The 107,678-nt window shown below is 46.4% G+C and overlaps 2 protein-coding genes across 2 annotated transcripts; one reads left to right on the top strand and one right to left on the bottom strand.

Annotated features, from left to right (window-relative positions):
- Positions 1–509: 509 nt before the first annotated feature.
- On the top strand, positions 510–22,729 carry LOC311244215 (uncharacterized protein; the record flags this gene model as incomplete). The annotated part of the gene is given in 13 exon segments (XM_084333621.1): positions 510–540; positions 543–566; positions 569–607; positions 610–766; positions 768–802; positions 805–933; positions 936–1,078; positions 1,080–1,533; positions 1,536–1,673; positions 1,676–1,698; positions 1,701–2,177; positions 20,776–21,266; positions 22,663–22,729. Coding segments are annotated over 13 exon segments (2,208 nt in total).
- A 297-nt stretch (positions 22,730–23,026) lies between these two features.
- Positions 23,027–75,290, bottom strand: irf10 (interferon regulatory factor 10; the record flags this gene model as incomplete). The annotated part of the gene is made up of 9 exons (XM_084333620.1): positions 74,882–75,290; positions 63,294–63,495; positions 60,849–60,913; positions 52,686–52,737; positions 51,371–51,451; positions 45,050–45,439; positions 37,513–37,631; positions 26,162–26,328; positions 23,027–23,192 (listed from the first exon to the last, which is right to left on the bottom strand). Exons 1-9 carry the CDS (start codon positions 75,038–75,040, stop codon positions 23,027–23,029), a joined length of 1,401 nt encoding a protein of 466 aa, XP_084189746.1. The 5' UTR covers positions 75,041–75,290.
- Between the last annotated feature and the right edge of the window lie 32,388 nt (positions 75,291–107,678).

Genomic DNA, 107,678 nt, shown 5'->3' with positions numbered 1-107,678 from the left:
TCTCTCTCTCTCCCTCTCTTCTCTCTCTCTCTCCTCCCTCCCTCCTCTCTCTCTCTCTCTCTCTCTCTCTCTCTCTCTCTCTCTCTCTCTCTCTCCCTCTCCTCTCTCTCTCTCTCTCTCCCTCTCTCTCTCTCTCTCTCTCTCCCTCTCTCTCTCTCTCTCTCTCTCTCTCCCTCCTCCCTCTCTCTCTCTCCCTCTCTCTCTCCCTCTCTCTCTTCTCTCTCCTCTCTCTCTCTCTCTCTCTCTCTCTCCCTCTCTCTCTCTCTCTCTCTCTCCCTCCTCCCTCTCTCTCTCTCTCTCTCTCTCTCTCTCACTCTCTCTCCAGGTGAGCGGTGGGCCAGTGCTAGAGAGAGGGTCCGCAGCAGCGACCTGACAGTGATGCCGTGTGGAGGTCCTCCTCCCCTCTCTCCGCCGCGCCCCTCGTTCTCCCGCGCGGCCCATGTGACCTAGGGCCCGCCGCCCGCACACCGGGGCCCCCCCCCCTCCACCGCCGCAGGAGCCACCCACCCATGAATCCCAGCCCCGACCGCGGCAAAGAGTGCCTCCGCCCAAGAAGAGGGAGCCCCGGCAGGCCCGGCGGAGCAGCACGTCCCCCTGGACCAGTTCAAGCCCCGACGCCCGTACGGAGCCGGGCCGGCGCAGCGGGGGGGCGAGGAGGGGAGGGGGGCAGGGGGGCGGGAGGCAGGGGGGCGGGCCACGGCGACAGGGCTCTGACCAACCCCAACCCCCATCTCCTCCCTCCCCTCCCACGCTGCCCACGCCCAGCGTCCCCTGACTCTGCCATGGCACCTGGCCTACTCCCCCCCGTCCCCCTCCCGCTGTTCCCGGGCCAGGTGGGGGAGAGGCGGGGCTCGGGGTCCCCGTCCTGGAGGGAGGACCCCCTCTCCTCCTCCGCCCTGCCGCACCACTCCCGGTGGCTCCGGGGGGACGGCCCCTCGCCCTGCCGCCCCCCTCCGCCTCCTCCTCGTCCTCCTTTAAGACCCCCTTCCCCGCCGACTCCCGAGAGATGTGGTACTTCAACACCGGCCGCCGGGACTATGGCTCCTCCCCTCTTCTCCCCCCGCCTCCCCTCTTCAGCCAACCCCCCTCTACCCCCCGCCTCTCCCCTGGCCGAGGTGCGACACCACCGGTACCTGGGGAAGAGGCCCAATGGCCTGGACGGCCCCAGCAGCAGGACTGCCTCCGCCTCCAGGCCGCCCCCCTCAGGAGACTACGGGGGCGACGGCAGGGGGGCCCGGCTGGACTTCGGGCCTCACGGCTCGCACACCAACGGGGGCCGGAGGCAGCAGGAGGACCTGGCGGCTCGCCTCCACTCAGGGCCCGTGTTCTTCCCAGACTCCCAGACTCAGGAGGGCCCCGAGACACATTCCTCTCTGCAGGACAGGGACCCCCGCGGTGGGACGGCCAAGACCGGCGCCGGCCTCCTCCCCACCAGCCCCCAGCGCCTCGGCCCGGACCCCCGGGCGGGGAGAGGGGGTGGGTTGTTGGACCCGGCCGAAGCCCAGATCTACTACTCCCTGGGGTCGGTGTACCCCCACCACGGCCCCCCCCGGCGCAGCAGGCCTACCCGCCCCCCCTCTACAGCCCCTCAGGAAGCCCTCTGTACGGCCTGCAGCGGGAGCCCCGGGAGCCCCGGGCACACGGGGGGCCGAGGAGCTCCCCGCCCCCCCGGGGCCTCCCAACAGCCACGACAGGACCCCCCGCGAGACCGGGAGAGAGACAAGGACCGAGAGCGAGAGCGAGAGCGAGAGAGAGAACAGGAAAGAGACAGAGAGAGAAACAACAAAGATGGCGACCAGGACCGAGAGCGCTACAGAGAGCGCGAGAGAGACGGCGAGCGGGAGAGACGGCGGGACGACCGGGGGGAGAGAGAGCGAGAGGAGTCGCCGTCCCCCGGACAGTGTTCCCGCCTCGCTCACGCCTCGCCGCCCCCCGCCGCCGGCGGCGCGCACCCGCCCCCCCCGACGCTCCTACCTCACTTTGCCAAGGGCTCCCTGATCGAGCTGGCCAGCGGGCGGCTGAAGCGCGTGGAGGAGCTGCGGACGGAGGACTTCCTGCGGAGCGCCGACACCTCCCCGGAGTTCCACCTGGGCACCTGCACGGTGCTGCTCATCGCCCCCGGCAACGCGCCAGGGTTCAACCACCTGCAGGTTCTCCTCACCGACCGCAACACTCAGGTCAGCCGCGCTGCGACTCATCCGCTCACTTTTTTACTGTCTCACTGCACGTTAACCCCTTTCACTGCGACAATACACAGGAGGTTAACCCTTTCACTGCCACACAACAGCCGGTTAACCCTTTCACTAACCGTCGTCGGTAGTGTGCTAGTAAAGGGTTAACCTTCTGTAGGGTGGCAGTGAAAGGGTTAATACATGTATGATCTTAATTGGTAAGATGTGATTATTACCAATAACCCCTCTGCTGGGTTCAGTAACGCAAAGTGATGAACGTACTCAGCCCCTCTCCCCTACGACTCAACTGTAGTTCTTTGGAGAGCAGGAGAAATTATACAGCCGGACAAGTTAACAATAATTAACCCATTTACAAGTCGTATTACATTTGAGCAAATAAGGAAACAGAGAACATTTCAAAGCACTGGAAATTGTGAATATCTCATTGTTTTACCTACTTCTGAATCGCGCGACATTTTCAGGCATTTATGAAAAATCCTCTCCGCCGAGATGAGGCCGTTTTTCACACCTTTTCGAGCCTTTTGTTGTCCGGCTCACGGGAGCTCCGGCCTCAGAGGTTAACCTGGTGTTGCTCTACAGGACTCGAGCCTTTTGTTGTCCCGGCTCACGGGAGCTCCGGCCTCAGAGGTGAACCTGGTGTTGCTCTACAGGACTCGAGCCTTTTGTTGTCCGGCTCACGGGAGCTCCGGCCTCAGAGGTGAACCTGGTGTTGCTCTACAGGACTCGAGCCTTTTGTTGTCCGGCTCACGGGAGCTCCGACCTCAGAGGTTGACCTGGTGTTGCTCTACAGGACTCGAGCCTTTTGTTGTCCTGCTCACGGGAGCTCCGACCTCAGAGGTTAACCTGGTGTTGCTCTACAGGACTCGAGCCTTTTGTTGTCCGGCTCACGGGAGCTCCGACCTCAGAGGTTAACCTGGTGTTGCTCTACGGTACTCGAGCCTTGTGTTGTCCGGCTCACGGGAGCTCCGACCTCAGAGGTTAACCTGGTGTTGCTCTGCAGGACTCGAGCCTTGTGTTGTCCGGCTCACGGGAGCTCCGACCTCAGAGGTTGACCTGGTGTTGCTCTACAGAACTCGTTAAACTAGAATAATGCACACATCGCCCCACTTTGCTGTTACTGCCACACACAGAGATTTCCGACCGTTCTCATTCCTGTATCCTTTTTTCTTTGCTGCTCAGGATTTGAGCATGCGGCATGGTGCACACATGTTATCCTCTTTTGAAAAATGTATGGGTTAAAAGGCCTGAATATACTTCCCGTGTCCGCAGATGCGCGTTTGTACGTGTGAGGTAAATTGCGTAATTTTTTGTCAAGGCTCTTGTCCGCACCCTATACACGACGTGCCTGTTAGACACTGTGGCCTTGCGCCGACTTCTCGACGAGTATATTCGGGGCTTCCAGGTGTGGATTATGGTCTTGGCACTAAACGAGTTGATAAAAGACATACACACATACAGTGGTGGCTGGTGGAAATGATTCTAGGTGGGGCGGGGTGCCATATTCAATCAGTTTCAGTAACTACAGTATATAACCAGACCTGGTGCCATATTCAATCAGTTTCAGTAACTACAGTATATAACCAGACCTGGTGCCATATTCAATCAGTTTCAGTAACTACAGTATATAACCAGACCTGGTGCCATATTCAATCAGATTCAGTAACTACAGAACAGTATTGAGGCTGAGACTCACTTTTTTTGCTGACTGTGTAGAACATCACGTACGAATTGGAAGAGCCGTTGCGTGTCGCGCTTAACCCTTCGAGAAGCTTTGTGGTCCCGGGCGTGAACTTTCCATAAATGTGTCCATATAAATCCGTTTTGTTAGATCCAACACTGTCTGAATGTATCTTGTGATTATTATCGATTTCCGACAACGACAACAACTATTAGCGTTTGTTATTTCCTGGGGGCAGCTGCTATAATCCTGTCCCGTCTTGAGTCCCTGCATCCATCATCCTCATCAGCCTGCGCACCCCCCAACACACCAACGACTCTGCTTGGGGAGCTAAATAAATCGCTCCTTAGGCCTCATATTTGAAGACGGTGATTGGCTAAATTTAGTTGCTATGTGCATTTATGTCACCCTGTGCATTTTTCAATTAGCTGCGTTGCGCACTGGCGCCCAGTCCATAGCGCCCTCTATGGACCAGCCGCCACTGTACACATATCATTATGAGAAAGTCTTGTTACTTTGATTTATGTGCGGAGGCTTCGCATTTGAAGTCATAATGAATTTGTGATCAAAAGAAAATGTAATAACAACATGAAAAAAAAGTGGGCCTGGTACCAGCTTGCTCTGTTTAGAATAACTTATGATTCCATTGGAACAGAGTGCAAAATAACACTTCAGATAACATACAGGGAAGATGAATATATCAGTTACACATTTAAAGAGGAATTCCACCTCTCTGGAGAAACGTGATTTGAACAGGCATCTATTTCTATATGAAGCCATTGTTGGAGGTATTCTGCCTAATATCACTTCCTCATTAGACTGGACCTCTGGACCTTATCACCTCAACCCCAAGAGTTTACACTGAACTTGGGAAATCTGCATTTAGCTTCTGTCATGTGGAACGTCTTTCAATGTACTTTAAAACTCAATACTTTATCATCCTTTGGACAGTTTAAAACTCAATACTTTATCATCATTTGGACAGTTTAAAACTCAATACTTTATCATCCTTTGGACAGTTTAAAACTCAATACTTTATCATCCTTTGGACAGTTTAAAACTCAATACTTTATCATCCTTTGGACAGTTTAAAACTCAATACTTTAGCATCATTTGGACAGTTTAAAACTCAATACTTTAGCATCATTTGGAAAGTTTAAAACTCAATACTTTATCATCCTTTGGACAGTTTAAAACTCAATACTTTATCATCCTTTGGACAGTTTAAAACTCAATACTTTAGCATCATTTGGACCATTTAAAACTCAATACTTTAGTATCATGTGGACAGTTTAAAACTCATACTTTAGCATCATTTGGACAGTTTAAAACTCAATACTTTAGTATCATGTGGACAGTTTAAAACTCATACTTTAGCATCATTTGGACAGTTTAAAACTCATACTTTAGCATCCTTTGGACAGTTTAAAATTCAATACTTTAGTATCATGTGGACAGTTTAAAACTCATACTTTAGCATCATTTGGGCCATTTAAAACTCAATACTTTATCATCCTTTGGACAGTTTAAAACTCAATACGTTAGCATCCTTTGGACAGTTTAAAACTCAATACTTCAGCATCATTTAGACAGGTTCAATCTTTAATGCATTTCACCCAAGTCTGTAGTTGTTTCTAATTGTTTTATTGATTGACTTTCTTGTGTTTTGGGGGTATTTATTGCGTGCTGTATTTCACTACATCGCTTGTAATGCGAGTAGAACTCAATTAGCCTCCTTAGCCTCCCTCTCACTGCAAGACGACGTCCATGTAGGAGTTTATCATCCAGATCTGCATGATTTGAGGGCAAACCGGGAGCTGATTTCCAACTGAAGGAGCCACAGAAATCCTAAGTGTCATTTGTTTTGCAAAACAAAATAGAGTCATGTCTGACGAAGATATGTATTGTCTGTCTTTTAAATCATTTTATTGCCACAACAAGATTGGGACTGACGTGTGTTCAGTGATGAGAGGGAATCCAACATGACATGTGTTCCGTGATAAAGAGGGAATCCAACCTGAGGCGTGTTCAGTGATAAGAGGGAATCCAACATGACATGTGTTCCGTGATAAAGAGGGAATCCAACCTGAGGCGTGTTCAGTGGTAAAGAGGGAATCCAACCTGAGTCGTGTTCAGTGATAAGAGGGAATCCAACATGAGGCGTGTTCAGTGGTAAAGAGGGAATCCAACATGAGGCGTGTTCAGTGATAAGAGGGAATCCAACATGAGGCGTGTTCAGTGATAAAGAGGGAATCCAACCTGAGGCGTGTTCAGTGATAAAGAAGGAATCCAACCTGAGGCGTGTTCAGTGATAAAGAGGGAATCCAACATGACATGTGTTCCGTGATAAAGAGGGAATCCAACCTGAGGCGTGTTCAGTGGTAAAGAGGGAATCCAACCTGAGTCGTGTTCAGTGATAAAGAGGGAATCCAACATGAGTCGTGTTCAGTGATAAGAGGGAATCCAACATGAGGCGTGTTCAGTGGTAAAGAGGGAATCCAACCTGAGGCGTGTTCAGTGATAAAGAGGGAATCCAACATGTAGTGAAAGGGTTAACCTTCTGTAGTGTGGTAGTGAAAGGGTTAACCTTCTGTAGTGTGGTAGTGAAAGGGTTAACCATCTGTAGTGTGGTAGTGAAAGGGTTAACCTTCTGTAATGTGGTAGTGAAATGGTTAACCGTCTGTAGTGTGGTAGTGAAAGGGTTAACCATTTGTCGTGTGGCAGTGAAAGGGTTAACCATTTGGTGTGTGTGGCAGTGAAAGGGTTAACCGTATGTAGTGTGGCAGTGAAAGGGTTGACCTTCTGTAGTGTGGTAGTGAAAGGGTTGACCTTCTGTAGTTGGTAGTGAAAGGGTTGAAGTCACTCATTAGCTTTGAGTTTGCCCTCAAATAGCGCAGCTCAGGTCTGGATGCTAAATGTTGACTGGACATCGCTGTGAGAAGGGAGGTGTGCCAAAAATAGTATCCCAGGTACATAAGCAGCTGATGCGACCCAGCGGGCCTATGGATCTCGGTTCTGGAACCGAGCCCGACTATCTGTTTATCATCATCATAGTACTTCCCAAGGGTAAGTAACAGACGTGTTTCAGTGGTGGCAGCATGTCCCTTTAAACTCGTAATCCCTCATCTCATTAGGGAACAATATCATCCCGTATAATTGATTAAAGCCACTTAAAAATGATCTCTTTGATCTATGCACACATTATATATTTTAATGTACTTAAAACATTGCAAGCACCAGTAATGTCAGGGTTAGGGAGTTTAATTAAAATGAAGGGGTTGTAATTGTTTTTTAAGGGTAAAGTTCAGGGTTGTCACCTCTTAAAACCCTCTTAATCTTACTTAGTCAATGCACAATTCTACTTAATTTCAATTTATTTCTTTATTTACCTTAATTCTTAATTCATTAAGATGTAAAATTAAGGCATTATTATACATTTCTAAAATGTTGGCCAAATTAAGGCAATAGTTAATTGCATGCATTATTCACACACACACACACGAACACACACACACACACACACACACACACACACACACACACACACACACACACACACACACACACACACACACACACACACACACACACAGGAAGAGTGAAAACTGGTCACTAATGGGGGGGGGGACACATCTGTGGATCGACCGACCAACTTGAGTAAAGTACTTGAGTAATTGTACTTTGTTACAATAATTAAGTACTGTTTTGGGGGATTTGTACTTTTCCTCAATTACATTTCAGAGGAAAAAAACATACTTTTTACTCCTTACTTTTAAAATGCAGACCTTCAAAGTACAAATCTTGCAGGTCCAACAATTAGTATATTTGTTTCTCTGGCCGAACTAACGTTAACGTTATTAATCCTGCGGCCACGCTTTATTTAAAAACAGCCAATCAAATCCCCATCAATGGGAAATTAACCCGCCCATACCCATGCTGATTGGTCCTTGTGCAAGACTAGAAAGTGGGGATCTTTGATTAAAAACCTGAAGATGGCCACAAACTATATAGTACGAGTGATGAGGAGGACGAAACGGAACATTGCATTGCCCCGGAATAAAAAAAGTTTTTACTTTAACTTTTTAGTACATTTAAAAGTAGAAACTTTTTTACTTTTACTCACGTGTGTTTTTAGCCAGATACTCGAACTTTTACTTGAGTAAGATTTTGAGACGGTACCCATACTTTCACTTAAGTATCATTTCTGGGTACTTTTTACCAGTGCTGCGTTATTGAAATCATCTGGGGTTGCACGCACCTAATGGCGCCACGTGCACGCGCGCTCCCGCGAATGCGCATTTAATGTCCCCTCGCTTGAGCACAGACTAAAGACAGTGCCTAATTGCCTCTACGAATGGAATGTAACACATGTTGTAACTGAGGGGTACAATTCCCTGACTGTATTACTAGATATGATACTTACTACCACTACCTTTGTACTTAATATTCGGCCACCCAGTACACGGCATAAATATATTATCATGAACACTCTCACGTAGATGAAACGGATCCAACACAAATGTACGAATTAGAAACAGGTCTTTATTTCCTACACATCGATGGTGTGTAGAATAAGCACTTAATCACTTAATTACATTTATGAATTGAAATAGTATGCACTTTTATGGCAAGGAGTATTCGTCGGTATATCAATAGATAATGTCCAATCTCTGAAGGCGCAGGTGGTAAATATACGACCTGGAATAGTTAAGGAATAACAGCAATGTTACTTTAATGATTATAGGCTGGATACACTAGAGGGGTTTAATCCGGTCGCTTGTAAGCCGACAGGAGTAGGAGGGGGGGAGGGTAGAATCCAGCTGCCTCGTCCGGCCAAGGGTATCCCAGGTGAACCCACTGTAGTGCCGTTCAATGCGCCGGCGATCCTTGGACCACAGATGAAAGCAGGTGGACTCTTTGTGGGCCGGCTCTCTCCGGTCCACGGGGGAGAGATGTGGAGAGACCTCGTCTTGCAGAGCGTCTCCTCACCTTGCGTCCTCTCCAGGGGGGGGGGTTCCAACACACGGTAGGGTCGGGGGTCTTTATCCATAGAATAATCAAAGTATCCAAAGCATAATCCGTGCCTGGGAAGGCGGGCTGTCGTCGGTAGAATAATCCGGTATACAGGTCCACTCGCTCGTCGGCTCTGGGGCTCCTCGGGTGCAGCTTCACATAGGGTCAACCACCCTGGGTAAGCAGCCAGTTCTCTGCCCGAAACGATGGGGTACTGACTACGGTAGTATTCTCACCGCACGAAGCACTATATATTAACAGACTATTATTAGCTTAATAGACTACGTCCAACTCGACGATATAGTGCCAAATATGACTATTCAAATATTAATATACACGATGTCTCAATACCGATGGTAGGCCGAACTTGGCCTTACTCCCACACGTGGCATCGCGGGGAGGCTTTACGTCTGTGACTCTATTGGAGGGTAAGAAACTGGACTGAAAAGGAAGTCCTACTTTAGTAGCGCAGTATATATACGCACTATGAACAAATAGTCCCATTAGTGGTGCGGTAGCCAAATTCCTACGCGGAACTAGGACTTGTTCGTACATGTCGAGCGGTACGTTTGAACTGGGTCTGAGGGGTATGGCAGCCCGGCACCAAGGTCTCGACCAATAGTAGAATGGAGACTAATATGGGATGTTCAGTAGGCTAGAATGGATATTCAATGCATATTGTACAAGGAATATACAAGGGATATCAGGGAATATTAGAGAATATACAAATACAATTAAATATATATATATAAATAAATATATATATTCGGTTTAATCTGGCCCTTCACAACAGCCACCCCCTGAATAGGTCCCAGACCTAATCAGTTAAACGGAGACAGATTAATCGCGTTGTCTATTTACACATAAGGGTTTGCTGTAGGGGTCAGTCAACTTCACAAAGTCATAGGGTTGTAGGGTCATGGTCATCATCGATTGTGTCTGGGAGTCGAGGCAGTTCTATGAGCCTTGCCACGGGACGGGTGTAAGTGCGACCCTGGACGAGCACTTCAGCTGCTCGGACCTTGCCGTCGGCACCGGTGATCACTTTGCTTACGCGGCCGGCCGGCCACATAGCTCTGGGCAGTGATTGATCAATAATCATGACGACTGTTCCTTCTGTCAAATTGTCTCTCTCCTTTACCCACTTCTGGCGGGTCTGTAGAGACGGTAGGTAGTGCAGTAGGAAACTGTTCCAAAACTTGTCGGCTAATACTTGGCTGTACCTCCACATTCGTCGGCCGTTCGCTTCTTCAGGCCGGTACATTGTCTGGGGTAATGTGGGATCTAGCCGCCCCATCAGGAGTGTGTTGGGGGTAACTGGGTCGATATCCGCCACATCACTGGAGACATATCCGAGGGGCTTCGAGTTAAGTACTCCCTCAATCTCCATGAGGACTGTCATTAGGACTTCTTCCGCCACAGTCTGGGCCCCAAGTACTGCGTACAGGGCTGTCTTTATGGAGCGCACTTCTCGTTCCCAAGTGCCACCGAAGTGGGGTGCGTTTGGGGGGTTGAATTGGAAATCAACCTGTGCTGGAGCGAGGTGGGTCTTAAGTTCTGGGCCCATAGCTTGGAAGCTCTCTCTCAGCTCTCTTTCGCCGCCTTTAAAGTTTGTCCCATGATCGGACAATAGGGTAGACGGTCTTCCTTTCCGTGATATGAATCTACGGAAGGCCATAAGGAATGAGTCTGTGCTCATGGTCGGGAGAAGCTCGATGTGTATCGCTCTGGTGGTCATGCATTTGAATACAATACCCCACCGCTTCTCGGTTCCTCTTCCTTTCTTTATGTGCAGCGGGCCAAAGCAGTCCATACCCGTTGAGTGGAATGGCTTGTCACCGATTCGGAGGCGACATGGAGGAAGGTCAGCCATCCTTGGTATGCTGGGCTGCGCGCGCCACTTGCGGCAGTCTAGACATGTTCGTTGGAAGCGTCGTACCGCCTCTCTTCCTTGTAGGATCCAGTAACGACGTCTGATTTCCGCGAAGACTCTTTCTGCTCCTGCGTGATGTACATCCTCATCGTATTTCTTTATAATCAGCTCTGTGACCTTGTGTCGGCTGTTCAATACGATCGGGTATTTAATGTCATCCGGTAGATTGGGGGCTCTGCGTAGGCGACCACCCACTCTGATGAGGGTGTGAGCGTCGCTCTCGGGGGCCAGGTGAATTAATCTGCTGTCGGATGGGACGGGCTTTCCTCCCTGTAGACAGGCCAATTCATCGGGGAACGAGTCTCTCTGGGCTCGCTGCAGTAGAAGCAATTCTGCTTCCTCGTAGTTAGCTGCTGACATATCAGCGGGGGACTTGCACTCCGGGTGGTACCGCAGGAATGTTCTTTGTTGTGCACTTTCTATGGACGTGCAGTCGTTTATGTTAGGGTCGGTGGAGGCTACGGTGCTCAATCCACAGAACACAGACTTCTTAATTTCCACCTCCTCTGGACTTGCTTCCCTCGGGATAGGCATGGGCCACTGTCCTTCCGGGAGTCTTAGGATTGCGGGGCCGTCACTGTAGACATTGCGACGGGTGAGGTCATCCAGGGGCATCCCCCGGGTGATGACGTCAGCTGGGTTCTGTTTTGTATCAACGTAGCGCCACTCTGTTTCTCCGGTTAACTCTTCGGTTAAGTCTTGAATCTCGGTGACTCTGACTCCCACGAAGACTTTGTACTTGCATGAGTCCGATTTGATCCAGGCGAGTACCGTCGTGGAATCTGACCACAGGATTGTTCTAGACACCGGTATGGTGAGCTCACGTTGGATGAGCGTGGCTAGGTGCGCTCCGGCTAGGGCTGCGCAGAGCTCTAGACGTGGGATAGATTGTTGCTTGCGTGGGGCTATTCTCGAGCGGGCGAGGACAAATGCTGTGTAGATCTCTCCCCCCTGGTCTTGGGCCCGCAAGTAGGCTACTGATCCGTATGCGACCTCTGAGGCGTCACTGAAGACGTGTAAGTCCATTTTACATGTCTCTGGCCTCACCGTGGGTGGGAAGTAGCTTCGGCGCATATTAACGCCTGGGAGTGAGTGGAGCTCCATCTCCCACTCTCTCCAGGTGGATGCAAGGTGTGCGGGAATGGGGTCGTCCCAGCCCTGGTCCTTGTCCCACAATGCTCGTACAATCATTTTTGCCCTGGTGGTGTACGGTAGAATACATCCTAGCGGGTCATATTGTCGGGCGAGTGTTGTGTACACACTCCGTCTGGTGGTCGGCGCCGCCGCCGGCCTTCCCTGCTCCGTAGTCAGGGGCTTGTGTCTGTAGTGAAGCGAATCTGTTTTGAATCGCCACACCAATCCCAGGGTCATCTCCTGGGCTTCTCCCGGGATTGTAGCCATCCAGGTCTCGCTGCTGGCTGCCTTGTCCTCGGAGGAGAGGCTGCGCAGTACTTGCGGATCGCTGCTGGCCCACTGCCTGAGATCAAAGCCGCCTTTGATCAATGAGGCGCGGAGTTTAATCAGGAGAGCCTCGGCTTCTTCCTGGGTTGAAAGGCTTTGTAGACAGTTGTCTACGTAGAAGCTGTTCTTTACGCTGTGTCGGACCTCTTCGTCCGCTGCTGGGTCCTCTGCTACATGTTTCTGTAGTGCAAATGTCGCACAGCAGGGGCTGCACGTCGTTCCGAAGGGGAGGACTTCCCATTGGTAGATGGCTGGGTGCTCATCTCCTGGCTTCTCTCTCCATAGGAACCGTAACAGGGGCTTGTCCGCCTCTACTAATCTCACCTGCAGGAACATTCCTTTAATGTCCCCGCTGATGGCCACCTTTTCCTGGCGGAAGCGGAGTAGAACGCCGAGTAGGGAGGGGCCGAGTGTGGGACCGGGCAGTAACTCTTTATTCAGATTTTGGGATCCGATCTGGTAGCTGCAGTTAAATACTATGCGGTCTTTACCGTTGTGATGGACCTTGTGGTGGGGCACGTACCACGATTCAGTGGTCTGGTCAGCCTCTTTAATGTCCATCTTTGTGACGTGTCCCGCTGTGATGAGCTTCTCAATCTCAGTGCGGTATACACTCTCTTGGGCGGGGTTCTTGGCTAAGCGCCGCTCCGTGTTCAGCAGGTACCGTTCTGTGGCGTCTGTCTTGGCGTGGAAAGTAGGCATTCCTTCTCGCCGCAGGAGTGGCGTGGCGTATCTCAACACGCCGTTGACCGGGACTCTCTTGGTCCCTGTCTCGAGGAGGTGAATGGCGTAAATGTCATCTTTAGAGCGAATGTCTTTCTTTCCATTCTTAAAGGGCATTTGTTCCAAGCTCCATAGCCGCTCTACGTGTTGCAGGAGTGCGGTTTCTCCCTCTGTGACTCGGGAGTGGAGACATCTAGTGGCTGTACTTCGGTTGAGAGATTTGGCGAGCGGGCCTTGGAGAGTCCATCCCAAACGGGTCTCGACTGCTGCAGGGCAGCCTCGGGGTCCGGTATGAACCCGGTCTATCGGGACAATGAGGTCTGCATGGTCGGAGCCTATCAACAGGGTCGGCATAGCATTGTCTATGAGCGGGATCGGTAACTTGCGCAGATGTGCATATTTCTCCATCAGCTTGGCGACGGGGTATGTGTACCGCGACAGTCCTATTTCTTGGCTGGTGAAAGCGTCTGCAATCTGGTACCGTCGCTCAGGCTGGCCGCTTGCTGCGATAGAGAATGAGACATTCTCGCCCTTTATCGTCTTCAAATCTCGTCTTATTGTCCGAATTGTCATTTGGGTTTCGCTTCCCCGCAGCCCTAGTTGGGCCGCAGCGGAGGCGAGCAGCAGGGTCTTCTCTGACCCGTCATCGAGGACGGCGTAAGTGTCCAGGACTTTATTCTGGTAGCTTAGTGTCACACGCACTACTTTTAGGAGTACTCGGGCTCCACTGCTGCTGGCGGGATCGATGTACATGATGCTCGCTTTGCGGCTGGATGGTGCAGGTGAAGGGCGCCGTCTGTTACTGTCGTGAAGTATGTCCAGATGGGCTCCATCGCACTTGGTGCACCGTTTCTTTAAGCGGCATTCGGCTGCCATGTGTGAGCGCGCACAGCAAAAACAGCGCTTGTTGGACTTTATCCATTGACCTGCTTCCTCCGCGTTCAGCTTGGGGAAGGAGTCACATTGCGCTAGCCAGTGTTCTTTCTCACAGTAGGGGCACACTATCTTCCACTTCTCCGTTCTGGAGGGGGTACTGTGGCTCCTGCTGCTCGGTACTGACTCCGATTGGTGCATCACAGTCACCGATCTTCTTCCATCATTTAGTCGTCTGGTTCCTTCTCTGGAGCCAGGGGTGCTCCGTCCGAATGTATCTAGCCGTAGGCTGCTGACTTCTCTCGCCAGGAAGTCTGCTAGATCGAGGAGGTTCGGTTCGGGGCCATTCGGGTCTCTGTGGTCCCTCTGCCGCCTAAAGCGCTCCTGACGAGCGGGCGGCAGCTTCTCCAGAATCCTTTCCACATTTGAGTTGGCGTAAAGTTCATACTTCCCCTTCTCTCTTTGCGCTCCCAACATCCCTACCAGGGACTGCACTCTGATGGACAGGTCGTCCAGTGCTCGATTGTCTATTGCTGGGGGTAAGCGGTCGATGTGTCGGATCTCCTGGATCACGTAATCCCATATGCGCCCATACCTCTGGTCCAATGCTACCAGCGCTGCTGTGTATGGGGTGGTGGAAGTCGCGTAGGCGAGCACTATATTATGTGCGCGGGGCACCTTTAAGTGCTGCAGTAGGATGGCGTATTTGTGGCGTTCATCCAATACATCCACCAACATGGTCTCCAGACACATGCGGAGTTCTGTATACTGGGCCCGGTTCTCTTGGGTGAAGTCGGGTACCATAGGCGTGCCAATGTATGACGCTGACTGTGGATACATCGGCGAGCGTTGGGGGAGAGGCCTCCTAGGCGAGTCTCCTCCCGCTCCTTGGTATGGGCTGGTACCGGCAGTGTACCATGGCCCGCTTGTCCAGGTGCTGTTCCTCGGTGCGGGTCGTGCGTCGTGCTCACCCGTGTATAGAGTCGGGGGTCTGTAGCGCAGCTCCGCGGGAGTATAGCCTGGGCTGTACCGGACCTCCTGGTCCGGTAGAGTACTGTGCTGTCTTCGGGCGTGGTTCTCCTCCTCTTCCTCGTCGTCTTCAGTTAGGTCATCCAGTGCTTGTAGTCTCTGGTTTAGCCTCTCCACAGGATATGCTGCTCCTTCCCGGTTGCTAGGTCTCGCTTGGACCGGTGGGGGGAGGTGGTCTGTGGGGGGTATAGACCTCGTCTGTTGGTCAAGTTCAGGGTTGTTTACTCGGCTAGGGGATGCCGCCCTGGAGGTGTGTCTAGACGAGTTCCTGGAGCCTCTGGCGGAGGGAGAGGGTGTTGTCCGTCTGATCAGCTGTTCTATTAGTTGCGCTTGCTGTCTGTCGCGCTCTGCGTCCCGTAGAGCACCAGCAGCTGCTCGCTGGCTGTCTGCTCAGTCTCGGGCCACATTCTCTTCCATCTGAATGCGTCTTATTTCCAGGCGTATGTGCTCTTCTTCGCTCCGTTGCTGTAGCTGCAATCGATCGCGTTCACCCTGGAGTCTATCGCGTTCAGTAGAGGCTTTCAGGCTGACGAGGAATGCCTGCTGTAGGGTCCTCTCTGCCTCGCTGGGAGAAGGCGGTTGTATAGGGGAGCCTTCCCTCGGGGTACTCCTTGCGGAGCCTTGGAGCTCTATCTCCACGGTGCTCTCCCCGTCTTCTTCCGTGCCGAGTTCTCTCTCGGTAGCGTTGTATTCCTCCCGGGACTCATCGGGGACTACTTCTTCAGTACTGGCGGGGTGTGAAGTCATGTCTGGTTCCCACTGGTCCCCACCGTGAACTTGGTCAGTTACATTAGAGCCCGTAGGGGCCTCTATGGTCGGGGTAGTCTGGGCGTTGGGGTTAGACATACTTTTACTTTCTAGTTTTACCGCGTTTACTGTTAGTAGAAGACTAGGTTGTTGACTGACAGCGTAAGCCTCTAAGTACTGAGGGAGCCGTCGTTCGCGCTGCGGGCGTTGGTTAGGAGGATCGTTTCGTGGAGTGTTCATCATAGGCCATTTCAATATTAATAACACTATATTAATATTACACTAATTACCATCCGGCTCGAAGGACCAATTGTAACTGAGGGGTACAATTCCCTGACTGTATTACTAGATATGATACTTACTACCACTACCTTTGTACTTAATATTCGGCCACCCAGTACACGGCATAAATATATTATCATGAACACTCTCACGTAGATGAAACGGATCCAACACAAATGTACGAATTAGAAACAGGTCTTTATTTCCTACACATCGATGGTGTGTAGAATAAGCACTTAATCACTTAATTACATTTATGAATTGAAATAGTATGCACTTTTATGGCAAGGAGTATTCGTCGGTATATCAATAGATAATGTCCAATCTCTGAAGGCGCAGGTGGTAAATATACGACCTGGAATAGTTAAGGAATAACAGCAATGATACTTTAATGATTATAGGCTGGATACACTAGAGGGGTTTAATCCGGTCGCTTGTAAGCCGACAGGAGTAGGAGGGGGGGAGGGTAGAATCCAGCTGCCTCGTCCGGCCAAGGGTATCCCAGGTGAACCCACTGTAGTGCCGTTCAATGCGCCGGCGATCCTTGGACCACAGATGAAAGCAGGTGGACTCTTTGTGGGCCGGCTCTCTCCGGTCCACGGGGGAGAGATGTGGAGAGACCTCGTCTTGCAGAGCGTCTCCTCACCTTGCGTCCTCTCCAGGGGGGGGGGTTCCAACACACGGTAGGGTCGGGGGTCTTTATCCATAGAATAATCAAAGTATCCAAAGCATAATCCGTGCCTGGGAAGGCGGGCTGTCGTCGGTAGAATAATCCGGTATACAGGTCCACTCGCTCGTCGGCTCTGGGGCTCCTCGGGTGCAGCTTCACATAGGGTCAACCACCCTGGGTAAGCAGCCAGTTCTCTGCCCGAAACGATGGGGTACTGACTACGGTAGTATTCTCACCGCACGAAGCACTATATATTAACAGACTATTATTAGCTTAATAGACTACGTCCAACTCGACGATATAGTGCCAAATATGACCATTCAAATATTAATATACACGATGTCTCAATACCGATGGTAGGCCGAACTTGGCCTTACTCCCACACGTGGCATCGCGGGGAGGCTTTACGTCTGTGACTCTATTGGAGGGTAAGAAACTGGACTGAAAAGGAAGTCCTACTTTAGTAGCGCAGTATATATACGCACTATGAACAAATAGTCCAATTAGTGGTGCGGTAGCCAAATTCCTACGCGGAACTAGGACTTGTTCGTACATGTCGAGCGGTACGTTTGAACTGGGTCTGAGGGGTATGGCAGCCCGGCACCAAGGTCTCGACCAATAGTAGAATGGAGACTATTATGGGATGTTCAGTAGGCTAGAATGGATATTCAATGCATATTGTACAAGGAATATACAAGGGATATCAGGGAATATTAGAGAATATACAAATACAATTAAATATATATATATAAATAAATATATATATTCGGTTTAATCTGGCCCTTCACAACACATGTCATTCACAACAAGTTAGGTGTGAATGTATCTGAGAACGTATTTAACACACCTGACGACCGGTGCTATTGATATGCAAATAGCGAGTACTTATCTGGGGTTGCACAGTGCAACCCCGTCTCATGAAGAACGCATGCCTGCTTTTTACACCCCTGCCGACCAATCAACCAACAGAGCCAGCTATAGAGCTATATGAAAAACTGCCACTGATCTCGTTCAGCACCTTCTTGAGATCACGTGTACAAACAAAATCTAAGGAAATTAATAAAGGGAAGATGATTAAACAGAAGGTTTTGTAGATACAGTACTGAATTCTCCCATCCGGACAAATGCAATTTTAAATATTATTATAGAATATAGAATAGCAGGCTTATAAATTACCTTATTATAGCCAATTCGCACATTTATGGATTGTGCCAAATCTTATCTTTCAAATGCCTGAGTTCAATTTGGATTTAGTATCACCAGGCGTGCATAAGAACAGATAATGAAATCTACTGTATGTAGCCTACAGTAGGTTTATTATTCTGGCCAGAGTGCCGCCATTTTGAAACTAATTTCAAATCTGATTGTTGCCACATGCTAAAAATAGGGGAGACAAACTAACTGCGCTCCAATATATGCCAATAACATTACGTTTTGTGGTTTATTGTCAGGATGGAGGTAGGTGAGTTCCAATTGTTGTAGGCAATCACAGAGACGGAGAAGGTATACTCTTGAACAGGTTCGACTTTAATAGTAAAGAACACAAAGAGTAATACTAGGATACTATGCCAAAGGCAAAGGAACGAGAGAATAGATAATGGAGCTTAGTGGTGGTCCAGAACTGGAACTGGCCGCGTTATCTCCGAACGCCTATAGTGAAAACCTGACGAATGACAAGCAGAGGAAAGGAATGTTAAATAGCCACCAAATACAAACATTCCACACACACCCCAGTGACAGCCAATCAGAAGCCAACCCCTAAGTGACAGTATTGTCACAAGGAAAGAAGATATTACCTACCTGGGTTCCATCCTAGAGGCAAATCTTTCCTGTGACAAAATGGCATCCAATGTAATAAAAAAAGTCAACCAACGAACTCGATTCTTGTACCGGATCTCCTCACTGGTAAACAAGAATACCCTGAAGACTCTGGCAGGAGCACTCATTCAAGGGTACTACGACTATGCTTGCACCTCATGGTACCAAAGCACCTCAAAGGCGCTAAAAACAAAATTACAAACATCTCAAAACAAACTGGTCAGACTACTGCTTGACCTTACTCCTAGAACCCACCTCACCCCTGCCCACTTTGACAACCTAGGATGGCTTAGAGTAGACGACAGAGTACAGCAACTTGCAATGGGCCTGGTCTACAAGATACATTACACGACCAAGGTACCCATGTACATGTCAAAATACTTCCCAAAGGTCAGTGAATACCACGATCACAACACCAGAGGGAGCTCCACAAATCATGTTAAACCCAGATTCGGCTCAAACAAGGGACTAAACACGTTTCGCAATTATGCCACATCAATGTGGAACGCCCTACCCAAAGCTGTAAAGGAATGTGAATCACTACCCACTTTCAAAAACACTCTAAAAAAAATTCAATTAAAAAACTTTTATTAAATAACAATGAAAGATATTGGCAACACGACTCAGGGCTCATCCGACTAGAGCATAGACGTAAAAGTGCTACTGATGGCTTCCACTCAGGAGTGTGACCCATAAAAAGTTGAGAGTGAACGAGTATTCTGAGGCGCTTCAGTGTGCCTAGGTTAACCTATAATTCAGTGGACATAAGCAAAGCCCGCTTCCAACCTATAACAGCTCGAAGAGAACGTCTTTAGCCCCTGCTATCATGCTGACTAGGGACATAAAAATTGCGAAACCTTGATAAAGTTGAAAAAGAGGCGCAACTTTCTTTTTTTTGTCTGTTTTGAACGTTGCTAGACTATGCCTCCCACTGGTCGGTTGTAGTGAGGACAGAAGCCTTGCATCACGTGTCCCCTCCGGTACACGAGGAGGCAGCCTGTCGCATCTTTTCACCATCGAGCTCTCAGTGGCGAGGAGTAACGCGTGGGAGGCTCACGCTGCCCCCGCTACTTCCTGCTTCCGTCGCACCGGCGTCACCAAACCGACCTGTAGGAGTCGCTGTCCACAACGTCCAATCCCCACCCACCGGCTTTCCCACCCTCTAACACTGCCAATGTGTGTTAGTATGAATGACCGGCCAGCCGGTAGCAACGCCGAGAGCTGGGCTCGAACCCAGTGTCTCCTGCGTTAGTGGCGAGCGCCTTGCCCACTGCGCCAATCAGCCGCCCCTTGACACTGGTATTTTACATAATTTTGCATGCTGTATTACATTTTGAACCCAAAATGAGCAGTATAGCATTCTGTGTTACTGTAATAGCTGATAACGGAGTCTTCGAAAATATCAGTCAATCAGCCTCACGACTATTGAGTGAACATTGAAAAAGCATCAAGTAACCCTTTTTTACTGTACAATACAGAGCATTACTGTATGTATTTTTCTTTACTGTAATGATTCAACGTCAACTACTGTAATCATATTTGTTTGTCTTTCATAAAGACACAAGCACTATACTGCAGTCTATCACAGGGGTTATGAGGAAATGACCATTGCATAGTCTATTTTGGTAACAAATATATTGTGTTGACCGCATTATATGATAATGACCGTTGTATTTGAAAAGTGCACCAATAATTTTACTTCAACGGTGAACATATCCACTGTTCAGACACTATGATACACTTTTGCAGGACATATAATCTAATTAGGTTCAGTTGTTCACTTCTATTTGTTTGAAATATATGTTTTGGTGCTGTTATAAGCTTTTGCATATAGGCCTACTATTCTCTGATTTGACACTGGTATTTTAATTTTGTATGCTATATTTCATTCTGAACCAAAAATGTGCAGTATAGCATTCTGTGTTAAGAGTTTTGCACATTGAAACTCTGATGTGCAAAATGCATCAAAGCAGTCGTAAAAAACTGTAATGCAGTATAAACACAGTGGGGGGGGGGGGGGGGGGGGGCTGTGGCTCAGGAGGTAGAGCAGTCGTCTGGTAATCCGGAGGTTCCAGGTTTCGATTCCCGCCCCTCCCGGGCAGCGTGTCGATGTGTCCTTGAGCAAAACACTTAACCCCCTAACTGCTCCCGATGAGCAGGTTGGCACCTTGCATGGTCTCCTCCGCCATCGGTGTGTGAATGTGTGAGTGAACGGGTAGAATGTGAGGAATGAATTGTAAAGCGCTTTGGATAAAAGCTGCTATATAAATGCACCATTCACAGCGATTACAGTATTATGATGAACTTATTCCCATATGTTGTTGTTGTTGTTGTTGTTGTTGTTGTTTTGGTGTAGGAGTTACTGACGGTCTTGGTGGAGTATCCGTTCTTTGTGAGGGACCGAGGCTGGTCTTCCTGCAGTCCCCAGAGAACCACGCAGCTCTACGGCCTGCCCTGCCGCCAGCTGGCCGAGGGCGACGTCTGCCTGGCTCTGACCCCCACGCACACGCCCCCCCCCGCCCACCGGACACACCCGCGCGCCAGGGCCCACCGCACCCACCTCCCTGCCAGGGCCGGAGGAGGAGAGGCCAGCAGCTCCCACCGGGAGGAGATGCCACCTCCGCCCCCGCCTCCTCCTCTTCCTCATCACCCCCCACCACCTCCCCCCGTCCTGGCCCCTCCCCCGGCTGCAGCAGACCCGCCCCCCGCTCCGGAGGGACCGCGTCCGCGCAAGAGGCGTTGGTCTGCCCCCGACACCCTCCCCCCGACACACCCCCCCGGACACACCCCCCCCCCCCGGCCAGAACTGACGACACTCCCCCGGATTTACCTCATGGCTCCAAGCAAGTGAAGTGGCAGTAGAGACAAACACACACACACACACACACATTCATTCTGTACACACACACACACACACACACACACACACACATTCATTATGTACACACACACACACACACGCATTCATTCTGTACACACACACATTCATTCTGTACACACACACACACGCATTCATTCTGTACACACACACACATTCATTATGTACACACACACACACACACATTCATTCTGTACACACACACACACACATTCATTCTGTACACACACACACACACACACATTCATTCTGTACACACACACACACACATTCATTCTGTACACACACACACACACACACATTCATTCTGTACACACACACATTCATTCTGTACACACACACACACGCATTCATTCTGTACACAACACACACACACACCTTCATTCTGTACACACACACACATTCATTATGTACACACACACACACATGCATTCATTCTGTACACACACACATTCATTCTGTACACACACACACATGCATTCATTCTGTACACACACACACACACACACACATGCATTCATTCTGTACACACACACATTCTGTACACATACACACACACACATTCATTCTGTACACACACACATTCTGTACACAACACACACACACACATTCATTCTGTACACACACACACACACACACACATTCTGTACACACACACACCCACATTCATTCTGTACACACACGCACACACATTCTGTACACACACACACACACGCGCGCATACGTACGAACACACACACACGCATTCATTCTGTACACACACACACACATTCATTCTGTACACACACACACACATTCATTCTGTACACACACACACACATTCATTCTGTACACACACATTCATTCTGTACACACACACACACATTCTGTACACACACACACACACACACACACACACACGCGCATACGTACGAACACACACACACACGCGCATACGTACGAACACACAAGCACAAACACACCCTCCTCGTCTCTGTTCGCAGCACCAAGACATAATGGAGACCTCAAGGCTGGGTTGCAGGGATGGAAGAAAAACAAAAAGAACACGCAATTTACGGGTGTCCACACTGCTGCCTGTAGCAAGGTCCCAGTCTCTCCCTCCCTATCCTCTTCTTTTTTTCCCTCCTTTCTTTTCTATCTTTTCCCATTATTTCTTCTTCTCCTCTCTTCTTCTCCTCTACTCTCTTCTCATTTCCTCTCTTCTTCTCTAATTTCCTCTCCTCTCTTCTACTCTACTCTTTTCCTCTTTTCATCTCCTCTCATTTCCTCTCTTCTTCTTCTCCTCCTCATTTCCTCTCCTCTTCTCCTCCTCCTCTCCTCTCTTCTCATTTCCTCTCCTCTCCTTTCACTTCCCTCTCCACTCAGCACAACCCCGGAAACGAGGCAGCAGTTCCAGGACCGACCTCCAGAGGGCTCCATAGAGCCACACTGAGACAATCAAGCACTTGTCTGTGTTCACTGTTTTTGTAATGATTGTCCCACAAAAGCTACTTACTGACAGTGTTTCTGCAGGGTATCGAAATCAGTGTTATGAAAGTAATCTCTATTGAAGAAGTGCAGATATATATATATATATATATATGAATAAATATATTGACTATATATATATTACATTACAGATGTTATATACAGTAAATATGCTAAACAGATTAAAATGCAAACTGTCACTTTTCGCAACGCGTTTTCAGTTTAAAATTCTTTAGCTTCTGAGCCAATGGCCAGGTGTGGGTCAGGGGCGGGACCAGTGTGGGTCGGGGGCGGGGCCAGGTGTGGTTCGGGGGCGTGGCCATGTGTGGTTCGGGGGTGGGGCCAGGTGTGGGGCGGGGGCGTGGCCAGGTGTGGGGCGGGGCGAGGTGAATGTATCAGCGACTCTTCGCCCTTTTCCATTCTCATCACTGGGGGTCATGTGGGGGTCATCTGGGGGTCATGTAAAACAACAACAACATTTGTTCGTCAACCCTCCGATATGTTCTTAACATGATCTCTGAAAAAGGGAACACTAATGAACAAAGAAATTGCGTAACAATTGACAATCCCGTGCCCAGACCCGGCTGTGCACCGCGCCTCGACAGTGTTGCTCCATTACAGGAGAAAAAACACAATTAACCGACAGAAAGAGAGAGAAAACGAAAGGATGGCTGGAGTGTGATGGTGCTACTAACAGGTTGGAATATGACGCTTTGTGAATACACTCGACCCCTGTGTACCGTGCGCGTCTGTCTGTTCCCCCTTTCTCCTTTTTTATGTACTGTATATGTTTGAAAAGCAGGGACAATGATGAAAGTATTTTAAACTCATACGGGTATCTCTTCTGATTCAGCACACTCTCTCACTTTAGGTTTTTTTTTTCGATTGTTTTTTGAATTTTCAAAAACAAAACCTTACCTGTTCTTTTTTTTTTCTTTGTAAATGTTATAGCTATAAAAATGTATATTTTTAAAAATTGTGAATCTGTTATATGATGTTCGCTAGAAATAAAGAAAAAAAGCTTTATAGATTTAACTGGAGGAGTGATTTTCTAGCAATATATGTACATAATAATATTCTGGATATTCGTGTGAATATATAACACATTCAAATGACAGCCCATTCAGTATCCATGCACCAAGACTGTGGGACAAAAGAATCTCCGTTTTTATTATGCTAATAATATTTATTTATTTTCACGTTTTGCATAATACATAATGATATTCAGTTCAACATCAGCTGATAATACTACAGGATACATTGTTAGTCTAGTTGCATGATACTACATGAAAACTAGGGATGTTCGATATTGGCTTTTTTACCGATATCCGATATACCGATATTGTCCAACTTTTAATTTCCGATACCGAAACTGAATAATTTCAGGTAATTAACATTACATATCTCTTGTCGTGGAATTAACACAACATTATGCATACTTTTGACAATAAATAAAATAAGAATTTGTTCTTACTTGCTTGCCTGGGTAAATAAAGGTTAAATAAATGTAAAAAAAATAATAAAAAAAAATAATATTTTTTGTTTTGTAAACCGATACCGATAATTTTCGATATTACATTTTAATGCCAATATTGGCCGATAATATCGGTAGGCCGATAATATCGGACATCCCTAATGAAAACGTTTTGATTGTGACGGAAATGGAGAAGGAATTTCACATGTAGTTTTCCCATCCTATATTGGAATTAGCTACACAATATCTACAATACTGCAATAGCAATTGCAACGTGCCTTTATCAAATATACATCTTCACAAGAGACACTGGGGGTCCTGTTAGTTCAGTATAGGCTCTTGGCGTGCGATGATGAGGGCAGGCGAGGTCAAGGAGGAACTACATACACTGTTCCTTCCTGCCCCTGGTGCTGGACTGGTGGCTGGAGGCGTGAGTGGCTCCTCCTCTCCTCTCCTCTCTCTGGGTGTCTCCTCTCCTCTCCTCTCCTCTCCTCTCCTCGCCTCTTCTCTTCTCTCCTCCTCTCCTCTCTCAGGGTGTCTCCTCTCCTCTTCTCATCCTCTGTTACAATTGGGGTAGTGAGGGAAGGCGAGGAGAGCTCAGTTGTGGACAGGAATGGAGGAGGCAGAGACGGCAGGATAACGTGTGTATACATATAGACTTCACTGGAAGACGACACGTTACAAAACGGAACAAATGGCACAGCCGAGCTGGCGCTAATACACGACGAACTGAGGCACGAGAACGAAAAACGGAATACTCAAACTACTTACAACACTTAGTACAAACACAGCAAGGCACGGGAGAGATGACCGGAGGCACGATGGCAAGGGAACACAGTGGTCACTGGGGGTAACATGGAGGGATGACGCCACAACCAGAAGAGAGGAAGACACACACTTAAATACCAAGACTAACGATGATTGACAACAGCTGGCCAGGCCAGTCCAAAACAAACATTTAACCACTAGACAATAAGCAATTATACCAAAACACTAACCAGGGAAACCAATTCACACCAGGGTGGGGAAGTTCAACAACAACACACACACAGTGACATCCCACTAATCATCCCATTAATCAAAGTAAGCATGTGAGTTAACAATGTAATCAATGTCTGCACCAACTGCTGGTGACCACTAGAGGGTGGTATGAGACTGGAGGAAGGTAGGCCTCCAATGTTCCTTCTCCCCCCACAGCCCAAACGAGGGCTGAGTATGGGATCTACAATCCTCCTCCTCTCTCAGGGTGTCTCCTCTCCTCTCCTCTCCTCTCCTCTCTCAGGGTGTCTCCTCTCCTCTCCTCTCCTCTCTCAGGGTGTCTTCTCGTCCTCCTCCTCCCCCTATCCTCTCTCTGGGTGTCTCCTCCTCCTCTCCTCCTCCTCTCTCTGGGTGTCTTCTCGTCCTCCTCCTCCCCCTATCCTCTCTCTGGGTGTCTTCTCCTCCTCTCCTCCTCCTCTCCTCTCCTCCTCTCCTCTCCTCTCTCAGGGTGTCTCCTCCTCTCCTCTCTCTGGGTGTCTCCTCCTCCTCTCCTCCTCCCCCTCTCCTCTCTCTGGGTGTCTTCTCGTCCTCCTCCTCCCTCTCCTCTCTCTGGGTCTCTCCTCCTCCGCCTATCTTCTCCTCCTCCTCTCCTCTCTCTGGGTGTCTCCTCCTCCTCCCCTCCTCCCCCTCTCCTCCTCCTCTCCTCTCTCTGGGTGTCTCCTCCTCCTCTCCTCCTCCCCCTCTCCTCCTCCTCTCCTCTCTCTGGGTGTCTTCTCGTCCTCCTCCTCCCTCTCCTCTCTCTGGGTCTCTCCTCCTCCGCCTATCTTCTCCTCCTCCTCCTCCTCTCCTCTCTCTGGGTGTCTTCTCGTCCTCCTCCTCCCTCTCCTCTCTCTGGGTCTCTCCTCCTCCTCCTCCTCTCCTCTCTCTGGGTCTCTCCTCCTCCGCCTATCTTCTCCTCCTCCTCCTCTCCTCTCTCTGGGTGTCTCCTCCTCCTCTCCTTCTCCCCCTCTCCTCTCTCTGGGTGTCTTCTCCTCCTCCTCCTCCTCTCCTCTCTCTGGGTGTCTCCTCCTCCTCTCATCCTGCAGCAGCTTGACAGCGAACAAGGGCACCACCTGCCCACCAGGACACAAGGGAGGAAGGAGAGAATCAGTAGCCGTGCTTAGGCCTCCCTCTGCTGGTTGAATGATATACCTACACACTAAACAATACTGGCTCAACGTTCATACTGTAGTGTACACAGTCTGGGAAGTAACTCATTAGCAATTACATTTACTCTCTTTAGTGAAATTGAGTAGTTTTTTTTTGTAGTTTTGTGTGTATAGGGCAGAAGGGGGGCTTAAGCCCTCGCCCCTTTGACCCAAGTGCAATGTATTTTTAAAATGTTGTCAAATATGAATATAACATAGTTACAGATTCAAGCATTCTGCGCTCTCCATGGTATTTACATTTACATTTAGTCATTTAGCTGAACTTTCTTATCCAAAGTGACTTACATGTTCTGTGCAACAAATCAGCAGGAAGCGTACAACTCTGGCAGCTAAGGGTAAGTAAGATTGTTCATTCAGAATGACCTCCTAGACCCTAATCAGTCAGGCTTCAGGACTGGTCACTCCACAGAGACAGCCCTCATTGCGGTCACAGAGGCACTTCACTTAGCAAAAGCGAAAGGCCTCTCCTCTGTCCTGATTCTCCTAGATCTATCTGCAGCCTTCGACACAGTCAACCACCAGATCCTCCTTGCGGCCCTCGCAGGAATGGGAGTGGCTGGCTCTGCGCTGACATGGCTGTCATCATACCTCAATGACCGCTCCTACCAAGTGTCATGGAGAGGGACCCTGTCGGCCACCCGCCCCCTGCGGACGGGTGTCCCCCAGGGCTCGGTTTTAGGACCCCTTCTCTTCTCCCTCTACACTAAATCACTGGGTAACATTATCACGTCTCATGGCTTCTCCTACCATTGTTATGCCGACGATACTCAACTCTTCCTCTCCTTCCCTCCCTCAGATATCCACGTCTCTGAGCGGATCTCGGCCTGTCTGTCCGACATCTCAGCCTGGATGACGTCCAACCACCTCAAACTGAACCTAAGCAAAACAGAATTGCTCCACCTGCCGGCCAAATCCTCCCCCCTAACCGACCTTTCAATCACAGTCGAGAATACAGCTGTGACTGCGTCCCCGACCGCCAAGAACCTTGGTGTTGTCCTCGACGACCAGTTGAACTTCTCTGCTCACATCGCAGCGACGACCAGAACCTGCCGATTCCTCCTGAGCAACGTCAGAAGGATACGCCCCTTCCTGACAAAAGAAGCCACCCAACTCCTCGTCCAATCAACAGTCATCTCCCGCCTCGACTACTGCAATGCACTGCTCGCTGGCCTCCCGGCCACTGCCACTAAGCCTCTTCAACTCATTCAGAACGCAGCGGCCCGCCTGATCTCAAACCTACCGAAGTCGGCCCATGTCACCCCACTTCTTAGGGACCTGCACTGGCTCCCCATTGCTGCACGAATCCGCTTCAAGGCCCTCGACCTAGCATACCGTGTGGCAAAGGGAACCGCTCCCGCCTACCTCCGGTCAATGGTCTCTAACTACACACCCTCAAGACCCCTACGCTCTGCATCTTCTGGCCGCCTCAGACCTACTCCTATCCAAGCTCCGGGAGGGTCATCAAAGAGAAGTCGCCTATTCTCAGTCCTTGCCCCACAATGGTGGAATGAACTACCCACCCCAGTTAGGACAGCCGAATCACGTCCAATCTTTCGCCGTCGACTAAAGACGCACTTCTTCAACCATTATCTGAATTAAAAAAAAAAAAAAAAAAACAATAAAAAAATCTAACCCTAACTAACCGTACTGTCATGCACTTGTCCTAATAAACTAACCTACACTGTAGCACTCAACACTTTGATGAACATTGTTGCTCAGCTGATAGAGTTGTGCCCTTCCTGATGGCTTGTCGTACAGAACTTGTAAGTCGCTTTGGATAAAAGCGTCAGCTAAATGACTAAATGTAAATGTAAATGATGATTGATTTGATTGATTTGAAAGGGACAGATACAAATACATAGATAATGCCTGTATCGTAGTGTTTGTAGCCAAAGCTCATTTTAAACACCCGTTCATCAAACAGTGTCGAACTTGAGTGCTACAGTCTTGAGTGCATAGTAGTAAAGACAGATTAGCATAGTAGTTAGTAATATAGACAAGGAAGATGACTTAGTAGCTAAGTGCTACTAAGTAACAAAGTAGTAAAGTGCATAATAGTAAAAGTAAAGTAGTAAAAGGGGGTGACAGTGGCTCAGGAGGTAGAGCAGCCGTCTGGTACCCAGTTCAATTCCCGCTCTGTTATGGTTTGTAACCGACCCCAATCGCACAACACAAGACAGGTATGATGGTTTGCCAAGAAACAGATATTTATTTAGAACAGGGAAAAAGGGCACTGTCCCTTTAAGGGAGAAAACACAAAACACTGGAATAACACAAGAGGGGAAGGTAAAGTGCCTATAAGAGGCGGGCAGGAAAAGGGAACACTATGGGAAGGTAAAGGGAACGCCTAAGGGAAGGTTAAGGGAAAGCCTTGGGAAGGTTAAGGGAACGCCTTGGGAAGGTTAAGGGAACGCCTTGGGAAGGTTAAGGGAACGCCTTGGGACAGAGGACTAGGGACTAGGAGAGCTAGGGATAGAGGACTAGGGACTAGGAGAACAAGGGATAGAGGGACAGGTACTGGGGAACATAGGGAACAGGTTCTGGGGAACAGAGGGCCAGGTTCTGGAGACAGAGGGAACAGAGGCCCGCGGAGGCGGGCTGGGGAAAGGGAGGAACTGGGGACAGAGGACCGCGGAGGCGGGCTGGGGACAAGGAGGAACTGGGGACTGGTGGGAAAAACATCTGGGCCGCTCTGCAGAACAGAGGAGAGGGTTAATATTCAAAGGGAAAAAACAGAGCAGATGCAGAACAGTCCAAATAACAAAGTAACAAAGTAAATACTATCTTCGTGTGAACAAACACACAGTGGGAGATGGAATGTCCAAAATAATATCCACGAGAGAACAAAACAGAGTGGGAGATGAAATGTCCAACTAATAACTAAGTGAGAACTAAAGGAGGCGATACGCTGGGGAACAGCAGCGGGACGAGGGCAAGGGGCATTACGCTGAGTGAGTGACATCACAATCAAAACTCACCCAGGCGTATGCGTAAAGGTACAGGGACAGCAGCGGGAACGGGGGCAAGGGCACTACGCTGAGTGAGTGACATCACAATCAAAACTCACCCAGGCGTATGCGTAAAGGTACAGGGACAGCAGCGGGAACGGGGGCAAGGGCACTACGCTGAGTGAGTGACATCACAATCAAAACTCACCCAGGCGTATGCGTAAAGGTACAGGGACAGCAACGGGAACGGGGGCAAGGGCACTACGCTGAGTGAGTGACATCACAATCAAAACTCACCCAGGCGTATGCGTAAAGGTACAGGGACAGCAACGGGGCGAGGGCATCGCCACCGGGTGGCTGGCTGTCCGAGCCGAGGGACAGAGTGCTGGAACAGTGGCGGGCGGCGAGGGTGTCGTCCACCGGGTAGCCGCTGTCGGAGCCGAGGAACAGAGTGCGCGCCACACCTTGGTGTGCGCGTCGGAACAGAGAGCTGGAACAGTGGCGGGGGCGAGGGTGTCGTCCACCGGGTAGCCGCTGTCGGAGCCGAGGAACAGAGTGCGCGCCACACCTTGGTGTGCGCGTCGGAACAGTGGCGGTGGCGAGGGCGTCGTCCACCGGGTAGCCGCTGTCGGAGCCGAGGAACAGAGTGCGCGCCACACCTTGGTGTGCGCGTCGGAACAGTGGCGGTGGCGAGGGCGTCGTCCACCGGGTAGCCGCTGTCGGAGCCGAGGAACAGAGTGCGCGCCACACCTTGGTGTGCGCGTCGGAACAGTGGCGGTGGCGAGGGCGTCGTCCACCGGGTAGCCGCTGTCGGAGCCGAGGAACAGAGTGCGCGCCACACCTTGGTGTGCGCGTCGGAACAGAGAGACGCCTCGGGGTGCGTCTGCGAGGAGGAGTGTGCCAAGCACGAAGGTCTGGAAGATGCGCGTCGGCGCACTGAGGTCTGGAGAGCGTGCCAAGCTCGAAGGTCTGGAAGATGCGCGTCTGTGCGCTGGTACGGAGGAACGTGCCAAGCTCGAAGGTCTGGAAGATGCGCGTCAGTGCGCTGGTACGGAGGAGCGTGCCAAGCTCGAAGGTCTGGAAGATGCGCGTCAGTGCGCTGGTACGGAGGAGCGTGCCAAGCTCGAAGGTCTGGAAGATGCGCGTCTGTGCGCTGGTACGGAGGAGCGTGCCAAGCTCGAAGGTCTGAAGTGGAACACTGGAATACCTCCCGTAGAGGATTAGAGAGCGCAGTACAGTGTCTCCCTCCAGGCAAACGGCGACAGGTGGCCAAGGCCCTTGAAGATGCGCGTTGCGCGCTGGTGACTGGAGAGCGTGCCAAGCTCGAGGGTCCGGGAGATGCGCGTTGGTCTAGATGTGCGTCAGGACGAACAGCTGCGCTGGGGTCTGCAGTGGAGCGCTGGGGTGCCTCCCGTGGAAGTTACAGGGAGCGCAGAACAGTCTCCTCCACAGGCTACGGCGACAGCAGACGAAGGCTGGAGCAAACATCTCAAGGCTGGAGAGATCCATCTTACAGCATTGGTAGACCAGAGGATCTCCCGAAAGAGTCTAGATGTTAGAGAATATGACTCAGCATGAATACAACACGACCCCACGCCAAAACGAGGGGAAGCGCCCTGGTATTTAAAGCCCACAGGGGGACTAATTAGCCTGCCACCACAGGTGCGAGAGATAATAGAATATCAAACAGGTGTGGCCACTAAGGGTAAGGAACGAGAGGGTGGGGGCTAGAGAGAGTGAGTAGGGAATTCCTAACAGTAGGCTTAAAGAAGACAGAGAATAGGGAATTCCTAACAGTAGGCTTAAAGAAGACAGAGAAAAGGTAGTGAGCAGCGGGCAAAACCTCACACGCTCCTCCCAGGCAGCGTGTAAAAGTGTCCTTGAGCAAGACCCTTAACCCCTAAGTGCTCCCGATAAGCAGGTTGGCACCTTGCATGGTCTCCGCCGTCGGTGAACCGGTAAAATGTGAGGACCAGAATTGTAAAGCGCTTTGAATAAATGCACCATTTACCATTTAAAAGTCGAAGGTTAGTAGTTTTTGTTTTTGTTTTTAAAGGGGCTATGTATTGCTATTCCTAGCACTATTTGGGCAACTTTACACAATTCCTGTTGGTCTATTGAAGACATTTGTAAGGTTTTTTTCAAAAAAAATGCATTGTTTTATATTTCTAATCAAGTACTCAAAACCATCATTTTTCAGCCTCAAGAAATCAGGCTGTTATGGCCTGGCTCCGCCCATAAGCACTTTGAGTGACAGTGCCACACAGTCTGCACTGGTAGAGGGAGGGAGGGAGGGGGGGAAGAGAGAGAGAGAGAGAGAGAGAGAGAGAGAGAGAGAGAGAGAGAGAGAGGGAGGGGGTGGGAGAGAGAGAGAGAGAGAGAGAAAAAAAAGACAGTCCGCCGGCAGCTTGTGGTTTTTTTTTTCTTTCTTTCAATCTCCCGTTTGCGTGTGTGGCGCGCTGCAGGTCCCCCCCCCCCCCCCCCCAAGTGCTCTCTATCTCTCTCCCTCTCTCTTCCTTTCTCTCCCTCTCGAGTATGAGGAAATGGTTTTTTTTTCTTTCAATCTCCCGTTTGCGTGTGTGGCGCGCTGCAGGTCCCCCCCCCCCCCCCCCCCAAGTGCTCTCTATCTCTCTCCCTCTCTCTTCCTTTCTCTCCCTCTCAAGTATGAGGAAATGGTTTTTTTTTTTTTTTTTTTATCTCCCGTTTGCGTGTGTGGCGCGCTGCAGGTCCCCCCCCCAAGTGCTCTCTATCTCTCTCCCTCTCTCTTCCTTTCTCTCCCTCTCGAGTATGAGGAAATGGTTTCGCTGTGTACAGCCAGTCTAGGTAGAATGGGGGCGGGCATTAGCTCCAACCACAGAGCCAATCGCATCACTGTGCGCTACCCAGCGGCCATATGACGCGTATTCTCCACTTGCACAACCTGAAAGTAGGCACTTCCGGCTGACTTCCGGTTGCCAATGGTACTTCCTGTCCCATCCAAATACATTGGTTTTAGCTACTTTTCTCCCCTTATTTAAACAACTTTGTCGTCACAGAGAGGCAATGAAACGTTTGTATTATTATAGTATAGAATGTATTTAATAAGCAAACGTTTGTCAGCAGGGTTTTTGGGCTGTATTTCATGTAAAAACGTTCACTGTTAGTTTACTTGCTCACGCTAATTAAGGCTATTGCTGGCTAACAGAAGCTAGCGCAAGAAACGACGCCGCAAAGTATTGTTTATAGTGCATTTCTTGCCACCTTATAGCATTTGTACATTTGTATGACAGTCTATAATGCTCCCGTGAGGTTTTTCCGGACGTTTTGGTAATGATTTTCACTATAAAATAATATTTCTAAATGACAGGAAGTTGATGAAAACTGTCCGGAATAGCTTTGAGCTAACTATCTTTGCCGATCAGTGAAGAGCGCTATATAAATCCAAGTCATTATTATTATTATTATTATCTACTAAATCCTAATGAAACAAGTCACTGACCCAGAGCGCTTCACAGAGTACATTATTCGTTCATACACAGTCATACCGGTGGTGGTAAGCTACAATTGCAGCCAGAGCTGCCCTGAGGCAGACTCACGGAAGCGTGGCGAATAATCATTGCCTACGGCCCCTACGGCCACCACCAACATTCATTCACATGCATACGAGGCAAGTAGGTTAAGTGTCTTGCCCAAGGACACAACAGCAGTGGGATGGACATGGGCTTGAGCGGGATTCGAACCACCAACCCTTTGATCATTGGACGACCCGCTCTACCCGTGAGCCACGCCGCCCCACAAGACTGTACTTATACTGTACGTAGGGCAGAGCATATATATAGTATCTACTAAATCCTAATGAAACAAGTAATTAGAATAATATAAGCCTATACTGTTAATTCATTAGACATGTAGGCTATACTGGCGCACACAAGACTTATGGAATATTAATGCAGTCTATTTCCACACGATTAGCTTTAGTTCTTATTTATTTATTTATCCACTGTCATTTCAGTGTTGGTGTATAGGCTATAGTGTATTTCAATATAAGTTTAATTGATTAATGATATATTTGAAGGAATGCAGGTTTATAGCTATATCAAACAAAGGTCTGTCCCATTGTATACCAATCAATGGGATATATTGCATGCTGACCTGCATTCTTTCAAATGTATAATTAATCATTAAAACAGATATGTAACAAATAAGAAATACAAATTCCACAGAAGGCATTAAATAATTATTATTTTCAATGATTTCACAATAATTGCATAATGTGTTTGAATATCTGAGTAATTAAAGTAATTATACATTTGTCCAAAATAGCTGGTTCAGATATGGTTAATCCAGCTGCCCTGTGATCAGATGAATCCATATTATTTATTATTCCGACATCAAATGCATAATTTCTTATCGTACAAATATTGTCATATTTATTTTAATTATGAGTAATTAATTCCAAGGAGGCCTGTAGCGTTGACATGAAGGAATCACTATGAGAACACAGTCTGTCAAGTTAATACAATTTTCAATTAGTCTATCAATCATAAGTGTACTCTTCAGCACTCTTAAATCTGCTCTCAGCCACGCTCAAATCTGATCTCAGGAAAATTTGGGGAATCGCGCTACTAGCGCTAATATGTCTTAAATGGGCAGAAATCTGCCTAAGAGGAAATTTTTTGTCGTAAATCTGTTCAGGAATGAGACCCACTGGTATCGAATCCGGCTGTCAGCAGTCCCTCCGGCTTGGGCGGTCGTCATACTGACACAATTGGCAGTGTTAGCGGGTGGGAAGCCGGTGGGTGGTATTCTGGTTGTTGTAAACAGCGACTCCTACAGGTCGGTCAGGGCGCCTGGCACAGCGAGGGAAGGAACTGGGTAAAGTAGTGTGATCCTCCCATGCGTTACACTTCCCCAGTAAGAGTCCTCGCTGTCAGGTGAAAAGAGGCTGCTGGCTGTCTCCTATGTTCCTCCTCCTCGGAAGCATCTGATAGACTTCAGGACTCCCTAGACCGACCAGTGGGGGGCACATGCGCGCAATGACCAGGAAGGGGAGGGGGGAATTGGCATAACGACTAAATTGGGATGGGAGAAAAATACAGAAAAATAGGAGGAGAAAAAGTGGATACAAAAAGAAAGTGTGGTGGGAAGTTCCTTCCACCATTGTGGAGCGATGACCGAGAATAGGGCAGCGGTGGCCTGAAGGTTAGAGAAGCGGGTTTGTGACCGGAAGGTCGCCGGTTAAATCCCCGGACCGGCAGGAAAGATCTGGGCTGGGGAAGTGAATTAATAACTCTCTCCCATACCAGGGGCGAAAATATGATATCAACTTTGGGGGGGACAATTACATTACATTTTCTCAAGAGCAATTCCTGGGGGGGACACCAAAAGTAGTGCTGTAACACATAGCCTACGTTGTAATATGTTAAATGTATATTGAGGAACAGAGTTATTTTGTATGTTAGAAGAGCCTTTTAAGTTTAAGTGAAGCACTTTGATATATGTTATGTTTAAGTCAAGCACTTTGATATGTTATGTTGACTGTTTAAACAAATCGTGGTTCAGTCACCAGTTTAAGTTTGAGAGTGGCAACAATCCATGGCATTGTCCAATTATGTTAAAATAAATGTTAAGAATGTATTCTTAACACTTTAATCGCCGAAAACGCTGGAACTCGTCTTTCCCCGCCATGCTCATTCTGCCGAAGACGCCGTACTCGCGATCGTTAGCCGGACTCCATCTCGACACACTGGATAATCAATCGCTCGCCCTAACTCAATAAACAACGTTATTTGGACGTATATAGTATTATACAACCTGGAAATGGTTCATCTAGATCAACATCCCATAATCGAAAACTGTCTACTCCAAGCTGATCGTCCAACGGCGCGAGGAAGATACGGTAAGATCCAGCGTTATTTTCCAACGTGTTCTTTACTAACTGCTCTGATGACCATATGACCCACACTAGATGAATGATATAACGTTGCCCACGGAATTATAAACGACCCCCCGCCCATCCGGTCAACATCAGATGATACGTAGTAACTTCTAGAAGTACCTCCAGTTGAAATTTTTTATCTGGCACCGATCGCTACCAAACTGTATTTGATCATCAATATAATGCATTTGGGGCTATAAATCAAGTTCTGGAGAAAGCTGCAGAAAACGATAAAAACATACTTATACTTTAGACCATATTTTAGTATGAATATGTGAATGAAAAAGTATAACGTTGCTACACCCTGAACAATAGATATAGGACATTGAATGGGCCATAATAATGTCAATTTAGCAATAGAATTTAAAAAGTTATAGCCCTGCAAAGAAGGGGAACTTCTCCATAGACAAATAGAGCTGGCTAGGGATGGTAAATTATGAATTTAACCATGGCGATCAAAGTGTTAATTGCTTGCTTGGGTAAATAAAGGTTAAAAAAAGAAATATGTCCATATTTTACAAGTCTAAAAAATAGCGAACATTTCATAATGTTGCCAAACAAAAACTCAACAAACTTACCTGAGACTCCCTGTCTCTGCCAGTCTGTTCCTGCCTACTGTATCTGTCCCCAGCTCTGCAGTCAGTGTCTGTGTACCATTTATTGCCTGCTCTGCCTAATGACATCATTATCAAATGATTTTAGCATTTCACCTCTTTCGTATGAACATTTTTCAACCTCTGTAGTCTAAGTCTTTGAGATATTAGGCTACTATGGTTATTACTTTGCGTTTTGGTGTACTGAAATAGGCTCTGATGTCTGTCTTTTTTCTGCCATGTTCTACCGGACTGGCTGGCTAGACACACACACACACACAGTGTGCAGGTTATTTACAGTAGGAGATGGGCTTCTATCATAGAAGTAAAGACATGTCTAACATATCCTTTGTTTGAACAACTTACTGGAAAGGTCTGCCGCGGTGATATTTACACAGCACTATTTACTATAGATATTTACTTGCATCATGCGCCACTGACTGACTGCGTGCTGGGGGTGGGACTCAGGAGGCAGTTGATCAAACCATTGTGAAGGAAATGCGAGGGGGGTCGCAATCTTTGGAAACTTAAAAACTCGCTATTAAGTGTCTATAATCAGCACAAGTTCTTTCATTGCGTATTATTTATTCTATTGAATTACATAGTTATGTTTACAGTGATATATTGGGGGGGGACATATCATATTTTTCTCAGGATGGGGGGGGACATGTCCCCCCTGTCCCCCGTGGGATTTCCACGCCTGTCCCATACGCGTGTTGCTTATTAACAGCGGAGGAGTGCAAGAATGTGACAATGTGACCATGTGACCGCGGCAGCGCGAGAGAGCGGCAGTGCGTAAATAGGCTGTCTATTGCCATTCTCTAAGACAAACGCTAACCTTAACCAGCTCCTTAACAGCGCCTAAACTTAACCCTTCTAACCTTAACCAACTCCGAAACAATGCCCAACCTTAACCTTAACCTTAACCATGCCTAACCTTAACCTTAACCATAGAAAGAATATTGCCATTCTCTAAGACAAACTCTAACCTTAACCAGCTCCTTAACAGCGCCTAAACTTAACCCTTCTAACCTTAACCAACTCCGAAACAATGCCTAACCTTAACCTTAACCTTAACCATGCCTAACCTTAACCGGCGAAAGAATACACGTTAAAAAAAAAAAAAAAAAAAAAACGATGGGATTCGAACTTGTCACCAACGGACCGCAGGACCGCAGGACTGCAGCGCTGCCAGGTGAGCTAAGCTTCTAATGAAAATCATTGCGGATTACGGCTACATAATGCCGCAAGCTCTGCCGCAAGCTCTGCCGCTCAACTCCGCGGCTGCCGCGCCTGCCGCGGGGCGTGTCGCAGCCAATCAGGGAAAACGCGGAAGCACTCGGCAGCACTCCTCCGCTGTTAATAAGCAATAAGCGTCCCATACCCTTAACACCAACCGCTGAAGCGCCCTTGAGTAACCCCCAACTGCTCCAGTGGAGTTGCTCAGTGGCCAACGGTGTCAGACTGTGGTTGTACTGGGCAGCTCCCAGGTGTGAATGGAACTGTGTGCATGTGAAGCAGGGCGTAGCTGAAAAAGAGCATCCGTGCTCAGCGAACCTACCCTGGGTAAATAAAGGTTAAAAAAAAAATTACAATAATAAAAATATATAGAAAATAGGCGGCTACCTACCTGTACTATAACCAGCTTCTTTGTTTTAGATATGTTGGGGTCTGGAAATTCTTCCCCAAAGCAGAGTTCAATCTCATAGCAAGGGGCAGGTCCGTCTCCCTGGAGATAGTGGTGGAGCTCTGTGTGGACATGAGAAGAAGGACAATGACTGGAAAGATTCATAAACCGTCACTAATCCTCCAAAGAGGTAGAAGCCATGCCTCATCACACCAAGCGCTACTAACCGACATACATACAGTACAGTGCTTCTAGCCCAGGGGTTCTCAAATTTTTTTATACCACAACCCCATTTTATTTAGGATTTATTTTGGCGACCCCACACTTAACCTGTTAAGCCGTAAGGTCCCCCAATTGGGGGACCCTGCTTTTCTTTATCATAAATCGATCAATAGAGACCGTATTAGATCCCCAATTATCATATCATGGGGTATCATTGGCAAGCCATCGCCAAATGATTGACGGAGCTAGAGCCCCGGGAGTCGGGGGTGGTAATGTGTACTTTTGCGTACTTTGGCGCACGCCTCACATATCGGCATGTAACCCAAGAACCACTGAACGGATTTTGTCACCTGAAAGGGCAATCGACAGGCAACAAATAGGGCTTTAATTCGATCTATATATTGTATTAAAAGAAATGCACACCCGAGCCGCTAGAGGTTGGCAAAGTGGCATCGCGAATCGTCCTCATGATGTTGGATGTTAACACATTCTGCGCCAAAAACGAGTTTACTCGTTATTGGCCGCCAATCGTTGAGCGCCAACAACGAGTTAACTCGTTTTTATGATCGTTGTTTCCTTTATTCGCTATTGGCATTCATAATTCATCCAGCAAGGCTCCGGGAGCCAGCTGTACTGTCTGATATTGCAACGCCTCAATACCGCCGCCTGGTGGATTTCGGGCGAGTTGCACTCCACTCTAAACCGGATGTGGCGCTCTGTGCATCGGGGAACATTTTCCGGCAGAGCTATCTTGTTACGTGGATCCAGACAAACACCTCGAGTGCATTGGCTCGCTTTCGAGACGCAATAATCAATAATTATGCTTTCTGCGTTTATTGCATCGTACAAACGGAAAATGGATCTAGCAGATCGAAATCAAATAATTGGAATTTTTTATCTCCAGACTCATCGGCCACAGGTAAGAGGAATCTAACGTTAATTCCAGCTCGATTGTGCATTTATTTCATTGCAATCCATCTGATCAACGTATGATGTTGTACTAAAGAAAGCCGTTACTGACAATCAAGGAATCATAAACGACCCCCCCCCCTTTCCTTCACGCATGATGGAGCATAATGTATAGCGATCATATGCATTTGAATTTTTAATATAGCGTGTATAGGAACAAAACGTCAATCGATTATGTATATGTGTCGGGCCTATAACTGGCGTTCTAGGAATTACTGCTCTACACTAGGGCTGGGCGATAAAACGATAACGATAAATATTGCGATAAATTATTTCCTCGAAATTAACATGAAACGTGGTCGCAAAGTTTCGATATATCGATTTTCCAAGTTTGGCTCCGTTCAGCCTCGGCTCAGCACACTCACTAACAACAACCAACATTACGTGATGACGTGCTTACGCACCACAGCTCAGGACTCAAGGCTGCTAGGATACTTAGCTTGCACGGCGCTATTTTATATATTTACGTGCCGAGTATGTATGTGGCGTGAATTCTGATGCCACGGTTATAGTAGTGTGTGGTATACGGTGGACGTCGTTGCAATGTATTGTGGCGGAACAGAGTATTTTAGGGATATTTATTTAGTACATTGTCATGGAATACATCGCTTGGAAACGAAGCTGGCTAGGATACTTAGCTTGCACGGCGCTATTTTATATATTTACGTGCAGAGTATGTATGTGGCGTGAATTCTGATGCCACGGTTATAGTAGTGTGTGGTATACGGTGGACGTCGTTGCAATGTATTGTGGCGGAACAGAGTATTTTAGGGATATTTATTTAGTACATTGTCTTGGGATACACTGCTCGCTCTGGCTAACTGCTAACGTGCGCGGACTGATGACGACATCAACTCGAGACATTCACAGCAGAAAAACAAGTCTATTAATAGCCCGTCCATCGGCGCCGGGCATAAAAAGTTAATTAAACTTGACAGACATTATATCGACGATAATTATCGATATCAAGTTATATGAAAATAATTTTATAATTTTATCGCGATAACGTTTTTGGCCATATCGCCCAGCCCTACTCTACACTCTAAAAACATACTTATATTCATGACGGTACTAACACGACAATGTATGAATGGAAAAATAGAACGTTCCCACATCCGGAACGATAGATACACGATGTTGAATGGGCCATAGTAATGTCGATATAGCTATAATATTAAAAAAGTTAGAGCCATGCAAAGAAGGTGAGCGACTCCATAGGGTTACAGCACTGGCAGAGAGTGGTATAAGATGGGCAAACTGCGTGGCAGACAATGTGTTAAGAGGTAAACAAATTATTATAATTTTTTTGTAGCCAAGAGTAAAGACCATAACCCTATCAAAACAGTAGTCAAAGTGTATATTTTCATTTTTACCGATGTTTTATACGATTTACCGAAAATAATAATTTATCGGAAAAATGGTAATTATATCTCTTTTATCGTAAAAACCGCAAGGAAATGACTAAATCCAGATTTAACCCTGCCATTGGAAAGAGGAGCCTTTCCCTATCCATATGTATGATTTGGCCATAATAAGGTCAAGGTCAAGTTCAAGGTCAAATATGAATTTATAATTAAAATCGATTATCATTTATTAACTGTATCTACAGATCCTTCTGTTTAATCATCTTCCCTTTATTCATTTGCTTAGATTTTTTGTAGACTTGATCTAAAGAAGGTGCTGAATGAGCTCAGTGAGCGAGCTCGGCTTGCTCACAATTGTAACATGGTGTTATTCACCGGCACAGATGCAAAAATAAATCATAATTTATATTCTCCCTTTTTCATTACAATTTACTCAAGCCTAGTAACAGACACAATATTTCTGACACTGGGTATACATACCCCCAGGTCCCTAGATGTTCCTAGATACCAAGAACATGCAAATTGGCCTTGTAGAAGTGGAGCAATCTTCCATTTACTTAGGCATGTACCTTTAGGCGAGATTTCTGAAAATAGGGCTACAGCTTAACAGGTTTTAATGTATCGGGTCATTTCAACGTGGAATTAAGGAATATCAAAATAAAAGCACACGTTGTTGAACTTGATCATGCATATTTATTAGAGAAATATATATATAATAATTGTATTTAATTACAGCACTATGTTATCAATACACATTTATAAAACGAGGCATATTTAGCCAAAATATGTTGCCAGAACATAAAAAAATATATATACAGTAGATCTTTTTTTTTACTTGCAATGCACTGTCACCTACCCACGACCCCAGTTTGGGTCGCGACCCGTAGTTTGAGAACCGCTGATCTAGACTATCAAGTTGCCCAGTACCTTAAAAAAAGTACCTTAGGTACTTTTTTTTAAGTACCTTAAAAACCTTTTGTATTTTTTCTTATTTAACATCTATTTAACCAGGCAGGTCAAAATTAAGAACAAATTCCTATTTACAATGATGGACTGGCGAGAAGACAAGAAGGGCCTCTCAATGGGTAACAGAAACAAACATGTAATAAAATAGAAAAGAGACAGACGATACAGTACATACATTCAAACACACATCAAACAAACAACCAAATAGAATTACAAGGTATGTAATACATGAAGCAGAACAGATAAATACAGTTGGGTGTCATAATTTGCTCCAAACAGGAGGATCATGTCTGGTTGGTTAGTAGTAAAATTCAAATAGTATTTTTGTTCATCGTATCTGTTTGTTTATAATAATAATAATAATAATAATAATAATAATAATAATAATAATAATATATTTGGATTTGTAGGGTGCTTTATAGTTGTCAAGCAAATCTCAAAGCGCTACATTGTAAAAAAGAACATAAAAGCTAGCAAAAAATATATGTAAAATAATAAATAAAATAAGTAAGACTAAAACTAGAGTAAAAAGAACACTAACACTAGTAAAAGAGTAAAAAACTAAATAAAAAGGGCTACAACTGGTAAAATAACATAAAATGTGGAGCTAAAACTAGATAAAAATCAACAAAAGGCACTATTAAAATGTTTTGTTTTGAGGCCCTTTTTAAAAGCATCCACAGTCTGTGGTGCTCTCAGGTGGTCAGGGTTCCACAGTCTGTGGTGCTCTCAGGTGGTCAGGGTTCCACAGTCTGTGGTGCTCTCAGGTGGTCAGGGTTCCACAGTCTGTGGTGCTCTCAGGTGGTCAGGGTTCCACAGTCTGTGGTGCTCTCAGGTGGTCAGGGTTCCACAGTCTGTGGTGCTCTCAGGTGGTCAGGGTTCCACAGTCTGTGGTGCTCTCAGGTGGTCAGGGTTCCACAGTCTGTGGTGCTCTCAGGTGGTCAGGGAGAGTGTTCCACAGTCTGTGGTGCTCTCAGGTGGTCAGGGTTCCACAGTCTGTGGTGCTCTCAGGTGGTCAGGGTTCCACAGTCTGTGGTGCTCTCAGGTGGTCAGGGTTCCACAGTCTGTGGTGCTCTCAGGTGGTCAGGGAGAGTGTTCTACAGTCTGTGGTGCTCTCAGGTGGTCAGGGAGAGTGTTCTACAGTCTGTGGTGCTCTCAGGTGGTCAGGGAGAGTGTTCTACAGACTGTGGTGCTCTCAGGTGGTCAGGGAGAGTGTTCTACAGTCTGTGGTGCTCTCAGGTGGTCAGGGAGAGTGTTCCACAGTCTGTGGTGCTCTCAGGTGGTCAGGGAGAGTGTTCTACAGTCTGTGGTGCTCTCAGGTGGTCAGGGAGAGTGTTGCACAGTCTGTGGTGGTCTCAGGTGGTCAGGGAGAGTGTTCCACAGTCTGTGGTGCTCTCAGGTGGTCAGGGAGAGTGTTCTACAGTCTGTGGTGCTCTCAGGTGGTCAGGGAGAGTGTTGCACAGTCTGTGGTGGTCTCAGGTGGTCAGGGAGAGTGTTCTACAGTCTGTGGTGCTCTCAGGTGGTCAGGGAGAGTGTTGCACAGTCTGTGGTGCTCTCAGGTGGTCAGGGAGAGTGTTCTACAGTCTGTGGTGCTCTCAGGTGGTCAGGGAGAGTGTTCTACAGTCTGTGGTGCTCTCAGGTGGTCAGGGAGAGTGTTCTACAGTCTGTGGTGCTCTCAGGTGGTCAGGGAGAGCGTTCTACAGTCTGTGGTGCTCTCAGGTGGTCAGGGAGAGCGTTCTACAGTCTGTGGTGCTCGCAGGTGGTCAGGGAGAGTGTTCTACAGTCTGTGGTGCTCTCAGGTGGTGAGGGAGAGTGTTCTACAGTCTGTGGTGCTCTCAGGTGGTCAGGGAGAGCGTTCTACAGACTGTGGTGCTCTCAGGTGGTGAGGGAGAGTGTTCTACAGTCTGTGGTGCTCTCAGGTGGTCAGGGAGAGTGTTCTACAGTCTGTGGTGCTCTCAGGTGGTCAGGGAGAGTGTTCTACAGTCTGTGGTGCTCTCAGGTGGTCAGGGAGAGTGTTCTACAGTCTGTGGTGCTCTCAGGTGGTCAGGGAGAGTGTTCTACAGTCTGTGGTGCTCTCAGGTGGTCAGGGAGAGTGTTCTACAGTCTGTGGTGCTCTCAGGTGGTCAGGGAGAGTGTTCTACAGTCTGTGGTGCTCTCAGGTGGTCAAGGAGAGTGTTCTACAGTCTGTGGTGCTCTCAGGTGGTCAGGGAGAGTGTTCCACAGTCTGTGGTGCTCTCAGGTGGTCAGGGAGAGTGTTCTACAGTCTGTGGTGCTCTCAGGTGGTCAGGGAGAGCGTTCTACAGTCTGTGGTGCTCTCAGGTGGTCAGGGAGAGTGTTCTACAGTCTGTGGTGCTCTCAGGTGGTCAGGGAGAGTGTTCTACAGTCTGTGGTGCTCTCAGGTGGTCAAGGAGAGTGTTCTACAGACTGTGGTGCTCTCAGGTGGTCAGGGAGAGTGTTCTACAGTCTGTGGTGCTCTCAGGTGGTCAGGGAGAGTGTTCTACAGTCTGTGGTGCTCTCAGGTGGTCAGGGAGAGTGTTCTACAGTCTGTGGTGCTCTCAGGTGGTCAGGGAGAGTGTTCTACAGTCTGTGGTGCTCTCAGGTGGTCAGGGAGAGTGTTCTACAGTCTGTGGTGCTCTCAGGTGGTCAGGGAGAGTGTTCTACAGTCTGTGGTGCTCTCAGGTGGTCAGGGAGAGTGTTCTACAGTCTGTGGTGCTCTCAGGTGGTCAGGGAGAGTGTTCTACAGTCTGTGGTGCTCTCAGGTGGTCAGGGAGAGTGTTCTACAGTCTGTGGTGCTCTCAGGTGGTCAGGGAGAGTGTTCTACAGTCTGTGGTGCTCTCAGGGGGTCAAGGAGAGTGTTCTACAGTCTGTGGTGCTCTCAGGTGGTCAGGGAGAGTGTTCTACAGTCTGTGGTGCTCTCAGGTGGTCAAGGAGAGTGTTCTACAGTCTGTGGTGCTCTCAGGTGGTCAGGGAGAGTGTTCTACAGTCTGTGGTGCTCTCAGGTGGTCAGGGAGAGCGTTCTACAGTCTGTGGTGCTCTCAGGTGGTCAAGGAGAGTGTTCTACAGTCTGTGGTGCTCTCAGGTGGTCAGGGAGAGTGTTCTACAGTCTGTGGTGCTCTCAGGGGGTCAAGGAGAGTGTTCTACAGTCTGTGGTGCTCTCAGGGGGTCAGGGAGAGCGTTCTACAGTCTGTGATGCTCTCAGGTGGTGAGGGAGAGTGTTCCACAGTCTGTGATGCTCTCAGGTGGTGAGGGAGAGTGTTCTACAGTCTGTGGTGCTCTCAGGTGGTCAGGGAGAGTGTTCTACAGACTGTGGTGCTCTCAGGGGGTCAGGGAGAGTGTTCCACAGTCTGTGGTGCTCTCAGGTGGTCAAGGAGAGTGTTCTACAGTCTGTGGTGCTCTCAGGTGGTCAGGGAGAGTGGTCTACAGTCTGTGGTGCTCTCAGGTGGTCAGGGAGAGTGTTCTACAGTCTGTGGTGCTCTCAGGTGGTCAGGGAGAGTGTTCTACAGTCTGTGGTGCTCTCAGGTGGTCAGGGAGAGTGTTCTACAGTCTGTGGTGCTCTCAGGTGGTCAGGGAGAGTGTTCTACAGTCTGTGGTGCTCTCAGGTGGTCAGGGAGAGTGTTCTACAGTCTGTGGTGCTCTCAGGTGGTCAGGGAGAGTGTTCTACAGTCTGTGGTGCTCTCAGGTGGTCAGGGAGAGTGTTCCACAGTCTGTGGTGGTCTCAGGTGGTCAGGGAGAGCGTGTCTACAGACTGGGAGCGGAGGAGCAGAAAGTCAGACTAACCGATTGTTTGGTTAATGAGACGTTTAGTTTGAGTCAGAACACACACTGTAACTGGGCTTTACCCTTCAGAAACACAGGCGTGTCCAGCAGCTTGCAGGTCCTCTTACCCTTCAGAAACACCGGCGTGTCCAGCAGCTTGCAGGTCCTCTTACCCTTCAGAAACACCGGCGTGTCCAGCAGCTTGCAGGTCCTCTTACCCTTCAGAAACACAGGCGTGTCCAGCAGCTTGCAGGTCCTCTTACCCTTCAGAAACACAGGCGTGTCCAGCAGCTTGCAGGTCCTCTCCCGCTCCAGCTTGTTGGGTCCGTCTGTGTGTCGGGCCAGCGGGCCGCTCCAGTACACCCTGCCCTGACAGAACCTCTTGATGAACACTCCCTCCGGCGCCACCCACAGCAGGACGCCCCTCTCCAGGTGGGGCAGGAGGCGCTCCATGGCCTCCACGCCGCCCGCCTGCAGCAGGGGCCCCCGGGACGGGGAGGGGAAGGAGAGCGTCTGGGCGCTGCAGGGGCCGTAGAGCCTCTCGCTGCCCAGGGGAGCCGCGCCCTGGAGGATGAAGCAGCCGTCTGGGCTGGTGGTCACCACCTCCGCCACCAGCTGGCCCAGGTAGAGCAGCCTGACCCGCATGCAGAAGTCTGGACACACAACATTTTATTTATTTTATTTTATTTAACCTTTATTTACCCAGGCAAGCAATTAAGAACAAATTCTTATATACAAAAGCAGCCTGTCCAAAAAGCAAAGGCCTTTTGAGGGAAGGGGGGGGGGGGGAGGCTGTAACAAAAACAAGGTTATCTACATGCATACAAATAAATAAAATACAAACTTACAGTAGCAATAGTATACAAGGACAACAATAAATAAGGGAGAGAGAAGGAAAGGGAGAGAGGGAAAAAGAGAAAGGGAACAAGAGAAAGGAAGAGTGAGAACCAGAGGGAGAGAGAGGGAGAGTGAGAACCAGAGGGAGAGAGAGAGAAGAAAGGGGGAGAGGGAGGGCGGTAGGTGAGGGGGCTTAGGGGGAGGAGAGAATAGTCTGAGGGCTATGCGTGCGATTGGGAGGCAGTCAGCAGGTGCAACAGTCGGTTAAGATCTGTTGCAGATTTTGATTGATTGAAAATTGTATTAACAGATTGCAGAATGGGTACAGTACAGTACGGCTCAATACACACAATTGTTAAGGGGATGCAGACCAGAGAAAGACTTTCGTCTTGTTTACATCAGGGTCCCCCATTTTCAATTCATAGTGACATTTATGACGTACACAACATACAGAGATATACAGTACTGTTACATTTGTGACATACAAGATATACAAATATACAGTACTGTTAAACAGAGATCCTAACAGAAACTATATACATTCGAGGGGGAGGAAACTGTACATTAGGGGGGGGGGGGGGGGGGGGGGGGGTTGGACATTTACAGGGGCCAGTTTCTAATTGCAGCCTCCCGTAGGTCCAACAACCTGACCCGCATGCAGAAGTCTGGACACACAGCATTCACTGTGTTCACAACAGAGTTATTATACTTTTGTATATTTCATAATTTTTTTTGTTTAGTTTCAGTAGCTTCCAGTTTGCTGGTTATATATCGTATAGCTTACGCTCTGCTCTTAGTGGAACTGTCCCTTTATCCAGTCTAATAATGAATAATTTTCTCCACATGCACACACCCATCCGCCTGGCCACACCCACATCCGCTCCTCTATATAAACGGGGTCGTGGCCGAACCATCAGCTCCTTCCCTATTTTCACCACCGAAAAAGTGCCTGTATACACCACTTTAGAGTTTAGTGCCAAAATAGTTTGTTGACAAGAAGAGGAGCTGCGTTGACATTGTATCTTTGTTTTCTCTCTCACTATTTTTCGAGGAAATGAAGCGATAATGTCTTCGCCACCGGAGTGTCTAGAAGACGATGATCATCATCTGCACGGCTTGCGAAGGTCGGCTCCAGGCTAGGATCCTTTTCGCTGCCCCTTGGCGGCGTGGAGGGGGTTCTAGTCTGATGCCCCACGATAACATTAGCTCCTCCTCAGTGAAGTCGTAGCTTTGTTTTCCTGGGACCGTGATTCCGAATCTGCGGTTCAATTCCCCGGGTCTCTGGACTAACGGATACCCTCTGCCGCCGCGCTGGCCCCACTTTTAAAGACGAAAAACACCCGGCGCGAGGGGGGTGAGCTTGGTGTTTCATTATGAGAATATCTCCGAGCTCAGGTCGGCTGCAGCCTGCATACAACGAGGGGCTTATTGCTACCGATGCCGCTGTGTTTGGTAAACGCCGTTCTGTGTGAGGGACGTGTGTTGCCTTTTTTCTTTTTTCTTCGGATAAGAAGAGGAAAAGACAGCGGCTGTCTGAAGTGTTGGCCTGTATTGCTATTCTCACGTTGTACAGCTTCAGTAGTAGCCGCTTAGCTTGCCACTGCGTTAGCTGGTGGCTACGCTCGGCTAGAAATGTTAGCTTGATGCTATCAGTTAGCCTGAAATTAGCTGTTTAACTTATGCTACAACCATTGGCACTAGCCGTGAGGATAGCGGGCCCTGGCACTCTGACTACAACGTCATCTCTGGCAGAAGATGTCGTCGGGCCTGCGCCATGACCGGCTGCAGGAGGGGGGCGTCACGCCGGAGCGAGGCTCCAGCCATTGCCTCTTCTGACCTTGCCAGCGAGAGGCCTCGTCAACGTGGTAGACCAACCTGTGTTGCAGCCTTTCGTCCTGCATACGTAGGTGCAGGTAAGATGTCCGTAAAACATTGTTCGGGGGTGGGAGGGGGTTGTCGGGGTAGTTGCTGTCAACCCCTCTAGGCATCCCTGTGTGTAGGTCCCGGTCCGCCAGGCCCAGGTCCGGACTCGTTCTCGTCGACCTGTTGGCCTGGGTTAACCCTTTGAAAGCTGAAACACTTGTACTGCTTGTATAGCCTGTGTATATGCGCAGTTATGTTTTCTTGGTGGGTTAAGGGAACAACCGCCTCCTGTTAAACTAAACATAGGGAGGTGGTTGGTTCTCCGGTGTGTTGGTAGCAGAGTCGACTCTCGGGTTGAGGCCGGGCTTGACCCCGTCTGCCCGAGAGTATGCCCCCGCTTCTTTCATGACGTCTGCCAATTGTGTCAGCCTCTCCGTTGAACCTCGACCCTGCTGGAGGGGTCGGGTTTGTGGAGGTCATGACATGGTGCACAGCATACCGAACACCTCTTCCGCCGGGTACTGTTCTCACAGTAGACCCCTTAGGCGCCTGTCTAGTCCGCAGTGCTCCAGGCACAGGTCGAGTTCTGGCCTGTTGCCTGGATTGAGAGATCAACCCCCTTGGGGGTTGTCTCCCTGGCGTGCCGTCTGGCCCCACAGTATTGTGGGGGGGTAGCCTCTTGGGGCTTACGGCCATGCCAACCTGGACACGCCCGATCTCGTCAGATCTCGGAAACTAATCAGGTTCGGCCCTGGTTAGTTCTTGGATGGGAGACCCCCTGGGAATACCAGGTGCGGTAAGCTAGAGTGCTTCAGAGCGGCGTGCCAGGGGGGAAAGGCCTATTCTTGATTTGGGCCCTGTCCGATACGCTGGCGATGTGGGGGGTGGTGTCACCAGTGACCGTCTGGTGGGGTCCCGATGCTACGGCATCGTTGGCCTCACCGGGCCCCCTTTTTCGGGGGGTCCTGGCCCTCAGGTTGTTCCTAGGGCTGGGTCCTCCTCCGCGCTCCGCTGCTACGGCCTTGCCACAGGGTTGGGTTCTTGACCTTCGACCCTGTGATGTTGGGGGCTGTGACGGGGGTGTTTTGCTTCCCGTCCGTTCCCTGGTGGCATGTGGGATGCGCGCCTGAGTGGTCGCGGGTCCTTCTGTGTGAAGGTAAGTCCCACGGTCTGCTCACCCTGTGCGCTTTGAGGTGCTAAACCCTCTTCGCACAGTCGGATCCGATTCCCTCCCGTCCTCCTCTAGGGGGGTCCAGGGGGCTCTGGTCCTCCCCGGTTCTGATGGTTGTGGGGGGCCTCAGCGGGTACATTTGTCGAGCAACCGCTCTGCTCAGCTCCTGTGTTCCACTACGAGCAGAGCGTAAGCTATACGATATATAACATACGGTTATTCTATAACCATAGTTCTATGAGTATAGCGAGCGCTCTGCTCTGACTCACTGAGGACCCCGTGGTCTTTGCCTTCGGTGGTGAAAGACTTGGGAAGGAGCTGATGGTGTGGCCACGTTGGCCTCACTTATGTAGAGGAGCGGATGTGGGTGTGGCCAGGCTGATGGGTGTGTGCATGTGGAGAAAATTATTCATTATTAGACTGGATAAAGGGACAGTTCCACTACGAGCAGAGCGCTCGCTATACTCATATAACTATGGTTATAGAATAACCGTACGTTTTAGTTTAGTCTTTATTAGTTTCAGTATAATTTTTTTTTTAATGTTATTACAATATGATGGTATTTGTCAGGGGCCAGATTTTTTACAAAGTTCAGAATAGGTATTGTGTGTAGGCGGTTAGGTGGTCGAGCGGAGATTGCGTTCGTCACCAGCCCCGGAGCTGAGTTGGATTCGCCTGTTCGAATCCAGCTCACAGCTCCGGGGTTGTCACCAGCTTGGCTGGCCGTCTGCACTGATACGATTGGCTGTATCAGAGGGTGGGAGAAGCTGGCGGGGTGGGTCCGGGTCGTTGTAAACAGCGACTCCTACAGTTCGGTCGGGGCGCCTGCTAAGCGCGGATTGGACGTGAGGGGGATAGTGTGGTCCTCCCACACGCTACGCCCTCTCAGTGAGAATCCGCGCTGCCAGGTGAAAAGAAGCGGTGATTGGCTGGACGTGTGTCGGAGGAAGCACGTGGTAGCCTCCACTCTCCCATATGATCTGACTGTAGGGGGTAAAGCGCAGCGACCAGGAAGGGACTGGGAATTGGCATACGACTAACATTGGGATGGGGAGAAAATCGGAGGAAAATGGAGGGGGAAAAAGACCAATAAAAAAAAAAAAAAAAAAAAAAAAAATAGGTATTGTGTAATATGAACACATCACTTTACTGTACTGGAGCAATTGACATAAATGAGAAAGAAAGCTTTTAGGTGTTCCGCACCTACTGCATGCAACAATCTCCAGTCCCATCTAAAGATTCAAAGCTTGGTAACACTGAATGTATTTAACACTTTGGGTGCCGGGACACGTCTTCTCACGTCTTTGCTGGCCATGCTAAAGTTGCCGGGGGACGCTGTACAGCGTCCTTATATCAATATTTCAAAAATCTGCGATCGGATTCATAATGTCCCTCCGCTGGCCTGAGATCCACCAGCAGGACCCACTGAGCTCTCTGGCGGTTCAGGAGCGCCATCTGGTGGCCGATCGGCGCAACCGCTTAACAGGAAGCGCAGTAGAGGTTATGCTAGACGTCCGTATTGCTTCCGGCCACTCGGTACATGTCCCATAACTCTAGCTCGTCACACTACATAGCGATCGATTGCCAATAACTCGATAAACAACATGATTTGGACGTATATACCATTATACAAGCTGGAGATGGACCGGGTAATAATATATCCCATAATGATCAAATTTCTACTCGACGATGATCGCCCAACGGCGCGCGGAGACTGGGGTGAGTTTCAGCGTGTAACGTTACCGTCTTCGATAATAACTGATATTATCAACATTTGACCCACATTAGATGATTGGTATAACGCTGCCCACGGAATTATAAACGCCCCCTCGCCCATCCGGTCAACATCAGATGACGTGTAGTAACTTCTAGAAGTACGTCTAGTTGGAATTTTTTATATCGCGCTGATTGCCATCAAACTGTATTTCATCATCAATATAATGCATTTGGGGCTATATATCACGTTCTGGAGAAAGCTGCAGAAAGAGATGAAAACATACTTATACATTAGACCATACTTTACTATGAATATGTGAATGAAAAAGTTTAACGTTGCTACACAATGAACAATACATATAGGACTTTGAATGGGCCCTAATAATGGCAATGTAGCAATATAATTTAAAAAGTTATAGCCCTGCAAAGAAGGGGACTTTCTCCATAGACAAATAGCGCTGGCAATCTATGGTATATCATTAATTTAACCTTAGGCAACCAAAGTGTTAATCATCTTCCCTTTATTCATTTCCTTAGATTCTTTGTACACATGATCTCAAGAAGGTACTGAACGAGATCAGTGGCAGAATGCTTGTGGTGTCCTTCAGTTGCCTTTGGTTTTTGCGTGAACCTGTGAGGGGTGTTACCTGTGAGGGGTGTTACCTGTGAGGGGTGTTACCTGTGAGGCTGTTACCTGAGAGGGCTGTTACCTGTGAGGGGTGTTACCTGAGGGCTGTTACCTGTGAGGCTGTTACCTGTGAGGGTTGTTACCTGTGAGGGGTGTTACCTGAGGGCTGTTACCTGTGAGGCTGTTACCTGTGAGGGGTGTTACCTGTGAGGGGTGTTACCTGAGGGCTGTTACCTGTGAGGGGTGTTACCTGTGAGGGGTGTTACCTGAGGGCTGTTACCTGTGAGGCTGTTACCTGTGAGGAGTGTTACCTGAGGGTGTTACCTGTGAGGGCTGTTACCTGTGAGGCTGTTACCTGAGGGTTGTTACCTGAGTTGAGGAGTGCAGGGCTGTGGCTACGTGAGGTGGTTGCTCCGGCCCCGCAGTACGTGTGCTCCCTCAACAGAGCCTCTGGAGCAGAGAGGACACGTTTTACTGGCTCAGTGTCACACGATCCCAACCAGCCTTAACCCTTTCACTACCACACTACAGAAGGTTAAAGGAAAACTCCAACATTTTGGGAAATTAGCTTATTTGCCATCTACCCTGGAGTTAGACAAGAAGATACATACCTTTTTCTTCTCTGTGCATGCAGTAGGAGTAGGAAGACGTTGGGAACTAGGCTAATGGAGGAACCTACTTCCAGTGACTGACGCTAAGCTAGGCTAACGGTGCGCGTCTTCCTACTCCTACTGCATGCACAGAGAAGAAAAAAGGTATGTATCTTCTTGTCTAACTCCAGGGTAGATGGCAAATAAGCTAATTTCCCAAAATGTTGGAGTTTTCCTTTAACCCTTTACTATCACACTACAGACGGTTAACCGTCTGTTTCATTGATTGATTGATTGAAAATGTTATTAACAGATTGCAGAATGGGTACAATACAGTACGGCTCAATACACACAATTGTTAAGGGGATGCAGACCAGAGAAAGACTTTCGTCTTGTTTACATCAGGGTCCCCCATTTTCAATTCATCATAACATTTATGACATATGCAACATACAGATATATATCATGACATTTCTGACAAACATGACATACAGGTATACAGTACTGTTACATTTGTGACATACAAGATATGCAAATATACAGTACTGTTAAACAGAGATCCTAACAGAAACTATATAAATACGAGGGGGGGGAATGTACATTAGGAGGGGGTGGTGGGTGGGAGGGGGGTTGGACATTTACAGGGGCCATACAGATATCATGACATTTATGACAATACATGGCATACAGGTATACAGTACTGTAGTGTGGTAGTGAAAGGGTTAACCATCTGTAGTGTGGTAGTGAAAGGTTAACCTTCTTCTGTAGTGTGGTAGTGAAAGGGTTAACCTTCTGTAGTATGATAGTGAAGGGTTAACCTTATGTAGTGTGGCAGTGAAAGGGTTAAACAATGCCAACCAGTCCCCAATGCCAGTCTGTATGACAGCGTGTTGGTCGTCTATATAAGCACAGCGATTATTCCAGCATTTTGTCGTGATTTACTGCACCTAGCGATGCTTGTACACAGAAAGTGTGTAGTTTAATTAGTAGTGTGTTGTCCTTACCGTTAACCTTCTGTATTGTGGCAGTGAAAGGGTCAAACCGTTTGGTAGTGTGGCAGTGGAAGGGTTAATTCAACAGTGTGTTGTCCTTACCGTTGGCTTTCCCAGCTTCCTCTCCTTCACACGATTCCCTTTGATCGCCAAGCTTAGAAAACAGAAAACAAACATCAACAGTTAACGTTCAAGTTTACTACTAGGTTGAACCCTTTCACTACCACACTACAAAAAACAAGATGGCTGCTGAGTGAGTAAGCTGGGTCTGAGCTCATGTCTGTTTGACTCTTTCATTATTTAAACTGTAGCTTAATGACTTCTTAAACCACTACATCTACTACATTTATATCTATAGACAAGACTTGTGGCTTTATACCACTAAAATTTTGCAACTCTGCTTGGCTAAACGACTGATTGTTTGTAGTACAAACAATGGATGAAGACACAATGAGAACCATATCTCAATCCATCGTCCAACAGATAAGAACTGATATGATGGCCTTCTTGGATGCTAAGCTGGAACCTATTATTTGTACTTTGAACGGCATTCAGAACTCTGTATCCACACTAGCAGACCACCTGCAGCTAATGGAGCAACGTGTTGGAGCCAATGAAGACAATGTGATTGATCTCACCACCCGGGTCACACAACTTGAAAAAGACAACTCTTACCTGCTGACAAAGATTGATGATATGGAGAACAGAAGCAGATCCTTGAACCTCCGCTTCATAAAAGTACCCGAGGCCGCTGAAGGTCGGGACCTGATTGGGTTCATGGCTGGCCTGATTCCTCAACTCCTGGGGCAGGATCACTTCCCAACTCCATTATCCATTGAAAAGGCTCATCGCAATCCGACCTCTCGACAGGACAACAGATCCAACCCGAGACCTATCCTGATAAAGCTACAACACTTTCAGGATAAAGTCAAGATCCTCCGACTTGCTCGTGAAAAGAAATAGTTGTTCCTTAATGCTTCACGTGTCTTCATTTTCCCCGACTACAGTGTTGAATTGACAAGGAGACGCCAGGCCTTCCTACCAGTGAAACGGCATCTCAGAGATCTTAATTTAAGATACTCACTTCGTTTTCCAAGCACCCTGAGTGTGACCGTCAACGGCAAAGAGGAGCTGTTCCGTGACCACAAAGCTGCCAAAGCTTTCTTCAAGACTACAGCGTAATTAACTTCCATTCTCGTCAGTCTTTCGAAGATGTCGCCTCCTGTTCTAGGATGACAAAGTTGCTGACTCCAATCGATGCCAACAGGCTCGCTTTAGCCATTCACTCGCCACTAACGTTAAGACAGTCTCTGGAAAATATCCTAAGTTTGTGAACATTCCTCTTCATGATCTTTGTTAACTCCATCGATATGAAAATAGTGACATTTTGAACTAACCGGTGGAATCGCCTTGTTTCTGTCAGTCTTTTTTTTGGCTGATATTCTTTCGTTTTCTAAACTTGCGTCCAACAGGTTGGGTACGCTGGCTTTTTTGTTTGCCGGAAAGTGTGGCGCCTCCGGCTACTTTCTACTGCCGTAAAGCGGTAGCATAGTGTTGTAAAGTGTCGCAAGGTGTAGTCTCGTTATCTCTATACTAAGAGGAATAATTTATTTCAGTTTTTCTTTTAGGTTGTTATCTTGTAATATGTAGTGCTCTCTTCTTTTCCCCTTTTCAGGTTGGACTGAGGGTATTATTATTGAAGAGAGGGAATACATTGAATTATTGGTTGTATTTATGTATATATATATTTTTTCCCTTTAATGAATCTTGTCACTGAGGTGTACACTGTACCCTTTCCAACCTCACATGTAAATGGTAAATGGCTGCTTTTTTTATATTGCGCTTTTATCCAAAGCGCTTTACAATTTGTTCCTCACATTTTACCCATTCACTCACACATTCACACAACGACGGCGGAGGCGACCACGCAAGGTGCCAACCTGCTCATCGGGAGCAATTAGGGGTTAAGTGTCTTGCTCAAGGACACATCGACACGCTGCCCGGGAGAAGTGGGAATCGAACCGGGAACCTCCAGATTGCCAGACGACTGCTCTACCTCCTGAGCCACTGTCGCCGCTACATGTGGTACTAACCTATCTTGTCATTTGTTGGGTTACTGCTGAGCTACATATATATACATGGCATGGGGCAGACAGATGCTGAATTAATCATCCCTGAAGTTGGGCCTCTAGACTTTGAATGCATTTTTATCAAAGTCACCCTGCATAAGAATAAATACATAACTATTGGAAATATTTATAGACCTCCTTCAGCACCTGCAGAATAATTTAATTCTATTAAAGCTACTTTAAATTCTATTTCATGTAATGAACTTATAGTTCTTGGTGATTTCAATAAGAACTGGCTAGCTACATCACTAACCAAAGTTAAAAATATATTTCTTAATTTAAACCTAACCCAGTTAATTGATATGCCTACCCGAGTCACAGCTACCAGTGAATCTTTGCTTGACTGGATCCTAGTCTCTCATCCCAACAGATTTTTAAAAGCAGGGGTTTTGTCAGATTGCATTAGTGATCATTCTATTGTGTACTGCATTTGGAAAATTAGACTACCTAAAGCACCACCCAAAGTGAATCAAATCAGGCAACATAAGAAAATGAATGTGGGTCAATTTATCAATGACCTAATCTCAATCAACTGGGATAGGTATCAATTAATACCAAATGTTCACGACTCTTGGGATTTCTTTTACTCAGAATTTTCTGAAGTGTTGGATAGGCATGCTCCACTAAAATCTGTTAAAGTTAAGGGAAGTCATCTTCCATGGATAACACCGGATCTTATAAGCAGCTTCAGGCATAGGGATCGAGTCTGGGCCAGATTCCGAAAAGACAAGGGCCCTCATTCATCAACGTGACGTAGAAAATGTTCTATTTCCATCCTTAAGCACAGAATTTAGAATCTGTGCATGCACAAAAAAAACGGGATTTATCACACGTGCGTACACAGGTTCTACGCACACCTGTCTTGATAAATATGACTTTGATCCTACGTTTGAGCTCGTGCACTGTTTTAAGTATTTGCATACCAGAACCGCCCCGAACCATATACGGTAATGGAATACCCCCATGAAATGTGGAAAAATGGACTAAGCCGAGGGAAGCGTGTTATGTGACAGGCTGACAGACGTGTACACGTACGGTGATGTCGGATATGATATCTATTAACCATTGCTGCCTGGGCAGCGCAAACACTAATAAAGACCGTGCTGGAATATGACTGCCTTTTCCCGTTTTGTTTGATTAATACCCAGGGATTAAAGTTCTCCTCAATTTTATTCCAAATCGCGACGGATTTTCCGTCAATTTTCTACCTGCTGCATATGATTTCTAGAGGCATCTATTTTGATGTCAGTATTGGGTAGCCTATATAAACAATAATACGAGAGCATATACAAGAACAATGAATCTCACTGCCATGTATGATGTAGCCTGCCTTTCAATACATGAACTTGAATTCCATCATGTTTGTGTGCGGGACTCACAAGGCTGTTGTCACAATGGGTGGTACCGGTACAGTAATAACAGTCTACACAATATCACGATGGACCATGCCATGTAGCCTATGTTCTATTATGACATGATCTGTGACGACAAATGTTCTAGAATGTTTGATTAAGATATCATACTCTGACAGCATGCCTATGATCAACAAAAACGCGAACTTGAATCCCATCATCATATTTACATAGTCTGTCCACTATCTGGTGTCATTGCAATGCGTTTTTTATTCTTTCTTATACAGTAAAAAGGGGGAAGAACACTATATCGTGGGTGTTCATATGACTTGTATTCTGCTTACAGCTTCGAAATTCCACTTGTTTCGTTTAACGTAAAGCCTTTTAAATATAATCAAAACGTTCCCGTGTTTCTGCGGTCTGTGCGCAAAATAATAACGAGTTGAGCTACGCGGAGCGCAGTCAGTCAGTACACCCCGTATATTCCGATAACGCTATATAAACCATGCTGCATTCATTCTGAGAGAAAGATCTATTATTCCAAATGCTATTTATAGGGTTTTGACCATAATTACACTACTGTTGCTATTTTACAATGAACTATAATGAATTACGGTTCATACAGAACATGCCAGTGTTGAAACTAATGCACAGAAGCTCATTTCCTTGTTGTAATAATATATTCTACCAACGGGCGCCAGGTATGCATGGTCCGAGCTGTGCGTAAATATAAGCACGAAGTCAAGTTCAAGTTGAAATTGATGAATCCCACACTCTGCTTAGAAATGGTCGTACGCACAGCTTAAGCACATATCTGTGCGTAAATCACGTTGATGAATGAGGGCCAAGGAGTATAAACGGCTGAGAAATGTTAGCAAGACTATGGTCAGAAATGCTAAATCCAATTATTTTAAGGAATCCTTAGCTCGTGATTTAAAAAATCCCAAGCAATTCTGGAATATGATAAAAACTTTAACTGGTGTATCCAAAAATAATATTACTAACCAGATAAAAGTGAATACTATTATACGAGATCCACAGCTGATTGCACAGTCATTCATCCAGCATTTTTCATCTGTCACTGCTGCATCATCACTCGATCCCGTGTCTGATCTCTTCAGTAATAGGCCTCCTGATCATAGCTTCTCTTTTAGGAAAATTTTACCTTTTGAAGTATTTGATGCCATCAATAGCCTAAAAGTAAGTGGTGGTCCTGGATTAGATGGTTTAGAACCTAAGTTCCTCAAACTTGCATCCCATATTCTAACGTACCCATTATGTGATCTGTTTAATATGTCACTGTCCACATTCGAAATGCCTGACATATGGAAGTGCTCTCGTATTACCCCGTTGCATAAAGGTGGAGATGCACTTGAAATGAATAATTATAGACCAATCGCAATTATTTGTTCTATTGTCAAAGTGTTTGAGAAATTGATATATAATCAGCTCTCTAAATTTCTTGACAAGTACAATATTTTATCACCTCATCAATCTGGTTTTAGGTCAAAATTCTCAACATCAACAGCTCTATTAAAGCTCACAAATGACATATTTTCTGCAAATGACGATGGTAAATTAACTGGTGCGATTTTTATCGATCTGAGCAAAGCTTTTGACTTGGTTGACCACCTACTTCTAGATAAACTTCACTCCGTTGGCCTGTCACGCAGTGCATTACTCTGGTTCAATACATACCTTCATAATAGAAAACAATGTGTTGTCATCCAAGGGTTCCAATCGGATACAATGGTCCAAGAACGTGGTGTGCCGCAAGGTTCAACCCTTGGTCCACTTCTTTTTTCAATATTTATAAATAATATACCTTCTGTTTGTTCTGATTGCAGCGTTCATCTTTATGCAGATGATACATCCAAAAATAATGTAGCACAGATTCAATCAGCCTTACAATCTGACTTTAAGACACTACAGAAATGGCTTGCTGAAAATAAACTAATACTAAACAAAACCAAATCGCACTTTATGATTTTTGGTACTCGGAAAAAAACTGAAGGCAACCGAATCTAAGGAATGCGTTATCTTATGTGCCGATAATACACCTCTGCAAAAAGCTGAACGCATCAAGTATTTGGGAGTATGGCTTGACCCCGAACTCTCATTCAATTTCCATATTACCTCTACTGTTATTCAAATGAATAGAGCTAGACATTGTTTTTCCTTCACTGTTAGAAAGAAACTTGCACAACAACTTATTTTGCCATTAACACTTTCTCTGCCACGCTTATATCCATCAATGTTTAATCACTGCCAGCACTGTAAGTCTATGGAGATGTTTACCTTCTTTGCAGGGCTATAACTTTTTAAATTGTATTGCTAAATTGACATTACTATGGCCCATTCAACATCGATTATCTATCGTTCAGGATGTTTTACTTTTTCATTCACACATTCATACGAAAATACCGTCTAGAGTATAAATATGTTTTTATCGTTTTCTGCAGTATTTCCTAGAACGTGAGATATAGGCATAAATGCATATATTAGATTATCAAATGCCGTTTGATACCGATCGACGCTATATTAAAAATGTCCCGCAACGATATACGAGTGGCCGGACGGATTTGGGAGACGCACCGAGCTCCAACGGGCATATCCGGTTTGGCAACTCGCCGATCATCCACCAGGTGGCAGTATTGAAGCGTTGCAGAGGTGTGCTGAGTCCCACAGCATCAGCCAAGGCTCCGTGAGTGAAATATGAATACCATGGCGAAAATATGAAATATGATCAGAATAACGTCGTACGCCGTGATCTGGCAGAATTCGCATGAACTTGAAACCCGTTGTATGGCGTTATTGGCGGAGAAAGTGTTAATGGACTATGCTGATGTTGTCTATCAAGCTGCCTCCAAAACCCATTTATCACCTCTAAATGTGGCTTACAATAGACTATGTAGATTTGTTCTTGACTGTCCGTTAACAACACACCATTGTACTATGTATCAAACCTTAGACTGGCCTTCTCCTACTTTAAGAAGACAGAGACATTGGCTGCAATTGATTTTCAAATGTATCCATTCTGACTATCCTGCTTATCTGAAACAGTCGATGGTCCCTTTTTCTTGCACTTATCGTCTAAGACACTCTGTACAGTATTTTTTCACAGTTTCTCCATTTTCAAAAGCAATGGCCAAGAAATCTTTCATGTTCAACGCCTTCCGGTGACCATTCGATCCATATCTTCATTTTACCTCTTTAAAAACGCTTTATGTTCTAATTTTATGGTCAAGTGTACATGCTTCCTTGGTGGGGCTCCTGCGCTGGTGAGGGGACGTGGGGCACAGCCGTCCTTTATGCGGGTGTTACGGGTTAGCTAGTTGGCTCTACTCCTATTTTTTGGCAGGGGGTTGATTGGTTGATTTGGGGCGCTCGTTGGGCAGGTTGATTGCTCCTCTTCTCCTGTCAGTCCTGGAGCTCAATATTTATTACATCCTGTATTCTACTAACCCTTTGAATGTTTTGTTGGGCCTTTCTCGCGGCAGCTGCCTGGCGGTGTCATCGCGGGGTAAGCATATTTGTTTGCCCTGCCCTGTGGTGGCACCGTCATGTGACTGCCGTGGAGTGGGCCTATTATGATGGAGATTGAGACATATCCTCTTATCCTCTTATAATGAGACATATCCTCTTATAATGTGTACTTGTTCTGTTGTGTTTTTGTATGTGTCCTTTATTTTTTTTATTTTTTTTTGTTGTTGTGTGTTATGTGTTCTGTATTACATTGCACAAAATGTGGGACCCTCTCGAAAACGAGATACTGTATCTCAATGTGGTTTTCCCAATAAAATAATTTCAATAACTACAGGTTAACCTTTCACTACCAAACCCGTCTGTAGTGTGGTAGTGAAAGGGTTAACCGTCTGTAGTGTGGTAGTGAAAGGGTTAACCGTCTGTAGTGTGGTAGTGAAAGGGTTAACCGTCTGTAGTGTGGTAGTGAAAGGGTTAAAGCTAGTAGTAAACTTGAACGTTAACTGTTGAACTCCAACAGACCTTAAAGCTTGAGATTCTCCCCTCTGTTGCAGAGTTTACAGTACAACGCTGATCTCCAACCTTTGTCAATCAAGTTGTATGTGTTTTAATTGATTTGTTATCCTTGCTTTTTGCCTCGCCTTGTTGTCTTATTGTTATGATTTTACATGCTGTGTGATTTTACATGTTGTTTTTTTGTTCGTTTTTTATTATTTCTGTATGTACACTCGACATGACTATAAATGAGGGAAACCTCAGTTGCCTTTCGAGTTTAAATAAAGGTTTGAAATTAAATGAAATATTAGTCATTCTGATCTGTAGATGGAAGTAGCCTACAAACACACGCCATGCGGGCTACTGTCACGTCTAACTTCAGCTGTCTGTGTTCTGTGCTTTCTGTTTCAGTTCGACACTTATCTGCACGTCACTTCAGAGTTCACTCATTGTCAAGGTCTATGAGGACCCAGCCAACTGTAGCCCTGTTAAAAGATAAGACTGTCGGCTAGTTAGAATAGAATAGAATAGAAATAATTTAATTATCCCGAGGGAAATTTGACACTAAATCGCTCACATTAGACATTTAGACAGAACAAAGTCACGAATAAGAATAACTAAACAAATTGCCTAAGAATAAGAATAGAATAAAATATACAGTACAAATATACAGAAGTCTGCAGAAGTCTACATTAAGTGTAATATTGAACAGTGTGGTTTTAAAAGTAAAAGTCCAGGAAGATGGTAACTGTCACTCTGTGCTCAGTGATGCAGTAGTTGAGGTAGAATATTAAGTGTTATCATACCTGTGGTTTCAGGAGGTCGGGGCCTCCTGCAGGGAGAATGGACCTGGTAGCTTGGATGATCCTCTCTGTGTGAAGAGAGAGGGGGGAGGGGGGAGCTGTGTATCTATTGTGTGACAGTCACATCGGGATCATCAAATAAAATCAAATAAGTAAAAAAAATAATAATAATCAAATAAAGGACATTATACAAATGTATAATGTATGTCGCATATCATGCCAGTTAGGGTACCTTTGCGTATACTGCCCCTGTGTATACTGTATTTACTCATAGTAGGGCTGACCCCTATTAGTCGATTAGTCGACTAATCGGTCGAAAGGAGCCGTAGTCGACTGGCCAACCTCTTAGTCGAATATATTAAAAAGAATTTAAAAAAGATATTTATACGTTTTTTATTTTATTTTTTTTTTATCATTCTTTCCAAAAGAAAAGAGGCCTAGAAACGTGGCTGACGCTAATGGCACGCATACCAGAGGCTAACTGCCTAAGAAAACAGGCACAGAGGCACTGAAAGAGGATTTCCCCCGTCTAATGAACACACTAGACTAGACAAATATCAAGATGTATCCATCAGTGGACCAATTGCATGCTTTTGCAGAGGACAAGAAGCCTTCAGTCGACTCCTTCAGACATTAAGCACCCCCCACAGCCCAAATGGAATGATAAAAACATTTAAAATTTAAAAATTTAAATAAAATAAAAAATAAAATAAAAAAATTTTGTCGACCAATAGTCGACTAACGGCAAATTTTGGCCAATCATAGTCGACCATCCAAATCCTTAGTCGGGGACAGCCCTAACTCATAGTATATCATTCAAATAGTATTCAGATTCTAATTCTTAATAGTTCTGTATAATATAACTGATAGGGCATACAGACCCTCTGATCTGCACCTTTGATTACACTGCCTACTTTCTCATATTCTTATTAAGGCTGTCAAATATATCGCGTTAATATCGCGTTAACTCCCGATTCTATTAATGCCACTAATTTTTTTAACTCAAGATTAACTAAAAAAAAAAAAAAAAAATTTACTAGACTTCACTCAGGTGTATTATTGATGCTCTCATTGATACTATGTTTGTTTCTGAAGTGTGTGTGTGTGTGTGTGTGTGTGTGTGTGTGTGTGTGTGTGTGTGTGTGTGTGTGTGTGTGTGTGTGTGTGTGTGTGTGTGTGTGTGTGTGTGTGAGATATAGAGAGAGAGGGGGGTGAGAGAGATGAGGAAGGGGCAAAAGAGAAAAAGAGCTGGGAGAGTGTGTGTGTGAGGGAGAGAGGGGGGTGTGTGATTAATCAGCCCTTGTGTGTGTGAATGTAACAAGTTCCTAACGTTTTCTTTCCCCTATTATTTCATGCACACTTTATTCATGTTTTAATATTATTATTTTTAGTTATATTGTTATTTATGTGCTGACTCGTAGAATTGATAATGAATAGAGGTTCTGTTTTTAGGGCATGTTGATAAAATATAAATAATAAAAAGATCTGTAATAATTTGCGATTTAATCGCGAGTTACTATGGACAATCATGCGATTAATCGAGTTAATATTTTAATCGTTTGACAGCACTAATTCTTATATTCAGAGTTAATACATTGTTTACACTGCTTATCTTTATTATAATTGTATTGCCTATATTTATGTCTTTCTACTATTACCATGCCATACTGTACCCCCCCCATCCATCTTATCTCATCATCTCCTTCTTTCATTCATTCATTCATTCATTTTATTTTGTTTCGTACATGGGGGTACAGTTCATCTTTGCACAATATCACCAACATCTTTTTTTAACATGATACACCCGCTGGCCGAAAAGGAGCAGGATGAAGAAAACGTATGTTTCCTGCCCCCTTCCAAACTTCATATTTATTTTAACATAATGTCAGCTCAAGTGCACCTTACAGCTTCATACCATATATTATTATTATATTATAGAAAACGTATGTTTCCTGCCCCCTTCCAAACTTCATATTTATTTTAACATAATGGTCAGCTCAAGTGCACCTTACAGCTTCATACCATATAATAATAATAATAATAATAATAATAATAATAATAATAATAATAATAATAATAATAATAATAATAATAATAATAATAATAATAATAATAATAATAATAATAATAATAATATAATAATAATAATCATTACCATAATTATGATAACAATAATAATAATAATAATAATAATAATAATAATAATAATAATAATAATAATAATAATAATAATAATAATAATAATAATCATTAGCATAATTATGATAATAATAATAATAATAATAATAATAATAATAATAATAATAATAATAATAATAATAATAATAATAATAATAATAATAATGATAATATGACCATGAATAATAATAATAATAATATTGCTAGATACCAGATTCAAGTCCATCCGCTTCACCCTTCTGTCCAATAATAATAATTCATATTGTTTACCAGCTGCCGCCGGCTGGTCTGGAGTGGCGTGTCCCAGGACCCGGTAGACCTTGTAGGGCTCTGCGATGTCCTGCTGGCTGCGTTCGGGGACCTCCTGGAAGTCCGTGCTCTTGTTGAGGGCACAGCGGAGCCGGGTCTTCCACACGGTGGGGTCGTCCCGGCCCTGCCCCTCCCGGTACTTCCCCTTGTACATAGCCCAGGCCTGGCGGGGGAGGTTAAAGGTCACACACGCTTTCAGGGTTTGGGCATTTAAAGCACTCCTAGAGACATTAATTGGCCCTCATTTATCAACGTTGCGTACGCACAGATATGTGCGTAACCCCTGCGTACGATCATTTCTAAGCAAAGTGTGGGACTTATCAAATTGAACTTGTGCTTGACTTTGTGCGTATATCTACGCACAGCTCGGAGCATGCGTACGCCCCCGGTGGTAGAATATGAAGCCTGCATTTCTGCAACGCGGAAATAAGCTTCCGTGCATTACTTCCAACACTGGCGTGTTCAACATATGACCCGTAATTCATTATAGTTCATTGTAAAATAGCGGCAGTAGTGTAATTATAACGGGCTCACGCACGAACAAGAGGTTGGCCTGCTTGTTTGGCACGGGGGGGGGGGGGGCAGACGCAGAACACCCACCTCCAAACGCGATTAAATATTGTTTCAAATAAAAAGCGACATACTATTATTTTGTGTCATGTTTCCAAATAAGATTGGCCACAACGAAATGCTTTCTACTTCAATTTGTTGGTTAGAATAGATACCTCCGTTGAAACTTCACTGAGACTAAAAGTAAAAGACAGTATTTTTTTTTTTTTTGTGAGCTCCGCGCACAGACGTGATAATAATAATAATAACAATAATAATAATAGCTTCATTTTATATAGCGCCTTTCAAGAGACCCAAGGTCGCTTTACATAGATAGGGGGGGGGGGAATAACAAAGTAATAAACATAGTGGACAGACACAACATATGAATATGATGATGGGATTCAAGTTCGCGTTTTTATTGATCACATAGGCAGGCTATACATGGCACGGTCCATCGTGATATTGTAGATGGATCGAGCAATAGCTGTTACTGTACCACCCATGTAGCTGTCAAAGCTCCATCACAAATGCAGTTATGTGAATAGAAAGGGATTCCAGACATGATGGAATTCAAGTGCAAGTTTGTATTGATCACATATAGGCAGGCTACACATGGCGTTAGGGGTGGGCGATATATCGAGTATACTCGATGTATCGCGGATTGTTCTACCCGAGATGTAGTACGGTACTATATCGCGAACATCGAGTATTAGTTTATATGGCGCCGCCCGCGGCCGAGAGACACTCGCAGTGCTTTCCTCGAAAAGCGCTGCAGAGTGCAGACTCCTGCTTCCCTCTCTCTCACACACCCGCGGCCCGCCCACTCTACGTCACACACACACACACACACAGAGACAGAGAGGCGGTGCCAAGTCAGCGGCTCAGTGCACATGTTGTTTGGAGGAAACGGGGAATGAGGAAAGAAGAGTTTAGCGAGTTATTTATTTTATTTATTCCGAAACGACAATGGAAGATGGAGGTGCCACTGCCGAGGCGGATGAACTGGTTCCAAAAAAGAACAGTACTGGATCTGTCGTCTGGCGTTGGTTTGGTTACCGCAAGGAAGATGTTGAACAAACAACGGTTACCTGCAAAATATGCAGCAGAGCAAACCCGTTACCACAAAAGGTAGCAGTACCACCAATTTGTTCCACCATTTAAAAATACACCCACTACAAAATGAAGAGTGCGTGAAACTCTGCATGTCCCAGGCTGGCCCCACACTAAAGTCAAAGCAACCAGCCCAGATGCAAATTACTCTGGCTTCTTCATTTTCAAAAGCGATCCCGTATGACAAAAAAAGTAAACAATGGAGAGCAACCCATATCCAATCAAAAGGGCAACGGCGCCCTCTGCTGCCACATCACAGAGAGAGCGGGTTGAAACAGAGTTGTCTGCCTACTTGCAGTCTGTCGATACTGACAGTGAATCAGATCCCCTACAGTAGTGGAAGATTTACCCCTTTTGCAAAATAAAATGTTCTAATAGAAACCACTAATGTGTTATGGTTTGTAACCGACCCCAATCGCACAACACAAGACAGGTATGAGAGTAAGCCAAGAACGGGCATTTATTGAAAACAATCAGAAAAAAGGCACTGTCCCTTTAAGGGAGAACACCAATACTGGATAAACAAGAAAAGGGAAAGGCCCAGTGCCTTTAAGAGGCGAGCTGGCTAAGGGGAAGGCAAAGGGAAGGCTAAAGGAAAACAGGGCCGGGGCAAGGGACAAGGCAGGAACTGGGAGGAACTAGGAGGAACTGGACAGGGAGGACTAGGAGGACTAGAGAGGGGAGACAGGGACAGAGGCCCGCGGAGGCGGGCTGGGGACAGGGAGGACTGGGAGGACTAGATAGGGAGGACTAGGAGGACTAGGGAAAACCAGGGTAAGGCCTTGGAACAGGGCGAGGGCTGGAGCTGCATACTAGGACAGAGAAAACAGGGTAAGGCCTAGGAAAAAAGCATTAATGAAGTTGCTGCTCTGCAGCCTCTCCCGGGATGGTAGTCTGGGGAAGCAGGTGGGAACATCAGAGCCGCTCTGCAGACTTCTCTCGGCAGATCTCCGAGGTGGGTAAACGGAACCGAGAGGGAGAGAGGGAGAGGGTTAACTCAGTGCAGTTGGAACAGAGCAGGTGACAGGAGAGGTGACTTGTAACCAAAAACAGAGTTATCCAAGTGAGAGAATCTTCGGTGTATATACACACTGTGAGTAAACGTCCCAAACACAAATCCACGTGATGAATATCTTCGGTGTGTAAACACACAGTGAGTCAACGTCCCAAACACAAAACCACGTGATAAATATCTTCGGTGTGAAAACACACAGTGAGGCGATGTAAAGGCCAAAATATTATCCCAATGAAAACAATCCAAAAAAGGCTAAAACGCTGGGTGAGTGACTGTCTGATAAAAAGCTGGAAATCTTCAGTGTCTTATAAACACACGAAAAACGGAATTGGATCAAAGACAGTCATAAAAAACTCACCCAGGCGTTGTGCGTAAAGAGCGTTGGAACAGAACGGGGCGAGAGCGTCGCCACCGGGGAACCGGTTGTCCAAGCGGAGGTCTGAGTGGTGCGCGACTGCTTGGAGTACGCGCCGGTACGAAATGCGCATCAGGCGCGGAGGTCTGAGGGGTGCACGCCTGGAGTGAAGCGCGCATCTGCTGCGTGGAGGTCTGGATGCGCGCCTGGAGTGAAGAGCGCATCTGCTGCGTGGAGGTCTGGATGCGCGCCTGGAGTGAAGAGCGCATCTGCTGCGTGGAGGTCTGGATGCGCGCCTGGAGTGAAGAGCGCATCTGCTGCATGGAGGTCTGGATGCGCGCCTGGTTGGAGTGCGCGCCGGTACGGAGGGCGCATCTGGCGGTGCGTCTGCGCGGAAGAGCGCGCCAGGCTCGGAGGTCTGGATGAGCGTCAGGACGTCTGCTGCGCGGGGGTCTGAAGTGGAACACTGGGAAGCCTCCCGTGGAAGTCTAGAGAGCGCAGTCCAGTGTCTACCTCAGGCAACGGCGACAGGAGGCGAAGGCTGGAGCGCATGTCACGCCGGAGATGAAAACAGCATAAACAGACAGAGGCCTCCCGAAGGAGTCCTGGGCCCTGTTTCTTGTACCTGGTTCAACTAAGTCGATCAAGATGTCATTATCCAGCTTCAGTTAACCCGATGTTCGAAGCCGGGATTTTCCTGTTCCTCGAAGGTGGATTCAGTCTCGTTAACTCAAGCCAGACTTGCGACTCAGGCTAAATGCGCGCGGCCGCTTCAGGCGAAAAGCCAGCACGTATCGATGGCAGAGATCCTGATTCTCTAACGGCATTGATTGATTAATTGATTTAAAACTTTATTGACAGATTGCAATACGGCTCAATCGCCTCGCCGACAAGTTAAATGCGTTATCTATAGCCTAATTTTAAGTCCCTCATTACCTCAATCAATCAGATTATATTTCTTTAAACTTGCCTGCTGGATTGAATAATCAAATGAGATCTTGCTAGCGAAAATAATTAGTTAAACTTATACAGAATTACGATACGGCTCTCTTACCCATTGATTGATGTATAGTCGATCTTTAACTTATCTCCAATGTGGTCTAACGGGTTGTTGTTTTGACTATCACGCAGACGACCGGGGTTCGAGACCCTAGTCTTTTCCTTCTTTTTGCAATATAGGAATAATTCAATTTGGTGCACGTTGAGAGCTATATAAAGAATGACATCCTCAATGCATGTAGATTTATAATATTTTAACTTAAAACCAGGCTACTTTGGCGTATAATCATTAATATTATATTCAAAAAAATCATATTGGAAACACCGGGTTTTGAACCCCGGTCGCTGGGTTGGCAGGCTTGAGCACTACCGCTGCACCACTGTGCCAGATGGGATAAATTCATTGTTTATACATTAATGAACGAGAGACCCGTGTTTAGAATATCCTTTGTTTTGAATGAAGTTTATCTCTTTATCCTCATTCATTAATGTGACGTCAACGGCTCATTCAATTTCTCAAATCCGTCAAACAGCGCATCTCATCAGACATCTTAATCCCAGTTACAATTAAAATAACCACATAATGTGTACATCGCACGAGCGAGCGCCACGGTATATATAACGTGCATTATTTAGGACAAAGTGAATTTAGTATCAGCATTTTGGGTCTATTTTACATTTCAAAAGCCCCCTCTGGAAGAATGGAGCACAAAAACGTAATTCAGAATGGTATAATGCAGATCGTAGACTGTGGGAATAGTTTCAGGAAACGGGCTGTCACTTCTTTGCGGGGGCGTGGCGATGGTTCAGGCTAACTTGAACTTAAACTCTGCTTTCGACCAGGCTCAAACTTTTGGATCTGTTGTCATGGTGATTTGGAAAATCCACGTACGGGGAACCGGAAAGTCCGGCTAACTCAGTTATCCAGTTAAAGTTATCCGGCTAACTCAGTTATCCAGGTACAAGGAACGGGGCCCTGGTGATAGAGAATATGATACCGAATGAAACGGCATGTTACGGCACGACCCGACGACCAACAGAGGGGAAGAGCCAGGTACTTAAAGCCCACAGGGGAACTAATTAGAATGCACCACAGGTGCGTGAAGGTAATTGATACTTGAAACTAAAAGTGTGTGTTCGGCACAAGACCAATCAAACACACAATGACAGGTAGTCCAAGGTGTGGCCGCTGAGAGCAAACGAGAGTAACGAACGCGAGGGTGGGGGCTAGTGAGGTGAGTGAGAAGGGAATTCCTTAACAGTAGGCTTAAAGGAACAGAGAGAGTAGGTGAGCAGCGGACAAAACCTCACACTAATGACTACAGTACAGTATAAATAAAGAATGGTTTAATGCAGACATATGTTGCAGGGACTACTAGAATCATCATGTTGGCGTGACTGTTTTTTTTTAAAGTGCTTTAGAGGAAATGTAAAAATATTGCGATATCGCCAAATAGCCAAAATCGCCAAATAGCCAAAATATATCGCGATATCATTTAGAGGCCATATCGCCCAGCCCTACATGGCGTATAGGCTACATCAGTGGTCACCAACCCGTCGATCTTGATCGACTGGTCGATCTTTGAGACTGTCCCTGTAGATCTTTCCATGAAAATTTTAAATAAAAAAAATAAAATAAAAAAAAAATGTATCTTACCCTGAGAGTCCACATTACAGTTCTACTTTTGTTTTGATGTGAAAAGTGATGCTGCACTTAGCACTGACTGAGAAAGTACACATACAGTTCTACTTTTGTTTTGATGTGAAAATGATGCTGCACTTAGCACTGACTGCACTTAGCACTGACTGCACTTAGCACTGACTGAGAAAGTAAACATTACAGTTCTACTTTTGTTTTGGTGTGAAAAGTGATGCTGCACTTGGCACTGACTGCACTTAGCACTGACTGAGAAAGTACACATTACAGTTCTACTTTTGTTTTGGTGTGAAAAGTGATGCTGCACTTAGCACTGACTGAGAAAGTACACATTACAGTTCTACTTTATAAAATGCTAATTGTAAATATGTTTGTCAATGTTAATAATATGAGAAAGTCCACATTACAGTTCTACTTTTGTTCTGATGTGAAAAGTGATGCTGCACTTAGCACTGACTGCACTTAGCACTGACTGAGAAAGTACACATTACAGTTCTACTTTATAAAATGCTAATTGTAAATATGTTTGTCAATGTTAATAATATGAGAAAGTCCACATTACAGTTCTACTTTTGTTTTGATGTGAAAAGTGATGCTGCATAAGATGACTGCACTTAGCACTGACTGAGAAAGTACATAATAGTTCTACTTTGACGTTTTAATGTTGGACCAAAGCATTGCATGTAATTAGAATACAGGCAAATAAAAGTCATTTAGTTTAAAGTACAATCTTGGCTGTCTTTTTCTCTCAACGCTTCAATAGGTAGATCTTGCCTTCACCAAAAAAAAAGAAAAGTGATCTTGGGCTTAAAAAGGTTGGTGACCACTGGGCTACATCATACATGGCAGTGAGATTCATTGTTCTTGTATATGCTCTTGTATTATTGTTTATATAGGCTACCCAATACCGACATCTAAATAGATTGTATGCATCTACAAATCATATGCAGCAGGTAGAAAATTTACGGAAAATCCGTCGCGATTTGGAATAAAATTGAGGAGAACTTTAATCCCTGGGTATTAATCGAACAAAACGGAAAAAGGCAGTCATATATCAGGTTGAAAAAGCCCTCAGCTCGGAACTAGGCAAAATCTGCATATGGCTCGCCGACAACAAACTATCATTACACATGGGCAAAACAGAGTCCATTCTCTTCGGTTCAAATAACAAACTCAGCAAGACCGACGGCTTCTCGGTTACAGTGGGTGACAATATTATCACAAGGAAAGATGAAATTACCTACCTGGGTTCCATCCTAGAGGCTAATCTTTCCTGTGACAAAATGGCATCCAATGTAATAAAAAAAGTCAACCAACGAACGCGATTCTTGTACCGGATCTCCTCTCTGGTAAACAAGAATACCCTGAAGACTCTAGCAGGAGCACTCATTCAAGGGTACTACGACTATGCTTGCACCTCATGGTACCAAAGCACCTCAAAGGCACTAAAAAACAAATTACAAACATCTCAAAACAAGCTAGTCAGACTACTACTTGACCTGACTCCTAGAACCCACCTCACCCCTGCCCACTTTGACAACCTAGGATGGCTTAGAGTAGACGACAGAGTACAGCAACTTGCAATGGGCCTGGTCTACAAGATACACTACGCGACCAAGGTACCCATGTACATGTCAAAATACTTCCCAAAGGTCAGTGAATACCACGATCACAACACCAGAGGGAGCTCCACAAATCATGTAAAACCCAGATTCGGCTCAAACAAGGGACTAAACACGTTTCGCAATTATGCCACATCAATGTGGAACGCCCTGCCTAAAGCTGTAAAGGAATGTGAATCACTACCCACCTTCAAAAACACTCTCAAAAAACACCTACGTGAGACTGCAATTCGAAACTGGCCCCTACAAATGTCCTAACCTAGTTGTACAGAAAATGACCAAGTAAGGCTTTGTCAATATTCCAATGTACAGTGTAAAATGTGTGTGTGTCCCCTACCCAACCCCCCCCCCCCCCCCCCCCACCTCCAATGTACAGCCCTCACCCAACCCCACCCCACCAACCTCCTCCAATGTACAGTTTCTACGCCAAATGTATATACACTCCTTTTCTGGACACTTTTGTATCACAAACAGTACTGTATTTGCAAATCTGATATGTCATAAATGTATAGATGTAGCAGTACTGTCTATCTGTATGTCATGTATGTCATATATGTTATGATGAATTGAAAATGGGGGACCCTGGTGGAAACAAGACGAAAGTCTTTCTCTGGTCTGCATCCCCTTAACAATTGTATGTATTGAGATGTACTGTACTGTACCCATTCTGCAATCTGTTAATAAACTTTTCAATCAATCAATCAATCAATATTCCAGCACAGTCTTTATTAGTTAATATGGTCTTTAAGTTAATAGATATCATATCCGACATCACGGTACGTGTACATGTCTGTCAGCCTGCGTATTTAAGCATTACATCACGCGCAGGAGTGGTTTGTGAACAATAAACCATGCCTAGGGGTGGTTGTTAGGCCCGAGGCGCAGCCGAGGGTCGTTAGACCCCCCTAGGCATGGTTTATTGTTCACAAATCACGACTGCAAGTGGTGTAAAGCTTTTATACAACTGCCACATTCATCCAACCTTATTGCTATACAATAAACACACATTAATCGAAGATTTATTGAAAAAACCATCCGCCAGAAAAAGTACTTCCCACAACTACAAAAAAGACAATTTGCCTCCATGTGGAAGCAGCTCGGAAGTGCATCCAACCAACTAACACATCCAACTGTGTATTATTGGAATGATTGAGAGAAGTTGCCTCATGTGGAAGCAGCTCGGAAGTGCATCCAACCAACTAACACATCCAACTGTGTATTATTGGAATGATTGAGAGAAGTTGCCTCATGTGGAAGCAGCTCGGAAGTGCATCCAACCAACTAACACATCCAACTGTGTATTATTGGAATGATTGATTGAAAATTTTATTACCAGATGCAGAATGGGTACAATACAGTACGGCTCAATACACACAATTGTTAAGGGGATGCAGACCTACTTTCTATAGAACTTCATTCTTAGATGCTTCTATAGAAAGTAGGTAAAACAAATTAAAACGTTTTCTTTGCCCTATAGGAAAAAAAAGTTTTCTTCGCCCTATTTTTTTATTTATTTTTTTAAACCTACTGTAGAGGGCCTAAACTTAACCAGTTGGAAACCAAGCGTACAGTAATAAAATTAGCAATCAATCAATCAATCAACTCAATAGGCCATGCTCACTTAGAACAGCGCAGCACCCAGCTCTCTCTCAGTCTGACTATCCCCCGCGTTGCAGACAGGAGTGTGTGTGTGTGTGTGTGTGTGTGTGTGTGCGTGCGTGCGTGCGTGCGTGTGTGTGTGCGCGTGCGTGCGTGTGTGTGTGTGTGTGTGTGTGTGTGTGTGTGTGTGGGGGGGGGGTGTGTGGCGGTGGGTGGAGACTAGAGCCAGTGCTGACAGTCGAAAGGAAAAAGAAATTGAAAAAGAAATTGCAAATTAATCAATCAATCAATCCGCGATTTTTCTTTTGTTACACAATGATTCAAGACCCATCAATTACATCATCCAACATTGTTTAAAGCACTAAGACATTCGCTGTGACAGAATCGCTTGATATTTAGTCGTTTAGTCGCTATCAACATATCCATTTGTAAAGATTATTGTCCACCATCTTGTGATCCGGCGGATTGATGTGATGTGATTCGGTTGTGGGCGGGTCCTGGGCCAGCAAGCGTGGACTGTTCGCAATACATACGTGTAAATGGACTGTTTCAGCCAATCAGAATCGAGAAATTTGCATGCCGTTGTATAATTCTCCATAACACGCTTCCCTCGGCTTAGTCCACTTTTCCACATTTCATGGGGGTGTTCCATTACCGTATATGGTTAATTAGGGCGGTGCTATATGCAAATACGTAAAACCATGCACGAGCTGCAGCGTAGGATCAAAGTGATATTTATCAAGACAGGTGTGCGTACGACCTGTGTACGCACGTGTGATAAATCCAGTTTTTTTGTGCGTACACACATTCTAAATTATGTGCTCAAGAACAAAGATAGAACACTTTCTAAGAATTGTTGATAAATGAGGGCCATAACTTGACACTCACTTTACTCACTTTAGACACTTTAACACACTTTATATTTATCTATTATTAAAGAGATTTGCACTACATTCATACCTCATTTGCACACTACCCTAAGTTTTGTACCTCATCTCATTTCTGCATTGTACCTCACTGTTACTCATTTTACTCTTATTGTATATAATGTATATTGACTGAACATTCCTTTACTTACTTTTTACTTACTTCTTAATAACTTTTTTCCTACTGTATGTAGCACACTCTCAGGGGCTCATACAGAAACAAGCTTTTCATCATAAAGTATTCTGTATTTTGTTGTGACAAATAATAAACAAACTTGAAACTTGAAACTTGACAACGGTAACTTTCTGTAAAATAGGCCTCTTTGTATTTCCTGTTGCAGTGGACAGTTGCTGAGAGGAAATAAAAGGGGGGCCAGAGAAATCGCAACCGAAAACGTCTCAAAAGGTTACTCACTCACTATGTTACACAGTGTCGTATGGAATGTATTTCTTGGCAGATCCTGCTGAGTAAGCATTTCACCAGAAGGACCAGAGAACAGAGTCAGAGGTCAGAGGTCAGTGGAATGGACACATTGACTGTCACAGAGTGTTATGTGCTGCCCCTGATTGTTTTAATCATGTTTATTAAATAAACATGAACACATTTTTTGCATTATAAATGCAAATATCATATCATATCATATAACGTACATGTACATTATAGTGAAATGCCTGGTTCTAAGAATACAGTCTTAAACATTATACAAAATATACAATATACAAACTAAAGTATAAATTGAAGTACAAAATGCAACCAATGAGGTACAAAATGCAAAATGCAAAAATGAGGTATGGATTAGCATGAATTATTATTTGTAAACGATTGTACTAAACTGTTATTTAATATTATAATGTATTGTCTATTAACATCAAATCATAAAGTGCTTCACAAGAATACCAATATATAATAGTACATTTCAAGCAATAATGAGGAAAAAGTTGTTAAAAAAAAAGAAAAAAAAAAAATAGTCGGCCTATAGTAAAAGAGTAAATAAGTTATTACCTCATGTAAATATGCAAGTCAGAAAGTAAGAAGAAAAAAGGCTAAATACTAAATACTTAGTTATTTCCCACACCTTACGTTACGTGACTGGTGGTAATGGCTTACATGTCACGGTATATAACGCGCCCTGGCCCCTTTCGTGACTGATGCACCGAGTGAATCCACGGTCACCTGCTCCTCAATGGGAAACCAACCTAGATTTACCCTGAAGGACTGGTTCTGGCCGAACCGTTCGTTATACAAGAATCACAGAGAAATTACAACGGTGCTCACAGTTACACGGCACGGCGGTTTCGGACAGAGATACGGGATGGTTTGAAAGCTCGGCGTTGCTAATAAACATTTTAAATATTTTTTTATAAACTGCTCAAAACGGCATTATTTCCGGCGTTGGGTGATCACAGCGCAGGCGTACCAGGCAGGCACCCAACGCCGGAAATAATGCCGTTTTGAGCAGTTTATAAAATATATTTAAAATGTTTATTAGCAACGCCGAGCTTTCAAACCATCCCGTATTTTTGTCCGAAACCCTCGTGCAGTCGTGAGCACCTTTGTAATTTCTCTGTGATACTTGTATAACGAACGGTTCGGCCAGAACCAGTCCTTCAGGGTAAATCTAGGTTGGTTTCCTATTGACGAGCAAGTGACTGTGGATTCACTCGGTGCATCACAGTCACGAAAGGGGCCAGTTGTTGTATAACGCGCCCTGACCTTAAAGAGAGCCGCGTCCTCGCTCTGCCTGTAGTCCTGTTTGGACGCGTGCTTCCACGGGATCCTGAACACGCCGTCCTCCTCCCAGCGGAGCCCCGCGTACCGGCCGCCGTGGACCTGCGCCACCAGCCACTCTCTCAGACGCATCTTGCGTTCCATCTCCACCGCGTTTACTTTCCAAGTATCGGTCAAGAAATGGTCACACTGCTGAATTTAGGCGCATAGTGCCACGAGCACAATTTCATCACGTCGTCGTCCCCTTATTCAGCCGGGAAAAAATATTTAACGTTCAATAAATGATTAACATTAACATTGACATTATTTATAAACCAACTATCCAAAAAGAATGCCTATAATGGCGAATATTTTCCCGATAAATGATACAGGGAGATAGCTCACCAAAAGCACAACGAGTTATAACCTAAACGTCTGAAGTCTGAAGTCAGGAGGAGCGCCTTTGGAACCGAAAATGAAAGTTTAAAAGTGCTTCATACTTTCGGTTTCCTTCCTGCGTGAGGCTCTCTGTCTGGTTATGCAATTTGGCAAAGAAGGCACGAGAAGGGAAAGTAGCCTACCGTAGATAAATGTAAGTTAATTGTAAATCTAATACATAGGCGGTGTATACAAAAAGGCCATTACAGAATACTAGTGAGATATAAACCAAAACCTTGACAAAAATAAATGACTATATTTATAATTAACTTTTATGAATAATAATTACTATATTATTAGTTAAAGGTGCTGTACGTGTTATTTTGTGTTAAAATATGTGTTAAAAAGCTCTACATTCCAACAACCATCCATCACTGATAGTGTCTGGTCAGTAACATGGGTCTACCAGTCCCTCTGCTCTGCAGTAAACAAAATAACATGTCTGGTGTATATATCCTGTTCCCACTTTATCCAACTTATTTCAACAAATCTTGCCAAGCCAAATTTGCTTACTGCACTATAGGTTCGTTAACTTGTTTCAAGGCCACATTTGCTTAAAATGATAGTTTTTATTTCAAATTTTTGTCTTATTTTTTAGTGCAGTGTTGAGTTCTCTCTCCTGATTCGATAAAGTGGGAATGGGGTACCAGAAAGAAGACTGGGATACACATGTTACTGACCAGACACTCTATATCAGTGATGGCTGTTTACTGCAGAGCGGAGGGACTGGGAGACCCATGTTACTGACCAGACACTCTATATCAGTGATGGCTGTTTACTGCAGAGTGGAGGGACTGGGAGACCCATGTTACTGACCAGACACTCTATATCAGTGATGGCTGTTTACTGCAGAGTGGAGGGACTGGGAGACCCATGTTACTGACCAGACACTCTATATCAGTGATGGCTGTTTACTGCAGAGCAGAGGGACTGAGAGACCCATGTTACTGACCAGACACACTATATCAGTGATGACTGTTTACTGCAGAGTGGAGGGACTGGGAGACCCGTGTTACTGACCAGACACTCTATATCAGTGATGACTGTTTACTGCAGAGTGGAGGGACTGGGAGACCCATGTTACTGACCAGACACTCTATATCAGTGATGACTGTTTACTGCAGAGTGGAGGGACTGGGAGACCCATGTTACTGACCAGACACTCTATATCAGTGATGGCTGTCAACATGTAATGCTATTATTAACATATAGACCACTTATTAAAAAAAGAAAAAAAAAGTTTTACCTTTAATAAAAAAAAGAATAATCAGTAAACACATTATATCTGATGAGGATGATGATGATGATGATACTACTACTACTACTACTACTACTACTACTACTACTACTACTACTACTACTACTACTACTACTACTACTACTACTATACTACTACTACTACTACTACTACTACTACTACTACATTTACATTTACATTTTACATTTAGTCATTTAGCTGACGCTTTTATCCAAAGCGACTTACAAGTTCTGTACGACAAGCCATCAGGAAGAGCACAACTCTATCAGCTGAGTAACAATGTTCATCAAAGTGTTGAGTGCTACAGTGTAGGTTAGTTTATTAGGACAAGTGCATGACAGTATGGTTAGTTAGGGTTAGATTTTTTTTTTTTTTTTTTTTTTTTTAATTCAGATAATGGTTGAAGAAGTGAGTCTTTAGTCGACGGCGAAAGATTGGACGTGTTTCGGCTGTCCTAACTGGGGTGGGTAGTTCATTCCACCATTGTGGGGCAAGGACTGAGAATAGGCGACTTCTCTTTGATGACCCTCCCGGAGCTTGGATAGGAGTAGGTCTGAGGCGGCCAGAAGATGCAGAGCGTAGGGGTCTTGAGGGTGTGTAGTTAGAGACCATTGACCGGAGGTAGGCGGGAGCAGTTCCCTTTGCCGCACGGTATGCTAGGTCAAGGGCCTTGAAGCGGATTCGTGCAGCAATGGGGAGCCAGTGCAGGTCCCTAAGAAGTGGGGTGACATGGGCCGACTTCGGTAGGTTTGAGATCAGGCGGGCCGCTGCGTTCTGAATGAGTTGAAGAGGCTTAGTGGCAGTGGCCGGGAGGCCAGCGAGCAGTGCGTTGCAGTAGTCGAGGCGGGAGATGACTGTTGATTGGACGAGGAGTTGGGTGGCTTCTTTTGTCAGGAAGGGGCGTATCCTTCTGACGTTGCTCAGGAGGAATCGGCAGGTTCTGGTTGTCGCTGCGATGTGAGCAGAGAAGTTCAACTGGTCGTCGAGGACAACACCAAGGTTCTTGGCGGTCGGGGACGCGGTCACAGCTGCATTCTCGACTGTGATGGAAAGGTCGGTCAGGGGGGAGGATTTGGCCGGCAGGTGGAGCAATTCTGTTTTGCTTAGGTTCAGTTTGAGGTGGTTGGTCGTCATCCAGGCGGAGATGTCGGACAGACAGGCCGAGATCCGCTCAGAGACGTGGATATCTGAGGGAGGGAAGGAGAGGAAGAGTTGAGTATCGTCGGCATAACAGTGGTAGGAGAAGCCATGAGACGTGATAATGTTACCCAGTGATTTAGTGTAGAGGGAGAAGAGAAGGGGTCCTAAAACCGAGCCCTGGGGGACACCCGTCCGCAGGGGGCGGGTGGCCGACAGGGTCCCTCTCCATGACACTTGGTAGGAGCGGTCATTGAGGTATGATGACAACCATGTCAGCGCAGAGCCAGCCACTCCCATTCCTGCGAGGGCCGCGAGGAGGATCTGGTGGTTGACTGTGTCGAAGGCTGCAGATAGATCTAGGAGAATCAGGACAGAGGAGAGGCCTTTCGCTTTTGCTAAGTGAAGTGCCTCTGTGACCGCAATGAGGGCTGTCTCTGTGGAGTGACCAGTCCTGAAGCCTGACTGATTAGGGTCTAGGAGGTCATTCTGTAAGAGATAAGCAGTAAGTTGGTTGGATACAGCACGTTCAAGTGTTTTAGAAAGGAAGGAGAGAAGAGAGACAGGACGGTAGTTGCCTATGACGGTAGGGTTCAGGGATGGTTTTTTTATGAGGGGCGTGACTCTGGCTTGTTTTAGGGAGGTGGGGACCACCCCCGAGTTGAGTGAGGAGTTGATGGTTGCAGTTAGGAATGGGAGGATGTCCGGTGCTATGGACTGGAGGAGTGGGGAAGGTAGCCGGTCCAGCTGGCATGTAGTCGGACGGTTCGACGTTACCAGTGTCAGGGTCTCGGCTTCTGTAATGGGAGAGAAAGATGACAGAGTGAAGGATGAGGTTCTCGATTCAGCATTTGGAATGGGTGGGGGTTGGGAGAAGGAGCTGCGGATGTTCTCCACTTTTTCCTCAAAGAAGATCGCAAAGTCTTCGGCAGAGAAAGATGAGGGAGGGGGGGGTGGGGGGGGAGTGAGGAGGGAGGACATGGTAGCATGCAGTTTGCGAAGATTCTTGGCAGAGGCCTCGATCCTATGGTGAAAGAAAGAAGCTTTGGCATTAGTAATGGTTTTGGAGAATGTTAACAAGAGGTTGTGATATGTGTCGATGTCAGCAGTGAGGCGTGACTTTCTATACTTCCTTTCAGCTGCTCTCAGGACCTGTCTTTGTTCTCTCACTGGATCTGTCAGCCATGGACTGGGTGGGGAACGGCGGGCAGGTTTCTCAACGAGGGGACAGAGCTTGTCGAAGGAGGTTGCAAGGGCTGAGAGGAGGGTGGAGGTTGCCATCTCTGTGGAGAGAGCAGAGAAGGTGTCACTCAAAGGTAGAGTGGATAGTATGTCAGAGGAGAGGGTGGAGGGGGATAGGGAGGGCAGGTTGCGTCTGAGTGAGACGGTTTGAGTTGGGGTGAAGACCTTTCGGTTAAGCATGAGAGTTAGTGAGAAGGATATGAAGGAATGGTCAGATACATGTAGGGGAGTTACCGTGGTGTTAATGATGCTGGAGTTACGTGAAAATATGAGATCCAAGGAGTTGCCTGCTTTGTGGGTGGGAGGCATGGCAGTGGGAGTCAGGTCAAATGATTGTAGGAGGGAGACTACTATGACTGACTGAGATGAGTCAGGCAGGTTGAAGTCGCCCAATAGAAGGAGAGGGGTACCATCTTCCGGTAAGGAGCTTAGAAGCATGTCCAGCTCATCTGTGAAGTGATCGAGCGGACCTGGAGGGCGGTAGAGTGTAACAATGGTGAGATTGAAAGGATTAGAGACAGATACTGCATGATATTCAAAAGAGGAGAGTGACAGTGCTGGGAGGGGTGTTACGTTTGTAGTCCATGAAGGAGATGTCATGAGGCCAGTGCCTCCACCCCGCCTGGAAGGTCGAGGTGTGTGAGTGAAGTTATAGTTTGTAGATAATGCTGCAGGTGTTGATGAGTTATTGGGGGTTATCCAGGTCTCAGTTAGAGCCAGGAGCTGCAGATTTTGACTATGGGCGTAGGCAGTAATGAAGTCAGCTTTCTTGACTGCTGATTGACAATTCCATAGGCCTCCCTGTACTGTGACAGGTGTATTAGTGGCTGTAGGAGGGTAGGATAGATTAGCCGGGTTGCTAGCAAACTGCCGTGGGTGGGTTGAATCTGTTCTGGGGGAGCAGATTGTGGATATGAGACACATTGTGGTGTCAAGAGTGGCAGGGAGGAAGTAGAGAAATAGCAGAGTGGGAGGGAAAGGGAGATTTTTCAGAGTGGAGTGTAAGATAGGATTATGATGTACTTAGCACTGGGTGGATCCCTGGATCCCTCTGCAGAGAACTCCAGGAAAACTCCTCTTTGTCCCTCTTCGTTTCTCGACGCTTCGCTGACGCTAAGCCAGCAGGCCTTTAAATCCCTATCACTAATTAGTGCTTTCTAACACCTGGCCCTTAATGGGTCACTTAAGGAAACAAAATGGCCGCTTTAAACACGCCCCTTAATCAAGTCAGCTGGTCAAGTCAGCAATCAAGTCTCAGTTTAAAGATATTACTAAATGACTTAAAATGTCTTAATCAAGTCAGCTGGTCAAGTCAGCAATCAAGTCTCAGTTTAAAGATATTACTAAATGACTTAAAATGTCTTACCCTGATGCAGTGTAAGTCTCTCAGTGAATGAGCTGTCCTTCCACAACAGAATGTAGTACAGAGTGATTCCAGGAGAGGCTGAGGTTCTGCTTTTAAGCAGTGACAGGGCTCTGAGATCACACTCAGTACACAAGTGCTGTCTTTAAGCAGGAAGCAGCTTTTAATGGGTCACTTAAGGAAACAAAATGGCCGCTTTAAACACGCCCCTTAATCAAGTCAGCTGGTCAAGTCAGCAATCAAGTCTCAGTTTAAAGATATTACTAAATGACTTAAAATGTCTTACCCTGATGCAGTGTAAGTCTCTCAGTGAATGAGCTGTCCTTCCACAACAGAATGTAGTACTGAGTGATTCCAGGAGAGGCTGAGGTTCTGCTTTTAAGCAGTGACAGGGCTCTGAGATCACACTCAGTACACAAGTGCTGTCTTTAAGCAGGAAGCAGCTTTTAATGGGGCACTTAAGGAAACAAAATGGCCGCTTTAAACACGCCCCTTAATCAAGTCAGCTGGTCAAGTCAGCAATCAAGTCTCAGTTTAAAGATATTACTAAATTACTTAAAATGTCTTAATCAAGTCAGCTGGTCAAGTCAGCAATCAAGTCTCAGTTTAAAGATATTACTAAATGACTTAAAATGTCTTACCCTGATGCAGTGTAAGTCTCTCAGTGAATGAGCTGTCCTTCCACAACAGAATGTAGTACAGAGTGATTCCAGGAGAGGCTGAGGTTCTGCTTTTAAGCAGTGACAGGGCTCTGAGATCACACTCAGTACACAAGTGCTGTCTTTAAGCAGGAACCAGCTTTTAATGGGTCACTTAAGGAAACAAAATGGCCGCTTTAAACACGCCCCTTAATCAAGTCAGCTGGTCAAGTCAGCAATCAAGTCTCACTTTAAAGATATTACTAAATGACTTAAAATGTCTTACCCTGATGCAGTGTAAGTCTCTCAGTGAATGAGCTGTCCTTCCACAACAGAATGTAGTACAGAGTGATTCCAGGAGAGGCTGAGGTTCTGCTTTTAAGCAGTGACAGGGCTCTGAGATCACACTCAGTACACAAGTGCTGTCTTTAAGCAGGAAGCAGCTTTTAATGGGGCACTTAAGGAAACAAAATGGCCGCTTTAAACACGCCCCTTAATCAAGTCAGCTGGTCAAGTCAGCAATCAAGTCTCAGTTTAAAGATATTACTAAATTACTTAAAATGTCTTAATCAAGTCAGCTGGTCAAGTCAGCAATCAAGTCTCAGTTTAAAGATATTACTAAATGACTTAAAATGTCTTACCCTGATGCAGTGTAAGTCTCTCAGTGAATGAGCTGTCCTTCCACAACAGAATGTAGTACAGAGTGATTCCAGGAGAGGCTGAGGTTCTGCTTTTAAGCAGTGACAGGGCTCTGAGATCACACTCAGTACACAAGTGCTGTCTTTAAGCAGGAAGCAGCTTTTAATGGGGCACTTAAGGAAACAAAATGGCCGCTTTAAACACGCCCCTTAATCAAGTCAGCTGGTCAAGTCAGCAATCAAGTCTCAGTTTAAAGATATTACTAAATTACTTAAAATGTCTTAATCAAGTCAGCTGGTCAAGTCAGCAATCAAGTCTCAGTTTAAAGATATTACTAAATGACTTAAAATGTCTTACCCTGATGCAGTGTAAGTCTCTCAGTGAATGAGCTGTCCTTCCACAACAGAATGTAGTACTACTAATAATAATACTACTACTACTACTACTACTACTACTACTACTACTACTACTACTACTACTACTACTACTACTAATAATAATAATAATAATAATAATAATAATAATAATAATAATAATTTTATAATAATAATAATAATAATAATAATAATAATAATAATAATAATAATAATAATAATAATAATAATAATAATAATAATAATAATAATAATAATAATAATAATAATAATAATAATAATAATAATAAATAATAATAATAATAATAATAATAATAATAATAATAATAATAATAATAATAATAATAATAATAATAATAATAATAATAATAATAATAATGAGCAGACAACACCATGAGTTTAAACCAGTGACATCTTATAGACTTGATGAGTGGTTTTCAAAGTTGAAACCTAACAGTGAGTAATTTTATTTATTTTATTTTATTTAACCTTTATTTACCCAGGCAAGCAATTAAGAACAAATTCTTATACAAAAGCAGCCTGTCCAAAAAGCAAAGGCCTTTTGAGGGAAGGGGGCTGGGAGGCTGTAACAAAAACAAGGTTATGTACATGCATACAAATAAATAAAATACAAAATTACAGTAGCAATAGTATACAAGGACAACAATAAATAAGGGAGAGAGAAGGAAAGGGAGAGAGGGAAAAGGAGAAAGGGAGAGTGAGAACCAGAGGGAGAGAGAGGGAGAGCGAGAACCAGAGGGAGAGAGAGAGAAGAAAGGGGGAGAGGGAGGGAGGTAGGTGAGGGGGCTTAGGGGGAGGAGAGAATAGTCTGATTAGTGAGAGTAGTCAGTTAAGATTTTAACCCTTGTGTGGTGTTAGGGTCCGAACAGACCCGTTTCAAGAATCTAAAATGCAATAATTGCCATCTCGTTTCTTTTTTCAGAACAAGGCTTTGAGTATGTGCTCATGGCGGCTATTTAAACACAAAAACACTCATGTTTACCATTTTAGCAAATTATGAATCTCTTCTAGAAAAATTTTTACATCTGTGGTGTTCGGGATAGAAAAATGGCTATATACCAGTTGGCTTCATATAAATGCTACGGCTAGCTCTGTGGATCACATGTCAATCAAGGTTCATATTTGACTAGACACTTCACCCCCCCCCCCCCCCCTTCATGGGAACAAGAGCAGGAGCGAGAGAGGGAGGTGGAGAGGGAGAGGAGGAACAGAGCGATAGGGAGGTGGAGAGGGAGAGGAGGAACAGAGCGATAGGGAGGTGGAGAGGGAGAGGAGGAACAGAGTGATAGGGAGGTGGAGAGGGAGAGGAGGAACAGAGTGATAGGGAGGTGGAGAGGGAGAGGAGGAACAGAGTGATAGGGAGGTGGAGAGGGAGAGGAGGAACAGAGCGATAGGGAGGTGGAGGGGGAGAGGAGGAACAGAGTGATAGGGAGGTGGAGAGGGAGAGGAGGAACAGAGTGATAGGGAGGTGGAGAGGGAGAGAAGGAACAGAGCGATAGGGAGGTGGAGATGGAGAGGAGGAACAGAGTGATAGGGAGGTGGAGAGGGAGAGGAGGAACAGAGTGATAGGGAGGTGGAGAGGGAGAGGAGGAACAGAGTGATAGGGAGGTGGAGAGGGAGAGGAGGAACAGAGTGATAGGGAGGTGGAGAGGGAGAGGAGGAACAGAGTGATAGGGAGGTGGAGAGGGAGAGGAGGAACAGAGTGATAGGGAGGTGGAGAGGGAGAGGAGGAACAGAGTGATAGGGAGGTGGAGAGGGAGAGAAGGAACAGAGCGATAGGGAGGTGGAGATGGAGAGGAGGAACAGAGTGATAGGGAGGTGGAGAGGGAGAGGAGGAACAGAGTGATAGGGAGGTGGAGAGGGAGAGGAGGAACAGAGTGATAGGGAGGTGGAGAGGGAGAGGAGGAACAGAGCGATAGGGAGGTGGAGAGGGAGAGGAGGAACAGAGTGATATGGAGGTGGAGAGGGAGAGGAGGAACAGAGTGATAGGGAGGTGGAGAGGGAGAGGAGGAACAGAGTGATAGGGAGGTGGAGAGGGAGAGGAGGAACAGAGCGATAGGGAGGTGGAGAGGGAGAGGAGGAACAGAGTGATAGGGAGGTGGAGAGGGAGAGAAGGAACAGAGCGATAGGGAGGTGGAGATGGAGAGGAGGAACAGAGTGATAGGGAGGTGGAGAGGGAGAGGAGGAACAGAGTGATAGGGAGGTGGAGAGGGAGAGGAGGAACAGAGTGATAGGGAGGTGGAGAGGGAGAGGAGGAACAGAGTGATAGGGGGGTGGAGAGGGAGAGGAGGAACAGAGAGGTGGAGAGGGAGAGGAGGAACAGAGTGATAGGGAGGTGGAGAGGGAGAGGAGGAACAGAGCGATAGGGAGGTGGAGAGGGAGAGGAGGAACAGAGTGATAGGGAGGTGGAGAGGGAGAGAAGGAACAGAGCGATAGGGAGGTGGAGATGGAGAGGAGGAACAGAGTGATAGGGAGGTGGAGATGGAGAGAAGGAACAGAGCGATAGGGAGGTGGAGAGGGAGAGGAGGAACAGAGTGATAGGGAGGTGGAGAGGGAGAGGAGGAACAGAGTGATAGGGAGGTGGAGAGGGAGAGGAGGAACAGAGTGATAGGGAGGTGGAGAGGGAGAGGAGGAACAGAGCGATAGGGAGGTGGAGAGGGAGAGAAGGAACAGAGCGATAGGGAGGTGGAGAGGGAGAGGAGGAACAGAGCGATAGGGAGGTGGAGAGGAGGAACAGAGTGATAGGGAGGTGGAGAGGGAGAGAAGGAACAGAGTGATAGGGAGGTGGAGAGGGAGAGGAGGAACAGAGTGATAGGGAGGTGGAGAGGGAGAGGAGGAACAGAGTGATATGGAGGTGGAGAGGGAGAGGAGGAACAGAGCGATAGGGAGGTGGAGAGGAGGAACAGAGTGATAGGGAGGTGGAGAGGGAGAGAAGGAACAGAGTGATAGGGAGGTGGAGAGGGAGAGGAGGAACAGAGTGATAGGGGGGTGGAGAGGGAGAGGAGGAACAGAGTGATAGGGAGGTGGAGAGGAGGAACAGAGTGATAGGGAGGTGGAGAGGAGGAGGAGGAACAGAGCGATAGGGAGGTGGAGAGGGAGAGGAGGAACAGAGTGATATGGAGGTGGAGAGGGAGAGGAGGAACAGAGCGATAGGGAGGTGGAGAGGAGGAACAGAGTGATAGGGAGGTGGAGAGGGAGAGAAGGAACAGAGCGATAGGGAGGTGGAGAGGGAGAGGAGGAACAGAGCGATAGGGAGGTGGAGAGGAGGAACAGAGTGATAGGGAGGTGGAGAGGGAGAGAAGGAACAGAGTGATAGGGAGGTGGAGAGGGAGAGGAGGAACAGAGTGATAGGGAGGTGGAGAGGGAGAGGAGGAACAGAGTGATAGGGAGGTGGAGAGGGAGAGAAGGAATAGAGTGATATGGAGGTGGAGAGGGAGAGAAGGAACAGAGTGATAGGGAGGTGGAGAGGGAGAGGAGGAACAGAGTGATAGGGAGGTGGAGAGGGAGAGAAGGAACAGAGTGATAGGGAGGTGGAGAGGGAGAGAAGGAACAGAGTGATAGGGAGGTGGAGAGGGAGAGGAGGAACAGAGTGATAGGGAGGTGGAAAGGGAGAGGAGGAACAGAGTGATAGGGAGGTGGAGAGGGAGAGGAGGAACAGAGTGATAGGGAGGTGGAGAGGGAGAGGAGGAACAGAGCGATAGGGAGGTGGAGAGGGAGAGGAGGAACAGAGTGATATGGAGGTGGAGAGGAGGAGGAGGAACAGAGTGATAGGGAGGTGGAGAGGAGGAGGAGGAACAGAGTGATAGGGAGGTGGAGAGGGAGAGGAGGAACAGAGTGATAGGGAGGTGGAGAGGGAGAGGAGGAACAGAGTGATAGGGAGGTGGAGAGGGAGAGAAGGAACAGAGCGATAGGGAGGTGGAGAGGAGGAGGAGGAACAGTGTGATATGGAGGTGGAGAGGGAGAGGAGGAACAGTGTGATATGGAGGTGGAGAGGAGGAGGAGGAACAGAGTGATATGGAGGTGGAGAGGGAGAGGAGGAACAGTGTGATATGGAGGTGGAGAGGAGGAGGAGGAACAGAGCGATAGGGAGGTGGAGAGGGAGAGGAGGAACAGAGTGATAGGGAGGTGGAGAGGGAAAGAAGGAACAGAGTGATAGGGAGGTGGAGAGGGAGAGGAGGAACAGAGCGATAGGGAGGTGGAGAGGAGGAGGAGGAACAGAGTGATAGGGAGGTGGAGAGGGAGAGGAGGAACAGAGTGATAGGGAGGTGGAGAGGAGGAGGAGGAACAGAGTGATAGGGAGGTGGAGAGGGAGAGGAGGAACAGAGTTATAGGGAGGTGGAGAGGGAGAGAAGGAACAGAGTGATAGGGAGGTGGAGAGGGAGAGGAGGAACAGAGCGATAGGGAGGTGGAGAGGAGGAGGAGGAACAGAGTGATAGGGAGGTGGAGAGGGAGAGGAGGAACAGAGTTATAGGGAGGTGGAGAGGGAGAGAAGGAACAGAGCGATAGGGAGGTGGAGAGGGAGAGGAGGAACAGAGTGATAGGGAGGTGGAGAGGGAGAGGAGGAACAGAGTTATAGGGAGGTGACGAGGGAGAGGAGGAAGAGTGATAGGGAGGTGGAGAGGAAGAGTGATAGGGAGGTGGAGAGGAAGAGGAAGAGTGATAGGGAGGTGGAGAGGAAGAGGAAGAGTGATAGGGAGGTGGAGAGGAAGAGTGATAGGGAGGTGGAGAGGAAGAGGAACAGAGTGATAGGGAGGTGGAGAGGGAGAAGGAAGAGAGTGATAGGGAGAGGAGGAAAATAGCGATAGGGAGGTGGAGAGGGAGAAGGAAGAGAGTGATAGGGAGGTGGAGTTGTTTTGTTCCTTGATTTATTTCCATAATACAGTTCTAAAACCCACAACGCAGTTTACTCAATAAAGTGTCTTTAGCCTGTTATAGTCAGATTACATACATATTTACCCATTTTCTTCAATATGGGGAACAGCGTGAGTGAATATAATCCTATTTTCTATTGAAAAAAGATGTATATTGTGTCTTGGGGCCATATGGGGGCCATATAAAATAATGTTTGATATGGGTACTGGTTATGATGAGCTAATAAGTTAGTAATGAAGTACAAAACAAAACAGGATAATAATCCTTATTTTTTTTGGGGTGGTTGGTACTGAGTTACACACCGGGTCCATTCGGACCCAGAGTTTTTGTTAACACCAAAATAAGATAAATAAATAAGAAGTGCACAAAGTAAGTGTAGTATCCGAAACTTGTTGATGCCGTAAGCTTCAGACGCTCTCAGTCTTTGAATCCTCCCGTTCCATATCCACGCACAAGAAAAGCACCGACCACGAAGTAGTGTCAACTATTTAATGTCCAACTCGGGTTTACATGTTCTTGTTTCCTAATTATATATGGAGCAGCGAGATTAACAAAGTTTATCCAGAGAGAGAGGTCTAAAAACTGTCTGGCTCCACTCTCTCATCACTTGGCCTGAACACCGGTAAAATCTGCGTTGTTTTCTTTCTAAACCAAAAGCTGTCACCTTGCCGCAGCTGACAGTAATCAATGACATCACCGTTATCCTGTCAAACTAAAAGTCCCTCGGCCTATCAGCCAAATATCCTGTAAGAAACAAACTAACAACAAAGAAAACATTTTAACTTCTATAATAATAATATCCATCTATTTATCCTATGAAATACAAGGCAAAAATGCTTTTCTATTAACTGCTATTAACTGAAATTACTCTTAATTACCAGACTAGGCATTTAGGCACCTACATTACCGGCCCCTAATTGTTATCAACAGCCTTGAAACAATTACCCAAAAATATAAACTTAAGGCGTCTAAATGTCATTTAACTTAAACATCACAATCTAAAGTCTCAAAATTAAACTAGACTGAAGAAGTGAAGCTCTTGATCTTCGCTCTGCCCATGACGGAGACTTGACTTCGGTTCATCATCTTTTTCTCCCCACCCGAGGTGAGGCTTTGCCTTCGGAATAAAGTTCATCAAAAGTCCTCAGACTCGTGAAGAAGGACGAGCTTGGTTATTGGGCGACGAAGCTCGTTGGTCTTGGTCTTGACTGTCACTTGGCGAACAAAACCTCTCTTGTCAGGAAAGGTCTCCACGATCCTCCCAAGTGGCCATGAATTTCTGGGCGAAGTATCATCCACGATCAGCACCACGTCACCTTTACTGAAGTTTCTTCTAGGTGTGGACCACCTTTGTCGTTCTTGGAGCTGGGTGAGGTACTCCTTGCACCAGCGTTTCCAAAAAACGTCTGTGATGTACTGAACTTGTCGCCATCTGCGTCTAGCGTACTGATCGTCTTTATTGAATACTCCGGGTGGTAGTTGGGGCTTGACCTTGAGTAGCAACAAGTGGTTGGGCGTTAAAGCCTCCAGGTCGTTGAGATCCGTCGATGCCTTTGTGATGGGTCTGCCGTTTATGATGGCTTCGGCTTCACACAACAGAGTGTGAAGCCCCTCCTCATCCAAGGTTTGTTCCTTCACTGTTGTATTTAGAACTTTCCGCACGGAACGGATCATCCTTTCCCAGCTCCCTCCGTGATGAGAGCCTGCTGGCGGGTTGAAGTGCCATTGGATACCTTTCTGCTGCAAGGTTTTCTCTATCTCGTTGGTATTCCACGTCTTCAACGCTTTCTTTAACTCAGTGTCAGCTGACCTGAGGTTGGTTCCATTATCCGAGTACATCTCTCTTACTTGTCCTCTTCTCGCAAGGAATCTCCCGATTGCGTTCAGGCATGCATCTGTGTCGAGTGAAGATGCTACCTCTAGATGCACGGCTCGTATAGCGAGACACGTAAAGATGACTCCGTATCTTTTTGCCTCCCCTCTTCCTCTTTTCACTAGGAATGGGCCGAAGTAATCAACGCCGACTCTTGTAAAGGGGGGGTCGTCTGGCAGGACCCTGCAGGTAGGTAGGTCTGCCATGAGTTGCTGTCCAGTTGTTCCATGTAGCCTTTTGCAGGTGACGCACTTATGCAAAAAACGTCTGATGGCTCCATTTGCTCCAGGTATCCAGAACCTTTGACGCAGCTGAGCCAACATGTGATTTCTTCCTGCGTGAGCTGTGTTGTCGTGAATATGTCTCAGCACAAGCCTTGTGATGTGCGAGTCTTTGGGCAAGATTACTTGCTGCTTGGCTTCGTCAGGCATTGCCGCTCGGCTCAACCTTCCTCCTACTTTCATGATTCCATCCTCCAGTATTGGATTCAACTTGAAGAGTGAGCTACTTTTCTTCACCCTTCCTTGTTCCACTAGCATTGTCAAATCTTCTTTGAAGGTTCGTTTCTGGGTGTGCTTGACAATTTCTTTTTCTGCCACGGCTAGATCTTTGCAGGTGAGGCCTGTTCCTTGGAAAGCCTTTTTGAACCGGCTCACTTTGCTTTTTCCATCTGGTGCCTTTCTCTCTTCTTTCAGCTCTTTAAGCAGGACCTTCAGCTTCAGAAACCAGGCAACAGCGCGTTTAAGCCTTGTCCAGGATGAGAAATGGTTCATCAACTGTCCCGTTGCGTCTTTCGGCTCTTCCGCCTGAATGACATGCACTTGAGCTACTCCTTTGATCTCCAGATCATCGACGTCCAGCATTCCAGGATCTGGGTTCTTGGGCCACTGGTCTTGTGAACAGTGCAGGAAACTTGGTCCCGACAGCCAGCTTTGTTCCTTCAGGAATGCGTTGACAGTCTGTCCTCTTGAGACGAGATCTGCGGGGTTCACAGTGGTATTGACATACCTCCACTGTGAGGTCTGAGAATGCTCCAGGATAGCTATGACTCTATTAGCCACAAATGTCTTGAATCTTGTGCTTTCGCTGTTCAAGTACTTCAGCACAGCTGTGCTGTCGGTCCAAAAGATAGAATCTTGCAGCTCGAGTTCGAGCTCTTTCTTGAGAAACTTGTCCATCTTGACGGCAGCTAAGGCCGCGGTCAGCTCCATCCTTGGTATGGTTGGAGACTTTAAGGGTGCGACCCTCGCCTTTGCCATCATCAGGGCAGTTTGAACTATGCCAGTCGCGTTGCGCAGTAGCAGGTAGCTTGTTGTTCCATAAGCCTCTAGACTTGCGTCGGCGAAGTGGTGGAGCTGTGCGGAGACTGGAGCTCCAAACTGCTTCGTCTTGATGCATCTGTCCACTCCGAAGTTCTCAAGCCTTTGCAGTCCTGAGATCCATTTTTCCCATGTCTGGATGACGTTATCTGGTAGCTCCTCATCCCAGCCATACTTCTGCCTGCAGATATCCTGTAGGAGTATCTTGGCGGGCAGCACCACTGGAGCGAGAAACCCCAAAGGGTCGAAGATAGAGCTGACGAGGGAAAGCAGGCCTCTCCTAGTGTGCGGGCGATCTTTGAGGTTGATCTTGAACCTGAACTGGTCTGATTCGGCGAACCACTGGATCCCCAATGCTCTCTCCACCGGCAGGTTGTCTTCGTCTAAGTCCAGGTCTTGAAACCCTTGGGCTCTTTCTTCTTCGGGGATCGAGTTGAGCAACATTCGGCTATTGCTCGACCATTTCGTCAAGCAAAATCCACCTTTTGCCAACATCTTTCGTAAGCCAGCACAAAGAGTGATGGCTGTCTCTTCGTCGGCGGTCGACTTAAGACAGTCGTCGACGTAAAAGTTCTTCTTGACTGTTTTGGCTGCTTCAGGGCCAAACTCTTCCTCGTGATCCGTTGCACATTTCTGCAGTGCAAACGTTGCAACACTTGGCGATGATGTTGCACCAAAGATGTGGACTAACATCTTGTGTTCGACGAGTTTCTTTTCGTAGTTCCCTTCAGGCCACCAGAGGAATCTGAAGAGGTCGGTGTCTTCATCGCTGACTCTGACCTGGTGGAACATAGCCTCCACGTCGGCCATGACCGCCACGGTCTCTTGTCTGAACCTTGTCAGGACCCCTATTAGGGAGCTTGTCAGGTCCGGTCCCTGCAGAAGCTGCTGGTTCAGTGATGTTCCTTGAAAGCTTGCTCCGCAGTCGAAGACGACACGTAGATTCTTTTTAACTGGATGTCTGACTCCGTGGTGAGGCAGATACCACTTTCTTCCTTTTGCTGACTCCTGATCAGCGTTGTCGAGTCTCACAGCGTAGCCCTTCTTGAGGATATTATCCATGTACGCCACGTACTCTGTGCAAAATTTGTCGTCTTTCGAGAATCTTTTTCGTAGGTTCAGCGCACGTTGTTCGGCAACTGATCTGCTGTTGGGCAAGCACAGTGTTTTGTTCTTGACTGGCAGGCAAACACTGTAATGTCCATCCACAAGTTTTGAGGATCGTGACACCATATTCATGAACTGGTGATCGTCCTTTGACATCTCGATGTCTTCATCTTGTCCGGCATCCGGAAAGTCTACTTTGAACTGCTGCTGCCAAAGCTCATCTAGCCTGGCGACTTATGGTCCTTTGTGCACGCTGCTCACCACTTGGAGCGGCTCCATTGCCTTCGGGACGTTTGCTCCTATGAGCAATCCAACCTGAGCTTGGATAGTGGGAAGCTTCACCTCCTTTAGGTGAGGCCATCGGCTGACATCCTCTTGCCGGGGAATGTTCTCCTTGGAGACGGGAATGGTTTTCCGAGAAAACACCTCTGGAAGCTCGATGAATTGTTTTCCATCCAGGCTGCTTATTTCCAGTCCATTCACAATATTTGTGTCCACAACAGATTCTGATCCCATTGTTCGCAGCAAGATGCTTGCTTTGCGTCCATCCATGTTCAGTTGTGAGATCAGCGACTCTGAGGCAAAAGTAGCTGAGCTACCCGGGTCCAGAAACGCGTACGTCGTTACTTCCTTGGTTCCCTTCTGTGCCTTGACGCGCACTGGAATAATCGAGAGAGCGCAATCTTCCTTCCGGCCCCAGTGACACCGAAGGCCTCCATCATTTGTACAAGAGCACTTGTCACTTCTTGTTCCGTTGACTTCGCTTCCTCTTGAGAGTCTTTAGAGCGATCTTTAAAGTTGTAGTGAAGCAGTGTGGGGTGTTGTCGAGAGCATTCTTGACACTGCACTTTGTCTGTGCAGCTGTTACTCATGTGACCATGTTTCAAACACGCAAAACATAGACCTTTGCCTTTTAGAAAGTCGATCTTCTCTTTGTGTGGTTTGCTCTTGAGTTTTCTACAAACTGTAAGGGTATGCTGCTCTCCGTTGCAATAGCCACAGGGCTTGCTGTTTGCGTCCATTGCAGCGGTTGGAGTCTTTGGTGTTGCACGTTCGTCGCTCTCCTTCATGCCTCTAGTCATTTCAGCCTTGGGGGAGTCAACTGCTGTAGCGTACACCTTTTGTGACTTGTGTGTCCTTGTCTTGTATTCTTTTGTTCTCTGTTGACTTGGTTCTTTTGTGGCTGTAGTGTTGTCCTTTATGTTTCCGTAGAGCGGGTGTAGAGCGTATCTAACTTGCTTGTTGACGAAGTCTACGAAATCCTTGAACCTTGCCCTTTTGTTGGTTCTTTCTTGTAAGTCGCAGGCGTGTCTTCTCCAAGATTCTCTGAGTCTGTACGGTAGCTTATTAGCCAGCGCTCTTATGTTGGATGCGTTTTCCAAGTCCTCCATGTAGCTTATATCCGTCATTGTGTTGGAGCAGCCTGTGAGGTACAATGCAAATGACTGCAATGCTGCACCGTCTTCAGGCTTGATTGTCTGCCACTCCAGAGCCTCTTTGATGTAGGCTTCCGCTATCTTGAAGTCGTCGCCGAAGAACTGTTTCAGCATTTGTTTTGCTTTGGTATAGCCTGCTGTAGGCTCCATGTGAATGCAGCTTTTGACCAGCTCATGTGGTTGTCCACTTGTGTACTGCAACAGAAACTGTAGACGGTCACGATTGTCACTGGTGCGGTCTTCCACTCCATGTTCCATAGATCTGATGAATGTCTTGTATTCTAGAGGGTCACCAGCGAATGTTGGAATGGTGAGCTCAGGAAGTAATGAAGCTTTGTGATTCTTCACGAGGTATTCTGTGACATTCGCCTGTTGGGAGATAGCCTTGCTTAGGCTATGAAGCTCCCATCCTTCTTTGAATTCCCTTTTTGTTGCTTTTAATATGCTGGTCGTTAGTGGTGCTGCTGGAAGCTGCACGTCCTCTGGTGTACTGGGGGGAGGTGGTGAGGCACGCTGATATAGCGGTTGGAAGTTCCTCTCTTCTCTTTCGTCTGTCTTTTCAATGTTTAAGACAGTCCTGTCATTTGATGTAGTACATTCATAATTTTCCAGAACTCCCATTTTTGCATCTGACTCAGCGAGAGCGGTCTTCATTGCATGTATTTCTAGCTTTCTTTTTTGTTCTGCTTCAAACCTCACTTCCTCAGCTTGTAGTTGAGCCTCCTTGCATCGTTTTTGTGCTAACCAGTCTGCTTCTTCCTGCTCAAGAGCTAACCTTTCATTTAAAGCGGTGGCCTTTACTTGTAGAGCCGCTCGCTCCATCTGTGCAGTCAGTCTGATTGTATTTGTTGAGCGAGAGCCTGATGAGCATCTACTTGTTACTGTTCCAGACTTAGATTTGGTATCCATAGGTTTTTCCTGATTGTTACCATCTTCAGCCGGTTCAGAACGTTTTGTGACCTCTTTCATCCATTCCTCACATTTCCAGAAGAATAAATTCAGTGATTCAATTTTAGGCTCAAAATTCTTCTGATCAGCTTCATATTCTTCCTCTGACACAAAACGACCCAGTTCAGTGTTGACTTGTATTAGCTCTTGTTGCAAATTACTGAAATCAACACGCATTTTGTTATTGACAATGCTGACGTTTGCATCATCTTCCTTTAATGTCAATATTTCTTTCATCATGTTATTTAGCGTTGATAATTTGTGTTTGCGTGCCTTTTCACGTTTAGCAGCTTGCTCCTGCATGGCTTTCTCCGTCAATTTTACTATCCTTTTGCCACAGACTTCAATTCCTTCCATATTGATACAGTTATTGAATCACCGGTCGGCAGTCGCTTTCAACAATTAGTAAAATGTCAATCACCTGGGGAGAGCGCGCAAGCCAGACGCGCGTTTAATTACTTTTACTTTCAATCCAGACCGCAAGCTGTTAGTGTTATGCTTTTTTTTTTTCATTGATCATATTCTGTAACGTTAGTTATAGCTCCAATGGGATACGCCACTTTCGGGCAAATTATACAAGATACAGCACAGCTTACTGTTTGACGTCTTCTTTCAGGCAAATCATACAAGATACATCTTACTTGTTGACGACTTCTTTTTTCTTTCGTTCCGCGAAAGGTTCCTTTTTCCAGTCAGGCCTGTCCAAATCCAAGTTCCGTTTTTAATGAGCAAGTTTTTAGACAAAATGTAGTATCCGAAACTTGTTGATGCCGTAAGCTTCAGACGCTCTCAGTCTTTGAATCCTCCCGTTCCATATCCACGCACAAGAAAAGCACCGACCACGAAGTAGTGTCAACTATTTAATGTCCAACTCGGGTTTACATGTTCTTGTTTCCTAATTATATATGGAGCAGCGAGATTAACAAAGTTTATCCAGAGAGAGAGGTCTAAAAACTGTCTGGCTCCACTCTCTCATCACTTGGCCTGAACACCGGTAAAATCTGCGTTGTTTTCTTTCTAAACCAAAAGCTGTCACCTTGCCGCAGCTGACAGTAATCAATGACATCACCGTTATCCTGTCAAACTAAAAGTCCCTCGGCCTATCAGCCAAATATCCTGTAAGAAACAAACTAACAACAAAGAAAACATTTTAACTTCTATAATAATAATATCCATCTATTTATCCTATGAAATACAAGGCAAAAATGCTTTTCTATTAACTGCTATTAACTGAAATTACTCTTAATTACCAGACTAGGCATTTAGGCACCTACAGTAAGTGAGTCTTGGTTTCTTCGGTTTCAGAACAGCTCACAGTTCCTTCTCTTCATCTGAAAGTGAGAACACTGAGAACCTGCAGTGAAAACCATAGTTCAAAGTGAAGAGAGGGAGAGAGAGAGAGAGAGAGAGAGAGAGAGAGAGAGAGAGAGAGAGAGAGAGAGAGAGAGAGAGAGAGAGAGAGAGAGAGAGGAGGGGGAGGGGGGGGGGGGGGAGAATTCAACCAGTGGTACCAAAGCACCTCAAAGGCGCTAAAAACAAAATTAGAGAGAGAGAGAGAGAGAGAGAGAGAGGAGGGGGGGGGGGGGGGGGGGGGGGGAGAATTCAACCAGTGGTACCAAAGCACCTCAAAGGCGCTAAAAACAAAATTACAAACATCTCAAAACAAACTGGTCAGACTACTGCTTGACCTTACCCCTAGAACCCACCTCACCCCTGCCCACTTTGACAACCTAGGATGGCTTAGAGTAGACGACAGAGTACAGCAACTTGCAATGGGCCTGGTCTACAAGATACACTACACGACTAAGGTACCCATGTACATGTCAAAATACTTCCCAAAAGTCAGTGAATACCACGATCACAACACCAGAGGGAGTTCCACAAATCATGTTAAACCCAGATTCGGCTCAAACAAGGGACTAAACACGTTTCGCAATTATGCCACATCAATGTGGAACGCCCAAAGCTGTAAAGGCATGTGAATCCCTACCCACATTCAAAACCACTCTCAAAGAACACCTACGGGAGACTGCAATTCGAAACTGGCCCCTGCAAATGTCCTAACCCAACCCCCTCCAATGTACACTACAGTAAATGACCAATTATGGCTTTGTCAATATTCCAATGAAGTTTTGCTTGTACAGTGTACAGTGTGTATCAGTGATGGCTGTTTACTGCAGAGTGGAGGGACTGGGAGACCCATGTTACTGACCAGACACTCAGCAATGTGTGTCAGAATGTAGAGCTACTTAACACCTATTTTAACAAAGAAATACCACTTTCAGCACCTTTAACCTTTGTGATTTGTGTGCGTCAGTGATTAAGGCGTAGATTAATTTGTAACGGTCACTTAATGTGCCTATTCTATTTCTGTGTTGTTGTTTGTTTGCAGTGCCGTGTTTGGTCACTGGGTGGCGCTCCATTGTTTGTGCCTGATGTAGCTGTTTGGGTTTGTTTAACCTGAGCCAGTGTTTTCACTTCTGCTTCACCTTGACGTCTGACAGCAGCGTCACGCGTCAACTTGTTGTCATATTATTAGTTCTCTAGTACCGATCACTATGAAATGAAAACGGGGGACCCTGATGTAAACAAGACGAAAGTCTTTCTCTGGTCTGCATCTCCGCAGTGGCGGCTCTCCACTAGGGGCGCTCGGGCGCCGCCCCCCTCAGGCCCTGCCCTGGTTATATGAGAGAACAAGAAAAAAAAATGTAGTTTTTAGTTTTATAGCCCTATAAATAATATAAACATGTTTAAAATGTATAATATTTACTCATTTTAAGTATGTTTGTGTTTCCAATGCACAATATAACGTTATTATATAAAATAAAAAATACTAGTTTTCTTGAACAGGAAGTGACTAACTTTTTTTTTTTTTTTTTGTATTTCTCGGCCCGGGCTAGACGCGATAGCGCTCTGAGTGCGCGTCACGGTTTGATCGCTGTATCCGTCGCAGCCAATCAGTGCGTAACGCGTTGTGCATTGAAATATGACTATTATGTTGGAATCCGGGCGCGATTTGAAGCGGTCTAGGCAGCAGCGTCAAGAATTTCTGTAGCCGCATTTCGCGGAGACGCTCTCTGATTGGCCGACGCCAGTATTTTTTTCCGTAGCAGAATTTCGCGGAGACGATCTCTGATTGGCCGAATCCAATTTCTAATGTTCCAATTCTAGCTTATTCCTAGGTTGGTGGTAGAGAGATAGTTGTGTTGTTGTGAGATGCAGCTGTTTGTCTTAGAGCGTGACTGCAAGTTCTTTAGACGGTTAAGCTTAGGCACTCTTTCAAAGTTGGTTAAGGTTAGAGTTTGTCTTAGAGCATGGCGATAGAACGCCAGGTAGTTTGCAGTCTGTTCGACGCGGAAATGGACAAAGAAATGTACTTGTGTTGTGTGGTGCTAACTGCTAACAAGCTAACACTTGGCTAACAAGCTATATGGCGGATGCAGTCTGGACACAGTGGACAGTGGTCTGGAATACATCAACAGTGGATTATACACTTTATCAAGCCCTCCTGCCCTGGACGTTTCAACTAAACAGTGAGTCTCTCTCTCTCTCTCTCTCTCGCTCTCTCTCTCTCGCTATACACAGCTGTCTCCGCGAAATGCGGCTACGGAAAAAAGTATTGACTGTGCTTGCTGAGACGATAATAGGCTAGCGATTCAAAACACGCTGCTGTGTTGTGAACTATAACATTAATTTAGCTGCTGCTGATGCATAATGAATGAATGGTGAGTTGTTTAAAATGACAACATACATGTGTTAATTATTTGATTTGATTGATCCGAGAGACAGAGAGAGAGATTGCTCCAGAGCATCTCAGAGCATTACATTTTCAACTCGACCTCCTAACGTGAACGATAGGTTATGACTATAACCAAGTTCTGTTAGTTAGGGGCGATGCTTGGCATCACTACTGCACTATCTCGCGTACGTGCACGCGTACTGAATAAACCACAAATGTACCTCTAATACCAGTATTAGTCTGACCACACCCCTCATCAGCTTACCTTCATAAGCAGGTGTGTGGTCACCTGCTCTCCTCCTTCCCAAGCTTTCACCACAAGGTGAGGACAAGGGCTGCAGCGGCCGTCTGATGCCAAGCATCGCCCCTAACTAACAGAACTTGGTTATAGTCATAACCTATCGTTCTGTATCGTTAGTGGCTTAGCTTGGCATCACTACTGCACAAGGGAGGCCAAGCGGAGCCACTTGGCTGACAAATACACCCCGCTGACAGCCCCCCAAAACCATCAGAACAGGGAGGGCCGAGCCCCCCCGACCCCCCCTAATGGAGGGTATCCCCCCTATTAGAGGCTTCACGGGAAGGCGACGGACCCGACCGTGCGAAGAGGCACTCAAGCAACTTAACGCACAGGGTGAGCAGACCGTGGCTTGACCCCACGACTACACACACGCACAACCCGCATGCCACCCGGGAACGAACGGAGGAACAACCTCGTTACTGCCCCCAGAATCACGGGGCCAAGGGCAAACCCAACCCCGTGGCAAGGCCGTAGCAGCGGAGCGCGAAGGAAGACCCAGACCCACCAAAAGGACTGGACTCCCTGGAATGGGGGCCCGGAGAAGTCCATGATGCCAGCATCAAGACCCCACCAGGTGGGCACGTAGTGCCCCGCCCCCCACATCGCCAGCGTATTCGGACAAAGGCCCCTCAGTTACTGCACCTGGTATTCCCAGGCGGAATCCCATCCAAGTACTAACCAGGCCAGAACCTGCTTAGCTTCCGAGATCGGACGAGATCGGGCGTGTTCAGGTTGGTATGGCCGTAAGCCAAGCGGGCCCTGTCCCCCCAATAGTACACCGCCTGGCACACTGACCCTGCAGAACAGGCAGTCAGCATGGCCGTAAGCACACAAAAAAGGTTAACCAACGGAAGCAGGCAGCGCACCGGGGAAAAACCAGGCAACAGGCTGTTAACCCTAGCCTGGAGACTGCGGACGAGACAGGCGCCAGAGGGGACAGCTGAACACAGCCGCCCCGGCGGAAGGAGCGTAAGCTGGCGGTGTTGCATGACCAAGCCTCCATTTAAAAAACCCCACCCAGAGGGGTCGAGGCAGAGAAGGCTGACACGATTGGCAGACGTCATGAACGTGCAGGGGCACCCTCAAACGGTGAACCCGGGAGTTGACACTGCTCCAACACACCAGGGAATCAACCACCTCGGTGTTACCCAATGCGGTGGTTGTTCCTATAACCCCTCAAGAAAAAACTCCAAAACACACCTCCGGGTATACACCGGCTATACCGCAGTACAAGTGTTTCAGTTTCCAAAAAGGGTTAACCCAGGCCTACGGGTCGCAAACATCACTTCGGACCGGGCCTGGCGGTACGGGAAGCACAGGGTCACCAGAGGAGGTCAAAAAACCACCCCCACAGGCCCCTCTTCGCCATGCGTGAGAGAGGAGCGAAAAATAATGGAGAACCAGCCCCTAAGCACACCGTACCTGGTATTCCCCGGCGGTCTCCCAACCAAGTACTAACCAGGACCAACCTGTGTAGCGGCCGAGATCCGACGAGATCGAGCGCGTACAGAATGGCATGGCTGTAAGCCATGACGACAGTGCTGAGTAAAAACATACCCAACCAGGGTCTCCATAGCGCTTAACCCTGTGACACCCAGACCGACCTGGCATTTTTCCCCCTGAAAAAAGCCCAAGTCCCTCAGGGTACCAGAACAGCAGATCTGCATCCCCGGCGGACAACGGGTTCAACTGATCTGGACCAGCGTGACCAGAACCAGTCCCGTGCCCTAACCACGCCGACATGCCTACTCCAGGAGAAGGGCAGATATGCGTGTTGATCTTAACATGAAAAGAAGGCGCCACCCAGACGTTCGGACGAACCGCGCCTGGTGGCCCACCCCAAGGGCGTGAGACCCCACCACATATGTTCAGATCTATCCCGTCATCATCCCCCAGACATGAACGAGAATCCGTCGACAACCCACCCAGGTCATGGGATGTGGTCGTCGGAAGAGGAAAAACCCCCATCTCAGTTGCTTCATAAAAACGCTGTTTCAACCACAAGCAACCAAGGCGTGCCAGTCAATCGCCTATTTACAGCGAGCTAGCACTATACGTGCGTCGGGACACACCCCCATCAATGAACAGGCTATTTAGACCTGTCATTGAATCCCCAAGGCGCCCAGGGGAACGACAAGAGGGGTGTGACACTCCCTAACTCCAACACTTCTGGAATAGAAAGAAGGAAGCATCAACAGTATGTATCCCAGTCTACACAGCCGGGGTAAAAAATGTTCACATTTTTACATCCCACCACCCTCCCATAGGAAAGAGACGGGGATCCCCAGAGAGACTTCCCACGCGAGCTGTACAGATTGAAAAGAATATATTGCACCTTGAGCCATGTAAAAAACTGGTTTTAGGGCCTCCGGGAAGAGGCACTGAACCCATACACACTCAATAAACGAATTGAATCGAATATACATACAATAGAAAAGGACCCTTCTAGAGGGTCCACTCACTTTGACAATCTGAGGAGGAAGGCTCTGTACTCTGATGGAGGCTTCCTCACATGGAAGAAGGAGTCCGAACTCACAGAAGGCCTGAATAGGCGCTTGGTGAGGAGGAGCCCTGACCACCCCCCCTGAAAACAGATCCATCACATGGACCTGAACAGCACACGGAAGTCCTACCAACAGAGACGCGCACGGTGACGTACTCTATGGCGGGGGAATTCCTGCGGTGCACACGCCCAATATACCAGGCCGTGGGACCAGGAACTCCCTCCCCCCCCCCCCCCCCCCCCCCCGTAACGTGCCGAACCGCCACGTGACGGGAACCTTGAAGGACAGGGGGTGTACCCCTGACCGACAGAACAATGGGGAGAGGAAAGGTTACCAGTTCACCCCTTTACGACCCCACACCCATGATACGACGTAACGACAAAAAGAGAATATGACACAGTCACAGTCAGCTCTATGAAGCGTTTCACAGCTCCACACAGCGCATGAGCTAACCTGCTATCTGATTTTTACTAAGGAAAAACACAGAATAGAGAGGGCTCTAAGAACCCCGGTCCAACATACACATGTGCTTCTGTGGCCAGTACAACCCAGTTGTAGGTCACATGACACACACAACCCATCATCACCTACAAAAAATGGCAAAAACACTCAACAGAGGAACGCCGTTTTTTTCACAATGAGAGAATACATCATTCTTGATTAGTATCGACCACAGGCCTTGCTAAGCACACATGACAGCAACCAAACCAATTTCCCTTTAGGAAATAAGTTTCTCCAGCAGATTTAGCACAACCTCAGCAATCAAGCTAAGAGTTACATCGTATCCCTACCACACAAAAGACACAATTAATGCACAACATGTCTGATAGGAGGTGATAAAGTCCCCAGGGAACCGGGGGGGAAAACACAATCCTCCTATTTTACCCTCAATACGGCCAGTTAAAACAGGAAAACCTGTTAATGTGTGAACACACTGTTCATTGTCATTACAGTCTGAGAAAGAACATTCTTTTACTCACTTGTCACCAAGCATAGCTTCATAGGTTAGTTGCCTTAGTAGTGAGTACACGGTACACATAAACACCATGATGTTTCTCACACAACAACCAGATCAATACATCACGATCTGCACGGAGAAGCTAACTGCCAGTGACAAAAACAGCTCACACATAACCCGCAACGTATCCTAAATGCATTGCAACAACACACGTTTTGGGAAAAAACACCGTTATTCACAATACATTTAGCAAAGTAAAACCAGAAGACGTGTTATGAGGTCTGGTCAACCCCGTTCCTACCCGGAACGCAGATCAGCGAAGTGCAGTCACAAGACACCGTAGAACACAGCCGTCCTGTGTTGTTCGATCCGGGCAGCGTCGCCGCTCCAACCAGTCGCTACAGTCCTCTTTGTTGACGCAATCCCCGTCCAGGCTCAGGGCAGGGTCGACGAAACATCCCCTGTCAAGGATGACGTCGCGGTCAAGAGTGTAAAACATGTTAAAATCAAAGCACGTTCAACAGAATAGCATCAAGCTAACGGCGATCAGAAGCGAGCTCCCGGCGGCGCGCGAGAAGCTAAGCTACCCCGCGCCAGCCATGGCCATAGCAGCAAGCTAACGTTACCTAGCGACCACGACATGCTAGCCCCGCAGCTAACAGCTGACTGGCTAATAGTAGGCCTTAAGCAGGCCATGCAGCGATCCAGCAGGCTAACGCAGCAGTTAACAGCTGACTGGCTAACCGTAAGCTATGAACATGTAAACAATGACATAACACTCACCCAGACAGGCCGCCGTTCTGAACCTCTCCTCACTTTTTAAGAGAAAAGAGAAAACAAGACGTCAACACCGCTTCACAACGGTGACTTTACCACATCCGGCGGAATCAGCACAGTACCAACTGGCCTGTATAGCTGACTTTGAACATGAATCTGCCGCTATCGCACATTACATGCACATATCCCCTCGTGAAGGAATACTCTCATTTGGATATGAAAGATGGGGTCTTAACACGGTGACAGAGAGAATCCACTCGTCCAGAACACACAGGGATCACCAGTGTCAATGGTCGCGGCCCACTAGTTAAAACTATAATGGTCTCCAGACCAAGGCCTTCTGTCGCCTAGGCGGCTAAACAAAGGACCCTAGCCTGGGGCCGGTTTCCATAAACTTTGTCAAGTAGCCCCCATAGCACTAACAGACAAGTGGAGCCCGCCAGCAAACACTACTCACCCAACCTGGAACGCACCGCTCCTCACAACAGCGGCATGTCCGACAGTTCAGCTGTGGCCTGACAGGTTTCACCCCAACAAACACAGCAAGGAACTGCAGTTGAGAAGCATGCAGCGGCGTGCTCCCAATACGAAAACCGGTGGAGGGTTTTTAGAATGATCATCATCTTCTAGACACTCCAGTACGAAGACAATATCGCCGTATTTTCTCGAAAATAGTGAGAGAGAAAATAAAGATATGATGTCAACGTATCCTTGTTTCCCAAGCTGTTCCTAATCCAATTTCTTCCATCATGGTGTCAAGTGTGGGGATCTACCGAGGCACTTCTTCCTTGTGGTGAAAGCGAGAAGGAGGAGAGCAGGTGACCACACACCTGCTTATGAAGGTAAGCTGATGAGGGGTGTGGTCAGACTAATACTGGTATTAGAGGTACATTTGTGGTTTATTCAGTACGCGTGCACGTACGCGAGATAGTGCAGTAGTGATGCCAAGCTAAGCCACTAACGATACAGAACTGCGACCCACAAGGCACCAGCGGCACCAGCCGCTACTGCATCTCCGTACTGTATTGTACCCATTCTGCAATCTGTAACTGTTAAATAAAGTTTTCATTCATTCATCATTCATTCATGTGGCTATAGTGTTGTGATCGCCCTTTTATTTATATAGTTTTGTACATTGTATAGTAATAGTCATAATTTTTTATATTGTTGTTAATAAACGGGTATGAATCCCAAAAGCGACAACGTCTGGTAATTAGCTATTCTGATGCTAATCTTTTCAACTGACAAGTTGACGTTCACACAGCCAGCCAGACACCGTTACCAGCTGGACGGTCCTGTGTGAAGAGAAGAGATCATGCTCACTCCCCCGACAGACTGGCGACAGATGATTAACAGTGAGGCTGGCGACAGATAGGCCTACAGCTAAATGAGGTTGTCAACATAATTATTTTAGTGATCCGACATTCTTCCAGCTTGTGTGAACCGAAGCTAACGGTGATGTTATTGAGGAAGAGAAGTTCAACCAATATTCTAATCTCAACCCAGACACCTGATTGATTGATTGATTGAAAACTTTATTAACAGATTGCAGAATGGGTACAATACAGTACAGCTCAATACACACAATTGTTAAGGGGATGCAGACCAGAGAAAGACTTTCGTCTTGTTTCCACCAGGGTCCCCCATTTTCAATTCATCAGGACATATATGACATACATGACATACAGATAGTCAGTACTGCTACATCTATACATTTATGACATACCAGATTTGCAAATACAGTACTGTTTGTGATACAGAAGGAGTCAAGAAAAGGGAGTATATACATTTGACGTAGAAACTGTACATTGGAGGAGGTTGGGTGGGGGGGGTTGGGTACACTGGGATATTGACAACCATACTGGGTAATTTACATTGGAGGTGGTTGGGGGGGGGGGGGGGGGGGGGGGGGCACACTGTATAAGCAAGCAAAACTGTACATTGAGGGGGGGGAGACTCTGTACAAACAAACAAAATTGTACATTGGACTATTGACAAAACCATACTAGGTAAATGACTGTACATTGGAGGGGGTTGGGTTAGGATATTTACAGGGGCCAGTGTTGAATTGCAGTCTCCCGTAGGTGTCTCTTGAGAGAGGTTTTGAAAGTGGGTAGTGATCCACATTCCTTTACAGCTTTGGGTAGGGCGTTCCACATTGATGTGGCATAATTGCGAAACGTGTTTAGTCCCTTATTTGAGCCGAATCTGGGTTTAACATGATTTGTGGAGCTCCCTCTGGTGTTGTGATCGTGGTATTCACTGACCTTTGGGAAGTATTTTGCCATGTACATGGGTACCTTGGTCGTGTAGTGTATCTTGTAGACCAGGCCCATTGCAAGTTGCTGTACTCTGTCATCTACTCTAAGCCATCCTAGGTTGTCAAAGTGGGCAGGGGTGATGTGGGTTCTAGGAGTAAGGTCAAGCAGTAGTCTGACCAGTTTGTTTTGAGATGTTTGTAATTTTGTTTTTAGCGCCTTTGAGGTGCTTTGGTACCATGAGGTGCAAGCATAGTCGTAGTACCCCTGAATGAGTGCTCCTGCCAGAGTCTTCAGGGTATTCTTGTTTACCAGAGAGGAGATCCGGTACAAGAATCGAGTTCGTTGGTTGACTTTTTTTATTACATTGGATGCCATTTTGTCACAGGAGAGATTAGCCTCTAGGATGGAACCCAGGTAGGTAATTTCATCTTTCCTTGTGACAATATTGTCACCCACTGTAACTGAGAAGCCGTCGGTCTTGCTGAGTTTGTTATTTGAACCGAAGAGAATGGACTCTGTTTTGCCCATGTGTAATGATAGTTTGTTATCAGCGAGCCATATGCAGATTCTGCCTAGTTCCGAGCTGAGGGTTTTTTCAACCTGTAACTTGTTCTTGTCAGAGACCAGCAGGGCTGAGTCGTCCGCAAACAGGAACAAGTTGCAGTCACAAGCTGACGACATGTCATTTGCATAAATTAGGAACAGTAGCGGTCCTAGTATGCTTCCTTGTGGAACACCACAGCTCACTGTGAGGGGGGGGATAGGGTACCGTTTACCTCCACCATCTGTTCCCTCCCCTCAAGGTAGGATTGCATCCAGCTCACTGATAGACTATCAAAACCAATTGCTTTTAGCTTGTCAATCAGAATGGAGTGATTGACCGTGTCAAAGGCCTTTTGTAGGTCCAGCATGACCATGCCGCAGTATTTGCCTGCGTCCACCTCTTGTTTGATGTGGTCATTCAAATAGAGAAGGCATGTGTCAGTGGAGTGGGATGTTCTGAAGCCAGATTGGAATTCGTAGATTAGATTTTTTTCCGCTAGGTACTTTTCGACCTGTTCGTAGACTATTTTTTCCATGACTTTCGAGATGGAGGTGCTGAGCCTCTCTGTGCGACGTTAACCAGGAGATCTTACAAAGAGCTACTCAGACGTTGTTGATTGATTGATTGATTGAAAATTGTATTACCAGATTGCAGAATGGGTACAAGAGTGACGGCTCAATACACACAATTGTTAAGGGGATGCAGACCAGAGAAAGACTTTCGTCTTGTTTACATCAGGGTCCCCCATTTTCAATTCATCATAACATGACATATACAGATAGTCGATAGACAGTAGACCTACTGCTACATCTATACATTTATGACATACCAAACATAGTCAAAACCGGAATCTCTTACCGCCCTCCCTCCCTCCCCCCAACCCCCTCCCCCGGGGATGCTTTAGAGACTCATACTCAAGGCTAGAAGAAATATGTATCAACAAATGTGCATGTTTGTACTTAATTTACCAACCTTAACATGCCATACCATACCAGATCTACAAATACAGTACTCTTTGTGATATAAAAATAGTCTAAAAAAGAGTCTAATACACTGATCTATTGTTTATCTATTACCTTAGTCAAGTTAGACCACGCTCTCAGTATCTGACACTGGGTGCTGAAATCCCAAACATTATGCAGAAAAAAGCCGAAGGCCGGACCGGACCAGCACTCTCAGATTTAAAAAAAAAAATGTTTTTAATGGCAGCCTATAGTACAGACATGTCATGTTTCGGAACAGGTGTTCCATCTTCAGTGTAATAGGCTAGCAGTGATAGCTTGTAAAAATGGGAGCTATATACCATGAGGGCAGGAAGTGACATCATAGAGGTGAGCTTGGGAATGCAAGTCAACTTTGACCTCCAGAGTAAGGACTTGATAATGTAGCATGTTGAAAACAAATATATACCAGAAATAGAGAGATACGGTACACCCTTAAGAAAGGACATAGTGGTGCTAATCACTCAAATATACACTTGCAATGTCAGTAATGGTGTAAATCTCCGGGACCGATGAACTTTTCTTACTCCTCCGTGGTGGAAGGGGGCCGTCTGGAAAGAGATGCTGGAGACGAGGAGACGAACGGGACTGTCTACGATCCGTCACAGTGGTGCCCAGTTACCCGGATGTCCTGAGGGGCGTGAGTTTAGGGAGGTGAGTGTAACGGGGAAGCCCGTGAGTATATCCACAGTCACAGAAACAGGGGTGTTGACAAGTGACTGTGGCATTACGGGCTGGTAGGTTAAACTCACTTCCTCATAACAGGGTTAATAGACGCATAGGTACGGTACATAGGAGTGGATTCACTTCTTAGTGCAGCGGCCTATGTCGTCGCCCGCGGCGCGGGAGCTCCCCTGTTCGACTCCCCCTCGGGACATTAGCATTTAACATCAACGCAGAGTGAACCAATACGATCCGTCACACTCCCTCCGTAGACGATGTTTCCAGACGGCCCCCTTCCACCACGGAGGAGTAAGACAAGTTCATCGGTCCCGGAGATTTACACCATTACTGACATTGCAAGTGTATATTTGAGTGATTAGCACCACTATGTCCTTTCTTAAGGGTGTACCGTATCTCTCTATTTCTCCTAATGCAATCTTATTGTTTAAGGGACTCGTTAGTCTACAATGCCCTCTAGAGGGGGAGACAGGTTACTATATTCATTTGATTAATGGCATTGTACCAAAGGGAATTAATGAAAAATGTTATCCTGTTTCCTACAAGTGACTTTTATTATCATGAGTATATTATCATTACTATTATTTTACAAATGGTGAAAAGTTTTCTTTCTGTTGTTTTTCTTTGCTTATAGAATTTTGTGTTTGCTATTGGCTTATTTAAGTTTCTGGTATATATTTGTTTTCAACATGCTACAGTATCAAGTCCTTACTCTGGAGGTCAAAGTTGACTTGCATTCCCAAGCTCACCTCTATGATGTCACTTCCTGCCCTCATGGTATATAGCTCCCATTTTTACAAGCTATCACTGCTAGCCTATTACACTGAAGATGGAACACCTGTTCCGAAACATGTCTGCACTATAGGCTGCCATTAAAAACATTTGTATCTATTACCTTCACATACACTATGATCTACTGTTTATCTATTACCTTCACATACACTATGATCTATTGTTTATCTATTACCTTCACATACACTATGATCTATTGTTTATCTATTACCTTCACATACACTATGATCTATTGTTTATCTATTACCTTCACATACACTATGATCTACTGTTTATCTATTACCTTCACATACACTATGATCTATTGTTTATCTATTACCTTCACATATACTATGATCTATTGTTTATCTATTACCTTCACATACACTATGATCTACTGTTTATCTATTACCTTCACATATACTATGATCTATTGTTTATCCAGCTAAGCAGAGGAACCGGAGATCGTCTTTATCCTGCTTTAACTTGAATGGCAAGATGTTAGGAACACTGTTGCAATAAGGTGAGAACCAGACCTAAACCATGTGTGGCAAGACATAATATGGTTTTAGGGACAGAGTATTGACACAAGGTCAGTGTG

The sequence above is a fragment of the Notolepis coatsorum genome, assembly GCF_963971535.1.
Source record: "Notolepis coatsorum genome assembly, chromosome: 17".
NCBI classification, from domain to species: domain Eukaryota; kingdom Metazoa; phylum Chordata; class Actinopteri; order Aulopiformes; family Paralepididae; genus Notolepis; species Notolepis coatsorum.
Note: the sequence above shows the minus strand (reverse complement) of the source record. Positions and strands in the feature narration are given on the sequence as shown.